Source organism: Symsagittifera roscoffensis, chromosome 8, assembly GCF_963678635.1.
Source record: "Symsagittifera roscoffensis chromosome 8, txSymRosc1.1, whole genome shotgun sequence".
NCBI classification, from domain to species: Eukaryota; Metazoa; Xenacoelomorpha; order Acoela; family Convolutidae; genus Symsagittifera; species Symsagittifera roscoffensis.
In genome coordinates this window covers 51,786,997-51,927,816 of record NC_087069.1, presented here as the reverse complement: position 1 = coordinate 51,927,816, position 140,820 = coordinate 51,786,997, and the positions used below count along the sequence as shown (strand labels likewise).

Sequence of the window (140,820 nt, the reverse complement as noted above, 5' to 3'; positions counted from 1 at the left end):
GATTTCAAGGCGGATCAAATCTCGGCTTAGGCCTTAATAACATGGATATCAATGCGCTTTAATTGTCCCCAATCGGTCAAATTGACCATCTGTAAACCCCATAACTTTACGAAAATTGATCACAGGTAAAATACTTTTTTTAATTTGAGCTCAAGGCAACAATACTTTTATGATATTGTCATAACGTAGAAAGTATGACAAATAGCCTGTTTCAGACAATTTGAAACGATTTTTATGAGGGATTAAATCTCCGCTTACGTGATAATAGCGCGAAACATATAGCGAGTTAATTGTCCAAAATTGACCATATTGGCAATCATAAAACCCTCGTAACTTTATGAAAAATAAATAATCACAATTAAATTATCTTGTAAATATAAGCTCAGTACAACAATACCTTTTGGCTGATATAAAAAAGTATTGTTTTAGTAAAAGTGGCTAGGAAAATGACCACTTTTAACCCCCCCCCTTTTTTTCGATGTGCCGTTGTACTTACCACTTTTAACCCCCAAAGGGGTTAAAGCCCCTACTTTTTCGGGCACGCATGTTTTAAGGGGGGTTAAAATTGGTAATTTTCCAGCCACTTTATGGAAATGGGAATGGAATTAAGTTTTGGTTGGTGCATGTTTTCCCTTTGACTTTGTCAGTTCAAACTTTACTGCGCGCGTTATATTGTGGATTATTTTGTAATCTTTATCGCCACGTGTGGAATTAAATAAAATGCTGTGATATTGGTAAGTTTATATTGTTGTTTTGAATACCCCCCTCCCCTCACAATTAGAGTTGTTGATTATTTCACTTTTCGGTCAAAAGAACAATTTTGAAAAGCTTTATTTCCTGAATGAAAAGTACTATAAAGCGAATCATTTACATTTATAATCAGAAGTTATTTAGTCAGAATCGTCTAATATAAAAGCACGTCGATTTAAGCACCGCCGCCGTTTAGGTGGTCTAATTTCTTCCCGCTCGTTTTCTTCCCGAGCTTCAATGTCCAAATAGGGGCAGTTGTACGCTGCTGGTTCTGACTCATTTTGCTCACTTAGCTGGTCGAAATCTACCAAATCCTGTTCTAGCTCTTGATCAGTGTATGTGGGTTGGTTGAACCCCATATCTGGTAGAGTAAAAATATCCACATAATACCCACCCTGCGCTTCTATAGCTTCAGCCAAATCCTCCCCACTTCCGTTATCGGTGGGAGTTGGGACCACGGCGTCGTCGTCTACGTCGTATTCGCCCCAGTCCATGGTGCGCCCAATTTCTCTTATGAACATATCCTCACGCAAACGTTTATGTCCGAAAGGACTAGTAGTTACTCTGTCTGCATGTATATAGCGCTTATTGTCAAATGCGCTCAGGGAAATTTTATTCGTTATTATGGTTTGTAAATTGTGATTGCAAGAATTTATCCTCACATTTTCTGACCGGACCAGCGAACAGTAAGTCAATGTTTGTTTAAACTTATTATGGGTTAGCTCCATTTTTGAAAGTTTAGAAATACCTTTAGCGCTTTTTTTGTCCATGTCTGAAACAAAAATACAATCAATTTACTTCAAATTTTTAACAGTTTTTTCTCTTTTCCACATAAATACCTCCATCCCCCCCCCTCACTACATAATCTTATGATTTGTTTTTGTTGCCCTTTTCTAAAAGGGTAATTGCAAAATGGTAAAAGAAAAGAAAAAGAAACTTACTCGAAGAAATAATGCTGTACAGTTTGGGTTTTAGTCCGACGTACTCCTGTATGATCTCCCCAGCAAACTCGTCCTTGAATTTCAGGGTAACGCGCAAATTCTCGTTGGTGTAGAGGGGGTGGGTGACTGGTAGATTTGAAAAGTCAAAATGATTTCGCAGTTCCATGGTTTTTCTCAATTTCCTTGTAGAGATCTTTGCTGCGGATTTCATACAGGAACGAATCAGTGTCCGAATATAAAAGAGTTGCGTCAAAATTTTTCTTGATTATGTTGTAATGGAACTGGAACATGTAAAATTTTGCCAAATCTAGTATCGTTGCACCAACAATTGTGGGCTTATCCCAGTTAATGTTCACAGGTTTTGAGGTTACAGATACCAAGTGTTGGTCAATAATTTTTATACTGCTAAATCTTTTTTTCCTTGATAAATTTTGCAGTTCTTCAGCATTGCGAACAATATCTACAATAAGTCGATTCCTTTTTGATTCGCAGAATTTTCCAAACGCACTATTTATTATTTGCTTGAAGAAATCTTGTTCAAACTTGGTAGTAGCTTTTTTTCGGAGCTCAGTGTTCAACTGAACATATGGTGCAATAAATTTTTCTTGTCTAAACTGCAGTACTCGATTAACTTTTTCAATTTTCAAACCAAGTTTGACATAGAGCTGAAGTGTTAGGTAGTGTACAGTATAGTTTTTCTTTGGAAAGAAGTTTTGTATGAGCTTTGGCGTAGTGCCCACTTTATCCGAAATGTTCATTTTTTTCAACATGTCCAATTGAAGCTCACTGAGCCACATTTTGGACACAACTTCTTTTGTTGGGGCGAGTGGGTAATCCGAATGTGCATCATGCAAATGATCGGGGTATAAAAGATCGACGTCCAAAATGTATCCAATTTCGGATTCTCTGCTCGTGTTGAGAATTACGGCTATAGTAACTTGGTCATTAAACTCGAATGAGTTAAGTGGAAGAGGAAATTTTTCCATAATCCCGCCGTATAAATTGTTCGCGTCTATCATGAAGAGGAAAGTGTTAGGCTGTTTAGGGTCGTAATTTTTCACAAATTTATTGTTGGCGGAAACAAGTCTTTTTTCAAACACACTTGCAATGCCCCCCTGATCAGGTTTTCTGCCATATCCAAGTGCTCCCTATTAGTGAGCAAATGGAGGTCAGCCTTACATGTTCGCAAAAATGCATCCCCTGAGAGATTGCTAACCGTGAAATATTGAGCACAATCTAGCTTATATGTTTCATAACACACTCGTCTAAACTCTTCAAAAACGCATGCAAGAATCAAGGTATCAGTCGTTAGATACAAATCGCTGTATTCGCCCAAAGTCTGACAACCGAAACGAGTGTACACTAACCATGCATGTTGGTATTCTTTTTCACTGACACTAACAACACCTCCTTGCAGCGTGTTGGTCCACTTGTCGCGTGCAGGTAGTCCATCTTCTGTGTATCTTGCATGGCTGTCAACATACGAGTAGGGGAAGTAACCTTTTTGTCGAATCAATGCTTTATCTTCTTCCGGTCGGGTAGCAAAGTGGTTATTGAGATAGATGAACTTTTCCACGGGTAGATTTCGAGCTAGCTCATCGAGTGAGCTGTTCATAAATTTACAACTGTCCACAAAACGGATTTCTTCGTAGACATTATAGACATTTCCTTTTTCGTTAGTGTACGATCTAATCCACACTTTCATTGTTAGTGAAATAAATTTTTCGTCATTGAGAGGAATGACCGAAAAGGTGTTTCTGGTATTGGTATCTTGCAGACTCTTCAGTACATGGTGCAAATCATAATTCTGGAGATTGTGGGCAAAGACAGGGGTGAATTGTATGGTACGTCTCAGGAAGTTGCATTTGTTGTGAGCCCATCCGAGGAATGATCCATCGAAATGATTATGGTCCAAAACTTTCGCGTTAGTTTCGGAGAATTCCTCTTCGCAAATCCAGCATTTGTCACTGTCTTCAAGAATAGTGGTGCTTCCGAGGTAGTTCGGGTATCGTCGTTTTTTATTATGAAAGTCACGCGCCAATACTTCCAGCATTCGAACGAATTTAGTCATGGCGTCCACTCCTCGATGAAGTGAAAAAAACGCAGGTTTCGGGTTTCCAGCTTCCACAACGACAAGGCAAAAACTGCTGGGCTTATGTTTTTCAATCACGGTTGTGCTCGAGCAGTTAGGATTATTTCTCACCGTCTCCACCTTCTTCAGCACAGACTCCAAATCAAAGTAAACCGCGAATGGGCTATAGCTTCGAGCACCGATGTTTTTGAAGCCTACGCTGCTCTTGTCAGCATTTGGCATGGTAACGATTGCTGGTTCGTTCCCCATGCAGATTAACTGGTGGCGCTCAAGTCGTTCCTGAGATGAACACCGGTGGAAGCAATTTCGGCACAGCATGTTTCTCGATCTCAGTTTTCTTTTTTGCATTTTGCTCACTAGCTTGTTCAGGTCTTTTATCACGACGTAGTGATGCGTGCCCATATCGTTTAGAAGCAGCAAATCCACAACAAAATTAGTCTGATATTTTGACACTCTCAGGGGTAGAAGAGTCTTTTCATTGTACCTAGAGAAAAATTTTGAATGATATTTTTATACTAATTTTTAATGTCATCATAATAATAATTCTTCAACGAATGTGCAGCCAACCATTTGTTCTGATGTGCTTAGATACAGCTTCACACCAATAAAAAAAAAATTTGATTAAAACTTCAACTAACCTGAAGACATTCACTTGCACTTCATTCAAAATTTCGAAGCGTGCAATAGCCGGTAGTCCCATTGGGTACACAAAATCACCAGTTGGCTCGTGCGCTCTTGAGTTTCTGCGATAATCATAGAAGCTCGCTTTCTCCTCCTCTTTACTCTGCATCGTACGAAGAGTGAGCGGGATATTGTTCTGCCGATGATACTCAGCAACGAAGCAGTACTCAAAGCATCGATCGTCTTCATAATTGCGAATATTCAACAAGAAGCGTTTGAGTTTCAGTAGATCGGCTGGTAGTGGCAAGTACGATGAACCCCTGATCGGTGCAGACTTCACCATTTTTAGGACAATCTTATCAATCCTGCGGATTCTCCAGCCACTACCATGAGACGCATATTGATGGACAGTAGACAATATTTGGTCTACGCAATCATAGAATTGGTCCTGGGTCCATCCTTGAACGTCTACAGCAAGCATTTTGCAATTGGCGAAGATGGTTATTACTTCTTCTGTGCCATCTGCCTTCTCTTTTTGAAGAGTTACTTCTGCTGACAATTGAGCTTTCTGAGGCTCATACATGGTATTTTGAAGTATCAGCTCTTCGATTTCGTCTCTCTTGGTCACGAATAGCGCTAGTAGGTCCACTTCCGTTTCCATCGGCACTATATCGTATGTCCTGACTGCTCCATCAAAAGCTGTCTCAGGCTGTATAGAAGTGAGGATTTCTCGGCTCACATCCCATGCTGGCAGACCGTGTTCGTTTAGCATATGCGCAGCATATGCGCGATCATTTTGGAACACATTCATGTCGTAGAGACAAATTCTTCTTTCTTCCGTTTCATCGATTGTTTTGTGACGCTCCACGACATGTTCCCAAATGATGCGAAGTGACTTATCCTCTAGTTCACAGTGACCACAGATGTAGTCGGTTTTCACAGGATCAATCTTGTGAACAGCCATTAGATGTTTTTTGAGGCTTCGCCGGTCACTCAGTTTTTTTTGGCAGAGATTACAGGGTACGACTTTTGTAGACATTGCGAGGTGGTTGTTTTTTTTTGAGAATTTTGATATTTCCGAAAGCTAGGTTCAAATAAAGTAGATACTGGTTTACAAGTCAAAAGAGTTCGAGTGATTTTCCGTTTGTTTTACGACTGCTATTAAATCTGTTTAGATTTTCAAACTTTTTCTATCATTTGCTTAATTGCCAAACAAGGAGTGGTTTCCTAAGGTGGAGCTTAGATTAATAAAATCGAGAGGGTGCTCCCAAAATGCTCTCAGATACATCAAAGAAATTAACTTCGGCTCATTAAGTAAACCTATAAAATAGTCTCATAAATCAACCAAATTTTCTGAATTAACCACAAAGTTCCTAGACAAGTTGTGTAGCTTCAAACAATTCATCGGCACTCAATTCAAAAAGACCTCACCCGAGTAGACCTAAGCCCAGCAGAGTGAAATGAATGCATTACACCGAATGTAGTTAATCATCAATTGAGCTGTCAAAGAAGTGATAAAGCTTCATATCATTAATTTTTTAAAAATTAAATAATGGGAATTTTTCATGTCAAACTTCTGAAAATCGAAAAAACCAAACAGGTCAATTTATTGTTTTTTGATTTTTTCTTGTTTTTATTAACTTCATTCGGCGTATATGTTCACTGATTCAGGTATCTGTTGGGTCCTTTGCAGTGTTTCAGCTTTTACTTTTAGATGGTTTCCACTGCAGGGTTGAGAGGAGCATTGGCTCAGTGGATATGCAGTCCTTTCAAAAACCACCAAATATCTTTTGAAACGTGGCCGCCTAGACTCGAAAACGGCGGCTACGCCTTGTTTTCGACCCCGCTGAGTCTAAAAAAATTGGTTTCATCCATTTCTGAGCACGGCTTCATAGTGAACGACACTTAGCCAACGATGAATTTTAATGAATTTTGATTTTCTCAAAAATAACATTTCAAAAAGCGTTGTATTAAGGAACTGGGGGTTTCATCAGCCGTAATACCCTTATAGCAACAGTAAGAGATAAAGTTGCAGTTCACGAAATCAATTTTTGGAATTTTTTGGACAAAAAACAAAAACAAAATTTTGTTTACTTTTTCTGGTTTCGGTTTTGAACAGAAATAACTTGTTAGGTGCTGCATATACAGGCAAACTTTCATTAGCTAAGTTGATCACCTACTACTGGTCGAAACCAGAGGATAATTTTTGATACCACTGTTTGTTTCAAACAAAATTTTGAAACTCTTAATTTTTTTTCAAAAACAAAAAAAATTTAAAATATGTTTCTTTTTGTTTAGTTTTATTCTTTCAAAGATTTCTGAAAAAAAAAAGTTAGAGAGCAAGCATTAAATTAGAAAAATCATAAACAAAACGTAAGCAAAGATTCAGCCACAATAATAAAAAAAACTTATCAAACTAAATAATAAACCCCAAACTGGTGCACTCTCGGTGGAAACAAATTTTTTTTTGAGTTTTCAGAGATCTCTAAATTGCAGTTTGCGTTTTTTCGGCGCATAGCAAGCATTGATAGGCGGTGTCTCAGCTACTAACTTTGGTGCAGTGGGACTTTGACTGCCGGAAAAAGAAGAAGCAGAAGAAGTTTGCTGCTGCTGATGTTGAGTGATTGAAAAGATATCCGGTTTTATTGGGGTTTTGGGCGTCTGCTGGTCCTCATCTTTTTTCTCTGTTGAATCTGGTGATTCAATCGACTCAATGTTCCAGTAGTTTTCTCGCTCTGCTAAATCTCTAATGGATCCTTCCTGATTTTCGTAAAAGGGGATCGATTGGCAATCGTAGTTGAACAGTATTTTTCTCGGTGAACGATCAAGGCAAGTAGGGTCTTGAATATCTGTGCGCTTCAGCGCAGGATACGATTCAGTCACACAACAACTCTCGTAGACCTGTTTTCTGCTTTGTATGAGGATACCAATTTGATCTAGCAAATAATGGGGTAACATCATATGGTTTTTAGTGACCCATTCATCGAATTCTCTGCTTCCTGGATCAAGATCGTTCAAAGGACTTGCGTTTCGATGACGCATTTTCCGTTCCTGTTGAACCACTACGATAGAATCTCTGGTATAAGTTTGGTACAATATAGCTCTTTCAAGTGAATTAATTGAAATAATTTGCAGTGGAGTTGCCATCGTTGAAAATTTTGTTTTGTTTGATTTTGAGAGATTGAATGAAAATAGTGAGTAGATTTAGTTTGACGTACCACTTTTAGTTTTTTATTGCTGGTGGTCTAGTTTTAGCCAATTACCATAGATCGGGTTTTGTAAAATTTTAATATGTTTTCAGGGCTTTTGCAATTAAAGTAGAAATGTGAACGCTTTGAAAATCTATACTTCAAAGAAACAGCATGGCGCCTTTTTATGATACCCTAAGCACAAATGACAGAAGTTTTACACTTGAAAGAGATAACAGGCATGCCGCCAGGGTAAAACCGTTGAGATTTATGAGCTAAAACGGGAATTTGCCAGACAGATTTGACATGTATAACTTAAACTCATAAATTTCCAACTGCAAACTAATTAAAAGTCCCCAATGAAGCTTAAGGAATACCGTAAAAGAAATCGCCCGAGTTAAGCTATTCACCGGCTGGGTAAATCATTCTTAAATTGTCTCTTGACTGATACGGTTGAATAAAATTACCGCTACCCAACTATGTACACGCTTGAAAGTGATACTAACTTTTTTGATGACTTTCGTGATATTTCTTCAGGAGAAAAACGTATAGTCAGAGTTGGAACAAAAACATTTGAAAAAACAGGTACCTATATTACACTAAAATTGTTTAAGAAAACTGACGAAGAAGTGTTCAAAATGTATCAAGCAGTTACTTTGACGACGAAAGAATTTGATAGCTTAGCAGATAATTATTCAAAAGTAAAAAAAATGATCAAAGCACCAACTGGTGAAAAGATTTCAACTTCCACAACAGGAAACGATAAACCTCAAAAACGACGATATAAATCAAAACGATCGGTTTACTCCGAAAAAGACTGTAATAGTGAAAACGGAGAGGATGATGAAGAAGATTATTCCAACAAAAAAAGTAGAGTGGCTTGAGTAATTGGAAAAAAAAAACCCAGTTTCATTTATTAATTATCAGAATGGTTGAAGCAATGTATGAACAATCGCCGGAATACTTTAAACAATTTCGGAAAAACTTTAAATTTTTTTTTCTGAACAATGAACCCGACGTTTCTGACCTTCCTTCTCATACGAACTTTGCATTTGCAGTCCATTCAAATCAGAACGATTTTTGTTCCCAATCTCCTGCCAATGGTCAGCCACATTACCACGTTCTTATCGAAGTTACAAAAGAATGCACTGAAGCAGTTAACAAGATGACCTTAAAATCTTTTATTGTGCCTTGCCTCCTTTCATCCTTTAAATATTTGATTATGCGGTGCATCAAATATCATCTATCAGGACCACTGATGGAAAAAATGAAATTGGCTGTTAACTACAATTCGACTAACAACCTTGACACCGCTGGAGTTTCTTTGCGAAAACGATTGCCACAGATTTGCTTTGCATCACAGACTCGATCCATTCAAACTCAAACTGATCTAATTACTAATGTAACCATTGAACGTTTTATTCGAATTTTGAATGGGGATAATGCTGCCGAATTTTCAAAAATCATTGATATTATTTTGAGTGGGTATGGTCGATTAGAGATTGATTCGAATACTTTGTTTGTTAAATTTATAATGGAGAAGAAATACAATTTTTGAAAAAAAAACATTTCTGAGATAATTCCAGCGGTATGTGTTCTAGCAACCATAAAACATGTTTTTTTTTTTAAAAAAAATCAATTATAAATCATTAAAGAAATGCAACAGTATCACAAAATTATAACATCATATGTTTAGCAAAACGCATCATGTCATGATCGTTAACCTTGAAACCTATAGGAAACCTAGAAGAAATTATAACATGAGCAACATAAATACAATAAAGTCCACACAAGACCGAGTTAGCTGATTGGATTGGCTTATTCATCAGTATTTGGTTTCCCTCATGGATAGAACGTCTCATATTTTTGTATACATGTGGATAGTTGTGTAGGCTTCGTCCAAGAGGATCTGCAAAAAAGATTTGACCACCAGCTTGAGCAAACAGTAACCAATGAGTTCCTGGCTGGTCTGAGTTTGATGCGTTGACTATCATGAAAGTATTGTCGCGTTTCAATATTGTATTAAATGCTAAGTTAGCGGGAAAAATGCCACGAAATCGATGTTTCAAATGTTTGCATCTGTTAATAAGCTCAATAATCTGCAAATTGTCCATTTTTTCCCTCGATTCAATTCATTAGAGTGTTTTTAGCTATTTTTCTATCGGAACGCACGTAAACTGTTGATGCACGCTCTCCCATGAAAAGTAACTCTACATTTTCCCCCAGCGGTGCATCAAACTTCAGTTCTACTGAAATGGTGCAATTGGTCAATTCAGGATGAATAAAGTCATGTGAAGCCTCCTGAGTAGATGTGAGATCAAATGCCATAATATAATGATTGTGATAATTAGCCAAACTGATTCCATGACTATTGTTAAAAACAAAGTCTAGAGCTTCCAATGTGTTATAGTATATTCTTTTGTTATCAGTCGTTGACACAGGAGTTCCTGCAATGGGTAGGCCGTTTCGGTAAACAATGATTTCATTCAGCTGAAACTTTTGATAATGAAACGGGTTTGTTCGGTTAGTACCCAAGTATGCTGTATTCGAGCTCATTGCCAAAATCATTCGACGGACTGGCTCTTTGGCAAAAACGTCTTCTTGTCGCCAACTTTGCACACCAGTTGTGGCCAAAAAGGTTCTTGGTAAAACTTCAATATAATTGTATATTGCAGGTGTTTTCAACAGAGTTTTTTCTATCGATGATAGTACAAAATCTGTTACTGACATTTTGCGCACATATAGGTTAGCCTCAGTGATTTGGACTTGGTAATGTTTAGTAGCGTGCTCAGACATAATAACAAAGTCATTAGGAGATCGTCTCAGAGAAAGTCTTATTGTAACACCGCTGATAAGATGTTTGTCGCATGATAAAAAATCACAGGCAATTTTACCAAATAATCGGAATTCGCTTGATGCTGCTACGATTCGCTTACGTTCAGCGACATCTTCAGCTCGCCCATTAGCACCATCAATACCTGATGGATTATCTTCATAATAATAGCCTTGACAAGCAAGCCACGTTTTCTTTGCATCAATACCGTGAGAAAATTCTGTCTCAATGAAACTCTTATGGGCAAAATTGGCATTAGTTGTTGAAATTTTTTCTCCATTCAGGGACATGGTGCATTCAGAAAATAAAGATGAAAGTGGATTATTAACCAAATATGGTGCGTCTCGTTGCCCTGCCTCTGTGGCGTGAGTTCGCAGTACATTACCATTATTTTGAACAATGCGTGCAACAATCTCCAAGCGAGTTCGTTGAAGATCAATAAAGTTGTTTCTATCTCCTAAAACTTCAAATTCGAGCATGGGACCATCAGGTGAATAAGATGGACCAATTTTTTGAGTGAATGCATTTTCAAATGTAACGAGTAGAGGAGGTTTTTCAAATAAATCTAATGAGCTGTGAGTTGCTTCAGTTGGTAATAAATTAGAAATCATTTCGTACTTTGGTGAAAAAATTGGAGCGACTTCTCAGTGGAGTTCGTTTCTTAGGAATGAGAGTTTTTCTTTTTCTTGTTGTTGATGATGTTGTTGTTGTCCTTCCTCCGTTTTCTGCTCATACGTGACTTGCTGCGTCCAGCTCCAACTTGTTTTTTTGATTGTGTTTTTTACTGTGTTTTTCAAGGCTTGTCTCGGCGTTTTCTTCCTGGTTGCTATATCTATTAATTCGGGTGCTGCTTGAACAAGTAATTCTTTTCCAATACGTTTTGCTGCTGGTACTATAAATTTTCGAGCTAACGGAAGTGCTACTCGTCCAATACCATAGCAGCAGCACCAAAGCCACTACACCGCTGTCTGTAATGTCCCCGAGAAGTGAGGCATGGTTGCTTGATTATGATAGTACGCATCCATAATCTTAATCAGAAAACTTTTGAAATTTTAAAGTCAAAACAACTTTTCCTCCTCTCCGGCAAATGGAACAAGTCTACCGGTTTCTGTTCGTAGGTTTACAGCAATGCCTCTGGATGTTATTCACGAGGAGTTTTTTATAATCTAAGTTGCTAAAAACTTTGCGATGATTTGAGTTCAATGCTGCAAGCGTAACGTTTTTCACACGTCGATTAGTATCAATGACTCTAAGCAATGGTGCTTTAGTGTCACCCACAATCTGATAACGAATTATGTCCAAGTAGATAAACATCATTTGGGTTCCAGCAGAGATATCAACAGGGTAGTCGGAGATGAGGTTTTGTGACGTGAGAGTGCTATGGATATGACTGGATTCTTTGTAGCCGATATGGTAACCAGTTCCATCTCTTAGCCTTTGAAACCTAAGATACTAGGAATTTGTGGACTTTCAAAGGTAATGCCTTCCAATAATGCATCCACAATGAAAGATGTTTTGGTAATGGGGTCGATGCTATAACTGATATTATCAAGATCAATCTTCCGATTGATTTCGTTGAATATTTCTCGATTTCGTCATAAACACCCTTTGTTATTTCACCTTTTTCTCCATCATATGGTCTGGATATTTTTTCTTTTGCCACTTTAAGGCTTGCTTTAACTTTGTCTTTTTTGTAGTACACTAGTTTGGTATCCGTAACATTGTTAATATGAGTGGGAAACGTTATTTCTGTCAATGCAACTCTCCATTCACCTTGTAGATCGATATTTTCGCTTAGCAGATTTTTAAAGCTCGCTAACGAGTTGTCATTGAAAATATTCATTGAGGCTGATGACACCAGTGTAATGGTAAATGAATTTTTTTCGCTTATAAAGTTGTCAGACATTGTTTAGTTTGATCCTTCCTTCCTTCCTTCCTTCCTTTTCCAAGACCCTGATTAGTTCAGGCTCATAAAATTTACCCTCTATTGGTTCCTTATCAGCGTCGATGAGGTTATAAGTTGGTGGGTTTCTTGTTGGGATGTCAAAGATTTCAAAAACTTCGTCAGTGAATGATTGTTTGTATCCTTTTCGAAACGGAAGGTCAATTTTTGCTATTCTAACAAAATCACCAACGTAGAGCTTTGGTCGGCGTACTAGTTTCTGCGATTGTTCCACTCTTAATGAAATAAGACGTGGAACGTCCTTTTTGGTAACTTCATTCGGGGCGATTTTGGTAACGCGGTTTGTTCTCGAGTTAATTGTGTTGACAAAATCTTGAAGCTTATCGATGTATGAGTAGGTCCATTTGTCCTCCAAATACTTATAAATCAAACCCTTTAGTGATCGAATGTTCCTCTCCGCGAAAGCGGATTTTTTTTCACTCTCTGTTGTATAAGTTTCGATGTCCTTTTCCTCACATAAAGTTTTGAATGACCCCTTGAACTCTGTGCCTTTATCTACCCAAACTTTTTTCGGCTGTTTTGTTTTTATCATATGTTTGAATGCTTCCGCAGTTGAGGTGGCATACTTTGATTTCAACGGTTGTACACGTAGAAAGCGGGACATGCAATCCACTGCAACCATAAGATATTTAATTTTTTTGTTGTAATCTGCAAGTTTATCAACATACGCCAGGTCAATTGACCATATTTCGTCTATGTCATAAACTATCACTTTGAGGCGTGGTGGGATGTCAAAGATTTCAAAAACTTCGTCAGTGAATGATTGTTTGTATCCTTTTCGAAACGGAAGGTCAATTTTTGCTATTCTAACAAAATCACCAACGTAGAGCTTTGGTCGGCGTACTAGTTTCTGCGATTGTTCCACTCTTAATGAAATAAGACGTGGAACGTCCTTTTTGGTAACTTCATTCGGGGCGATTTTGGTAACGCGGTTTGTTCTCGAGTTAATTGTGTTGACAAAATCTTGAAGCTTATCGATGTATGAGTAGGTCCATTTGTCCTCCAAATACTTATAAATCAAACCCTTTAGTGATCGAATGTTCCTCTCCGCGAAAGCGGATTTTTTTTCACTCTCTGTTGTATAAGTTTCGATGTCCTTTTCCTCACATAAAGTTTTGAATGACCCCTTGAACTCTGTGCCTTTATCTACCCAAACTTTTTTCGGCTGTTTTGTTTTTATCATATGTTTGAATGCTTCCGCAGTTGAGGTGGCATACTTTGATTTCAACGGTTGTACACGTAGAAAGCGGGACATGCAATCCACTGCAACCATAAGATATTTAATTTTTTTGTTGTAATCTGCAAGTTTATCAACATACGCCAGGTCAATTGACCATATTTCGTCTATGTCATAAACTATCACTTTGAGGCGTGGTGTTTTGCGACGAACTGTTCGATATTTTGTATATGCTGGCTCTGTATGTAAAAAACGTTTCACTTTACTTCGTGAAATTTTTGATTCCTCTTTTAAATTCTGTACACTGCCAAACAATGCTGGACCCTTACTTGTAAATTTAGTTTTCAATATTTTTTCTTCAGCTGGTGTAATCTTGCCATTTTTTGTTTGTTTTTGTCTTCTTCTTCTCTGTCGTAGCAGAATCTGAATCGTTATCGGGCGCTTCGTACGACTCGGAGTATTCCTCTTCTGCTGCACCTTCTTCTTCTCGTTTGGTTTTTTGCGGTGACCGTTCTCTTTCACTGTCTGCAACAGTTTTTCTGGTTTTGCGTCTTTTACTGCTTTTTGAGGTGGCACTTCTTGAGGTCGTCGACGATGACGACGAAGGTTTCTTCTCGGGGGAAAGGAGGAGGAGGGCTGTAGATTTTGAAGGGGAATTTGTGGAACGTCTGCTTCTTTGCTTCTGTTGAGCTTGTTCCGTATTCGTTGACTGAACCGCGACTTTGGCATACTTGTTCATAACCAACCGTTCATCAAGTTTGAGTGACCTCAAAATCAGTATAAAAGCAGGGTTGTAAAGTTTTTTAGTTTGTTGTTGTATATCATACAGAAAAACTGATGCTTTAAGACCTGTTGGCACTTTATCAACGTAAATTTCTTCATTATCTTTATTTATTTTGACTCGTTCTGACTTTTTAATAATTTCAAGAACTTTTTTTGCTCGCTTAAATTTGTGTTCATCCATGAGCTGTAATTGTAACAGGATACGTTCTGCGGATAATGCCTCACTAAGCTCAACACTTTTTTCCATCTCGTTACCTTCATCATCATCATCATCATCATCACCATCACCGTCATCATCATCATCGTCTTGAGAAGTGAGAGGGAGAGCTTGTTTTTGTGGATTGTTTTCTGCTTTGGCAACAATAGGTGGTTCAGGGGTTGGGGGAATGACTGCTGACGTATCAATAGCTGATGTTGTTGTTGTTCTTGCTGATTCATTTAGTGGTCTCAATCGGTTCAAATATGATAGTTGCGGTTTCTTGTGTTTAATTGAGTTGTCAAGCAAAATATGTGCTGCATGTGGTTGATCTCTGATGTACATATGCTTTGGAATTAGAACAAATTCTTCTGCTGCCATTTCTATGCAGTCAAATACTTGAAGCAAAAATAAAGTATTTGTCTGATTAGATAAAATCCTTGTTTGCTCAGTATAATAGCTCGTTTTTTTTCAGGACTCGTTTTTGGATTGATTAAAATTTTGTATGCTGTTTCAAATTTATTGAGGTTTGGGATACTGACAGGCACATTTCCGTTGACTACATTGAGCAAGCATTCGCAAACAACTGATATGATTTGACTATTTGATGTTTTTTTTCTAATGAAGCCTCGTAGTTGAGTTCGGTTCAACTGTACCATGTGTTGCAGAATAAATAATTTTTTCGCGTTCATTTGTGATGGGTGTCGCTTCTGCTTTATCTAAAGGTAAATAGAAAATTGACGGACCAGGTGGTATTATGTTTGAACAGTATCTGAGACAGTCTGATGTTCGGGGATCTAAATCTATTAATAGATGTCCAAAGCTGTCCTTTGTAGCCAGTTCATACGATTGACGTAAGAATTTAGGTGCATTAAGTTGCCTTCCGAGGTGATCAAGTTGCTGAATATCACGAGGTGATTTGAATAAAATGATGTGAGATGTGTTCAAATCAATAGTTCGGGACCATCGGCTTTGTTGGAATAAATTATGTTTGACATAAATAACATCTAAGCCCCTGTGTCTTCCTGCTGTTGCTAATTTAACGAATTCTTTATCATTGTATATTTCTTCGCATGAGTCATCAAACACTAACAGAATGTTTTCAATGTTTCTCAAACGATCGAATCCGTCAAATTTTACAAATTCTATATGAATTCTGCGAGCGTTTAACTCGTCCATAACTACAGGTTGAATATCTTTGTAAAAAAATAACACTCTTTCAAATTTGGGATAAAATGATCTTCCTGTCAATAGCTTGAAAATCAACTCTGTTTTTCCGGATCCTGACGGTCCTACAACTGCCATAAACAGTCTTGTCGACGTATCAATAATTTTATTCATATCCTTGGGTTTGGTAGCACGTACCCAACTAAACCAGACAATATTGAAAACCAAACTGACGTTTCTTCACAGCTTATTTGCGTCCAAGAAAGTTTATAGATGCAAAAAGTAAGTAAAATGAAAATTAAAATCATTTGAGACATAAAAACTACTTCTGATCTGGGGACTGTAACATCATTACAAAACTTCCAAGATTTTTGTTCAGTGTTTGTTTGATCATAAGCAAAATCTGTAACTATAGTAGCATCAGGCTCATCAATAGCTAATTCAGTCATTCAGTTGTTCGATTTATATTTCTCTCTCTAACTGATTCTTTCTAACTCCTCTCTATCTATAACACTAGTTTCTTAATGAGAATGAAAAAAATGTGTTCTTGTCATAAAATATGTATTATCTATATTTCAGAACAATAAAAAATCTCGTATCGAGTATAACTTCTAGAGTCATTAGTTATGTCATTGTCATTGTCATGCAGCATTTCCACAACATAATTGGCTGGCACATATTCAGTTTTTGCATGAAATACAACTTTCTTTACAGAGTTCTCTTTTACTAGTTTCTGAACTTCCTCAGGTAGGTCACTGCTTTGAAGATCCATTTGAACTCCGGGTTGACGTTTGGGCACTAAGACTAGCCTGGGAAGACATACTCCTCGTTTGTTGGCCAACATTTTGACTAAACTTGTGTCGTTGAAAATAGATGAATTGGTCAATCACTGGGAAAAAATTTCTTAAAATAGTCAATTCGTCTCCTGAGAGAGTAATTTGTCCTTTCCGCTGCACAACTTGACCTCGGCAATTGATTTGTTCTGTTCTGGTCAAAGTTACTTTGATATCACTCTCTGGTGTCATCCAAGCCAAGAACACTAAATTTGGAGATAGGTACGTCTCCGCTTTTGCTAGTCTTTCGTTGTTGCTCATTTGTCAGCCAATCAAAAAAAACCTTCGTTTTTTTCAGGGAACAGTGATTCCTAGAGTTATAATTAGGTTGTAAATGTCTATTGCAGGATGGATAATTCTTTAAATGTAAGTTTTCAATTCTCGGGCAACCCAATTCATCAAGATTCACAACTTCTCGATCCAAGTACTTTGCAAGGAGTTCAGCCTTCTCTTTTCCTTTGGCGTAAAATACAGCGTTAGGATTTCTCAAAACAAAACTTTGAATAATCTGATTAAGGTTTAAATATAAATAATCTCCGCTTTCCCAGTGAATTCCGTGCAAGTATTGTGTTAACCAGTTGTACGCTTTTTGTTCAGCTTTGGGTAGTGAGTTGAAAGGGACTGGAGGTAGAAAAATAAGAGAGTCACTATATTCAGAAGTCGTAATGGCTATTTCTTTAACTATAAAGTTACTTTTTTTATAGCGAAATCCTTCCAAATCTATGACGACTGATCGTTCGCTCAACATTCTAATAACTGATAGAGTTCTGGTCTGGTTAGTTTGACGAATAAACAGAAAGTAATACCGCTCAAATGACCAATCAGACTGCTGTTACACTTCCAGGGTAACATATAGCAGTAAGTGGGACCCGTGTTGTAAACTTCGTCAACAAAACCTGCAGCGTCATGCAAAATTGCATGCAGACGTAGTATTTTTGAATCTTTTAAATATTTGTCCAAGGAAGAGTCGTCTATGCCAATAAGACCTCCATATGGTCTAAGTTTAATAGCTACGTCATAATTTAATTCGTTTTCACTGGAAAAGAAAAACAGAGAACATGCAGCCAGAAAGTAATTCCGACGGTCAGAATTTTCCGGATAGGTTTTTTTCACAGTCAAATAAATCTCATGAATGATTTCCAAGTCTGTTGAGGTAACTCTACGTTTTTCCAATTTCATTTTTTTCCAACACTCTTTGAGCCTGCTGAATTTCAAAACAGTGGAAATAAAAGTAACCGTTTAGATGCCAACAGCTGATATCTACAACTCGGTGATATACATTGAATTAGTCCATCAGCCTTTTTGATATATTTTTAACATTTTAGTAAACATATATTTTCAGTCTGCGCTTTATTTTTTCTTACAATCAGCTTAGTGACAAAGTCAAACAAGAAGTCAAATCTATTCATTTTCAAAAGTAGTATTCGACAAATCAAATGTTTTTACCAGTTTTTGTTTCCAAATCAAACTCAAAATTTCTAAACTGGTTGAAAATAACACGCAGCTAAAAGTACAATTTATTCTGTCTGTGTTTTCGTGATAAGCGTATTTTAAACTCGGGGAAAATTTAGAGAAAGTTTAGCACAATTATTACCTTCCAAAACCTACTGTTCCAAAAAATTTTATTTGATGAACAATTTCATGTGATTTAAAATGTTAATTTGCTTGTTTTAGATGCCTTCATACCTGGAAACAGTTAAAATTCCTTTCGGGGGGTTAGAGCTTATCAATATTCCTGTGGAGGAAATCCACGTTAGATATATGGCTGGGCTCGATCCTGAGGCATTAGTGGTGAAGGAGCTCTGGGTCAAGCCACGCCAGTGGGCCAAGGGGAAACCCCTTCCCCGGACTTACCTCCCTGGGTCGCCCGAGTGGGAACTCCTCTCTGAGCAACTCAGGGACGTGGTCGCCCTCGGGGGTTGGATTGCCTACAGGGCTTCTGACCTGCTGGTGCTGATGGACAGCCCAGCCGTTTCCATTTATTCATACCTCTTCCAATAAAGAAGAGGTTTTTTTTTTTTTTTTTACCAAATTTTATTTTTTTAGTCCCCTTCCTCATTATCCCCCATTTCTTATTTTCTTTTTACAATCATTCATCAACTGTGTCATCATCAACTTTCGGGTAAGTGATTCTTATTTTGTTCAAATAGATTATTAATTTTTGCCTAAATAGAGGTGGCGGCCGCCGCACTTGACGAATTTTCCTTTCTTCGAGATTCAGCAATAAAACATGCATTTTCGAAAGAAAATCGATCACCGCAGCCAACAGTTAAGCTACGCTGCCAAAATCTTGGCTTTCCTATATACCATATAGTTTGGTTGTATATAACGTCATTTTACATGTAAACAAGCCAATACCCCCAAACTTTAGAAGGGAAAACATGCACCAACCAAAACTTAATTCCTTCCCGTTTCCATAAAGTGGCTGGAAAATTACCAATTTTAACCCCCCTTAAAACATGCGTGCCCGAAAAAGTAGGGGCTTTAACCCCTTTGGGGGTTAAAAGTGGTAAGTACAACGGCACATCGAAAAAAAGGGGGGGGGTTAAAAGTGGTCATTTTCCTAGCCACTTTTACTATACTACTGTTTAGACTAGGGAAAAATTTTTTTGGAGAAGCCAAAAAAAATTAAGCTTCAAAATTTTCCAAGGAAAAATTCAAATTGAAAAAAAGTTTGGACAGGAATTGAATATAGCACTTTTGTCGTCTCAAGTATGTACGCTATCTCTGTTCTAAATGTGCAAAAGCCACCCTTGCAGCTGAACTTTTATGTAGCACGTAACTCATCACGTGCGGGTTTTGTCGGCAAAAATGTTTAGAGGAAAAATTTTGTAGCTAATTTCAAAACCAGTGCTAACAGCAAAAGAAGTGGACATAATCTTATATGCAACGAAAAGTGTTAAAGAATCAGAAAGTTTTTTATCATGCAGATCAAAAATAGGCAACTTAATATTATGTCTAAGCATAAAACAAAGGTTGAAACCCAAATTACTTTTCTTCTGTTGAAATTAGAAAAACTATTGTGAATTTCAAAAGCCGGTTTCAGGGGGATTAAGTTATCTTTTTTGAACGTTTTACTTTTTATGAAGCCTCTGGATTCAAAAAAACATTAAATGTGATGAGAAAATTCGGGAAACGATAAAGTTTTTTTATTCTAAGGTCTAAGATTTGTTTAAAAAAAAGCTTTGAAAATCATAATTGGTATGTTTTTTGTTAATTTGTTTTTGCAAAGCAGCATTTTTATTAGTTTTCAGGAGAGATAAGAATTTATGTTCGGTCAATTTAAATAAAGATCAGCAAATTGATTTTCAAAATCCTTCCCTTAGCGAAAAACCACGGTCTGCGCCTGCCTCTAGGTGTAGTTATATGATAAGTTTGCATTATATTCCCTTGTTATGCATTTTTAAATTGAATTTTTATCAGTTAATTAAAATCCTTGAAATGTTTCCTTTTTATTAAGAACTACTGCATCTCAGTGATACGGGGCTAGCAAATCTGGAAATTTGATGTAAAAATCTCTAGTCTGACCCTTATGCGGTCAAAAATTGCATTAAATTTCTATACTGAAAAATCACAGCTCCTTCAAGTGTATTTTGATTCAAAACGATTGAAACTTCATTTCAATTACGTTTTTCAATTGCTTTGTATCAAGAAGAACAACTACTCAAAATATGGGTAAATGTACAATTATCAATAACGGGGCTCATTTTTATTTTATGTGAAGCCAGGAAAAAGCACAAAAAGAACGATGAGCCGTAAGCGGTCGAAAGATTCTGTTTAATTTTTTTTAAGTAACTTAAAAAGTTCACTTGTAAGTTTGGCTTGTTCTTCATAAATCCATTTCGTAATTTGGATGATTTTTTAAAAAATTTTTCTTAATTTGGTCGAATCAACAGCAACAAAAATCTAAATAGTTTTATTCAAAAAAGAATCATCTAGAAATGAAAAATCATTCGGAGTTGTTGAAAAAGTTTGCAATTTTTTAGATTTTGTCTTCTTTAAGTTATCAGTTGCATGAGCAAATCTTATAAGGCATGTTACAGTGTGTCAAATCAGTGAAATACAATAGAAATGTCACAATTATTGATTTTTTTCAACTAAAACTGACCCGTTTTGCAGTGTGCGAATCGGGATTGAATTTCCGTTGCAATCGTTGACTTCAATCTGAACATTGCTCACGCCAATTTGTATGTCTTTGTCGTCTTCATTTTCCACGATTTCCAAGCCCTTTTTGCTCGGAACGGAAGATTTCAACTCGGGTTGTTTTGATGTCAAAAGCTCCTCTGTTAATTTAAAGCAGACATTTTAGAAACGATTCTATGATTATCTGAAAATTATTCTACAAAATTTTTTGTTTGAGGTCAAAAGTTCCTCGGCTAATTTAAAGCAAACATTTTGAAAACGATTTTCTGATTATATGATTATTTTACAAAACAGTTTTTCGTTTTGAGGTCAAAAGTTCCTCGGCTAAATTAAAGCAAACATTTTGAAAACGATTTTATAAATATACGAACATTATTCTACAAAGCACTTTCATTCGAACATTTTTGGGCTATATCCTGTTCGGTTTTTCTCTTGTTTCGAAACGCTTAAGGTCTTCAATTATGACCCATTTTTGAAAATGTGTCCCCGTTAAAGTTTTCATGCAATTTAATTTTTTCACGGGGACGTTTTTGCTACCAACTATGCTCACTTATTTATATGTTTTTTAAAAATACAAATTGATCAAAAGGTTTTTTGCTCGGAATTTTTCCTTCTGTTTTTCTTGGTATTTGGAATTGCTAAATAATCAAACGAAATAGTTTAATCAGCCTTAAAACCAAATCATTGTATTCTGATTCTAATTGAGATGCATAATCATTAAGCCTTTTTGATAAAAAAAAAACAAAAAGTGTTCAGATGTTTCTAGCTTGTCTGCTTTAAATTCATCAAATTACCTTCGGAATTCCCTCTCAGTTTTTCACTATCTGGAAGCGTCTCCCTTATTTTGATAACCTTCGTATGCAAATGCCCATTACAACTCGGAGAAAGTTTGCCCGGATCGTTTTCTGTCTCGTTTTTGTCGGTTTGTTTTCCTTGATGTTTCTCGTTTTGTTTTTCATTTTGTTTTTCATGTTGTTTTTTACGTTGTTTTGCTTGCTTTTTCGTTTGTTTCTTTTCGCTTTTATGATGATTTTGTTTTGAAATCTCGCTTGTGGCTCCGACTTTTTTGTTGTCAGTTTTTGAACTCGAATGACCTTTCACATTAGCAGCTGATGGTGAACTTAGAGATGAAGAAAGTTTATCATTTTCATCGTTGCAATTTTCACCTTCAAAGTCTTCATTTTCGTTTTTATCCCATAACTGAAGTTTTTGATTTTCGTCCTTACAACAATTTTTGCAATTTTCACAACTTGAAAAGAAACAGTTCAATCCAAAAAGAAACCGAAATGCTCCTTTTTTGGTATCATTTTCGTTTGCGACTGATTCCTGGAATCCATAGCTGGTGCTGCATTGGTTTCGCTGATCGCTTTTTCGCTTCAAACTGCTTTTCGGATTTGAATTATTGGAGCTCTTTTTTTGCTTGTCGAAGTTATTTTTGTTGACTTTTTCAGCACGTTTTTTCTCCAAATAGGTTACGTTGGTGTAAACAACACACATAAACACAATGTCGATACTCATAAAAAGAACTTTACAAGCATAGTAGAATCCATCGACAATTCGCATTGTTGTCGGGCTGCTTGTATTGAAATACCATACCGGGGTTAAGCCGTAAATGAGGGCAAAAATGAAACCCCCGCCTAAAATCGAATAAACCTTTGGCGCTGTGAACCTGGACATATAGTCCAGAGGTCGGGCAACTGCAACATAGCGGTTGAAACTCATCCAAAAAACCAAATATAAAGAATAAAAAGTTACAAATGTGTAAAGGGAACTGTTTAAAGTGCCGCTTATCACGTGAAAAGCGACCTCAACTAGCCATAACAGTAGACTTATGAATGAAAAACAGAAATCGATCACGGCTATCGATAAAATGAAACACTCGCTCGGTCTGAAATCTTTCTTCTTCAGGTAAATAAAAACAACCGTCGAGTTTCCAAGCATACCAATAATGTTAAGAAGGATTTTTCCCAAAACGAACCAAATGGGAATTGAAGATTCTAGAACTTCAAGATTAGTTTCGTTAACACTCGATTGATTAGCAAAATCCATTTTGAGTTAATAAAATGGTAAAACAAATTCAACTTTTTTTTGATAATTTGTTTGAACGACAATTACGAAAATAGCTCAGAACACAAAATTATAACTATTTCAATTTCAAAATGGAAAAAAGTGACGTTAGCTGAAATTTTTTCAATTATGACTTTCCAGCAAAATAATGAAAATAAAACAATGACGAAGGAATTGAATGCGTTTTGAGTTCGTAGTTTTTCTGTTTTCTTCCGGGTGCTTTGGGAAAATTTCAGGTGAATATGCTTCGCTTCAATTATGGGCCGACGAGTACTTTTGTGAAATGAAGAATGAAAACCGTGACTTTTCGCTTTTTCAGGTAAACTCAGATTTCAGGTCATATTTAACTAGTTAATTAACCCAGCTAGAAATGAGGGTTTGAAATTTGAGTTGCCCGTCGCTAGAGCCCAAATTAAAACTCAAGACGAGCCAAATGAAAGATGGAAGTTAAATAATTGGAAGAAAATACGAAAAGAAGGAATAACATATCGAATCGAAATTTCAGTAAGAAAAAAACTAATTGATTCCAGTGACAAAAATGTTAAACCGGCCAAAGAGTGTGCTGCTATCGTTAGTTTTTTTAGAAATGAAACAAATAAAAAAAACGGAAATGGTGTTTGATGGTTGAACTTTATCTGAACCTGTCGATAAGGAGGACAAATTAAAAGAAATTATTGACGTTACTTGGAGGCAATTTGAACTAGCAAAAAGGATTTTGTTGATTTATGAAGGGACGGTAAAACAAACATACTGAGAACCTCCTATTTTTTCATTCAATTCTGATTACTTGCAATAATTGTATTGAAGGTAAATAACTAAACACACAGGTAAACTAAAGCTAGCCCAATGGTAGTTTTCAGGGGGCAAAAGGGTTTTTTTTAGATAACAGGTAAAACAATGTAATTTGAACCAAATTTTCGATCAATTTAAATTAAATTTGGCGTTTCGCTTCAATTTCGCATATGCTGAAAAATGTGTTTTGATGCTGCAATAAACACTGTCAAACGATACTATATATGTTATACCCAATGGGCCTTGTAAAAAAAGCAAATATGACAAAAAAAGTCGGCTATTTTTTTTCGGTTTAAGTAGGCGTAATATTGCTCATATGAAAAAGTTATAACCTGAAAATTTATCATATATAAGCGAGGATGAGCAATATGTAAGATATTATCGCTAGGAGATAAACGTAGCTCTGGTTGTCGAAAATTGAACAATTTCTTCAAGAGTAAAAAAAGAAAAATAAGAAACTAAGAAAAAGGAAATTCAATTTAGGACCTTTAAGTGAGGGTTAAAAGTAAGGAACCGTTGAGCCAAATTGCGTTCATGCTGTGTTCAGAACTTATGAAGATCAAATTACACACAAAGTCCCTAAAGGGATGATTTTGTCTTCGATAAGGTTTGAAAAATCGATTTTTTTTCCGAACACAAAAATAAGAAGCTTAAATACGCAACGAACAGTAAAAAACAATATGTTCCTTTTTTTTCAGTCAAAGCAATTGTAGAAATTAATAAAAATAATTTTACCCCGGGAAATAAAGCGAGCAAAAATGGTTATAGGAAGCTATTTTCATTTTCTTATAAAAGAAAGATAATCAGCGACAAAATTTATAATTTTCATGACATAAAATTAGTGATAAGAACAAGACGACAAGAAAACTAAATTTCCTTGCTGAAAATTAATCGAAAATTATCGTCAGCTCTTTTTGAAGCTTCAATAGCGGTTGCTAAAATGATTATATTTATGTCGGCGCCAATTTAGTTCTTCCTTTTCATCAAACTAATCAGCAAAATGTCAACCAAAAAAAAAGAACCAATCAGGAAACTGTATTTTGGCAAATTAAACAAGACGCAGAAGGGTGTTAGGTAAATAGAACGTAAGGATTTTAAAGACGACAGAGCACTAAGACGACAAATATTGCCCCATCTAAACGACCTCCCCCCTGTTTTGATTTAGGGGGAGATAGCTCTCTTGGTCCCAAATGAGCTTCAACACATTTAAATTGAACTGTTCGGAACTAAGCAGTTTATGTTGGATACAATTGGAGAATTGTGCCCAGCATTGTCTAAAAGTCCCTTAAAAACGGTTTTCGTCTTATGCAACTGTCGTTTTATTCGCCAGACATAGAGCTCAGGTATTATTTCAAAATCCGCGAGACACGATTTTAAAATGTGGTAAAAATGTAGCTTTTCTAAAAATGGTAAACGTCTTATTTCTGTCAGCCAATCGCAGTTACCTTTAAATGACGAACTAGTTAAATTTGAAATAGTTCTTCAGAAGCTTTGAAAAAAAAACAACGCAGTCCAAAAATTATAAATGAACAATCTAACTGTAAATAATTGTCAAATTTCTGTCAAATTTCTTTGAACAAGTTTAGTTTAAACTAATAATGAAGAACTTCAATCCAAATTTTATAATCAAGCAAATCAAAACATCACATTTGAAAAAACTTCACTAATATAACAAGAAAAGCTAACTTTTGTGCAAGTAGCACCAAATGTTCCGTCCACAATGAGATAGAATTCAAATAACCAAAATTCAGAAAAATTAAAAGAAAACCAATTGTTCAAACTTTTTTTATTTTTTCTTTGGTGATTTAATATTTTTTGAAATTTTAAAAAATGCAAAACTCAGATGTAATTTTATAAAACGACTCGTAAAATTGGAGTGGAATCATTCAATTAGATTGTTGAAGATTTATTAAATTAAGCCTCATTAAATTTGTTCAAAATTTTTTCTTTTTTAAGACAACATGAATTGAGTGACATTCTTGAATGCTTTTACTGCGATTTAAAAGCAATATGTCAGAAACAATTTTCAATTTTGTTCAAATTTTTGCCTACAAAATTTCTCAAGGGTCTAAAACATTGCCGTTAATTTTTCTCCTAGCATATTTTTTTCGATTGTTTCGCTTCAACAAATTTTGTTACTCAGTTTCTCTTACTTCCATCAAATTTTCTTTTCTTGTAGAACTGAATTTATCTCAAGCTAAATTGCTTGTATCCCAATGGTTTCTTCAATTTATCTAAACTAGTTTTTTATTTAAGAACTAGTTTTGAAAGTTGAAAGAAATTGAATTAAAAAAAAGAAAAATATTAACAAGGATATAGGATATACATTTTATACTGAAAACACTAATTTTCTTATCGGAGAAAGGAACCACCGGAAAAGAGAAAAACATAGATTAAAATACAATAATAGGTAACATTTCAAGATAATCAACTCATTGAAAATCCATTTTCTCAAAATATTGTAAAAGTTTAAAATAGATTTCAATCAAATTTCTCATCACAATCTTATCTCAATCTTATCACAAATTTACACAAAATGTTACCGTTTTTTTAAATGGATTGATAATTTGCCGTAAATAAGTAGGTCTCTAAATATGAAATGTGCTGTGCCCTTTGGTTAATCTGAAAACAAAAATTTAACAAAAACTCCATAGATGTTCCTTGAAATTATGAAATCATTAGCTTAAAAGAATTTACTCATATTTTTATCTTCATCAAACAAAAAAGGGATCATGCTGAAACATAATCCAAGCAAAAACTGATAAAAATTTAGTTGAAATTTGCTAAATGGTTTTTTAAATGCACAAAAATTTGAAAAATAAAAAAGCATAAGCTACGAGCATCTTAGATGCAAAAGATAGATAATGAACCAATCCTGAATCAATAAAAAAATTGAACGTTAATTTTGAAATTATTTGTAGCAATTATAGTAATTAATAATCGATGATTGGAAATAGAGAATGACCATAATAATAGCATAATTTGATCATCAACTCCTTATACTGAGTGCGGGGATAAGTTACAAGGACAGGTTTTAAATGCCAAAACAGTCAAGGTAAAATTGAAAAATAAGAAAACTGTAGGGTGCAATTTTTCTGTTTTTTGACCTTACGGTGAAGTCAAAACAATCAACATAAACAATCAACGTAAATTAAGGTTGAAATTTTCTTTACATTTGCTTTTGTTAATACCTACACAAAATAAAATTACCGAAGCTGTAAACCTATTTTTACAGAAAACTCATAATCCGCTTCTAACCCATGGCTAGCAAAAAAATAATACACCTCATTTCATAGTTAGTAGAGAAATAGAGGTGACCTTACGTGCAGTTTCCCACCCTGCTGCTATTAATTTCAAAATTGAATTCAGTATAAAAATTGGTTGTCGAAAATTGTGTATTGGTTTCTGTACCGAAAAAAAAATTGTTTTCTATCGAGCAAAAATTAGTAAGCTAACGTACAATCTTTTTTCCGTCCCAAGTGAGCCAATGTACAGTTTCCGCCTAGCGATGTATTATTTTCAAAATGGATTACGTAAAAAAATGTTTCAAAACCAGCGCGCAGATAAAATGTTTTGCGCACAAATTTTTTTTGTACTTCTAGCGAGCATTACTTGGTAACCTAGCATATCCCCCACCCCCAAGTGACCTAACGTACAGTTATTCCTAGCAACCTATTATTGACTGATTTGGATTCAATATAAAGTTTGTTTTTCAAACAAGAGCCTATAATATAATTGTTCGGCACCGAATATTTTCTTTATTTCTAGCGAGAACTATCTAGCTTCTAGTTTAAGTTACTGATCCAAAAATCTTTCTGAGTGTTTGAATAATAGGGCGAATTTAATAATTAATGAAAAGTCGGCCAATTTCTTCATTCTCCAGCTGCAAAACAGTACATGTTATTTGATTGTTCACAGTGAAAGATTGCTACAAAAATTGAAAATCTGACTAGCTAGAAAAAAAAACAAGACTGCTCGTATCAGGGCAAAGCCCTGAATGTTCCGACCGCCTTTTAAGGCTTATGGAGCAGTAGTAACGTTAAAAAAATAAATGTATTAAAATAAAAAGAAATTTTTTTAAAATCTGAATTTTACACAAAAATCATCCCCCCACACGCCATATAAAGAACAAAAGGATAAATTTAGCTCCTTGTAACAAATCAATTATGGCAAATAAGCTTCTTTCAACCAATTTCGAACAATTTCTAAGACGGATTAACTCTCCGCTTACGCGTTAATAGCGCGAAATATATCGCGCGTTAATTGTTCCAAATTGGCCAAAATGGCAATCTTTAAACCCCCATAATTTTACAAAAAACGATCACAGGTAAAAATATCTTTTCAATTTTAAGCTCAAGACAACAATACCTTTTGAATGATATAAGAAAATTCCGTCAAAAAAAGCTAGTTAAAAAGTCGAAATTTGTCTGAAGAAAAAAAAACAACCCCGAGCACAAATATTCCGTTACTTTAGTATCGAAAGTCGGAACAACAAGATTAATTTTCATACTTAGTCTCACAAAGCCATTCGTTATACCATAAAACAATTTTACCGAATGAACAATCATTAACTACAAGGCAGCATGAACTAATAATGACAGGAAATAGTTTTTGCTTTGTAATAGAAATTAACACGTATTTTCACAAGTATAAGTTTCCATTGTATCGCTACGACTTTGTGTATACTCTAAGCAAGACTATTACAAAATCTCAAAATGTTTAGAATCAATATCTATCCCGTTCCGGTTGATTGTCTATTTCCAATCTTAGGTGAGAATTAATCTTAGCAAAATTATAATAAATCTGCAAAACTATGTTATAAGTTTTATTTTTTCCGTTTATATCTGTCGATTATCCCAGTTCATGTTCTGTATTTATTTATTTTTCATCAAGACACTTTATGAATTTAGTCTGCCCTCAGAAAAAAAATTGAAAACCGCATCTTTTTTTTCAACACAACTGGTAACTAATGGAGGGTCTGTGTAGACTGATCTAACTATAAATTTTGCCTGGGCAGATAGGAAAGACAACAATTTAGCTAGTGTAGAAAATGTCTCAATGGATGCTAATTATTAGTTTAATAGACTTATAGACTTTGTTTTCTAATGACGAAAAAATAATGCTTTAGTTTTGCTGAAATAAGTAACAACTTTCACAAGATAGTTATTTTGATAGCAATACGAGCACTAGAGGTTCTTTTCATAGTCTTTTTTAAAAAACAATTTCTTCTTCTACTTAATTTATTCAAGCCGTTTTGTTTTTGCAATGGGCAGCAGAACTTTTTTCCAAAATCTAAAAAAAAAACTATTTATTAGGTTGCAATGGTTTTGCTTACTTAATTTTTCGCTGTTCATTGAATTTTCACTGCACTTTTTGTCGTGCAAATTTCTAGTTTGCTGATTCAGAGTAACCGGGTGAAATGATTCAAACGAAAATTTTCAAAATTGTTTCCTTGAATTTTGGTTAAGTTCAGACAAAAAACAAAAAAGACAAAAAATAATTGTTTTTCCACCATTTTTTTAAAATTTATTTCCATTTGTTTTTGGTGCAACTTGTTTCGAACATTTTTTTGTGTTTTTGTTGATAAATTTTTTTCAACAATAATCCAGTTAGAAATCTTGAACTTGATCATTTGCTGTAGTTGTTTTCATCCAGTTTTATTGAATGAGCGCTATTGACGCTTGCGCAGCACTGAAACTCAGTGAAATTTTGATTAGCTGGAAAACAAACCTGAACAAAAAAGAAACAATCCTAATAGTTATGCTGCTTACTGCAACAAACAAATGAATTTAATGACTAAAATTTAAGGAAATGAGGGGGATAAACATAAAAGATAAACATATGAAAATTTTTGGTTGATTTTTGTCTTACATATGACCTTCTGAAAGCTACTAAAAATCTATATGTTTCATCAGCATGCAAATGTTTTCGAGAGAACAACCAGCTTGTTATCGATGAAGATCGATCAGTTGTCATAATAATCACTCAAAAAGAACAAAAAAGAAGGGTATTTTTATTGCTTCAATTTTTTGCTCCTATTGTGATGCTTTATCCCTAAATCATTGCTAATTTTCCTCATTGCTAATACTTTTTCTTGTTCTTAGAAACCTAACTGGTCTGATAGTTCAACATATGCCACCGATCACAGTTTGAATTTAGCAGAGCTGATCAAGGAGCCAGATGCTTGTAAGCAATTAGTGCAATGATTTGGATTGAAAACTAAATATAAAAAACCAGCCTTCTGCAATCAGCACAAAAGGTTTCAACAGCTATCAAAGTGTTTTTTCAATTTCAATGAAGATCTTACATCAAAAATAAAGTAGGGAATTGCATAGGAAATAAATTGAGCTGAGTAGTAGAATAGTGGCGTGATCAGGCGTGCCTGCTCACCCCCATGTAATTAGATAAGTTATAGTCATCCAGTTAGCAGGCTTTGTATTAAGATACGAAGTAGGTTTTCAAGTATTGAGATAGGTAATAGGTTGCCCCATGTATTAGTATGTGTTAAGCCAAGTTTCGGATGGCATCTTTTTTAGAAAAAAATTTTGGCGCCTGATTTTTCCATGAATAAGGATTGTGTTTAGATTTTTTAAAGATTTTTCTGTGTTTTGATATAAAACTTGAATGTATTAGGATAAGTTATAGAGTCTGTATTGTATTAAAATACAAAGTTTTAGTATCATGGTAAGAAATGGTAAACATATATTTTTTTTCTACAGAAATCTCAAGTTTATTGGCAAACTTTGTCGGCAAAATTTTTATCGCTTCTTAACTAATTGTAGAATACCAATGTTATATTACGTGTAGATGGTAAAACCAAACCCAATTTGTTTAAACAAGTTTTTATCGTTTTTGTTTTAAATGTTGGACTTTACTTCAATTGTCCCTCGAAACTTAAAATTGAGAAAATCAGGACGTGATTTATACACTGTTCTAACAAGAGCAAAATTCAAATTAGTAAAAAAAATGCTGATATCTAGCTGAAACGTAATTAAAAACTGTAAAAAGTCGTGAAAAGAACCATCATTTTAAAAAAAGAAAAGAAAAAAAGTTGTTCATTTTAGATGCAAGATCTGTCGAAAATTCCCCATTTTGCACTATGTATATTTAACTGACTATTTGTCCATGTAAAGGTAAACATAATGAAAAAATCTATTCAAATGATCAATTTTAGCAATATTCATGGAAAATACTTGAAAAAAATTTTGATTAGATTTCACTTCAGTATTTTGTCAAAAAGTAACCCAAATTTATAAAATAAAGACAAAATTGAAGCGCTCTGTCTATTTATATTTTAATCAAGTAATAAAATTTCCAAAAAGTTTCAAACTTTTCGCTAAATGGCTTAAACGCACATTTAATCTGAAAAACGTATCACATTTATCTTTGCTAATAATCAAAAAGACAAAAATTTCAAGGAAAAATCAAACATAAGTTAAGATCCTTCATGTAAAATGATTTTTTTGATGCCATAATCACTTAAAATTGAGAGAAATTTCACTTAAACCATATCTGGATGTTGAAGAAATTCAACGAAAACCTCTTGATAACTGATCGTATCCGATAATTTCAAAATAAACAACATACTATGAACATTTCCAGAAGTTCTTTTGTTCTATCGTTATTTCCTACCCTATGTTTAGTTTAAAATATCGAAAATGAACCCACCTTGCATGAAAAGATAGTCAGAACTAAGAATCCCAGGAAGATCAAAACAGAACCCCCCCCCCCCCCCCCTCTGACTGATCACCTCACTCTTCTGCTACTTGAGTGAGTCCTGCTGATCAGGGGTTCGTATGAGGGGAGGGGGAGGGGGGTGCCTGCTGGCTTCTATGTGTTAATATAGGTTATAAATATCCGGTCAGCAGACACTCCCCCGATGATTGCTTCACTCTTTCTTTACTCAAGTAATTTTCAAGTTCACGCTTGAGCTTCCCGAGGCTAGAACTATGTCTCTTATTTTTTTTTGGGGGGGGGGGGGGGTAGCTAAATCATCCTCAGTCCGTTTTCTTTTTCAATCCCGACCCAAATCGTTTTAATCAGAAAACTGAATTTTTTATCATTCTCCTGTTGAGGCCAATTTTTCCTGGCACGATTTACTTTTCTTTGGTCCAGGTATTTGCTGTCATATTCAAGTTGAAACTAAAGTTTAATCAGTTTTTCTCCTATTACATCCACTAGTTCCGATCAACATTCAGTTTTCTGGTTAACTGTCACGTATATTGTGTTCGCCTCATTTTCAGCTGCTCGATTCCTTTTTGCAAGAGTTCGATTCTTTTTTCTACTTTTCGTTGCTAGTTGTGGTCTTTTTTTGTAGTTCCGATCAACATTCAGTTTTCTGGTTAACTGTCACGTATATTGTGTTCGCCTCATTTTCAGCTGCTCGATTCCTTTTTGCAAGAGTTCGATTCTTTTTTCTACTTTTCGTTGCTAGTTGTGGTCTTTTTTTGTAGTTTTGAGGCCTCAGCTCATAAAATTTGGCACAATGTCACTCAGATTATTATTTTTTTTTTAGAGTTTATTATTTCTGGTTCAGGGGTTTGTTTTTTTCACAGAGCTATTAAATTCCGGCTCAACCACTGGAATCAATTCAAATAATAACACTCGATGTATCTTGCTACTACTAATCTTATCACAAACCTTTGGCTACCGACCTTCTCGTGGTATTCAAAAATTTCTCGAGAAATTGAAGTGGCGACTATTCAACGAAAGCATAAATCCGAAAATAGAAAAATGAAAACAAAAATCTGGAATTTGGGAGAGGACTAATTTCTGAAAACCTAAATTCAAAAAGAGGTCCAGAAGTCTGTGTTTTTAAAATTAAATGTCCTGTGACTGGGTCTGTCAAAAATTGAAATTTTTGAAAACAAAAAAAAATTGTTTGCAAATCGAAGGAGTTTTGAATTCCAGTGTTTTTCAAAATGATACACACGTGTGCCAGATATCAAGACAACGGAACTTTAAGTGGAATTTCTAAAATAAAGCCTTCAGGCCGAAACATATGATAGAAAATTGTCATTGGTCGCAATTTTTGAAATTGAAGTTTTAATAGCATTTTGTTTCTGCTGTTTTTGGCATTAATAATTTTAACACGTTATCGGTATACTTTTTTCGGCTAAAATTTTTTCGTCCAAAAATGATTGATTTTAACGACTCAAGAAACTCTCTAGAAGAGACAGTTCAACTGATGAAAAACTCTTATGATGTAGCAATTATCTTGTGTTTATCAAAATTATCAGATTTAAGTTGGTTTATTTGATGATAGTTTGATTAACATTATGATGATATATATTCTGATTGCATTTTGAGGCCAACTAATAAGTTGTGGTTGAAAGATTGAGGGAACAACGAAAAAAAAACGTTTCCTTGTTTTTTTAATAAACTATCCCTCACACCTTAAAGCAAACTACAAAGGGATTTTTGTATCGTTTCGTATTCTTAAAATATGATTTCATGGATTGATAAAAAGTGCTTATAAAATAGTTCTAAACTAAAAAAAAGAGTTCTGTGCTACAGTTTTAAACTATAGATAGCAAGCTAATAATCAACAAATTCCAAAGATATACAAAGATTTAAAACATATGTATTAAAAATCATGATGAGCATTCGTTCTATACCATGAAATTATATGACAAGCATTGTTTATTTTGCAGTTTTTTCATGTTTGCTTTAAGTTTTTAGGTTATGCTATGAATGACCACAAATAAAAAACCAATAGGTTAGGCAGCAATATAGTTGCAGCCTAAAATAGGTACCGATAGACGCTAATTAAATTAATCTTTTAACTTTCTTTCAATATTATATTTAAGAAAAAAAAAACATTTTTTTTGGTTATGTCTAGGAGGCTTCCTTTTGAAAAAACTGGTTGAAAGTCGTGGCCTATTTTTTCTGGCTTACTGCTATCATCTAGAGACAAAAAAAAACTGCTGAAAACACACATACTATATTTTTTGATTTTTGATTCTTCTGTGAAGCAATTCACTGCGTGGACTTTTTCGAAGAACGTATTTTTTTTTCTGATAAAATCAGGTTTAGGGATTTTCCTCAGTTTTGCACCCTTAGTGGAAGATAGATGGAAGATAATGGAAGATGTATGAAAAGCATTTTTTCGTAGGTTCCCTGATTTAGCATTTTTTTCAATTTTTACTGGACAAACCCTACAATTATGGAGTTATAGGACAAGCTTTTCCATGAGAAAACCAAAACAATCGTCGATTCAGCAGCCTTGTTGAATAAATCAACACAAAGGAACTCATACTCGTACGAAATACCCTTTAAGTATAATAACGGCTTGATTCGACATTTGCCAGTTGTAGTGTTCTACATATTCATTATAATTTGCAGGAGAAAGTCTTATCATGTGCTAGTATAATAGTATAATAACGGCACGATTCGACATTTGCCAGTTGTAGTGTTCTACATGTTCATTATAATTTGCAGGAGAAAGCCTTATCATGTACTAGTATAATAGTATAATAACGGCATGATTCGACATTTGCCAGCTGTAGTATTCTACATATTTATTATAATTTGCAGGAGAAAGTCTTATCATGTTCTAGTATATTAGTATATTAACGGCATGATTCGACATTTGTCAGTTGTAGTATTCTACATATTCATTATAATTTGCAGGAGAAAGTATTATCATGTGCTAGTATAATAGTATAATAATGGCATGATTCGACATTTGCCAGTTGTAGTGTTCTACATGCTCATTATAATTTGCAGGAGAAAGTCTTATCATGTGCTAGTATAATAGTATAATAACGGCATGATTCGACATTTGCCTGTTGTAGTGTTCTACATACTCATTATAATTTGCAGGCGATATTCTTATCATGTGCTAGTATAATAGTATAATAACGGCATGATTAGACATTTGCCAGTTGTAGTGTTCTACATATTCATTATAATTGGCAGGAGAAAGCCTTATCATGTGCTAGTATATTAGTATAATAACGGCATGATTCGACATTTGCCAGTTGTAGTATTCTACATATTCATTATAATTTGCAGGAGAAAGTCTTATCATGTGCTAGTATAATAGTATATTAACGGCATGATTCGACATTTGCCAGTTGTAGTATTCTACATATTCATTATAATTTGCAGAAGAAAGTCTTACAATGTGCTAGTATAATAGTATAATAACGGCATGATTCGACATTTGCCAGTTGTAGTGTTCTACATATTCATTATAATTTGCAGGAGAAAGCCTTATCATGTGCTAGTATAATAGTATAATAACGGCATGATTGGACATTTGCCAGTTGTAGTATTCTACATATTCATTATAATTTGCAGGAGAAAATCTTATCATGTGCTAGTATAATAGTATCATAACGGCATGATTCGACATTTGCCAAATGTAGTATTCTACATATTCATCATAATTTGCAGGAGAAAGCCTTATCATGTGCTAGTATAATAGTATAATAACGGCATGATTGAACATTTGCCAGTTGTAGTATTCTACATATTCATTATAATTTGCAGGAGAAAATCTTATCATGTGCTAGTATAATAGTATAATAACGGTATGATTGGACATTTGCCAGTTGTAGTGTTCTACATATTCATTATAATTTGCAGGAGAAAGCCTTATCATGTGCTAGTATAATAGTATAATAACGGCATGATTCGACATTTGCAAGTTGTAGTATTTTACATGTTCATTATAATTTGCAGGAGAAAGCCTTATCATGTGCTAGTATAATAGTATAATAACGGCATGATTGGACATTTGCCAGTTGTAGTATTCTACATATTCATTATAATTTGCAGGAGAAAGTCTTATCATGTGCTAGTATAATAGTATAATAACGGCATGATTGGACATTTGCCAGTTGTAGTATTCTACATATTCATTATAATTTGCAGGACAAAGTCTTATCGTGTACTAGTATAATAGTATAATAACGGCATGATTCGACATTTGCCAGTTGTAGTGTTCTATATATTCATTATAATTTGCAGGAGAAAGCCTTATCATGTGCTAGTATAATAGTATAATAACGGCATGATTCGACATTTGCCAGTTGTAGTATTCTACATATTCATTATAATTTGCAGGAGAAAGTCTTATCATGTGCTAGTATAATAGTATAATAACGGCATGATTCGACATTTGCCAGTTGTAGTGTTCTACATATTCATTATAATTTGCAGGAGAAAGCCTTATCATGTGCTAGTATAATAGTATAATAACGGCATGATTCGACATTTGCCAGTTGTAGTATTCTACATATTCATTATAATTTGCAGGAGAAAGCCTTATCATGTGCTAGTATAATAGTATAATAACGGCATGATTCGACATTTGCCAGTTGTAGTGTTCTACATATTCATTATAATTTGCAGGAGAAAGCCTTATCATGTGCTAGTATAATAGTATAATAACGGCATAATTCGACACTTGCCAGTTGTAGTATTCTACATATTCATTATAATTTGCAGGAGAAAGTCTTATCATGTGCTAGTATAATAGTATAATAACGGCATGTTTGGACATTTGCCAGTTGTAGTGTTCTACATATTCATAATAATTTGCAGGAGAAAGTCTTATCATGTGCTAGTATAATAGTATAATAACGGCATGATTCGACATTTGCCAATTGTAGTGTTCTACATACTCATTATAATTTGCAGGAGAAAGCCTTATCATGTGCTAGTATAATAGTATAATAACGGCATGATTCGACATTTGCCAGTTGTAGTATTCTACATATTCATTATAATTTGCAGGAGAAAGCCTTATCATGTGCTAGTATAATAGTATAATAACGGCATGATTGGACATTTGCCAGTTGTAGTATTCTACATATTCATTATAGTTTGCAGGAGAAAGTCTTATCATGTGCTAGTATAATAGTATAATAACGGCATGATTCGACATTTGCCAGTTGTAGTGTTCTAAAGATTCATTATAATTTGCAGGAGAAAGCCCTATCATGTGCTAGTATAATAGTATAATAACGGCATGATTGGACATTTGCCAGTTGTAGTATTCTACATATTCATTATAATTTGCAGGAGAAAGTCTTATCATGTGCTAGTATAATAGTATAATAACGGCATGTTTGGACATTTGCCAGTTGTAGTGTTCTACATATTCATAATAATTTGCAGGAGAAGGCCTTATCATGTGCTAGTTTAATAGTATAATAACGGCATGATTCGACATTTGCCAGTTGTAGTATTCTACATATTCATTATAATTTGCAGGAGAAAGCCTTATCATGTGCTAATATAATAGTATATTAATGGCATGATTCGACATTTGCCAGTTGTAGTGTTCTACATATTCATTATAATTTGCAGGAGAAAGCCTTATCATGTGCTAGTATAATAGTATAATATCGGCATGATTCGACATTTGCCAGTTGTAGTATTCTACATATTCATTATAATTTGCAGGAGAAAGTCTTATCATGTGCTAGTATAATAGTATAATAACGGCATGATTCGACATTTGCCAGTTGTAGTGTTCTTCATATTCATTATAATTTGCAGGAGAAAGCCTTATCATGTGCTAGTATAATAGTATATTAACGGCATGATTCGACATTTGCCAGTTGTAGTATTCTACATATTCATTATAATTTGCAGAAGAAAGTCTTACAATGTGCTAGTATAATAGTATAATAACGGCATGATTCGACATTTGCCAGTTGTAGTGTTCTACATATTCATTATAATTTGCAGGAGAAAGCCTTATCATGTGCTAGTATAATAGTATAATAACGGCATGATTGGACATTTGCCAGTTGTAGTATTCTACATATTCATTATAATTTGCAGGAGAAAGTCTTATCATGTGCTAGTATAATAGTATAATAACGGCATGTTTGGACATTTGCCAGTTGTAGTGTTCTACATATTCATAATAATTTGCAGGAGAAGGCCTTATCATGTGCTAGTTTAATAGTATAATAACGGCATGATTCGACATTTGCCAGTTGTAGTGTTCTTCATATTCATTATAATTTGCAGGAGAAAGCCTTATCATGTGCTAGTATAATAGTATATTAACGGCATGATTCGACATTTGCCAGTTGTAGTATTCTACATATTCATTATAATTTGCAGAAGAAAGTCTTACAATGTGCTAGTATAATAGTATAATAACGGCATGATTCGACATTTGCCAGTTGTAGTGTTCTACATATTCATTATAATTTGCAGGAGAAAGCCTTATCATGTGCTAGTATAATAGTATAATAACGGCATGATTGGACATTTGCCAGTTGTAGTATTCTACATATTCATTATAATTTGCAGGAGAAAGTCTTATCATGTGCTAGTATAATAGTATAATAACGGCATGTTTGGACATTTGCCAGTTGTAGTGTTCTACATATTCATAATAATTTGCAGGAGAAGGCCTTATCATGTGCTAGTTTAATAGTATAATAACGGCATGATTCGACATTTGCCAGTTGTAGTATTCTACATATTCATTATAATTTGCAGGAGAAAGCCTTATCATGTGCTAATATAATAGTATATTAATGGCATGATTCGACATTTGCCAGTTGTAGTGTTCTACATATTCATTATAATTTGCAGGAGAAAGCCTTATCATGTGCTAGTATAATAGTATAATATCGGCATGATTCGACATTTGCCAGTTGTAGTATTCTACATATTCATTATAATTTGCAGGAGAAAGTCTTATCATGTGCTAGTATAATAGTATAATAACGGCATGATTCGACATTTGCCAGTTGTAGTGTTCTTCATATTCATTATAATTTGCAGGAGAAAGCCTTATCATGTGCTAGTATAATAGTATATTAACGGCATGATTCGACATTTGCCAGTTGTAGTATTCTACATATTCATTATAATTTGCAGAAGAAAGTCTTACAATGTGCTAGTATAATAGTATAATAACGGCATGATTCGACATTTGCCAGTTGTAGTGTTCTACATATTCATTATAATTTGCAGGAGAAAGCCTTATCATGTGCTAGTATAATAGTATAATAACGGCATGATTGGACATTTGCCAGTTGTAGTATTCTACATATTCATTATAATTTGCAGGAGAAAGTCTTATCATGTGCTAGTATAATAGTATAATAACGGCATGATTCGACATTTGCCAAATGTAGTTTTCTACATATTCATCATAATTTGCAGGAGAAAGCCTTATCATGTGCTAGTATAATAGTATAATAACGGCATGATTGAACATTTGCCAGTTGTAGTATTCTACATATTCATTATAATTTGCAGGAGAAAATCTTATCATGTGCTAGTATAATAGTATAATAACGGTATGATTCGACATTTGCCAGTTGTAGTGTTCTACATATTCATTATAATTTGCAGGAGAAAGCCTTATCATGTGCTAGTATAATAGTATAAAAACGGCATGATTCGACATTTGCAAGTTGTAGTATTCTACATATTCATTATAATTTGCAGGAGAAAGCCTTATCATGTGCTAGTATAATAGTATAATAACGGCATGATTGGACATTTGCCAGTTGTAGTATTCTACATATTCATTATAATTTGCAGGAGAAAGTCTTATCATGTGCTAGTATAATAGTATAATAACGGCATGATTGGACATTTGCCAGTTGTAGTATTCTACATATTCATTATAATTTGCAGGACAAAGTCTTGTCATGTACTAGTATAATAGTATAATAACGGCATGATTCGACATTTGCCAGTTGTAGTGTTCTATATATTCATTATAATTTGCAGGAGAAAGCCTTATCATGTGCTAGTATAATAGTATAATAACGGCATGATTGAACATTTGCCAGTTGTAGTATTCTACATATTCATTATAATTTGCAGGAGAAAATCTTATCATGTGCTAGTATAATAGTATAATAACGGTATGATTCGACATTTGCCAGTTGTAGTGTTCTACATATTCATTATAATTTGCAGGAGAAAGCCTTATCATGTGCTAGTATAATAGTATAATAACGGCATGATTCGACATTTGCCAGTTGTAGTGTTCTACATATTCATTATAATTTGCAGGAGAAAACCTTATCATGTGCTAGTATAATAGTATAATAACGGCATGATTCGACATTTGCCAGTTGTAGTATTCTACATATTCATTATAATTTGCAGGAGAAAGCCTTATCATGTGCTAGTATAATAGTATAATAACGGCATGATTCGACATTTGCCAGTTGTAGTGTTCTACATATTCATTATAATTTGCAGGACAAAGTCTTATCATGTACTAGTATAATAGTATAATAACGGCATGATTCGACATTTGCCAGTTGTAGTGTTCTATATATTCATTATAATTTGCAGGAGAAAGCCTTATCATGTGCTAGTATAATAGTATAATAACGGCATGATTCGACATTTGCCAGTTGTAGTATTCTACATATTCATTATAATTTGCAGGAGAAAGTTTTATCATGTGCTAGTATAATAGTATAATAACGGCATGATTCGACATTTGCCAGTTGTAGTGTTCTACATATTCATTATAATTTGCAGGAGAAAGCCTTATCATGTGCTAGTATAATAGTATAATAACGGCATGATTCGACATTTGCCAGTTGTAGTATTCTACATATTCATTATAATTTGCAGGAGAAAGCCTTATCATGTGCTAGTATAATAGTATAATAACGGCATGATTCGACATTTGCCAGTTGTAGTGTTCTACATATTCATTATAATTTGCAGGAGAAAGCCTTATCATGTGCTAGTATAATAGTATAATAACGGCATAATTCGACACTTGCCAGTTGTAGTATTCTACATATTCATTATAATTTGCAGGAGAAAGTCTTATCATGTGCTAGTATAATAGTATAATAACGGCATGTTTGGACATTTGCCAGTTGTAGTGTTCTACATATTCATAATAATTTGCAGGAGAAAGTCTTATCATGTGCTAGTATAATAGTATAATAACGGCATGATTCGACATTTGCCAATTGTAGTGTTCTACATACTCATTATAATTTGCAGGAGAAAGCCTTATCATGTGCTAGTATAATAGTATAATAACGACATGATTCGACATTTGCCAATTGTAGTGTTCTACATACTCATTATAATTTGCAGGAGAAAGCCTTATCATGTGCTAGTATAATAGTATAATAACGGCATGATTCGACATTTGCCAGTTGTAGTATTCTACATATTCATTATAATTTGCAGGAGAAAGCCTTATCATGTGCTAGTATAATAGTATAATAACGGCATAATTCGACACTTGCCAGTTGTAGTGTTCTACATATTCATTATAATTTGCAGGAGAAAGCCTTATCATGTGCTAGTATAATAGTATAATAACGGCATAATTCGACACTTGCCAGTTGTAGTATTCTACATATTCATTATAATTTGCAGGAGAAAGTCTTATCATGTGCTAGTATAATAGTATAATAACGGCATGTTTGGACATTTGCCAGTTGTAGTGTTCTACATTTTCATAATAATTTGCAGGAGAAAGTCTTATCATGTGCTAGTATAATAGTATAATAACGGCATGATTCGACATTTGCCAATTGTAGTGTTCTACATACTCATTATAATTTGCAGGAGAAAGCCTTATCATGTGCTAGTATAATAGTATAATAACGGCATGATTCGACATTTGCCAGTTGTAGTATTCTACATATTCATTATAATTTGCAGGAGAAAGCCTTATCATGTGCTAGTATAATAGTATAATAACGGCATGATTGGACATTTGCCAGTTGTAGTATTCTACATATTCATTATAGTTTGCAGGAGAAAGTCTTATCATGTGCTAGTATAATAGTATAATAACGGCATGATTCGACATTTGCCAGTTGTAGTGTTCTAAAGATTCATTATAATTTGCAGGAGAAAGCCTTATCATGTGCTAGTATAATAGTATAATAACGGCATGATTGGACATTTGCCAGTTGTAGTATTCTACATATTCATTATAATTTGCAGCAGAAAGTCTTATCATGTGCTAGTAAAATAGTATAATAACGGCATGTTTGGACATTTGCCAGTTGTAGTGTTCTACATATTCATAATAATTTGCAGGAGAAGGCCTTATCATGTGCTAGTTTAATAGTATAATAACGGCATGATTCGACATTTGCCAGTTGTAGTATTCTACATATTCATTATAATTTGCAGGAGAAAGCCTTATCATGTGCTAATATAATAGTATATTAATGGCATGATTCGACATTTGCCAGTTGTAGTGTTCTACATATTCATTATAATTTGCAGGAGAAAGCCTTATCATGTGCTAGTATAATAGTATAATATCGGCATGATTCGACATTTGCCAGTTGTAGTATTCTACATATTCATTATAATTTGCAGGAGAAAGTCTTATCATGTGCTAGTATAATAGTATAATAACGGCATGATTCGACATTTGCCAGTTGTAGTGTTCTTCATATTCATTATAATTTGCAGGAGAAAGCCTTATCATGTGCTAGTATAATAGTATAATAACGGCATGATTCGACAATTGCCAGTTTTAGTATTCTACATATTCATTATAATTTGCAGGAGAAAGCCTTATCATGTGCTAGTATAATAGTATAATAACGGCATGATTGAACATTTGCCAGTTGTAGTATTCTACATATTCATTATAATTTGCAGGAGAAAGTCTTATCATGTGCTAGTATAATAGTATAATAACGGCATGATTCGACATTTGCCAGTTGTAGTGTTCTACATATTCATTATAATTTGCGGGAGAAAGCCTTATCATGTGCTAGTATAATAGTATAATAACGGCATGATTGGACATTTGCCAGTTGTAGTGTTCTACATATTCATTATAATTTGCAGGAGAAAGCCTTATCATGTGCTAGTATAATAGTATAATATCGGCATGATTCGACATTTGCCAGTTGTAGTGTTCTACATATTCATTATAATTTGCAGGAGAAAGCCTTATCATGTGCTAGTATAATAGTATAATATCGGCATGATTCGACATTTGCCAGTTGTAGTATTCTACATATTCATTATAATTTGCAGGAGAAAGTCTTATCATGTGCTAGTATAATAGTATAATAACGGCATGATTCGACATTTGCCAGTTGTAGTGTTCTTCATATTCATTATAATTTGCAGGAGAAAGCCTTATCATGTGCTAGTATAATAGTATAATAACGGCATGATTCGACAATTGCCAGTTTTAGTATTCTACATATTCATTATAATTTGCAGGAGAAAGCCTTATCATGTGCTAGTATAATAGTATAATAACGGCATGATTGAACATTTGCCAGTTGTAGTATTCTACATATTCATTATAATTTGCAGGAGAAAGTCTTATCATGTGCTAGTTTAATAGTATAATAACGGCATGATTCGACATTTGCCAGTTGTAGTATTCTACATATTCATTATAATTTGCAGGAGAAAGCCTTATCATGTGCTAGTATAATAGTATAATATCGGCATGATTCGACATTTGCCAGTTGTAGTATTCTACATATTCATTATAATTTGCAGGAGAAAGTCTTATCATGTGCTAGTATAATAGTATAATAACGGCATGATTCGACATTTGCCAGTTGTAGTGTTCTTCATATTCATTATAATTTGCAGGAGAAAGCCTTATCATAAGCTAGTATAATAGTATAATAACGGCATGATTCGACAATTGCCAGTTTTAGTATTCTACATATTCATTATAATTTGCAGGAGAAAGCCTTATCATGTGCTAGTATAATAGTATAATAACGGCATGATTGAACATTTGCCAGTTGTAGTATTCTACATATTCATTATAATTTGCAGGAGAAAGTCTTATCATGTGCTAGTATAATAGTATAATAACGGCATGATTCGACATTTGCCAGTTGTAGTGTTCTACATATTCATTATAATTTGCGGGAGAAAGCCTTATCATGTGCTAGTATAATAGTATAATAACGGCATGATTGGACATTTGCCAGTTGTAGTATTCTACATATTCATTATAATTTGCAGGAGAAAGTCTTATCATGTGCTAGTATAAAAGTATAATAACGGCATGATTGGACATTTGCCAGTTGTAGTGTTCTACATATTCATTATAAATTGCAGGAGAAAGTCTTATCATGTGCTAGTATAATAGTATAATAACGGCATGATTCGACATTTGCCAGTTGTAGTGTTCTACATATTCATTATAATTTGCAGGAGAAAGCCTTATCATGTGCTAGTATAATAGTATAATAACGGCATGATTGGACATTTGCCAGTTGTAGTATTCTACAAATTCATTATAATTTGCAGGAGAAAGTCTTATCATGTGCTAGTATAATAGTATAATAACGGCATGATTCGACATTTGCCAGTTGTAGTGTTCTACATATTCATTATAATTTGCAGGAGAAAGTCTTATCATGTGCTAGTATAATAGTATAATAACGGCATGATTCGACATTTGCCAGTTGTAGTGTTCTACATATTCATTATAATTTGCAGGAGAAAGCCTTATCATGTGCTAGTATAATAGTATAATAACGGCATGATTCGACATTTGCCAGTTGTAGTATTCTACATATTCATTATAATTTGCAGGAGAAAGTCTTATCATGTGCTAGTATAATAGTATAATAACGGCATGATTCGACATTTGCCAGTTGTAGTGTTCTACATATTCATTATAATTTGCAGGAGAAAGCCTTATCATGTGCTAGTATAATAGTATAATAACGGCATGATTCGACATTTGCCAGTTGTAGTATTCTACATATTCATTATAATTTGCAGGAGAAAGTCTTATCATGTGCTAGTATAATAGTATAATAACGGCATGATTCGACATTTGCCAGTTGTAGTGTTCTACATATTCATTATAATTTGCAGGAGAAAGTCTTATCAGGTGTTGTGAGAAAGATCAGTCGTACTTCATTTTAAAGGCTTCCATAAAAAAACAGCTTTATCGAAAGACAGCTTCTTGTGATTTAAAGTGGTTACGCTGAAAGCTTAAAATTTTCCGCCTCATAAGTTTTCGATGTTAATGCAATTAGAGCAGGAAAACTTTTCAATGATTAACAAAATTGTTACACGGTTTTGTTTGGGAAGATCGGGACTGCCGCAGAGTGCAATTGAACCGAAAATTAAAAATTTAGTGTTGCGACATATAAACTCAATCTTCTACTCTAAGGGAGAGAAAAGACCGGATTGTTGTCAGATTTTTTAGACAATTTCGCAAAAATATAGTGCTCTTAAACAGCTGGCGTTTTTTGTGATTGGTGAAAAATGAGCAACAAGAGACCAGCTCATCTCAAGACCTACGTCTCGCCAAAATCTTTTCTGTGCAGTTGGATGACACTAGAGAGTTAAATTAGAGTTACTCGAAACAGAACAAAAAAATTGATAAGAGAGGGCAAATATTTCGGCGAAAAGAGCAAACTGTTAATAGCCCATTTTCTGAAGTTTTTCCCCAGTGATGTGTCATTTCTTTTATTTCAAACGTTTCAAGCTTATCCCAGATCCTAACGGTCGCAAAAGCAAGCTTTCACTCGCTTACCAAATAAAGACGGGGAGTGCAGTTGAATCCAGTTAGCAAAGAACTGACAGCAGATATTCAAAAAAGGGCCAAAAATTTATATGTGAAAAAAAATGTTTTGGTGCCTTCTAAATGTAAAGTACAACAAATGAATGATAATAAAAACGGTTATCTGTTTAAATTTAATTTTTAGTGAATATGGTTTTGTAAATACTCTTAAATCATTTTTTCGTCAATTATCTCCACCTAACTTGACATAATAATCAGTAGATCAGTCTGATCAATCTACAAGATGTAGCAGAAAATTTTTATGATTTAGTTAATTGTGAGCAAAATACTCTAGGAATTTATACTCATGACTAAGATGTACATATACTCTGTTTTTGATTTTTGTATCACAGAGAAATAAAGTTGGTTTTTTTTTAAAATTTTTTGCAGATTTAAGTTGGCTTCAGATTTAGTTGGTTACGTATAACTAAACCCCAGAATTTCAACAAAATTTAAGATACACAAACGAGAGTGTTGATGGACGTCAAATGTCAATCAGGATCTGGAAAAAAGGAACTGCTCAAATAAAACAAACCAGTAAACGGAAAATTGCCGAAAAGACTTATTACAGCACTTATGCAGCTCAACAATTAAAGGCTCTCTAAAACCTAGAAAACTTTTTTTCGTTTTTGATGACTCGTATGAACAAAACTACAAAAACAAAGAGTTCGTAAAAGTTGCAACTGCAAGATGACATAAAGAGTTGAATACAAAATATGTCAAGCACAAATTATACCAGCTGAGTCGACGGTCTCGAACTTTTGATTTCAACACACATCATTGCCATATCAATTTGTTCAAATCAGCAGTTGATATTCAGCAATTTCAAGTTCTCGTAGATAAATCAATTCTTTTTAAAAAAATTTTACGTGAAAGGTATGGGCTAGCAAAAAAGTGGATATCTATTAATCAATCCAGCCCTCAAAACATCAGTTAGATTTTTTACTTCATTTTTTATTTGTTTCTTTTTGTACGAGTTTTCTGTGCTACTTGCACAGCAACCGACTATGATTTACCAATTATACTATTATATTATTTTTATATTATTATATTATTACCACTTGTTTTTTTTTCCAACCTAATTCACTAGTCTTTTCTAAGAAACGAACAAAAACAGAAGTTTTGGACAAAAATTTCTTGATATTTTATATTTTGGTCTTGATTTTTTTTGAGTTTGGTCTGATTTTTATGCTACTTATGCTCACTAACCGACTACGCTTGCTAGTATTGATTCCAGGCTTCATTCGGTTGACATTCAAACATAAATTCAGAAAACTATTTAAGTTTAAAAATCTTTCTAATTTTGCTCGTAGTTCAGTTCAGATGTTATTTAATCAATAACGTTAACTTATGAAAATCGCAACAATGTGCCTTCATTGTCCTTTTTTGACCGGCAATCAGCTCTGACTGAAAGTCAATGACAATTCCTCTGCCCTGTCACGACAGAAGTCACTTCCTTGAGCCGGGGACACCAAAACATTAAGCGGCACTCGATTCGCAACCCACGTTTCAAATAGAGCCCCCACCAATTGATCCATCATTTCCTACGTGTGAAACGGCGAGGGTGCAATCCGAATACGCTCAGTTACTTTCGGATACTTTCGGATACTTTTGTGCATGCTTCTGCGTTTCCAACCTAAAACAATTGCTACAACAGTTTTAATTTGGCCGGCAAAACTTGGTAACAACTTTGGTCTCCAGCAGAATTTGTTAATGACACCACTCAAACCATAAATGTAGTGAAAAAAAAACAACAGTCGAAAACGACTTTTTAAATTTTTTGCAAGTTTTTTTCCAAAATCTGTTTAATTTTGAATATTTTTATTTTAATTTAAATCAATATTGCAGTCACTAACTATGTGCGAGGTCATATTTTACTAACTTTTGATGGTGTAAATCAAATCCAACAAAAAATCACAAAAAGGCAAAAACAACTTCAAATCGCAAAAAATCAAGAACAAGACTGCTCGTAATAGGGCGGAGCCCTGGATGTTCCTTCCGCTTTTTCAGTTCTGTGTTGTAGTTCACTTTCAAAACCTTGCTGAATTTTTCAAAAATAATGAAACAATTTTCATATTTTTTGAGATTTTTTTTGTTAAACCATCCCCTACAGACGCTTTGTTAAGTACAAAACTAGATGAACCATAAAGTCAGTACAATTATTCCGCAGAAAAGCAGAGTTTTTCAATTGTTTTTGATCGTTTTGCCAAAATCGTTTTACGTCTGTAGGGGAATTTATATTTTTGTAATTTCTTTCTTGATATAAGCACTGAAATCTATTAAATTTTGAAAGAAAGACAACAACAAAAATGGACAAAATACAGTTCCACATATTTGTTATTTTATTATACAAAACAACAAAATATTAACGAAAAAACTTACATGAACAGGTATGATATGACTCGGCGCATCAATCACAGGCAGTCCAACTCGCAACAGCTTATTACGCATCAACAGAAACTCTTTCCACAGTAATTGAGTTATTTGCCTAAACCACAGACAGGCCCGAAATGTCGACCCTCGCGTTTCCAGCACGATGCTCTAACCGACTGAGCTTAATTTTTTTTCTCCGATATTTTTTCAATAACTTTAACGGTTCCTGGACAACTGGACTGCCCAATGTGACGTCTTCGGCAACTCTGTCCGCCACTTTTTTGTACCACACTAGGGCACCTTCGCAGCTTTGAGGCACTCCGATTCCTTTATCGGCTATGAACTGAAAATACTGGATGAGATCCTGGTCAAAGAGGGATGAGAAGAAGTTGGGATTCTCAAACTGGTCTTTAGGTCTCACTCGAATGATAACTGGACTGCTGTCGGGTCCCTTGTGGGCGCCAAAATGTGCGCCTCAATCTCCACGATTAAATAAAAAACGGTTTTTAAACACTTTAATTAATGAGTATTTTCTCGGCAAAATAACTCCGGAAATTTGAAAATATAACGATAACTTTAACAAGCTTTATCGTCGGTACCATCGGCCACACAAAACTGCATAACTCAAAGCAAGCTGCAAAAATGGCCAGTATTTGTCCTTGAGACAAATTGCTCTTTTTAAAGGTCAGCCTTAATCAAGGCTGAACCAAATTAGAGCGAGAAGACGGTTAAAATAGGGTTCGAACCTGGGTTCGAACCTGGTTACGGAGCATCCCATCAAGTTCGGGGCTCATTTGAGTGCTAGAAAGGAAATGGCCTAGGCGGGATTCGAACCGGTGCCGAACCCCCCGGGACGCACCATGTATACGCTTGGCTTTTGTCTCTACATGCATTTACATTTATATGCATTTATACTATTGTTTATATTTGCGCTGCAACAATGAACGTTCGTTCTATACCATGAAATTATATGACAAGCGTTGTTTATTTTGCAGTTTTTTCAAGTTTCGCTTTATGATTTTAGGTTATGCACTGAATGACCACAAATAAAAAACCAATAGGTTAGGCAGCAATATAGTTGCAGCCTAAAATAGGTACCGATAGACGCCAATTAATTTAATCTTTCAAGTTTTTTCAATATTATATTTGAGAAAAAATATATATGAGGCTTCCTTTTGAAAAACCGGTTGAAAGTCGTGGCCTATTTTTGCTGGCTGACTGCTATCATCTAGTGACAAAAGATAAAACTGCTGACAACACACAGACTACTCTTTTTTTTATTCTTCACTGAAGAAATTCTCGTGGACTTTTTTGAAGAACGTATTTTTTATTCATGAAACAGGTTTAGGGACTTTCCTCAGTTTTGCTTTTAGTCAGAAAAAAGGCTTCTCATACAGTATTCATAGATGGAAATGCAACAATTGTAGCAGAAAGTTTTAATGATTCAGTAGATTGTGAGTGAAAAATTTGGAAACATTGGATAGATGTTTGTATACTCACGCCTAAATACGATGTTTTTTAACAGAGAAACAATTGTAGTTTTAATGATTGTTCGCCTACTTAGGTTATCTTTAGATTTATTTGGATACGTATAATCATACCCCAGAATTTCAACAAAATTTAAGATGCACAAACGAGAGTGTTGATGGACTTCGAATGTCAATCAGGATCTGGAAAAAAGGAACTGCTCAAATAAAACCAATCAGTAAACGGAAAAATGCCGAAAAGACTTAATACAGCACTTATGCAGCTCCACACTTAGAAGCTCTCTACAACCTAGAAAACATTTTTTTTGTTTTTGATGACTCATATGAAGAAAACTACAAAAGCAAAGAGTTCGTAAAACTTTTAATTGCAAGATGACATAAAAAGTTTAATACAAAGTCAAGCACAAACAATACCAGCTGAGTCGATGGTCTCGAACTTTTGATAGCAGCACACATCATTGTTATATTAATTTGTTCAAATCACGGTGATATTCAATAACTTCAAGTTCTCGTAGTTAAATCGATTCTTTTAAAAAAATTTACGTGAAAGGTATGGGCTGGCAAAAAAAGTGGATATCTATTAATCAATCCAGCCCTCAAAACATCAGTTACATTTTTTTACTTAGTTTTTGATTTTGTTATTTTTGTACGAGTTTTCTGTGCTATTTGCACAGCAACCGATTTTTATTTACCCATTATACTTGTTGTTTTCCCACCTAATGCACTACTTCTTTCTAAGAAACGAACAAAAACAGAAAATTGGACAAAAAATTCTTGATATTTTATTTTTTGGTCTTCATGTTTGATTTTTTTTCAGAGTGTAGTCTGGATTTTCATGCTACTTATGCTCGGTAACCGACTACGCTTGCTAGTATGGATTCCAGGCTTCATTCGGTTGACATTCAAACATAAATTAAGAAAACTATTTAAGTATAAAATCTTCCCAATTTTGCACATAGTTCAGTTCAGATGTTATTTAATCAATAACGTTAGCATATGAAAATCGTAACAATATGCCTTCATTGTCTATTTTTGACAGGCAATCAGCTCTGACTGAAAGTCAATGACAATTCCTCTGCCCTATCACGACAGAAGTCACTTCCTTGCACCGGGGACACCAAAACATTAAGTGGCAGTCGATTCGCAACCCAAGATTCAAATAGAGCCCCCACCAATTCATCCATCATTTCCTCCGTGTGAAGCGGCGAGGGTGCAATCCGAAGTCGCTCTGTTCCCTTGGCTACAGTAGGGTAGTTGATAGCTTGGATGTATATACCGTGTCTGTCCAAAAGGTAATCGGATACTTTTGTGCAGGCTTCTGCGTTTCCAACCTAAAAATATTGGTACAAAAATTTCCATTTCGCCTGCAAAACATGGTAAAAACTTTGGTCTCTAGAAACTTTTTTTAATGACACCGCTCAATTCCTGAACAGAAAACATCGTTCAATAATAACTTTTTAACTTTTTTGCAAGCAAATTTCCAAAATCTAGTGTTTAATTTTGAATATTTTTATTTTAATTTCAATCAAAATTGCAGTTTTTATAACTTTGTGAGAGGTCATATTTAGAAACTTTTGATGGCCTTAATCAAATCCAACAAAAAAAACACAAAAAGGCAAAAACAGCTTCAAATTGCGAAAAATCAACAAGAAGACTGCTCGTATTAGCGCGGAGCTCTGGATGTTCCGACTGCTTTTTAAGTACTGTGTTATAGTTTGCTTTCAAAAACTTGCTGAAATTTTCAAATTTTGTTTTCCGTTTTTTTTTAAGATTTTTTCTAAACCATCCCCTACACGCTTTATTAAGTACAAAACTAGATGAAGCATACAGTCAGAACAATTATTCCGCAGAAAAGTAGAGTTTTTTAAATGTTTTTGATAGTTTTGCCAAAATAGACAGATCTGAATCTATTTTTTTTGTAATTTCTTTCATAACATCAGCACTGTGATCAAAAACTTCTTTATCTACAAATAGATGATATTTGTTAAAATTTTTATTTGTTTATTTGTTAAAATTGTTAACAAAGACTGCAATCTCACAAACTTTGAATGATTTATACCAAAATAGGGACAAAACAAAGTTCCAAAAAATTAGAAAACAACAAAAAATGCAACGAAAAAACTTACATGAATAGGTATGATATGACTAGGCGCATCAATCACGGGTAGTCCCGCTCGCAACAGCTTATTACGCAACAACTTCACATTCTCCTGCTGCCTATAACGCAACACCTGTCCCTCCTCCCCTTTCAGTATTCGGATGGCAGCGATTGTCCCGTAGAGCACTGAGGGGGGAAGAGACGTTGTGAAGATGAAGCCGGAACCGTAGCTTCGGATGACGTCGATTAGAGTCTTGTTAGCCGCGATGTAGCCTCCGATGTTTCCAAAAGCCTTGCCTGGACAAACATCAATTGTTATGTTTTCTAATTTATTTTTATTGAATATTTGTGCTAAAATAACCAATTTTAGAAAAAGAAGGAAAGTGGACTATCATCACTTAGTCCACTTTCTTTTTAGTTAATTACTTTTTTTAATTTTAAGTAGTTAATTACTTTTTTGCAATAATCTTCAATTATATTGGATTATTTTTGACAACTATTTTTTTTGTTTTTTTTTTACTGTTAACTTTATTGATACCCTCTAGCCTAGAAACAAGTACATCTCCTATACACGGTGGTTTTTTCATTTTGATTTTTTTTTGGGAGGGGGCTTTAATGGGAAAAGATCATTAAAGCGTTGTACTAAAACTTCCCAAAAATAAGGTATTCCTTTACCCAGAGTTCCGGATACGACGTCAATCTTGTGGAGCGCCCCGTCCCTCTCCCCAATCCCCGCCCCTCTTTCTCCGTACAGACCCACTGCATGCACCTCATCCACAAAAGTCAGGGCTCCGTACTTGTGAGCTACGTCACACATCTCATGCAGGTCACAGATACTTCCTGAAACAGGAAAATTTTAGGGCATTTCGCTGGACAGCTATGTGGTCTATATTTTTGGTATTATTAAAAAAGATGGGATTTTTGGGGTATTTTAGCATATCAGTACGAGGCCAAACTGTGCGTTTTGTGAATTTTAAGCAGATTCCGCAGCAGGCCAAAATCTGATTTCTCGCGGAATCCGCAACATTGCTACTTTTCTTTGATCTTCTTTGCTGCTTTGGTTTCCCCAAACAAAAGGCTAAAGTTTCATACCGCTCAAAAATGCTTCAACAAGATGCAAATTTGAGGAATCCGCAACAGTATTTGCGGATTCCGGAACAGTTTGTGGAATCCACAAACAAACAATAATCTATCTATGTGTAGTAAAATTGAAGTTTTGTGGAACCCGCAAATTGTAAGCGGAGACCGCAACTGAAAACGGAATCCGCAAACTGTAAGCGGAATCCGCAAACTGTAAGCGGAATCCGCAAAGTAATCATAATAATCATAATAATCATAATAATCATAAAATTAATGTGGTTCTATGTAGTAGCGGTAGTCATGTGCGACCTTGGAATCTCTGCTTGCTATCCTTTCAGTTATCAAGTCAGGCTCAAGCTCAATAAATGGAGGCTCGCTTTTACAAGGACAGACAGGCTTACGCATTTAAACAGAGTAAACACTCTGGCTTCTAACTGCAATTGCAAAAATTATCACAAACTACTTGTACACGCGATCTACTCATTATATACATTTAAAAAAAACTGAAATCAACGGTTGCGACTAGATCTTTTGATTTTAATCAATTCAAACACTTCAATCCATCTTATTTATTAAATGAAAGTCAGAAGACACTATGAATACAATATTTTAATGTTCTTACCGTCGAGCTCAACAATAAAAAAAATGGCCAGGACGTTTTGGACATTTTCGGGAAAAAATGGCAAGGATATTCTGGACATTTTTTTTCTGTTTGATTTCCTGATCGTTTTTATCTCTACGGCGAGCGAACGAAAAACAAACTTCTCTCTTTTGTCATATGATAAACAAAATTTAGCTTGGGAGCATCAAAATTTTTTGATCAAAATGTTCGAATGAATTAGAGAAATTGAACTTAGGTTTGAGCTGCTTCCTCCAAAGATTGCTTCAACAACTTTCGAGTTTCTTCGCTTGAGATCTTGCTTTAACAACATACACGTTTGAGCAAAACTTCATGCTAAGTTATATTAATTATTGTTAGTTTTTGGAGTCGTGTACTTGTTCAAAGTTGATATGGTTTCTCTGGTGTAACTTCGATATAGAATGTGAGTTTTTTAACTGTGTTTTGGCTAAGGTAAAATCTAATTTCTTCAGTTACGACTTCTTTAGTTTTATTTGCTGAAAAACAAAATTGTTGAGCAAACGATGACCCGATTTTATTGATAATTTTTTATATAACCCTTATCGAACAATGTTACTGCTTTGCTATATAAAACTTGCAATTTTATAAAGCCACATTTTTTCTTGCTAAATTTTTCGGCGTATCATTCACTTTGGAAAAAACTCTTAAGAAAAAGTGTTGATGGTTTTCGTTTCACAGAACCTGGCATCCTATAAATGGGTAAACGGAACTGAAAAGTATGATTCAAATCGAACCAGTTTTGCTTTTTAAACACTGACCCAGGCTAAAACACAAACTTGGGCGTTCATTTTTTGTTCCAAAATGAGGCATTTTAGTTTTCGTTAGTAAAATTTACTAAACAATGAAAATCTTTTAAACTTAAATAGCATGTTGGGGACGATTATCAAAATAATGAAAACTTTTTTTGTGCGCTCTCGACGTTTTTGTGCGCTCTCGATTGCCAGTCAGAAAAAGTTCTGCTTTGACAACAACTTCTATTCACATTTTTGTGCGCTCTCTTATAAAAACTTTTTTGTGCTCCCTCGATGAAAAATTTTTTAATTAATCATTTTGTTTAAAATTGAACGCTATGACCTTGACATTAAAGGCAGTCGCAACAATCAGGGCGTTGTCCTGATAGAAGCATTCTTGTTTGTCTTTATCTTATAATTGGGGTAATCTTATAATTAGATAATCTGATAATTAAATTGCTTTGATATAACAATGAGTTATACCATGAACTTACCATATGGCTGTTGGTCAATGGCTTTTTTGTGGCCTTAAGTACCTTTTGGATTAAACTCTCGTACTGCAATGTCGTGAGACATTCACTTTGAACTGTTCATTATTGGGTTGTTTTCGATTCAAGAGTCCATTCGTTTTGAGGTTTGCAGCTTGTTTTTACGGAGTTGTTAAGAACACGATTGTTCTCAAACTTAGAAGAAATAGTCAATACTTTTTCAATCGGCTTCGATGCAATAGATTCTACTTTCATTGCAGTTTAAGGCAGAGACTACAATTTCATCAAGGATAGCCGAATACTGGGCAAGTAACAAAGAACATTCCAAACAAAATTATTTTTTCAAAATAGTGTCGTTTTTTTGGCTTGATGTTATAAAGGAATCTGAGCAAAAAAAGTAGAGCTTAGGAATTTTTGTCAGCTATTCTAAAATATGTAAACTGGAAAACAATTTATGAAAACAAGAAATTAGACAAAAAATTAACAATTTCAAACCTGTTTTTCTCAACACTGGGAAAATTTTTTTGAAATTTTTTATTGTCGTTCGAATAACCACTTAAAAGACTTAAATATATCACACAACTCAGGGCGATGTTTATTTGTGGTAGCTGGTTTTGCCTGGGAAAACAAAAAAAGGAAAAAAAGAAAAAAAAACAGAAAAGAACCGGTTTTCCACCATAATGACAAATTTTAAAACAATTCATGAAAAATTTTTAGCAATCAGAAAGACTCCTAAAACTATGCACGTGCCTCAAAATTTAGACAAGACAGTTTCTTTTGCAATTTCGGGTACTGTTGATAAAATTTTCTTATTTCAGGTGAAATTTTTTGTGATGAGATCATATCTACAAGGGTAAGTTATCTCAGGGAAAACAGATATCATAGTTTCTGTCTTTAAATTTTCTAACAGTTCTCAAAAAGCAATCAAAATTGAAAATTTTTTGTTCGAGTTTAAGATTCGAATTTAAGATAACTTTAGTGAACTTTAAAGCAACCAAAATTAATAAGCTGTATGAACAAACTTTTCTACTTATAATAGTCAAGTTTGTCAAAAAATTGAGCCTTAAAAAATTTAATAAAATCAATTTGCATTAATATGAAACTAGAAAACTCAAATGAACCGGGTTAACATCAAAAATTCAAAATTTCTATCATACCCGTCCATGCACCAAAAAAGCTATAGCAACAGTTCAAAGTTTCAAGTAAACGGTCTTGCAATTTCTAAATTTGGTCCAAAAAGTTCTCATCTGATTCTGCAGGCAATTAAACCTAACTGGCAGACGGATTTCTGTAAAAATTATTTAAAATTTTTCCACTATGAAAAGGCGTCTATGGAGATTCCCGTGGAGGTTTATTTTCCCAGAAATAATCCATAGTATAAATCGATGCAAACAAAATAAAAAAAAATTTGAGCAAGCTCACTACGCGACAAAAATTTAAAAACTTTTAAAAAATGTTTTCCAATAACTTAAAGTTTTCAGCTGTTGAAATTTTGATATATTTCAGAACGCAATTCAACTTGACATGACATCGTTTTTTTTTCAAATCAAGCTCATCAAGCAATCTTTGAAGAATTTCAAATAATTTCAACGCATGATCGGTTTGCAACACTATGAGTCTTTTAAGCAACCTTATACAACAAAAAGTTTTGAGTAATCCCAAGTTAGTTGAAGACAAGAACTTGTTCGCGGAAAACCTAATAATTCGAAGCAACTTAGGTAATCAAATGATGAAGTTCTCAACTATTTCAATGTTGCTGGCAAGACGTTCCCAACTAATTAAAACTGAATGATGAAATTCCCGACTATTTAAACTTATTGTGTAACAAAAATTGGTTAGAATAGATTAGGATTTCTCTTAATCAAAGCTCAGTAAGTTATTTCAAAGATTTCCCGGCTTGAATCGACTTGCAAAAACCAAGCTCTTTCAGCGAGGATACCTTGAAATATTTCAAGTTATTGAAGCAAAAAATTGACCCGCAAAATTTTCGTTTTTGAGCAACCTCAAACTTGGCGAAACTAAATTTTTGGTTTTTCAATCAACCTCATCAATTGATAATGTCTGCTTTTTTTCTAACTCGAATCGATTTAAGGAGCTTTAAAAAGTTAAGTTTATTCATAGAGCTATAAAATTTTAATTTTTATATTCAATTGCATGGAGTTAGAAACAATTCGCAAACAATTCGCATTTTGAGCAAGTCTCATCAAGCAAAGAAATATTGAAATGAATCAAGTTATTTAAAAGCTCAAAATGGCTTGCGAAAAACTATTGGCTCTTTTTCCTTACCCTCACCTGCGAACTTTAAGAAGTAATTTTTCTGTTCACTTTGTCTGAGAATTACAACAATTGGCTTGTGAACTAATAAGGTTATTACAAGAGTATTCGGTCTACATATTTAACGTTGTAAAACCCCTAGTTACACTATAAAACTAATGCTTATGTGGTGAAAAAGTAAAAAGATTTAGTTGCTTCTTGCAGGCAAACACATCAAGCGATCAAACTTCGAATCATTTCAAGTTCTTTCAAAACATCGATTGGTTCTTCCGCATTCAATTTTTGGGCAAACTTATCCAGCAAAAAATTTTGAAATAAATCAAAAATCTTTCAAATGTTTTGCATAGAAATGTTTTTCTAAGCAAACCATGAACTTTGAAATCAACCGTGACGAATCTAGTTATCTCACAGCAAGAAGTGATTTGTAAAACTTAGTTTTTTAAGTGACCACATTAAGCAATGAAACTTTTTTTATAAATTTTTATTAAGAACGTCTAATGGTTTGATAACAATTAACGTTTTCAAGAAAGTTTCCAAGAAAAAAAGCTTCCAAACTCAAGTACAGTGTTGATGTATTATTCAAACAAAAATCTACGCTTAGGCTTTTTAACGACAAAAACAGAAAAACTCTGCTCTTACTAAGCTCGATTCAGATATGAAAACGCTCAAGAAATGCTGCAAATAAAAAAGAGTAGGTAGTTTATAGACTCAAAACTCAACCAAGTGGCTCCTATCTTACACGATGACTTAAAAAAGTGCCTAAAAACTCGTGGAAAGAGTGGTTTTTTAAACGTTGCGTTCCAACCATTTCAAGGATTGGGCATAACGCTGAAATGTTTTCACTCAATTGATGTGAACAAGGGATCTGAGGGATGATGAAAAAACCAAACAGTTTCGTGCTAAAATGGATATTGTATGATAAGCATTTTTTCTCACTACGTACTTCTGATCCTAATCTTTTTTAATAACTTGACTTTGGACCTTAAAACTGTAGAAAAGCAGTAAAATTTATTAATTTTAGAAAGTTTCGGTAGCATCGATAACTGATTTTGTTTTTCAAAAAGTTGTTTATCATACAGTTTTCAATTCACCGATATTTTCACCGAGGTTTATTATGCTTTTCTGAATGAATGAAACTGTATGGTAAAATATTTTTTATATGAAATTTGTATGAATTGATGTTTTGTCAACCCGGGAGCATTTAAATCTACATTTCAAAAATCTACCTTTTAACCCAGAAGGAGTATTGTCCAATTTGATCTTAACTCTTGTTCTTGAGGGACTAAATGTCAGCCATAGAAGTCTAAATCTCAGGTTTAATACCTATCAAGCCTTTCACATATTTGGGCTGATTGTTTTTTTTCTTGTCGTTCATTGGTGAGCTCCCATTTTGTCACAGGTTGCTTAATGTTTGTAAAGAAATGAAAAACCAACAATGCATTTAGTTGAAAAATAGAAAAACCATTAACGAGCATTCAAAACTCTAGATTCAACCAAATTGCTTTTTACCATAAAAACATTGGTTCAAACATTTGGTAATGAAAGCTACATCTGACAACATCTGACGTTTTCTTTTTTTAAGATTTGACGTCATTTTATATGCTACCACTAGATAAGATATGCTACTGCTGGGATTAGAACTATGTTCACTAAAAGTTAAACTACAGTGCCTTAACCACTCGGCCATCTGCCCTCGTAGCTTGAAGATTTGACGTCATTTTATATGATACCACTAGATAAGATATGCTACTGCTTGGATTAGAACTATGTTCACTAAAAGTTAAACTACAGTACTTAACCACTCGACAATCCGACCATAGAAGCTTGAAGATTTGACGTCATTTTATATGCTACTACTAGATAAGATATGCTACTGCTGGAGTTAGAACTATGTTTGATAAAAGTTAAACTACAGTGCCTTAACCACTCGATCATCGGTCATCGTAGCTTGAAGAGCGCACACAGCCGATGCGATACTTTTCATGCTTTTAAAGTGTCTGGTAGTTTGTTCTTTTCTTGAAGTTTGGACCTCCTGTTTTGTCAAAAAAAAGCTTAAGTCGTGTAAAGAAATTATAAATTCACTATGTATTGAGTTGGAACCATACAGAAAGCGTTTTAACGAGCATTCGAATTTAAACATGCAAGAAAACTCAGCTGGCAACTTCTGACGTTTACATTATTTTTAGACTTCATGACTTCTTTGCAGTAGTAGATAAATTCTGCTACCACTGGGGTTCGAACCCAGGTGGACTATTGTCCATTGGATCTTAAGTCCAACGCCTTAACCACTCGGCCATAGTAGCTTAAGTCTTACATATAGCCCACTACGACCATATTCGTCTTTTCATCGTCTTTCATATTAGTTTCATCGTCTTTCAAACTTAAATGTTCAAGAATGTGGCTTATAAACATTCAAAAACAGACCAGCTACCAGCTATTTCTGATCAAACTCTAAGCAGCTAACAAAGCTTCTTGATAATGAAAAGAAAATCTGGCAATTTCTGACGATTTAATTTTTTTAGATTTGATGTTTCCTCTGTGTATTACGACTAGATTAATTATTTTACCACCGTGATTTGAACCCAGGTAGACTATTTTCCATTGGATCTTAAGTCCAACGCCTTAACCACTCGGCCGAACGACTGAAATCATAAGCATCTGTTATAGCAATAATTTAACCTATTTTCGATTTTGGTTTAACTTTTGGAACCTTAAATCACCAGTTTTCTTCCCGAAATGAAAATATAATGCACCATTTAATAAATGAACGCAACGCTCACAAAAATCGACCATATTTTCGAATAAAACAATCTGATCAAATACATTTTTTTACTTGGAGCCTTTTTTTCTGAAAACCATCACGCCACACGCCATATTAAATACAAAGTGATAGATTTTGCTCCTACTAACAAATCAATTATGGCAAACAACCTTCCTTAAACTAATCTGGATCAGTTTCTAAGATGGATTAAATCTCCGCTTACGCGTTAATAGCGCGAAATGTATCAGCGCGCTAATTGTCCCAAAATGGCCAAAATCGCAGTCTCTAAGCCCATATAACTTTACAAAAAAAATCACAGATGAAATATGTTTTCAAATTAAAGCTCAGGACAAGAATAATTTTTGAATTATATCAAAAAATCCATCAAAAATGGCTATTTAAAAAGCCGAAATTTGTCTGAAGAAAAAAAAACCACCCCGAGCACAAATTTTCCGTAACTTTTGTTACGAAAGTCGGAAAAACAACAAAAGCAAAAGCTTTGTGGCTAGTTTCAAGATATTCGTATAACCTCAAAACTTTGTTTTCCAATCAAAAACGTTATCACAATTTAAATATTTTTATTCAGCATGATGTATATGAAACAGCGGTTAATTCGAATATTGCAACCATTGTCAAGTTTTAAATATTCAGTTTTAAATTGTTTATTCGATAAGTTTCAGGAGCAATTTATTGAACAAAAATCTTGCTTGATCTAAATTCAAAAAAGAATCTAAATTATTTTTCGGGATTTTACTTTGAGATTATTACAATGGAGAGTACTTCTTAACGCGCCCTTGAGAAACTACAAAATCAATAATTGCGGATGAGCAGACAAGGAGGGCTATTCGGAAAATTGCTCAGGGTACTGTCAAAAAAAGGAACAAACGAGTGGTTGCTGGAACAAAAGAAGTACATCAGTGACTCTGTGAACGTTAGTTATCCCCTTTTGATGTCAGTGACGAGAAATATTTGTTCCAGGAAAGAAACAATTTCAATGTTACGTTAATTTTGCTGTTTGAATAAAACAGACTTATCGTATATTACTTTTTGAATAAAAAAGATACTTATCGTATATTATCTAACTAGTGTCCACTGCAATTTATGTCTAGTGTCCTCCAATGTCCTCTAGAAGGACAATTTGCATTTTTAGCAAACGAATGATTAATTTCAATTGAATTTAATATGAAATTAGTGGCCAAACCGAGAAAACTAAGCTTAAGCACGAATGCAATTTTTAAGATACAAAAACGCCTTTTAATTAAGAAAATTTTGAACCTACCTAAATAAGTGTCTTCGCTATCAGCGGAATAAAAAAAATTTTTAGCAGAATTTACATTTTATAATTTATCACTCTAAAAAAATCAGCATTGCTTCTTGTGATATATATATATATATATTCCTCATCAATTAGCAAAGTAGTTCCAGCGTAATTTTTGATTAATTGGAAAAAAGCCAAAATGTCCCATTTTTGAGGAAAATTTTGGTTGAGAATTTCGGAGAAAAAATTACACCATATTAATTCTGATGAAATTCTATGCAAATTTTCATTTTTTGTCTAATCTTAACTCAATTTGAGAAAAACGTGTTTAAAAGTTCAAGATTTGTTCGTTTCGTTCCGATAATTTAAATCAGCACTGCAGAGCAAAAAGTTTAAACAGACAGAAATAATTAAAAAGAACAATCTCGTGCCAATTTTGAGCAACTTTTCCCTGCAGAATTGAGTTAATAGCTGACGTTGAGTCATTTTTTTTCGTCTGAAAAGTTAGCTTTTTCACGCAAAATTGTCTGAAACAGGTCATTTGCTCTTTTTTATTAATTCTGTCTGTTCCAACTTTTTCCATAAACTCTATGAACTCACCATCCATAGAATGAACTGATTCGAAGGCCACGAGTTTGGGAGTGGATGGGTCTGCCTTAACCAGAAGCTGCTCCAGATGTTGGGGGTCATTGTGGTTGAATATGTATCTGGGCGCTCTGCTGTTGCGGATACCTTGGATCATAGATGCGTGGTTTCCCTCGTCCGAAAAGATTTCACAACCTAAAAGAATTTATTTATATTGAGTTTTGTATGCGGACTATTGTCAAGCAATTATAAAGGCATCAAGAGTTAATATCATTTATTCGCGAGCGAAAGGTTCAAAAACAAGCTGTTCTACTCTTTAAAATTAGCTGTTGTTGTGCATCTAGTCAAGAATTACATGTAAACTTTTTGCGGATCCCCTCGTTAAAACAAGGGCAATTGTGCCAATTTTATATCAGAAAAATTGGCGCCAATAACAAAATTGCGGCGGTTTTCTTTTGAAACATTTCTTGTTGTTCCGACTTTCGATACGAAAGTAACGGAATGTTTGTGCTCGGGGTGGGTTTTTTTTTCTTCTGACAAATTTCGACTTTTTAACTAGCCATTTTTGACGAAACTTTTTTATATCACTCGAAAGGTATTGTTGTCTTGAGCTTAAATTTGAAAAGATATTTCACCTGTGACCATTTTTCGAAAAGTTATGGTGGTTTAAAGATTGCAATTTTGGCCAATTTGGGAAAATTAACGCGCGATACATTTCGCGCAACAAACGCGTAAGCGGAGACTTAATCCGTCTTAGGGATTGTTCCAAGTTGGTGGTTGAAAGAAGCTTATTTGTCATAATTGTTTTGTTACCATGAGCAAAATCCATCCTTTTGTACTTTATATGGCGTGTGGGGGGATAATATTCATAAAAAATTTCAAGTTTCAGAAAAAAAAATTCATTTTAATTAATTACATTTATTTTTTTTTGTTTTTACTGCTCCATAAACCTCAAAAGGCAGTCGGAACATTCAGGGCTTCGCCCTGATACGAGCAGTCTTGTTTGAGTTTTGGAGTAGCACTTCAAATAGAGATAATCATTAGTTGAAGTGACGGATTACGTAACAATGAAAACAAAGCGTGAAGACAATAGTGAGTTTTAACACTTTAAAACTCTGCGGCTCAGCCATTTTAATTGACTTAATTTTACCAGGCAGCAACTTCGGAAGTGTCGTCAAAGTCGTGTCATTCGCAACATAACACGAAGTGAAGACCAAAGCGGCTTCTTTCTGATGCAAATCGGCAAGTTCGGTTTCCAACATATTATGATACGGAGTGGTTCCCGAAATATTCCTCGTGCCTCCCGCGCCTGATCCGTGCCGACGAATCGCAGTAGTTGCCGCCTCGATAACTTCCGGGTGAGAAGTTATTCCTAAGTAGTCGTTGCTACACCACACCGTTATGTCTCGAGTCTCTGGAATTCAAAAAAATGCAAAATATGGTACAGTCAAAACTATTTAAAACAAAAAACTGCAAATTTTGATCAATTTATTCATTCAAAATTAATTTTTTGGGCAACCTTGGCACTGATAAGTTAGCATTTACATGCAAAGAAACTTGAAATAGGTATTTGCTTTTTGTTAGTTGACCTTGATAATTAATTTTTGTCTGAAAATTTAGCATAGGTTGATTGCTCTTTTTAACTTAATTTGTCTGTTCATTTTTTGCAATTCTCTACAGGGGCGGATTTAGGGGGGGGGGCGATGGGGGAGGCGGACGCCTTCCCCCCCCCCCCCCCCCCCCTCAGGGATTCGACCCCCTGTCGACCCAAAGGCCCCCCCCCCTTTGATAGTTTTTCAGAAATCCATTTTTGGCGGACTGACCCTAAAATTTTTCTAAAAACGCCTTCGGCGCCAATATATACTAACTTTGAAGGGGAGCGCGCGCCAAAAAAACGCGATTTTTCTGTCAAAATTTTTCAAAAAGTGACCAAAAAAAAAGCTTTTTTCACTGTTTTTTTTTCAAAAATTTGCCTGCGGCGCTGAAAATTTTGCCAGAATAGGTGCAAAACAGTGCTTTGGGAGAGCTCGAAAAATAAATTTGGTCGACCTAAAAAAAAGGTTGTCAAAATTTTCGAATTTTTTTTTGAAAATCCGCACCCCCTCGAGAAAATCCTAGATCCGCCCCTGATTCTCTATATATAATTAGTAGCAAAAAGTTCGGACAGACAAAATAAATAAAAAGAGCAAATGACCTTTTTCAGACAATTTTTGCATGCAAAAACTAATTTTTCAGACAGAAAGTATGTCTCAGTGTCACCTAAAAATTCAATTTTGCATGGAAAAATTGCTCAAAATTGGCAGATTGCTCTTTTTAAATATTTCTGTCTGTCCGAACTTTTTGCAACTCTCTATAATAGGTAGCAAAAAGTTGGAACAGACACAAATAATTAAAAAGAGTAATCTGCCAATTTCGAGCTACTTTTGCAAGCAAACTCTGGTTTTTAGTGACCTTAAGTCATAATTTCTGTCTGAAAAATTAGCATTTGCATACAAAAGTTATCAGAGATAGGTCGATTTCTCTTTTTAATTTACTTTGTCAGTTAATTTTTTTGCAATTTATCTATACCGTCTTTGAATTCGTCGTTCTGAGAATCCATCGAGTTCCATACTGGTTTGTTTTTCTCATGTTCGAATGCAATAGGATGGCTTCCAGCTTGTCGCTCAACAGATTTGAACAACCTGTACGAATGTTCTGTCTTTTTAGCCTCGATATGGTCCTGCATGACTTGTTCGTAGTCGATATTCCCAAATTCTAAAATAGAAATTTTAGTTGATGCCAAATATTTGCCAAATTTAGCTCATTTGTGCTATTTAGTTTTTCATACACTGAAGCACTTTGGGTTAATTTTTGTTTCAACACGGCTTTCATGTGAAAATGTTACTGTTAATCTGAAATCCGATAACAAATTCAGCAGTTTTTGGTTAATTAGCGCATGACTCGCAGATACAGTGCTTAAACAGATTATCCAACATGAAAAAGCTGCCTTAAAATGTAACCGAAAACAAAACAAGATAATTACTGCAGCCGTAAATTGGGACCATCCAACAAGATTTTCTACTTCATCAATTTAGCAATTTATAAAGTCAGTTATTAGATTAATTTTTTGCTTAACAGACCAAAACTCCCAAACCTACAGAGTATCAGATGTTAGCAGTTTCACTCGAAACTAATTTCCTTAAAGTTCTTAACTTCTAAATTTCAAGTTCAATCATTTTTTTCTGAAAGTTTTCTGAAGTTTGCTAAAGTTTCGAAAAAATCATAGAAATTGCCATGTTTTCAAAAATATCATCTCAAGTAGTCAACATAGAAACCTTTTTTGCTTTTATGGATTGCTTTTAAATCTAAAAACATCATATTTTGGCTGTAAAAAAGTTTTTAGCAGCCAAACTTGGCGGAGGACATATTTGCAATTCTCATAGAGAGTATTCTGACATCAACCCGCTCTATAACCCAAAAATTCAAATCCATCTCCAAAAAATTATTTTGATCTTTAATTCTGCTCAAAAAACTTTTAAAATTTCCTCTCGGAAAAAAGACTGGAGTAGTCGAAATGAGGTGTCATATCTGTAAGCCTTGGTAATTTTTCGAAATACTTCCAACTAAAGGTTTGAGAACTTTAGTTTTGACAAATATGTTATATATGTTATATGCTCTTAACAAATTTTTTCTCATCTCGCGGAAAATGAGAACAAAGATGGAGCACTCAAATTTGGCGGCCAATTTTTTCAGTTCCGGGTTGTACACAAAAATAACCTAACTTAGTTTTGAGAATTAATTTTTTGAGTTTTTCTTAAAAACTTAAGTGTTTTGAAACAAAAAGTGTGATTAAACAACAAAATTCGTCATATCCCGGGAACAAAAAATTACTGAACAGTCATTTTCTCAGACCGTATTTGCCACCCCCGGAAGTTATCTGTCAGCTTACCCCAACAGCCTCGCAAATTTTGAGATTTTAATTTTTTTTCTAAATCTAAAATTTTCAAAAAACTTCCAAAATTAAAACAAAAACCGTTGTAACTTGTAAATTTAAACTATTTGAGCAAATCAAAATTTGAAGCCAGCTTTTCATGCCTCTCTCTATTGACAGCGATTCACTACAAAAATTGCTATTTTCGTTTTTTGAAAGCCTAAAAAACACTTTGAATATAGTGAAACTGTAGTGCTAATACGTTCTTCTTTATGATTAAAACAGTTGATGACCATGCATTCAATTGTGCGTAGAATGAAAAGGCGTACTTAAACGTTAGAATAAAAAATTTCAATCAAAAACATAATTGTGATCCAAGTAAATTCAATTAAGTTAAATGTTTTAGCCTGATTTTTGCTTGGCGCGGTGCAAAATTTTGCATCACATTTTTGCTTTTATCAAATGAGTATTGCAGAAACTTTGTAAAAGCAACTGAATGAAAGGCTTACTCGACTTCTGAACCTACATCTACTCAAAATGCAACACAATTACACCCCAATTTCTTAAAATCAGTCCCCTGCCGACCCAAAGGGTCCCCCCTTTGTACTATTTCGAGATATCCATTTTTGGCTGACGGACCTTAAAATTTTTTCTTCATAAATTTAGTTTGAGGGGCTAGTGCGCGCCGATAAAATGCAATTTCAAAGTTCTCTAAAAACGCTTTTTTGGCCTGTTTTTTCAAGAATTTGGGCAAAATAGTGTCTTTATAGTATTGTGGGAGAGCTCAAAAAATCAGTTTGGTTGACCTACAAAAAAAAATCAGCCCCTTCTTTGAGGAAATTCTAGATTCGGCCCTGAATATAAAGCATTTTTAATTGATTATGATCAATTTTTATAGACACTGACAAAGAAATTCGAATGTAATCGACTTTTATCCAATGAACTCCTGTGCGGTTAAATAAACAATGATCAATGAGTCCATATTTTTAAAAGTAGATTTCAAGGTCGGCCTCGACTTCGTCACCTCAACCGATCGCAACCTTATTTTTTTTGTTGAACAACAGCTTTAGAAAAAAATCAACCGCAATCTTAATTTGTCCATTTCAAAGATGTCAAGTTCGAGGTCAAATGCGGTCATGATCGGAAAGTTTGCAATGTCATCAACCTCGCTCGTCAGGGAACGCTAGCTAAATTTCAAAAAAAAATTTCTCAATTTTCAAAATACTTTTCAAAAAAAGATCTCTTAATCGCAAAAAATAAATACGAGCCTAATTTGAAGAACCATTTTATATTCAAAATTGTTTTGGGTCACAATGCACAAATAGAACATATTAAAGAGAGAATAATTGGCTGATTGTTTACAATGAAAATTTTTCTTTAATTTTAGCGGTTTGGCAGCTTCTTTGAAATTACCGCGTCACTCGGAAATAACTTTTTTTTCATACTGCCTAAATTTGTGTTTCACTTACTCGGTAGTTTGCTATTCTGTCGTCGCAGTTCAGAACACACTTTCATCACCACTGGGAACTTGTACTCATAACCCAATTGTGACTTGCCACTTTTGGGCCACTCTGTCTGTTTGTCGGCACTGCCGAGTTTGATTCCGTATTTTTTGTGTAGTTTCGTCTGTTGATCAGAATTTAACTGTTTTGATTTTGGCCCGGTGTTGATTTTTTTCTGACTGGTAGCCTCTGAGTCTAAATAAAAGCACTTTTGCAGAAATATAAATAGCTACTCGGCTTAATTTAAGCAGTCGATGAAAGGCCATGCCGAAAAAATTATCAATAAGCTTTTTTCCAATGATAATGTGTAATTAAGGATGTCCCAGTTTCAGTAACTCATTTCAAAATGCCTCTTCCTTATGAATAGTTGACAAAATTCAGAATGAAAAATGGAACAAAATAGTATTTTAAATCTTTTCTCTAGTTAGGCTGAACACATTGAAAGCTCTGAAGCTCTCTTGTCAAGTAGCTAACGGGTACTGACTATACTGACCTGGGTTAGGACGCATGAACTTTGACATGACCGGACAAACTTCTGCATATTTGGGCAGATAGCCATTCATCTTCCGTACATAATTGGTAGGTAATTTTGACACAAATGGGCAATTTTTAATCAACTTTTCCATTTTCTTTACTCTTTATGAAGTTGTTCAAAACTGGATCACTCAAAAATTTGCCGCAGTTTTTGCAAATTCAATGTCAACACAGTGTCAATACGAGCTTCCGCTTGTTTAAGTAGATAGTCCTTTACCTTACAAAACGTAATTATCACGTAATCTTGATACAAGAAATGGGCAACTTTTAGTAAGCTGTTCTATTTTTGGTAATCTGTATGTCCTCTCCTTTTGTTTTTGGTACTCTGTGGAAATTATGTCGCAATTCAAACTAGACTGTTAATTTAGTGATTGCGTAACTTTTGATTAACTGTCCCATTTTTACTAACCTGTGTGACGTTATATTATATTATATTTGATTCTGTTCAAAATTGGGGCTTAAAAAATAGACGATCAGAAAATAATAAGGCCCCTAAGTCCCGGGGAATTTAGATGAATTTTTGCGACGATTCTTTGGTTTTTTACAGTAGTCTAATTTGCTTGTCGTCTAATTTCCAAGGGCCCTACAAAATTATGTCGCCATAGTGTCGCGATTTATTATAACGCAACGTCAACACGAACATTTTGCATATCAAGGCAAATATCTCGTTCGAAGCCACTCAATCCATAATTCAATGAATGTAATTAGCAAGGAGGATTCAACTTATTGCTTGTCAAAAAACTGCTGACCATTGAGGTAACGAAAGCCCATCGAAGAATATTTTGACGAACAGTTTTAAAATGTTGCCCAGCTGTTGTTCTGGTCAATTAAGAATGATTTTTGTAGCGGAAATTTTTGGAGTGTTTTCAAATTCTATATAATCCCTCCAGCTTACTAGCAAAAACTTATAACGCCAGTCTATAATTTTTTGATTAGATTTGAAACCAGGAGTAGATTTAGGGGGGAATTTGATCCATTCACGAACCAAAGGGTCAACCTTTGATTTTATTTATAACATCTAATTTCAGCCACATGGGGACACTTTTTTGAACATTTTTTGAAAATCAGTCCACTCTCGAGAAAATCCAGGGAAATTGAAAAACCTTGAAACCAGAAATCGGAAAACAGCAATGTTTAGATGTGAAATCAGCAATTTTGAAGAAAGTTGGAAAATCATGATTGAGAAAAAACTGAATCTAACAGTCCGGCGTTAGCAGCCACAAGGCAGAACAGCAGCTAGCTCTCCAAACAAAATTGATTATTCAATTCGGTGTCCGGCAAATAAGACGACATAACATTAAGACGGCAACCGTTTTGATGGGACTTTAAGACGACAACACACGCAACTCTCCACAATGTTTTTCTGAGAAATAGATTTATCACAGTTCAATTTACATGTTTAACGCTCATTTTTCGTCAAAATGTCTTGTCCCTTTTTTGAGAAGTTGTGACGCTTCTTGCTGTAGAAATGCTGAACAGTTCCTCATGATTTCAGACTTGTCTGGTCTAACAACGTTAAAAAAGTCTCCAAGTTTGCGTTATTGGACAAAAAGGCGCCAGAAAAGTTGTATCTGAATTTATATTAGAAAATTTGTATCTGAAATTATGTATATTGACCCAAAACGCTAGCCATACAATTTTCATATGTGAAAAAATGCTAATCATAACATATTTCATTCCCTTCAAGTACAAAAAATTGTAGTAAAGGTCTATGATTAGTCAATGATTAGTGAATTGGCATATATGGAAATTGCTTAACTAACCTGTTCCATGAACCAACAATATTGATTTCTCAAATTTCAATTTCTCAAAATTTTTGGGTTGTGCTCATAATCGAACACAAGTGACAAAAACCTTGTTACTCAAACGTAGATTTTCCAAAGGTTTGACAATTTCGCAATAAAAATGCATTAGAAATGGCCTGAAATGCCTTAATTCTGTCTTACACAAACCATATTACGAAAGTATCAAACTTTTAAATTTTGGCAAAAAGTTCCAGAGATATATTTTTTTTCAAAGTTTGAGTTTTTAATTATTCATGGGTTGATCTAGGGGCATACCTAAACATGCCATACAAAATGTTTAGGCGTTTTGAGCGTTTCTGAAAAAGTCATTCAGAGAAACGGAAAAAATCCACCTTGCGTGCATCCAGAATTTCTTTATGCACAAAAAAAATTGCATTTTGCATGCATAGAAACATTAGAAAAGTTTTTGGTACAAATTTCGTTTTGCGCAAAAAAAAACAAAAAAACAAAAGTTTGTTGTCATCAAAAAATGCTAGTCATACAGTTTTCATTTATGGAAATTGTATGACTAGCACTTTTTTGGAATTTTTTTACTCATGACAATATACCGACTTTTATGCCAATACATGAAAATGTGACTTCAAAAATTCGATGACTTCAAATTAGCAAAATGTATGAATTTTGTATGATACGTTTTTTTTCCATAGACTAATTTTTTGGGATTGTATGATTAGCACTTTTGGTCTATCCAGGTCAATCCGGAGATGTACGGAGAAATTTATGCCCTGTTGAACACTTTTTCCCGATTTGAAGATTATAATGGTGATTGCACGATCTATTCCCTATCTTATAACAAATAATGTTCATCCACACTTCCCCGTTTTGAGTTGTTCCAAAAAAATTTGCAGACAGTACTTGGGCAGTGACTCGAAAGTATGGAACCCAATCAACCATGATTGATGAGTTGTAATCAGCCAGTGATATGGGAGGTTGGGGACAAGCTCCTGAAACCACCAGAAAGATCCGACGCCCTGACCGAGTCAGTGACAGAGAAAAGTGAATCTCAAAACCTCAAAAAAATGAGAACTACCCGAGTTGAGATTTTGCGCCTAATTTGAAGCATATTTGAGTAATTTGAGCGCTTTTTAGACGATTGCGCTCAAAATCTTGTTTTAAAATGAGCGTTTCCAGCTGTTTTCGAGCGGTTTGTTTACAAAAATCGCTCAAAAATTGGTAAGATGTGAAGTAAAGATTTAAATCGCGGTTCAAATTGCGCAAGATTTGAACAGTGCAAGTATACGCTTTGATAAAGGTTAGGAAAAAAGTGAGTCGTTTGTGAATTAAAAAAAAAGACAGGAGTTTGCTAGAAAGTTGTTAACATTAAAGTGGGGAGATCTTAACTTTGAGAGACATTCAACCCGTAGCCTGCGCAGACGAGAAGACCGAAGTGTACGGGTTCTCAAACGGGGAGTTGATTGAGAATGAGAAACACTCATTTTGCTTGTTGGTTTAAGTTCCTCGGATTTCAAGAAGAGAGGGGATGAATACACCCTCGCTGACTCTAAATGGGAATGGAAATCTTCAGCAGATGGGCAACTCGACCTTGTAGCACAACGATTCTCTGATATGATGGATTTAATGGAATCATTGCAGCTTCTGGAACAGAATGACCAGAGAGTGATAGCAGAAGACCGGGCAGAAGATTAGAAGAAGGCGGGATTCGATCGAGGCAGATATCGTTGCGAGGAGGCGCGATGAAACTCGCAGACCAGCTGGTGAGAAGTTTTGTCGGGGGATCAAGTGCAGCTCAATTGCGTTGCAGCAATCTTTCAAATATGGTTGTAGTGAAAGGCAGACCAAAAAATAGTGTTCTTAGGCTTTTTCCGAAAATTCTTACCAAAAAATTGCATTTTTCGGCGTGCGCTCCCCCTTAAAAATTGGTATACATTGGCACCAAAGGCGCCTTTAGAAAAATTTTAGGGTCCGTCAGCCAAAATTAGTATCTCAAAAGAGAACAAGGGGGGGGGGACTGTTTGGCTCGGCAGGGGGTCAAATCGTTGACAGGAGATCATCTGCCCCGCTCCCCCTGACCTAAATCCGCTTTTGATGAGAAGCATGAAACTAACGTGATTATCATAAAAATAGAAGCTTCGGAATAGAAGCTTCGGAATTGAGAACTGGAAGAATATGATGCCAAAACATGGCGAGTACCCTTACCACTGTCTGTTGCAGTCACGATGGCATCCTAAGCGGTAAATTTAGTGCTGGTTTGATCTACTGGGCTTCCTGATTTAATAATCATAATAAATTGTTTCCAAGTGAAGTTAATGCACGTATAGAAATACAAACGAAGAATTTGTTTACGAAAACATCACTTGAGAGAGCTCAACAAGATTAAATTGAGCCTGTTTCCATTTGATTATCATAGCAGTTTATTGGTTGGAAGCTCAAGCAAATGATGTCAGTAGATAACTGGCTTTCCACCGTAAAGTTATTTAGTGCTTTGGTTTTTACTCCGCATGCAATTTTTTGCCTCGGCTTTGAGGGCATTGCCGCCTTGGTTTCAAGCCAAAAGGCAGTGATATTGCACAAGAGGATCAAGCGGTTTAAATTCAAGTTAACCCGGAAATGTAAGTAGTTAAGCTAGAGATAGGAGATGTTACGAAAAAGCATGTCTGTTGACGCACAGAAGCTACACAACAAGGCTGTGAATGTCGTAAATGGGATCGTGTATTTCATAGAGGAGGATAGAAAAAAATGTGCATTTCGGTGTGGGCTGGAAGGAAAAATGGCCGGCTTGCACGAAATTTCTACAGGAACATGAAGGCAAAGACAAGAGTGGATTTCGCGCTTTTTGTGGGCAAATGATCTGAGAACAGGAGAATGAATTAAGGGGACTGCCCTCAAATTTGTGAAAATGGCCAACAGAGTACTAGCTGGAAAATAGATCAACAAGACGGCAGCCAAGAGATGTTAGTTGGAGATTAGCTGAGCTGCTGACTGTCTACAGAAAAAAACACGAAAATTAGAGACAGCAAAAACAAGAAAACGTTTCTGGGGAAAGGAAACTTAAGTCAATTTGACAGACTATATCAAATAATCTAGCTTAAAAAAAATTGCATTTTATAAAATAATTGATTCTCTGTGAAGATTGACTACTTGAGATCCGCAAAGTCTCCTTGTCGGAAATTTCAGTGTATGAGTAAACAAAGACGATATTCTTCAATGAGAAGATATCAGCAATTTTTAATTGATCGTTCTTAGATAATAGCCTGCGTACCGTCCTTTAAGTTAAAATAAAAAACTCTTTGAGAAAAGAAATTAGGCGATTGAGCTTATAAAAATATATCTTATGTTACGCCGTTTTTAGCGGGCGGTGGGTTCAGAAAATGAAAATTGAAAGAACTACCATGCCCAAGAAAAATTTGTATAAAAAAACACCGGACCAAATACAAAAAAAAAACAATATACAAAGGAGATATTGACAGGCTGTCCGTTGAGTAAGAGAAATCGAACAGCCTGAAAAAGTCGAATTGTTCAAACTTAAAAAAGAATTGAAACTGGAGATAGCTTTCCGGAGAGTAGAAAAAAATAAAACCAACAGGACGTAAAAAATATAAAGGTGAAATTCTTAAAAAGTTGTTTGATCACGCTCTTGATGTTCAGAAAAAAAACCTAGCAAATGAGTCAAATTTGAAACTAATTTATAGAAATTCGCAAAAATGCGAGAAAGAAAGTATGAAGAGAAGCGCCAAATTTGACAACTGCTACCTTTCCAATTAATTGGATGTAAAAGTCGTTTTTTTTACTTCAAAATTGAGATCAAGAAAGATTCAATCTCTATAGCCATTGGCTCAAAATCCAGAAACATTCACTATCTCTCGTGCTTTTCTGTCTCAATCGATAGGATATATCTCACGGTTCAACTAGACATGGAACTCAAGATCGATTTTACTACTTAAAAGCCACCATGAAAGCGATATCCCACTCAAAAATGACTCGAACGCCCCCATGGCTAGGTTTTTGATTACCTAAAACACACGAACGCCGTTAAAAACAGGCCTGGTAACCTATTGCATGTTATTTTTCAATAGAGAGAGTGTTGTGTGCTTGATCCATCTCAGAAGATGAAACAACCTAGGAAATCAATTTTAAATCAACAAAGACATGGCAAGTGAACTCTGGAAGTAACTCCAGTATAGGATTCGATCAGGACTAAGGAAATAACTAACTCAAAATTTATGTTAAAAAATGCTTAAATAACTTTTGGATCACAATGCCAATACACTGAGAATGTTCTCCAGTCAAAAATTATGTTAAAATTGCTTAAATATTTTTTGAACCACAATGCCAAGACACTGGGATTGTTCTCTTGTCAAGTTGCACTGTAGATCACAGGAGCTCCTTACTCTTTCGGGCAGCGTACCGAAACCACTCTCGATGTTCTCTCTCGTCAACAAGACAATTTCACTCTGGTAAACTATACTCAGACAAGCCATTTGCGATCGGAAATTGAACTGAAGTAAACTTAGACAAGTCGTTCGCGCAATTGTCATTTTGCATGTGTTTTTGACATTTTAAAAATCTAAATCCGTAACGAAAACTTTTTGCCATATGACTGACTGGCAGAAAAATTTAAGGTAAAGTAGATTAATTCAGATTTGACAGGAACACCCAGAGCAGTGCCAAACAATGGTGGTATTAGCTGTATGCCTGCTGTATGATTGTTTAGGAATTTAAGGGTTTTTGAGCTCTAGCTGGGTAGTTTTCGTCGCTTATTTGACTTTATATTTTCTTTTTAATATATCTTCTTTACATAAGAAGCGCAATTTGTATAGCTAAAACTGATGTTACTCAGACTCAAACAATTCTATTGCGTACAAAACATAATTTGAGAAAATAATAAAGAAAAATTGAAAAATTTGAAAGTCTTGCAAAAATGAGTCTCATTGGAAGCAACCATCGGTCCTTTTGCCGTCATTTTATCCGTCGTGCTGATTACGGCTTTTTTGTACGATTGGAAAAGTTTCTAGTTTCGAAACATCGGAGATAAATAAGTTCTGGTGAAATAACCCATACGTAATTTTTTTTACGGTCTGTCGGAAAAGTCTCTAATTTCTAATCATCTGCCGTTTTATTCTGCAGAAATAAATGGATCTCACAAAAATTTTAAGAGGTGTCTTAGGAACATCAGTCAAGGATATACTTTTGTCGATAATGACAAAATAAAAAATAAAATGAGCTGCCTGATTGATAACTTAAGTGAATGTTCCAAAATGGTCTGACCGCCAGCAATCTCAAAACAAGAATAGCCGGGGGCTGCGCAAATAGCACTGCGTTTTCCGACCATAAACTTCCATGTTTTTTTTTCAAAATAGATGAATTTTTTGCGCGTTGTGTGATAAAAGGATATGACGAGAATCATGAAGTTAGGAAAATTTGACAGTCATAGTAAAACAAGCAAATTTGGCAATGGTTTAGTTAGAATCGATAGGAAAAAATCAAACAAAAATCAAAATGGAATTCAAAAACTTATAAAGAAGAAGATAGCGCTAGAAACTTCAAAAACCCCTTTTAATGAGCTTAACTAAAAATTCATAGCCTATCTTTTGAAAAAAAGCCTGCGCGCTTGCTTTTTCTGCCCGAAATTAGACTAAAACTCAAAAACTTCAAACAGATTTTTCTCGACACTGGGATATGTTTTTGAAGTTTTTAAAAAATCACCAGAATCAGTGCTGAAAAATTTTTTTGAATCACTCCACACATTACGAGAAATTGGCGCTCTGAAAGATTCTCACTGAATTATTTCAATCACATAGTCGGAATTTTCTGTGGATTTAATTGTAGATTTTTCGCTGGATTTTAAGTGTCCATTAAATCAATTCAAATACTCATTCGAAGCCCTCTAATTAGCTTGTTCTTTTGTTATTTGTAAATTTTATTTACAACTCTTGTAATTTTCACAATTTGTTTCTCCATGTCGTTTATGATTGTTATTGCCCCCCCCCCCCCCCCCCCCTGTCTCAATTTAATCAGCACTGACCGACTATACCTGTTCTCTAACAACTCCTCTTATATAAGACCCCGACTGGACCAGGAGGACAGTATCCAATTGCCAGCTTCTATTATGGACTCCGACAGGTAATAGATGTGGACAACAAGCAAAAACATGTTACTCTGTTCCTCGGGCTCACACAGGTGCAGTCACAAGTTTCAAGATCTATTTTTATAGTTAAGCCCCATCCCCAGTAAAAAATACTCCCCTTTTTTATAGGACTAGTCCTATTGTTAACTTTTACTCATTCACGAATACTGAAAAGTAGCTGTGAGTTTTCTTTAAAAATAATTGTTTTTCGGCAAACCATTTTTTTAGATCGATATACGAAAACGATCAGCTTATTTCTGAAATAACCTGAAGGTAAGGACGCGATTAACTTTTTGCCTGTTTTGTTAATGGCAAGCTTGGCAAAAAGGTCAAAAATATTTCCTGCACCAAATCGAACAAGTTTGTTCAAGTGCGGAATTGTAATTTTACCATGCTTATTCTTTATAAAAAGCAGTATAAAACGTAAGTTATTGAGATGATTTTTTGACTTTTAATGTTGTGACTTTGGTTATTTTAATGTAAACCTGGCTCGACGCGTTCCTGCAATGAGAACCGGGTGACCACGAGAACATGAAGGAGCGTCTCGTCAGTCCAGATATGATTTGGCTGCCTGATGTCATCTATCACATAACGACGCCAAGCTCGACTTTTTAAATGAGCATATTTTTGTTCTTGGTCTGTATTCCACGGACACATCTTTTGTATGTTTTCGGAGACTGTTGTCAGCAGAGATCACAGTCAATTGACCCCTACATAAAATTCCGACTTTATTGCCAGTCGATTCCGCAGACACACGTGTTTTGGCTTCCATTTAAGGTCGCTGGGTTCCACAATTTATCAATGGATTCCGCAAACACGTTTTTAACTGTTTGCATACAGGTATAAGACCCATTTTTATCATCTCATTGGTTTTTGTAATAAACGTATCCCGTTCAATTCTGAACACCTTTCCATATATTTTAGAATTTATAAAAACAAATTGTATCAGCAAATGAGACACTTAAAATCGCTCAATTTTTCAGCAGAAGATATTTAAAGTCCACCTTCTATCCCTCATTTTTCAGTAATGAGAGAAGTCCATTCATGATACCACCCCTTCACTCAGCATTTAAGACAAGATTGCCCCCACCGTTTTTAGGGACCCGATTGTCTAAAAATGAAAATTAATCGATTTTAATCAAAATGTAAAGAGTTTTAATAATTTATTAAACAATAGTGATATATTCCATTTTTAATGAATTATAACCAATGGTTTTTCATTTTTAAACTCTGACACTAAACTCAAAACAACCAATATTTATCCATGGGATGGTAACTCCACAGCGCGATGGCAGTAGTGTTTTTTGTATCTTCATTTCGTTCAATTTTTGAGGTGTTATAAGTAATACAAATGCTCTGGTAGTTAAAAAAAAACAAATGCGCTCGGCTAGTAAAAGTATCGCTGAAAACAATCGCCAATGTTTGTCATGGCCCAATTAGTCCACATGTCAATTTTCATAACAATCGGACAATGTCAACCAAAAATTTACTAGTAAAACTTTGCATGTAGCGGAAAGGAAAAAAGTCGGCTAAGTTCCAGCTGATTCTTGTCAATTATAATGGGTTTCCGAGACAAAAAGTTTCATCACCATCCATTGCAAATGTAAACGTCAGACAACCAAACTGAATGTATTGCCATTATAATCGATCATTTTTTGGCACTGTTGAACACATTTATTAGGCAATGTTGTACTTCGGCACTGTTGAGCGCACCAAAGTAGTTTGTCTGAGCTAAGAGCGAATTTTTTCCTTTTTAGAGCTATATTTTCGTTATAAAAAGCGGCTATAGTTTTTTTTAGTAAAGTTTATTCTTATAATAGGTCGAGTACTGAAGCTACTGTTCTGAGTTGCTTAAAAAAGGCCCCTTAAATTTATATTTGAAGGGTTTTGCTGTTTTTTGGGCGTGAAATAGACTGAACTTAGAAATGAATTCAGCAAAAGATATTTGATTGAAGATGACTTCCGAGTTTTTATAAAAAAGTGTTCAAATTTTAGTCCAATTTTCATTTTTGGTCTCATTGCAAATCGAGAAAGTCTTTCGCCTTCTGAAACTTTCATCGAGTTGTAACTTTGGATAATTAGAACGTTGAGAAATTCTTGAATATTTCAATACTGCGTTGGCATGTTTGTCAAATTATTGTATCAAGCAGCTTGACTAACTTATACAATCAACTTTTTTTCTCTTCCAGTAACGCATTATATTAGCATTAAGTTTTGCAGGTTTTTGGCAAACATTTGCAACGTTAACCTGCAAAAATTTTAAGTCGACGAAAAATGAACGTAATTAGCTTGGAAACGCTATCTTCCTAAGAATACAACAATCCAAGAGACATTAAGCCCCCAGCTATAAACGAGCAGAGTTTCGCCAAAAAGCAGCTAGTAAAAGCAGTTTGATTCCTAAAAACTACGACTGAGAGGAATGTCTGTAAGAAACTTCATGCTGTACATTTCTAGCTCTGAAGTAGAACAAAACTTGTGAAGCCTTAAATTTATGGGAATTTGTGTACGCATAAAAGTACGAGGGGCCTCCAGCTCAGATACAAGAAGGTTTCCCCGCGAGAAATAAGTCTGCATCTACAAAATTTGCCAAATTCTTTGCCCGACCAGCAGGTAATTGATTCTATTCAGTTACCTAAAACGGATTAAGGCTCACCAATTTGGAAGCAAAAGCACAAAACGAATCATTGAGGTTTTGTTTTCACATGTAGAGCGTGTTCAAAAATAATCGTTGAAGACAAAAATAATTTTGACTAGATTAAAACCTGAGCAGAAATGCACAGAAACTTTAGAGATTGACAAAATGGAATTCTATGCGAATAATCCCTCAGCACTAGAATCCAATCATTGCAGATCACTCGGGATGAAGTACACGGGACATCATAAAAACTATTGCTGGTTGAAACTTATGATCATACTGGAAACATACCAACGTTAAAACCCGGAATACCAGAAAACAGTGTAAAATAAATATAAATGAAACAAAAACCAACGGAAGAGAGGAAGGCAAATGATAATCAATCAAAAAACCGAGAGTTGACTACGAGCAAAACACAAAAAAGCAGTACTGCTTCAAGAAAAACTCGCGAGAGTCAAAACAACCCGATAATGGTATACTTTCGAACACTAAATTCTTCTGAACACTAAATTGCGAATAAAGCAGAAAAATCACCGGGCGCACGGAGCTGAATACGAAAACGAATTGAAGGAAGAATAATATAACAACCCGGATATACCGGCAATGACAAAAGCCTCACTTTTATTCAGTTTTTAGAAAAAAAACTTTTGAGAAACCGATTAAATCAGAACTTCATATCGTTTGCCTCCATGAGGTGAAAACCGAATTAATCCGAAATGTCATTTTTAACCAAGTACGGAAAGAAGTAGAGGACTTCTTACTGTGGGAAATTGGTCTTCAAACGTAAAATTGATTGAAAAAGCGAATACTGGTATTGTTTCCTACTTTACTGACTACTAGTTTTTCATGGGCAAAATTTTATAAAGAAAATCTGCGGAGATTAATCCGTGCTGCCAAGCAATTGAAGATTTACTCACACTAAAGAAACTAAACCAGAAAGGAAAATGTCCTAGCCGGTGATCTGAATGCATAAACAACATGAAAAGAGAGAAGAACAGGTGAGAAGAAATCGGGTGGAAGGATCAAAGATGCATTTATTACGATTTAAAAACACTGAAAGCTACTTACAATGACAGACTATTGCATGATTTAGCCCTGATTTTAAACCGAACTTCTATGGTATCTATCGAACAGAAACTTTGAGATTTTTCGAGATGTTTTTTTTTTCTGAAAAAGAAAAGCATAGAGAAAAAAACAAAAAGAAGCAACTCAGTAACATCTTGAAACCATAAGTTTACAAGATAATCAAAACAAGAAGGCTTATCAAAAACTCTGGAGTTTTTTTATTACAGGAATTCAAGGAGAAGCTATCAACCATGAAAAAATCATTGATGAGGTTTTCGAAGGCAAACTCAAAGCTGTTTTTTTTGATACAGCATTGCTAGTCAAAAAATCTCACTAGATGGTTTCAAGTGTAAATCTGGAGAGCTGACGAATGAATAATTCATATGTGATACTGGACGGGGTGATTTGTTACTACAAAGATCTTTACAGATATCGAAATGAGGAAAACCTCAATCGCTTCAATTTTTGAGATTTCTATCAAAAACGATAAGCGATGAAGACAAAGAAAACATAGCTACTCACTTTATTTGAGCTAGAAAAATTAATTGAGAAGCTGAGCACATAAACAAGTCCAGATCCAGATGGGCTGACATTTGAATTCTATTCACAACCTAAAATTATTTTTCCCGAAAATTATTTTCAAAAGTTTAGCGAGCACTAGTTGGAAAACCGATGTTACAAACTTTTCATTTAGCGCTTGTCAAACTAATACTAAAAAACAAGTATCAAAACAGCAGCTGACTTCGGACCTATAAGGTTCGTTATTACAGTTCAAGGAACTTTTTCCAACCTTCTCGCAGCTAGGTTTAAAAAGGATTACAAAAAGTTCTAAAATCCGACAACAATACATAACTACAAAACAGAAATATGCATAGTGAAACGTCTGATAGGGAAATTAGAATTGATAAGCCGCAACAGAAAGAGTGTGTATTGAGTATTGATTTTACCCAAGCATTTGACCTCGTGGATTGGAAGTATATAATTCAATTACTGCGTAAAAACGAATTTAACCTGCTGCAGGTTGACATTCTCGAAAACTAGTACGGAAAAACAAAAACCTTGGTAGATGTGAATGGTTTTCTCAGAGAAGAAATATCACTTGTATGTTGTATACGACAAGGATGTCCGCTCCTCGCTTTGGAGCCTCTTCTTGAAATCTTGATAGGACATCAGTGGTTTGGACATCCAGTGAAACATTGAGTGTTAGCTCGAGCAGATGGTGTAAATACATTGTACTGTAACTGCATAAATCGGATTTTTGTAGTATGATATGATAATTTTTGCCGAGGAACCAAATTCGAAATAAATGGAGACAAAACTAAGATTGACACTTTGCAGGAACAACGCAATCTATCATCCATAAAGTACTTGCGATCCCCCTGTAATATGAACAATTGACTGAAACTGCAAATGATGAAAAATTTATTAAAATAAGCAATGATAAGAAAAAAGAATTTAATCAAGTTATCCGTTTTAGTGCAAAAAGACAACTTTTTTCCTACCAAAAGTTCTTCATCGTAAGCAACAGATCCCTTTTGAGAAACACATTGAAAAAAGTTCCGAGAAATAAGTTAGTTGCTGTAAGCGGGGCAGGACAAGAAAACTGAAACAAAAATTCTGTACCTTAAAGGAGCATTCAGTAATGTAGGTGTTTGCTGGCCAAAGATTCAATGCAAAATTTCGACGGCAAAAATTCAAAGTGTAATGAGCACATGTCTCTATTGTGATGAACAAGCGAAGGAGTGGCTCAATAAAACAATCCAAAAAGTTCGACCGCCAATAATCTCGAACCTAAAAGGTTGTTTGAAAAATGAGTCCAAATGTTTTAAGTTGAAACTGAAAACTGGTGATACGCGGGATGGAAAACTGGTGATACGCGGGTCATCAAGGAGGCCAATTATAAAAAATATTTACGAAAAGTAATGAGATAGACAAATTCTTTGTCTCAACATTGCGCGTTGGGCCTCCAGAAAGGAAAAAATGTCCTCAATTTTGACATCGGGCTGGAAGAAGCAGGAAAAAAACTATCTGGCTATGGAAAAGGGCTAAGTTAACAGTTTCTAAAAAAGACTATGTAAAACAAAAAGCTTTTCAATTGTATACAGATAAGGGTGTACTCTAGAAGCGGGGTCAAAAAATTGACCCATTGAAATTTCAGTACCTGTCCGAGGTTGAATATATCTCTCACTTTCTTGCAAAATGCCCTATAACTTGCTCGTACCTTCTTGGGAATCTTTGGATTAAAAGAAGTTTCTCAACATCCATCACGTCTTTAAGTAAAAGCATCTGCGATTTATGATTCTCGGGCAATCAATGAGGACGATACAATTTATGAACAACTATGTTTGATTAAAAACTGTCACTTTGGGGAGCACCCTAAACAAGGAACATGTGATTTTTTCCCTGATTACGAAAACTTGAATTTACATATTTCTTAGTAATATCACATGTTGAAAAGAAAACTAATTAAGAAAAAGAATGTTGGTTTTTTTTCGCTAGAACAACTATAAGAGTGGTAGATTCACAAATTTTAAAAAGTTTCTGTCAAAATTTCTAAATCTACCACTCTTATAGTTGTTCCAGCGAAAAAAAAACCGACAACCTTTTTCCTAAAATAAAAAAAATTCAAATCAATATTTACCGAGTATTTTCATATTGTCTTCCACTCGCTATCTCAAGTACCAAAGGCTGGGTTTTGCATAGAATAAAATAGATAAGACCATATAGCTTGCCTCTATCCACTTTGTATCGTTTTCTGGGTCTCTGAAGCGTTTATTTTACAATAAATGTATTGCGTGTTTTTTTTTCTTGCGCGGAAATTTCAGATACCTCATAAAATTACAAAAAATGATCACAAATAATTTCTGAACATGCTGATATAAAAGCCCAAAAACTGCCATCACACGCCACAAAATTGTGGTTAACGAAGTCTTACTTTAATTTTAAGAAAACGGATCAGAACTGGCTAGGTACCAAGTCGAAGCATTAGTGATGAAATAATACAACGCCGAGCACAATTATTCTGTCACTTTCTTTATTCTGCACAAGTATTCGAGCACAATTATTCTGTCACAAAGTCGGAAAAAGGAAATAAAATATGTTTGTAAAAAGCCGAAAAGCTGTCATCATGCACCAAAAATTTATGATTGCTCTGACGTATTTAAATTTCAAATGTTTTTTTTTTAATCTTCTTGTAAATTTTTTAAGTGCCGTTTTGCAGTAAACGTCTTTGAAGGCTTATGTGTTATAATGGTATCAGAAAAATAGCGCGCGTCAATTATCAAACTTGAACCAAATGGCAAAATTTAACCCCCAAAAATTCACATGTGAATGTGGATATTGAACGAAAAGAACTATTGGGATTGATTCAACACAGCTTTAAATTCGATGACATTCCATAATCAATTACAGTTCATAACAGAACTAAATGTCTCTTGTAGCGTGAATCAGAAGTAATGGAAAAAGTTGACCAAGTTTTCTCACAATTTTTGTTTCGACTTTCGATACAAAAGTAACGGAATATTTGGGCTCGGGTGAGTTTTTTTTTCTTCAGACAAATTTCGACTTTTTAACTAGCCTTTTTTAACGGCAATTTTTTAACGGCAAAAAATAATTTCGGAACATTCAGGGCTTTCGGAACATTCAGTCGGAACATTCAGTCGGAATAATTTCGGAACATTCAGTCGGAACATTCAGGGTTTCACCCTGATACGAGCAGTCTTGTTGTTATTCAAAAATGTAGAGACAAAAGGATAGTCCGCGGTAGCGCATTGCTTCACCATAATGTACAAAAACTTCGCAAATAAAAAACAAGTCGCTTTGGTTTTCCGTTTGTCCGGAAAGCAATCAGACTAACATATAAAATCAAATCCTGGGTTTTGAGGAACACGCTTCACTGATTTGAAAAAAGGGCGTTTGATAAAAAGGAACCCAAATTAACAAGAAAACATTTTATGAGCAAGTTTTGAATTTACTTTTATGGTAGTTTGTTTTAGTTTATTTTGTTCATGACAGTTAAGCCGAAAACTAAAAGAAATACTGTTGCACTGGGTTAGTTTTAATGAGTGAAATATGATGAAAAGTATACTAGTAAATTAGAGGTTTGAAGCTATTTGGTGCCTTTTAGTCTCCCAGACAGATATTAATATCGTAGTTAGAGCCAATTCTTTCAGCAAAACGACCCGAATAACATCTGTCCCAAAACTTTCCATCTCCTCTCCCGACTCCTATCCACATCCACTTTAATCCACTTCTCTCCAGTCGAATAATGACCTCATCTCTTATCTTCTGTGAGGTCATACCCTTTCTACTCTTCATATTAGACATTACACTCCCCATCACACTCTGTGCCTCCTCCATCTCTTCATAAGTTGCAGCTCTTCTGTTGTTATGGTATTGACGATAGACAGTGTAGATGTGCATGTTGTAGGGACAGTCTGTCCTGTCTATCCACTCTGCTGTCTCACCAACTCTATCTTCACACTTTAAACTATAGTCACTATCTTTAGCATGGACTGTGACTATTATAATGCCACTCGTAGGGCAGGTATGTTCTACTGCAATGAGGATCTCCATTGCTGTATCGTGTGTGCTCTTGCCACTCGATCCTCTCAAGATTGTATCTGCAGCTGTTTTCCACTGAACTGAAGCAGTGTTTCAAATGTATGAATTGATGGATAAATATCAGTCAAAATAAAAATTCAAAGCCCACTTTTCAGAAACACTTTTTATAAAAAACCATCGGAAGGAGGGGGAGGGGGGAAGGGTTCAGTAAAACTTTATTCCAACATGTTTTGCAGCTAAAAACTATGACAACATTATAGTAGTTCTTCAAAAATGGAAATTGAGATTATGGGAGGGTGGGGGGGGGGGTAGTTTTGAAAAAAATTGAAAATAGGAAGCTGTGAAAAAGATAGAGCAATCAAACTGTAAAAAAATTGTAAAACAATGCATCCAGCCATTCAATTATTTTCAAAAATTCAACTATGAATATAGAATTTATGAAATGCATATAGGGGGAGGAAAAGAGCCCTAGTTTCCCTGGTCTTACCTTGTAGCGTTGTTTCGACTTCTATAGCTGTTGGAGATGATGGATATGACGACAAGCAATGGCAATAACGAAGCTCTTCATATGTTGTCTTGCACATCAAATTCGATAGCTCGGCTACATTTTCATATTCGTCTTCAATTCTTGCATCTCGAAAAAATCGCAATAAATAATCCAATTGATTTCTACTATTTTTGTCATTGACTATTACGTGAACACGGCACATTACTCGGGCTCTTGATATCGCATTGTAAAGATATTGTACATCCTGATCTTCCCGATCAAATAAAATCAAGATAATGTGACAAACAGTAAACTCGGTAGACCCAATGACTAAACACATAGGGTCACTTTGACAGAAGGAAAAACGGAGGTGTGGATACTTTTGTTCCAACTTCTTGGAGAAGATAAATGATGGTTCAATCTTTTTGAAGTGAGACCCCTTCAGTATATTTGAGCAGTCACTTGCTCTACAAATCAAGTTACAAAAATCATGCATTTCCTAATAAGGTGGGTGAATTTCAATAGGTCCCAAGATTCATAGGACCCAAAATAGAAAATCAGTCGCATAAGTCACAAAATTTGTCCGAATTCTGATTGGTTGAAATTTCAGCCAAAAACTAGTTAGATTGTTTGTTTATTGATCAAATATCAAAAAACAAGCCACATAATGGGTGGGACTCTGTATAACTAACCATTAGAGCCTGAAGTAAGCGTATATTACGGCTGTGAAGTCATACCTTACTAAAGAGAATCACACACTAATTCTTTGAACTCAATAAACAACTTTTCCTATCAATAACAATTCAGTCTCAGAACATACTGTGACGACAAATATACAATGTGTTATCGCACATAGTTTTGCCAGGCACCAGTCAACAGCAATTGTGACAAGGACTTTTAGCATACATTGGATCTATTCTATCACATAACGGTACCACCATCACATAGCCTCTTGGGCAATATTAGTTTTAAATAGCTTTCATGAAAATTTTGAAAAATAGAAAGTTTTCTTTGAAAGTCAGTCTTCTGTTTGCCTGACAAGCTTATATGTCGAAAACTTCTCTTTCGTTTTCGCTGCGAATGTCGCGTTGTTTGTTTTCCGCTGTGATTTCGTCTTCCGTGATTCCGCTTTCGTTTGTTTCCTTCTTCTTGAACGTTTCGTTGTGGAATCACCGCATCACTCCATTTTATTTCACTCACAAAGCAATATGGGACTCCGCCTTCGATTATTCTCGTTTTCCTCGCTATTTTACTCAAACGCACAATCTGACAATTTCGATGTCACATTGCTAGCAGCTTTTTGTGTTGGTGTTAGGCTTAGCTCCTGTTGACTTATTATGTCACTTGATGGTAGTCCTGGCAAGTCCTCAGCTTCACATGGGGCCTGGAATCCCAACTCGACGCCTGGTATCTGGCAATGCGACCTCCCTGTTATCATCGCTTCCTCTTTCTGAATCACTCTCCTGGACTTGTTGCGGTCTCCCTTGTCTGGAAGGTTTCTAATGCTTCGTTTTTGACTGACTTTTACGATTTTTTTTCGTCTCATCAAGATTTTCGACTAGTTAGTGTTTATGAAGCTGTGCTTCGGTTCTTACTCTTTCTATCTGTTCATCCTGGTGCATCTAATCAAAAATTTTTTCAACATCCTTCGCTCGGACCGTACGACCCGTTTTCCTAGCCACGTTTGCAATTAGCCGGCTGATCCTGCCCTTAACTGTGTACAATCTGAATTTCTCCTCTAGCGATTTTACTACTATTTGCAATGTCGTCCGAGATAACGTCTCTGAATCCAATTTTTGCATTCGTTTATTTTTCAGCTCTCTACCACAACGTCACTTTTGAGTTCCTGGTTTTAACTTCCTTGTCGTCCAGTAGGAGCGTGATCAAAATTATCCTACATAAACTGGTAGGGATGAACACACGACTCCAAGGTTCAGTTATTATAGTTGATGTTGGAGTAGTCCGATAGCTGCTAAAATGTGCTTGAAATGGTGACAGCTTATAACCCTTTCCTTTGTGATTCTCAGTTGATGTATTAAGTGGAGTAGGTTCTTAAGTTATTTAAGTTTTTCATTCTTTTCTACTTTTATACATCCTACTCTCTCTCTCTCTCTCTCTCTCTCTCTCTCTCTGAGTGTACGAATCAATCGTTCTACTGTTCTTGGCGCTCGATGATCATCCATCGTCGATATCAAAAGTCTTATAATATTTTCTTCAGCAAAAGTTTTTACCACCAAATCTGTGATGCATGTCGCCTGATCAACTCTTATCGCCCCAGGGAACTCAAGTAGTCTAATGTTAAACTCGAAGATTCGGAGCACGTTTCTAGCGTTTGCATTCTTGAAAATTTTGCATGAAAGAAACCTAGGACACCGATCAATCGCACATAGAAATTGTGAACGCTTTTCATGAATAATTGGTCGCATGAAATCAAATTAGAACTCTTCGTTCGGCTCTTTCAAAATGTGTAGTGGTTTTGCTTAATTTTTTGGTATGATGGTTTTCAGGTTTTTACCATTTTTTGTGCAAATTTTGCCCGCTGATGACTTGAGTACGATGTCCATGTTCTTTCTCGGCCAGCAAATTTTCTCTGCTACGTCCGTAGCCCCTGCTTCACCCGGGTGAACTGAGTAGAAAACGTCCACTACTGCTGGTTGGTTGCAATCGATTTGGGATTGCATTTTTAACATCAACCTTGATTATCCCTCATTTCACAACCCCTCGATTATACTGGTCTAATTCGCTCCTCTTTTTTTGATGATGCAGTCCAGATTTTCTTTCAGCTTTCCGTCTCGGTTCGTCAGCGCAGCAACTATTTTTCAGTTAGAAGTATTCTCAATCTTTTTTTTCCATTGGATCTGATAATATCAGCTTTTCTCCCTCTTTTGTTTTCCTCCTTGTTAACCGTATCATATCGACTTAAGATTTCTTTCTTCTGATTTATGTGCTTTTTGATCTCGCGCAACAGCGATTAATTCTTTTTTCTCCTTTGGTTTATGAGCCTCTCTTTCCTTCCCGAAGGTTGTTTTGTCCGGATTTTTTTCCGAAACACCTTCCGGTTTTCATTTCTTTTAGTTGACTCATCTTTACCTTTCTCCCGCTTCGCTGGAATCATCCTCTTTCTCCTTGGAAAATTTTCCTGACTTCTATAAATGTATCTATTTCGCTGGCCAACTTTTCTCATTTTCAGTGATGTAGTTTGCATAGTCAAAAAAAAAAATCGCATTGCCTCGCATTGCCTCACATTTTTGGTAACTTCCAAAATTTTCCCTTTTCAATTTGCTATTTCCTGACTCTAGTTGATCTTGCAAATGATTGCTACTCTGATAGTGCTGAAAAATATCATTACTAATTTCAAACTGTTGAAGTTTAGAACGTTCACAATACGGTACGCTATTTTTCGTGCGCTTTCTGAATTGTGAAATCATTGCACTCATTGGACCAATCACAGCTGAGTAATTAGTGAAGTTACTTAAACCCATACTCGTTTTCAAACATCAAATATGCCCCGAATTCCCGTTCGATTGCTTATCGAACAATTTGAAAATAAGTAAAAAATTACTAACTGATTTAAATCGAGCAACAACAATTTCCTCATCAGTTTTCGAGGGTGATTTTGCTTCTTTGCCAGAATACGCGAAATGTAATCGATTTTTACCTTGACATTTATTTTCCTTGATTTTGCTCTATGTTAAACGTACCTGGAATCAAACGGCCTAATCATCTCGTAAATCTATTTCTATAAGTTTTGTTAGAAGGGTTATGTTTGAGTATACTGAGTAACGCTTTATGGTCTTGGACCAAAAAGAACAGTTGGCCATATAAATAAAACCGAAAACGCTGTATAGACAATACAACACCTAATAATTCGAGCACATTATTACTATACTCCATTTCGGCCAAAATAACGGAGCGTGACCCAAAAGCCACACTTTACCAACCTACTGTTTTATTGTTCAACGGCCGCCCCAGGTCTTCATTAGAAGCATTACATTTCATTCTGGTTTCCAAATTTCTGACAAATTGAGCGTTTTCCATTGTCTCAAAAATTTTTACTGGACCAAATGAAATTATTTTTCGGGTTTTTAATTTGAAACAAATCTTTTCTTTTTGCCGATTTTGAATAGATCCCTAAATGCCGAAAACAATGCCGCTAAACCTGGTATGAATTTTTTCACATAGTGCACCAATCCAATGTAAGACTTGAGCTGTTTTATTGTTTCAGGCGACGGTATTTTTGCAAGGGATTCAGATTTCGATTCCAGGGTTTGATACCCCAATTTGACGCTTTAAAACCCAGTCATTCAATTTCTTCATTTTTGCATTTCTGTTAAATAACAATGAACTTCTTGTCATCCTGCTGTTTCATACAGCTTTTCACTATTTTAATATGATCTTTTTTATCTATGATTTGAATTACTACTTTTAATTGTTTCGAAATTATTGCCAAATTGAACAAATTGTCCTTTTTCACGGCTAGTAAGATAGCCGAAACAAACTGATGGTCGGAGCATTTTTTCATTATACCTTTGTGCGCAGTTTTTTCAAGTCTTTTGACTTCATCCATAAATTATTTTGCAAGAAGACAGGGCTTACCTCCCTTTTTAATTGTAGGTTTGAAATCTTTTGTTACCCCATTTTTTGTAAATAATCTCGGAAATTTCTTAGAAATTAATTTTTTAGTGCCTTGTAATCTTCCCCAAAGTATTAATGGAACCTTATTTACCTTTTATTACGGACAGTAATTCTTGAACCATTTTCAAGCCCAGACCTTGGAACAGTTCGCGACTCATAATTAGCCTCCTGTTATTGTCAACCACTGTCCAGAACTTGTCTCTCACCACCCAACCGTTGGATTCAGTATCACATTTATGTGTGCCGTGATTCTGGTTGTCATATTGGTTGAAATCACGTAGTACCCTGTATCAATCTTGTCGAAACGCTCGCTCCGAGTTTTCATTGACTATTGCTGCCACAAGTCGTGGCATCAAACTTGCAGTGCTTCAACTATCCACCTATCCACTAGAAACCTATGTTAAGTATTACCTACTCGCGGCCGTATTTTTTTTCTTGTCTGTCTGAAGTACTTTAAATAACCATATCTTTCAGCAGTTTGTAAGGGAATCGTCCTTTGGTTACTCAGCTAACTTCGGATCTTTAGTCACATCATCAATTGCTTTCACGCCATAATTATCCGATGAGTCCGAATTAAAAACTTCTAATTGCTTTTCCAACCTTATCAGATTTCTTGACTCTTCATCATAGTTCCTCTCAACCTGAACGTTACTTTTTTCCTCATCAACACGATATACCTTGCCACGGAATGGAGGTCTCGTTCGTTTTCCGCTTCACGATGATCCTCGTACTCCTCTATATCTTGAGCTAGCTTTAGATTGGCCTTGTTTGCCTCCACTCCTATACATTCTAGCAAAATGGTTCTTCATTCCCCGTTTTCTGCAAACTTGACAAGTGGCCGGGAAAGCCTGGTGATGCTGCACCGACCTTGATTTTCCATATGATTTGCATGACTTCCCTCGACAAATCATACTATAACATTGCACGAAATTCTAACCTCCGCTCAACGGGTTTCCATATCAACCTGTATCTCGGATAGACTTGAGGTTCTTCTGTTTCTGCTCTAATCGTATTGCGTAATCTGGAGTCCTTTCCGAACTCAACCATTACGTCTTCTCCTGTCCCGAACTCACAATGTTCCGCCTTGCCCTTCAGGTGACAGTAGAACTAATCCAATTTCCCCTTTTGCTTGTTTACGTGAAAAAAGTATGGATCTGTCGAACCTACAGAATATCGGTTTATGGAAAACCACCTGCAGTTTCTACCAAAACATCCTCATTGAGATGAAAATTTCGCTGATATCCAAATTCGGATAACATTTCTGGATAAGGTTCTGTCCCTTTCTTCCTAGAGAAAAAAACGAGTGACTCGGTTTTTCTCATCTCCATATCCCATGTATTACTATCGCATAAAACTCCTGCTTTTCTAGCATCTTCACAATTGTTCTCCCACCTAGTTTTGGACTGCAATTCGATTGTAGAATTTATGATCTGTAGTATTCGTAGCCGTTTTGCCATCTACGGTTGGTTCCTCTACTGGAGCTGTTGTTTGGTGATTGTTGTCGATTTCGGCCCTAATAACGTATTTAACGTTAGGCCTGTGTTCGCAGACAATGCCAATTTTAAACAATTGGTTCATCTATCCCTTCTTTAGGTGGCTGTGCCGTCTGCTTGTGCCAAAAGCGGATTCCTTGCGTACACTGGTCATTTGCTGACTGCGCCATGAAGTAAGCGTATTCTACGGCTGTGATGTGATACCTTACTTAATTTAATCAAATACTAATTCCCTAAAGTCAATAAAAAACATGTGCTATCAATGTTAATTCAGTCTTATAACATACTGCTTCAGATCAGATCGTAAGGCCTTCTAAGCAAAGTGTTCTCGAACATAGTTTGGCCACGCACCAGTCAACATCAATTAGGACAATGACCTTTAGCATGTAAACGAGATCTATTCTAACACATAATAATAACGGCACGACAGTCCAGTTACCACCGGTAACCGACCGCGCGCGTAATGCGCCAAGCGGCTAGCTTTTACCGGGAGTCATTTTAGTATTTCTTGACCAATTGAAAAGGTTTGCGATTTATGTGACTGCTTTTTATTTTTGGGTCTTATGGGATGGATTTTCAGTTTAAAACCTTAAATACGCGGTACTAGGTAATGAAGAGGATGAGACATTAAAAACATGGCATAAGACGACATATGAGAGTTGAAACATGTCAATTTAACAGACATCAAACCAAAAAAAGAAAAAATTAAACATGTCAGTCGAACTAAGTTTTTTCATTGAAAAAAATTTAGAAAAACACAGTCAGTCTGCGTGATTTTGATGTACACTTTTTTTCCACCCATCAAAAACGGGTTTTTGTGATAGTTTAGATAGAATTGGTTAGAATTAAAATTTTTGATTCACTTGCAAATTGCGGTTTTGTAGCCTTTCGGAGATCTTTCGATTAGGAGCTACTAAAATTCCATAATTTTTTGAAAAATTCTCTGTAATGAGCTCAATTCGTGAATGAATTTGTATAGGTTTTCTGTTCCGCTGTGAGTGAATGATATTTTTCCGAAATTCAATTGGAGAGTCTGCGTATAGCGCCGTCTTGAAGTTCCACTAAAGGCAGTTGTCGTCTAAGCAGCTGTTGTTGTTGTTGTTGTTGTTGTTGTTGTTGTTGTTGTTGTTGTTGTTGTTGTTGTTGTTGTTGTTGAATATGATATACGTCAGCAAGGAATGATTTTTGGCAATGTCCTCGCTGCCAACGTTAACGTTTCGTTTGGGTATCGGGTAAGAAAGCCAAGGTCGTTGTTGATGGTTCCAAATAACTCCTGTCTAGTAGCTGCGGTGCCAGGGTAGTCTAGCCAGTTCTCAACAGTGTCTCTGTCTTGGTTGCATCGTCTACATGGGGGGTCTATCAACGGGTCCATCAGGTTCTTGTAAGCTGAGAAGGCCATGCAGTGGCCTGACCGTAGTCTTGCTAGCAGAACCGCGTCCTTCCTTGTTTCGATAGCCTCCTTGTCTCTCGCTCTGGAATAGTTGGAGTACACGGCCGTTATCCTTTAGTGAGAGGGGTCTCCGTCCTTCATGGTCTTCTTGATACAGGATTTGGCGCAGCTCAGTGAGACCGGTTTCGGTTCTTCTTCTCTGGAACTGGCCGCCTCGTTTGCCAATTGATCTGCCATTTCGTTGCCGGGTATGAAGACGTGTCCGGGTACCCATTGGATGATCGTGTGTGCTCCAGCGCGGTTTAGGGAGGACTTGATGTTCTCGGTGTCCTTGGAGCTGTTCGAAATGGCCTGAACTAGAGATTGACTGTCTGTGCAAATCAAGACCTTGTCCCCTGCTCTCGTATTCGTCTCGATCCACTTCGCTGCTTCCTGCAGGGCTTCTCGCTCTACTTCGTAAGAGGAGGTTAGGGTGCGTCCTCTGATCTTCATCTCCTGTACCACCTCTGGATCGCGGGGGTCGCCTGTCGTTACTACAACTGCAGATCCACCGTCTCTGGTTCCTTCCGCTGCGGAGCCATCCGTGTAGATCACAAACTCAGGGCAGGTGTCGTTGATGGTGTTGACGGCCTTCTCTACACTGTTGTCGCTTCTGTTTTCTCCCATCAGCTTGGGAAATGCGGTCAACCGTTGTCTCTCTTCTATCCAAGGGGTTGCTTCCACACTCAAGACTTTTCTCTTCTCCAACTCCTCCGGTAGCTGATCCGCGGTCCTCTTGGCTTGCTCTCTCCAGTTACTGCGGCATAAACGGTGAGGAAGCCCGGGGCGACTCGCAACTTCTCTGGAATGGTTCTTCGGAGCTCTCTTGGCCTTCTCCCAGGAGATCACTGTCAGTCTCCTGCTAGTAGTCTGGTAGCTCTGCACATTAGCTTCAAGGCGGACTGCTTCTATTGGTGTGGAGCACCTGCTTCTACGCGCCTTGTTCTGGGCTCGGTCGAGACGGTCCACCTGTGTGGAGGAGAGCCATGGTTGCCAACGAGGGCCGGCGTAATCCATAACACTCTTCTGCGTGGCTAAGAAGACCTTGCTGAGCTGCTTCGTCTTCCAGCCAAAGTCCGACGCACCTAGAACAGCAATCGCCTTGCATCTCGCTTCCACCGTCTTCACCACTGCGTCCACGTGCTGCTGGAACGACAACGTCCTGTCCATGGTGACGCTCAAGAACTCCGGATTGGCGTTTGGGATTGCATTTTTAACATTAACCTTGATTATCCCTCATTTCACAACCCCTCGTTTATATTGGTCTAATTAGCTCCTCTTTTTTTGATGATGCAGTCCAGATTTTCTCTTAGCTTTCCGTTTCGGTTCGTCAGCGCAGCATTTATTTTTCAGTTAGAAGTTTTCTCAATCTTTTTTTTCCATTGGATCTGATAGTATCAGCTTTTCTCCCTCTTTTGTTTTCCTCCTCGTTAACCATATCATATCGACTTAAGATTTCTTTCTTCTGATTTATGTGCTTTTTGTTCTCGCGCAACAGCGATTATTTCTTTTTTCTCCTGTGGTTTATGAGCCTTGCTTTCCTTCCCGAAGGCTGTTTTGTCCTGCTTCTTTTTTCGAATCATCTACCGGTTTTCATTTCTTTTAGATGACTCAACTTTACCTTCCTCCCGCGTCGCTGGAAATATCCTCTTTCTCCTTGAAAATTGTTCCGCCTAAAACAATTTTCCTGACTTCTACAAATGTATCTTTTTCGCTGGCCAACTTCTCTCATTTTCAGTGATGTAGTTCGCATAGTCAAAAAACTTGCATTGCCTCATGGGTAACTTCCAAAATTTTCTCTTTTCAATTTGCTTTTTTCTGGCTCTAGTTGATCTTGCAAATGATTGCTACTCTGATAGTGCTGGAAGATATCATTCTTAATTTTAAATTGATAAAGTTTAGAACGTTCACAATACGGTATGCTATTTTTCGCGCGCTTTCTGAATTGTGAAATCATTGCACTCATGGGACCAATCACAGTTGAGTAATTAGTGACGTAACTTAAATCCATACTTGTTTTCAAACCACAAATATGCCCCGAATTCCCGCTCGATTGCTTATCGAACAATTTGAAATTAAGTAAAAAAATACTAACTGAGTTAAATCGAGCAACAACAATTTCCTCACCAGTTTTCGAGGGTAGTTTTGCTTCTTTCGCCAGAAAACGCGAAATATATTCGATTTTTACCTTGACCTCTATTTTTCCTTGATTGTGCTCTATATTAAACGTACTTGGAATCAAACGTCCTAATCATCTCGTAATTCTACTTTTATAAGTTTTGTTTGAAGGGTTAAGTTTGAGTATTCTGAGTAACGTTTTATGTTCTTGGACCACAAGGAACTGTTGACCATTTAAATAAAACCGAAATTGCTGTATAGACAATACAATACATACTAATTCCAGCTCATTATTACTATACTCCATTTCGGCCGAAAAAAGGAAGCGTGACCCAAAAGCCACACTTTTCCAACCTACTGTTTTTTTTGTTCAACGGCCACACCCAGGTCTTCATTACAAGCATCACATTTCATTCTGGTTTCCAAATTTCTGACAAATTGAGAGTTTTTCGCTGTCTCAAAACTTTTTACTGGACCAATTGAAATTATTTTTTGTGTTTTTAATTTCAAACAAATCTTTTCTTTTTGCCAATTTTGAATAAATCTCTAAATGCCGAAAACAATGCCGCTAAACCTGGTATGAATTTTGTCACATGGTGCACCAATCCAATGTAAGACTTGAGCTGTTTTATCGTTTCAGGCGACGATATTTTTGCAAGGGATTCAGATTTCGATTCCAAGGTTTGATACCCCATTTTGACGCTTTAAAACCCAGTCATTCGATTTCTTCATGTTTGCATTTCTGTTAAATAACAATGAATTTTTTGTCATCCTTCTGTTTCATACAGCTTTTCACTTTGTGAATATGATCTTCTTTATCTATGATTTGAATTACCATGTTTAATTGTTTCGAAATAATTGCCAATTTGAATAATTTGTCCATTTTCACGGCTAGGAAAATAGCCGAAACAAACTGATGGTCGGAGAGTTTTTTCATTATAACCTTGTGCGCAGTTTTTTCAGGTCTTTTGACTTCAACCACTAATTTATTTTGCAAGAAGACAGGGTTTACCTCCCTTTTGAATTGTACGTTTGAAATCCTTTTGTTACCCCATTTTTTGTAAATAATCTCGGAAATTTCTTAGCAAATTAAATTTTTAGTGCCTTGTAATCTTCCCCAATAGTATCAATGGAACCTTATTTACCTTTTGGTATGGATAATAATTCTTGAATCATTTTCAAGCCCAGACCTTGGAACAGTTCGCGACCCATAATTAGCCTCCTGATATCGTCAACCACTGTCCAGAAATTGGTTGAAAATATGTAGTACCCTGTCTCAACCTTGTCGAAACGCTCGCTCAGAGTTTTCATTGACTATTGCTGCCACAAGTCGTGGCATCAAACTTGCAGTGCTTCAACTATCCACCTATCCACTAGAAACCTATGTTAATTATTACCTAATCGCGGCCGTATTTTTTTTCTTGTCTGTTGGAAGTACTTTAAATAACCATATCTTTAAGCATTTTTTGAGGGAATAATCCTTTGATTCCTCAGCTAACTTTGGCTCTTTTGTCACATCATCAATTGCATTTACGCCATAATTATCCGATGAGTCCGAATCAAAAACTTCTAATCGCTTTTCCAACTCTATCAGGTTTCTTGACCCTTCATCATAGTTCCCCTCAACCTGAACGCTATTTTTTTCCTCATCAACCTGATATACCTTGCCACGGAATGGAGGTCTCGTTCCACTTCCGCATCACGATGATTCTCTTACTCCTCTACATATTGAGTTAGCTTTAGATTGGCCTTGTTTGCCTCCACTCCTACTCATTCTAGCAAAACGGTTCTTCATGCCCCGTTTTCTGCAAACTTGACAAGTGGCCGGGAAAGCCTGGTGATGCTGCACCGAACTTGATTTTCCACATGCTTTGCATGACTTCCCTCGACAAATCATACTATAACCTTGCACGAAGTTCACACCTCCGCTCAACGGGTTTCCATATCAATCTTTATCTCGGATAGACTTGGTGTTCTTCTGTTTCTGCTCTAATCGTATTGTGTAATCTGGAGCCCTTTCCGAACTCAACCATTACGTTTTCTCCTGTCCCGAACTCACAATGTTCTGCCTTGCCCTTCAGGTGACAGTAGAAATATACCAATTTCCCCTTTTGCTTGTTTACGTGAAAAAAGTATGGATCTGTCGAACCTTCGGATTATCGGTTTATGGAAAAACACCTGCAGTTTCTACCAAAACGTCCTCATTGAGATGGAAATTTTGCTGATATCCAAATTCAGATAACATTTCTGGATACGGTTCTGTCCCTTTCTTCCTAGAGAAAAAAAACGAGTGACTCGGTTTTTCTCATCTCCATATCCCATGTATTACTATCGCATAAAACTCCTGCTTTTCTAGCATCTTCACAATTGTTCTCCCACCTAGTTTTGGACTGCAATTCGAATGTAGAGGGTATGATCTGTAGTATTTGTAGCCGTTTTGCCATCTACGGCTGGTTCTTCTACTGGAGCTGTTGTTTGGTGATTGTTGTCGATTTCGACCCTAATAACGTATTTAACGTTAGGCCTGTGTTCGCAGACAATGCCAATTTTAAACAATTGGTTCATCTATCCCTTCTTTAGGTGGCTGTGCCGTCTGCTTGTGCCAAAAGCGGATTCCTTGCGTACACTGGTCATTTGCTGACTGCGCCATGAAGTAAGCGTATTCTACGGCTGTGATGTGATACCTTACTTAATTTAATCAAATACTAATTCGCTAAAGTCAATAAAAAACATGTGCTATCAATGTTAATTCAGTCTTATAACATACTGCTTCAGATCAGATCGTAAGGCCTTCTAAGCAAAGTGTTCTCGAACATAGTTTGGCCACGCACCAGTCAACATCAATTAGGACAATGACCTTTAGCATGTAAACGAGATCTATTCTAACACATAATAATAACGGCGCGACAGTCCAGTTACCACCGGTAACCGACCGCGCGCGTAATGCGCCAAGCGGCTAGCTTTTACCGGGAGTCATTTTAGTATTTCTTGACCAATTGAAAAGGTTTGCGATTTATGCGACTGCTTTTTATTTTTGGGTCTTATGGGATGGATTTTCTGTTTAAAACCTTAAATACGCGGTACTAGGTAATGAAGAGGATGAGACATTAAAAACATGGCATAAGACGACATATGAGAGTTGAAACATGTCAATTTAACAGACATCAAACCAAAAAAAGAAAAAATTAAACATGTCAATCGAACTATGTTTTTTCATTTAAAAAAAACATTAGAAAAACACAGTCGGTCTGCGTGATTTTGATGTACACTTTTTTTTCAACCCATCAAAAACGGGTTTTTGTGATAGTTTAGATAGAATTGGATAGAAATAAAATTTTTGATTCAGTCCTTGCAAATTGCCGTTTTGCAGCCTTTTGGAGATCTTCCGATTAGGAGCTACTAAAATTGCATACTTTTTTTTGAAAAATTTTCTGTAATGAGCTCAATTCGTGAATGACTTTGTATAGGTTTTCTGTTCCGCTGTGAGTGAAAAAATTTTTTCCGAAATTCAATTGGAGATTTTGCGTATAGCGCCGTCTTGAAGTTCCCAAAGTCGTCTAAGCAGCTGTTGTTGTCGCTGTTGTTGTTGTTGTTGTTGTTGTTGAATATGATATACGTCAGCGAGGAATGCTTTTTTCCGAAAATCAATTGGAGAGTTTGCGTATAGCGCCGTCTTGAAGTTCTCAAAGTCGTCTAAGCAGCTGTTGTTGTTGTTGTTGTTGTTATTGTTGTTGTTGAATATGATATACGTCAGCGAGGAAGTCGAGCGCGGTTAAGGTAGGACCTGATGTTTTTGGTGTCTTTGGAGCTGTTCGAAATGGCCTCAACTAGAGATTGACTGTCTGTGCAAATCATGACCTTGTTGTCCCCTGCTCTCGTATTCGTCTCGATCCATTTCGCTGCTTCCTGCAGGGCTTCTCGCTCTTCTTCGTAAGAGGAGGTTAGGGTGCGTCCTCTGATCTTGATCTCCTGTACCACCTCTGGCTCTCGGGGGTCGCTTCAAGGCGGACTGCTTCTATTGGTGTGGAGTACGCGTGACCCGTCACGCGTCTCAGCGCCTTGTTCTGGGCTCGGTCGAGACGGTCCATCTGCGTGGAGGAGAGCCATGCTTGCCAAACAGGGCCGGCGTAATCAATAACACTCTTCTGCGTGGCTAAGAAGACCTTTCTGAGCTGCTCCGTCTTCCAGCCAAAGTCCGACGCACCTAGAAACGCAATCGCCTTGCATCTCGCTTCCACCGTCTTCACCACAGCGTCCACGTGCTGCTGGAACGACAACTTCCTGCCCAATGGTGACGCCCAAGAACTTCGGATTCACGTTGAACTCCATCTCCTTATCGTAAAGGTGATCTTCGGAATCCAATTGGCGTCCACCGAACCGGCTCCCAAAAACGTCACTTCCGTCTTGCCTTTTTCAGTGTTGAGGAGCATTTTTTTCTCCTTAACCCACTTCACTATGTTTTCCACCATCTGCTGCACTCTCCGACCCGCCTCTTCCTTGGACTGCTCCGTCCCCCACACCGACACGTCATCTGCGAAAAGAGCCGACAAGACTTCTGCTGGGATGACCGAGGTGAGAGGGTCGATAAAGAACAGAAAAAGGAGTGGGGCCAGCACAGACCCCTGCGGCACTCCTTGTCTGATGGTTCTGTGTCTGTTAAGGGAGTTGGCAAATAGAAAGAAATCTGCCTTGTCTATTTTGGAGGAAAGCAGCAATCCAGCGCAGGAGCTTCCACGGGACGCCCTTCTCCAACATGGTAAGCAACAAGTCCTGCCTCCACACTCTGTCATACGCCTGCGAGAAGTCGAGCAGGGCCATGACAGTTCTTTCCGGCTTCTTCTTCTGAAAGCCGTCGCTCACGGACTGCAAGAACCTGATCATTTGATCTTCACAGCTTCTACCTCTGCGGAACCCAGCTCGACTGTCGCTAAACCAGTTGTTCGTCTCTGCCAAGTAGCTGATTCTAGCTGCAATCATGCGTTCCAAAGTCTTGATGATGCAGGAGGTCAGGCTGACTGGTCTGAAGGAGGCGACTTTGCTACTGGGCTTGCCGGATTTCAAGAGAGGGATAATGACTGCATTCTGCCACTCCTGAGGAAACTTCCCCGTGTTGAAGGACATAGTGAACAGAGTCAAGAGCTCACTCCTCGCCTCCTGGCCCAACGCCTTAAGAAAAGTCGGTTGGATGTCCTCTGGACCCGCTGCTCCCTTCGTTTTCATGTGCTTGATCGCTCTCTTGAGTTCTTCTATGCTAAAATCGGCGGTGCCTTCTTCGTCTACCGTAGGCGCACGCAGCCACGTCTTCATCAGGCGATTTTTGTCTCTCTCCTCGCTGCTGAAAACTGCCCAGTCAACTCCCTTGCTCTTCCACCGTGGACGGGCTGCTCCCGGTTTCGTGGCGTTGACCTCACACTCCAACTCTATCGTGATCGGCAGATGGTCCGATCCCATGTCTTCTCCCATGTTCCAGGACACTCTGCTGGCCATCGAGGAAGGCGCCACAAAAAGGTCCGGGGTGCTCCCAACTCCTCTGGCTCTGTTGGTGCACGTGCTCATCCCGTCGTTGCTGCAGAAGAACTCCATCTCCTTATCGTAGAGGATGATCTTCGGAATCCATTTGGCGTCCACCGAACCGGCTGCGAAGAACGTCACATCCGTCTTGCCTTTTTCAGTGTTGAGGAGCATTTTCTTTTCCCTAACCCTCTTCACTATGTTGTCCACCGTCCGCTGCACTCTCCGACCCGCCTCTTCCTTCGACTGGTTTGTCCCGCACACCGACACGTCATCTGCGAAAAGAGCCGACAAGACTTCTGCTGGGATGACCGAGGTGAGAGGGTTGATAAAGAACAGAAAAACGAGTGGGGGCCAGCACAAAACCCTGCGGCACTCCTTGTCTGATGGTTCTGTGTCTGTTAAGGGAGTTGGCAAATAGAACTCTGCCTTGTCTGTTTTGGAGGAAACCAGCAATCCAGCGCAGGAACTTCCGCGGGACGCCCTTCTCCAACATGCTAAGCAACAGGTCCTGCCTACACACTCTGTCATACGCCCGCGAGAAGCCCAGCAGGGCCATGACAGTTCTTTCCGGTGTCTTCTTCTGAAAGCCGTCGCTCACGGACTGCGACATCCTGATCACTTGATCTTCACAGCTTCTACCTCTGCGGAACCCAGCTTGATTGTCGCTAAACCAGTTGTTCGTCTCTGCCAAGTAGCTGATTCTAGCTGCAATGATGCGTTCCAAAGTCTTGACGATGCAGGAGGTCAGGCTGACTGGTCTGGAGGAGGCGACTTTGCTACTGGGCTTGCCGGCTTTCAAGAGAGGGATAATGACTGCGTTCTGCCACTCCTGAGGAAACTTCCCCGTGTTGAAGGACATGTTGAACAGAGTCAAGAGCTCACTACTCGTCTCCTGGCCCAACTCCTTAAGAAAAATTGGTTGGAAGTCGTCCGGACCCGCTGCTCCCTTCGTCTTCATGTACTTGATCGCTCTCTTGAGTTCTTCTATGCTAAAGTCGGCGGTGCCTTCTTCGTCTACAGTAGGTGCACGCAGCCACGTCTTTAACAGGCGATTCTTGTCTCTCTCCTCCCTGCTGAAGCTGAGGCGACTGATCCCAGTGTAGTGGCTCATAGAGAAGTCCGCTTTCTTCATATTAGAGGTGATGGTTTTCTCATTGTGCAGCATCGCCTCATTGGCTGGGGTAGAATCTGGTCTGCCATTCAGCGAACCTACAACTTTCCACATGTTGCTGTAGTCCTGATCCTGCACCATCTCGTCAAGGTACTCGATCCACTTCTCTTATCTCTCCTTCTTGAACATTTCTTTAGTCTCTCTGCATGCCTCTAGCCACTCCTCTCTTCTCGTTCTCCAGTTTCTTCTGAGCATATTCTTTTTCTTCGCCAGCGTCTTGATTCTCGGAGTCATTGGTGTGTTGTTCGTCTTCCGTGGCTTTGTCCTCCCGACAGCGACTCTTGCCGCACTTCTCAGGATCTCGTTGAACGTCTTCACTCTCACGCACAGCTTATCCGAGGTCGAAAACTCCTCCGCACGTCGCTCCACCTCGCTGCTGAAAACTGCCCAGTCAACTCCCTTGCTATTCCACCGTGGACGCGCTGCTCCCGGTTTCGTGGCGTTGACCTCACACTCCAACTCTATCGTGATCGGCAGATGGTCCGATCCCATGTCTACTACCGCGTTCCAGTACACTCTGCTGGCCACCGAGGAAGGCGCCACAAAAAGGTCCGGGGTGCTCCCAACTCCTGTGGCTCTGTTGGTGCACGTGCTCGTCCCATCGTTGCTGCAGATGTGATCGTTGTCCGCTATCCACTCTTCAATTCTTTCTCCACGGCTGTCACTCGGCTGTACAGTGTCCCAGAGCACTGAATGCTCGTTGAAGTCTCCGGTTAAAAAACAGTTGTTCCCAATCGGCAGCTGGCTAAGGACCAGAACTTCCACGTCTCCCGTGTCTCTGTTGGGGAGACATAGACGTTGGAGAAAATCGTCCATTTCCGCTTGCTCACTCTCACGCGGAAGGAACTGGACTCTGCATTCCCTCTCTGTTGGTTCCAGCTCTCTCTCGTCTCGTACTGCAGGTCTTCTTTGATGTAAGACAAAAGACCTCCTCCGTTTCTGCCGTCTGCTCTATCGTTCCTGATGCATGTGTAGCCAGGGATTCTTGGGATCAGATTCTTCTTGGCCAGCTTGGACTCTTGGACAAGAAGAATATCGATGTGCAGTTCCTGTAAATTGGCCGCAAGCTCCGTCGTCTTCGTGTTCACCCCGTCCGCATTCCACTGCAAGATCCTGATCTTGGGCCGGCTGTGAGCTGCTTTCCTCTGCGACGGCTCAACAGGGGGCACGAACGTCTCCGATTCGGGCTCTCGTCTGCTACTCCTTCTCTCTGCACAGCTGCTGCACATCCAGTTCTGGTAATTGACCAAGAAGTCTACTTGGTCTCTGCTGAACACAAGTCTGGCGATGCAACCGTTGTGGCAGCTGGTATTGCACTCCGAACACGTCACTGGTACTGTGTTCGAGGCAATGGTTCTCTTGCACTGATTACATGACCCTTTTAACGCGCGTGCTGTCTGCCTCTCTCTGGGTCAACTGCTCCACCGGTCTGCCCGCCAGCGTCTCGGTGGGAACCGTCTCTCTTATTGCTTCCTTCCTGTGCGCGTTGAAGCGCCACTTGTCGCTCGAGTACCTACTGATGCCACTGCAGGCGGTCTTCTTGTGGCGCATACTGGTGTAATGCTCCTCAGCACATTGCACACCGGCGGTAGCTTTGAGCGCCATGCAGCACCTTATGCACACTGTCTCTCTCTCGCTCCTGTGGAACCCCGGGGGCTCATGTCTTCCCTGCGTCCTTCGGCTCCGGGCGTGAGGTCCGACCTCAGAGTCCGTCGACAGCTGTCGCAAGCCGGGCCTGGGTTCGTCTCTACGTCACCAGCTAAGATAAGCTCACAGGGGTCATGTGCTGGCACCATGCCCTTGTTAGACAAAAACACAGCTGCTGTTCCACTTTCTTTCCGACCTCGACCAGGCCTTCGACCCGTGCCGTGGCGTTGACCATAAAGGGATACATTGCTCCCACTTGCGTGGTGATCCGGGGCTCCTCGAAAAGGATGTATCCACGACCCGGTAAGCAGCTGTCGTCTTAATGTGCCGATCAACTGAGAATGGGCCCTATTAACTGTAAAGACTGTGCATGTCGCTCTGCTGCGTGACTTATTTTACCCTTCACTTTTTCTGCGGTTATCATTTCATAAATAGTGGTGCGGAAGGAATAAGTTAAAACGACAAGACTTCTAGACAATAAATAATTTTCTCAATGTGTTTTTTGGTAAGAAAAATAAACTAAACTGAAGCTGGCAAACCACATTTTTTGAGATAAAGATTCAGCTTAAGCAAATACAAATATTGTGTAGGTTAGTTCCCCCTGTCGTGAACAAATCGCATCAAATATTTTAAGAAATTTGCACCTGAGGCTTCCACAACAGATCATATGCGAGCTTGCCTCAAATTTTTTAATCGGCCCTTTTGTTTGTATTTTTGTTTTTTTGTCAACAAGGATGAAAAAACACATTTCGATTGGAGTATACTAACTTTTTAAAAGATGCTTGCCTGTCTGATTATTTGGCTGTAGTTTACACAGGGGTTGTTTGATGAATTAGTTATTGAGAAATTAAAACACATATATAGTGATTAATAGCGTATGCGTAGCGTACACGAAAGACGCTTGCTTGTCTTATTGTTGGGCTGTAATTGTGTGGCCCTTCAATTATGTTGAACCTTGAATGACCTTGTAAATCCGCTATAACCCCTGGTATGATTTTCTGAGAACCCTGCTGTATTAAAAATTTATCGGAAAATTATGGGAAACTCGAAACTATGCAATGAAATTGTAGAAAATCATTGTAAATCAGATAATGGGCAAAAACTTAAGTAAGAAACAAAAAAAGAGTCAGAGTAAATTAAATTTTGATCTCAATAATATGCAATTAAATCATAGAAAAACATGAATGAAAATCATAGCAAAAAAAATCATAGAAAATATGCAAGGAAATCATACATTTTTATCGCTATTTTTTTATTTGATCTTTTTTAAGCTACAAGACGCTATGGATGTAATATTTAAAGATATAGGCAAATAATAAATGCAATAAATAAGAAACTAATGAAACGAATAAAAAAATCAATTGAAACTGATTCAAAACCTTTTTGATCCTCTTAGAAAAAAAAACGAATTAAGGCTGGAAAAAATAGATTTAAATCGATGTAAAATCGATTTGGATCAGTTTTTTTGTTGAGATTTGTGATCAATTTAAATCGATTTTAAATCGACTTAAATCAGTGTTTATCTTTTTTTTAATAATTGTACTTTTCTCATAATAAAACCCATCTAAAATTAATCAACTTCTTTTTCCATACTAAAATCGATCCTTTTCGTCATTGCGGGATATCTTTGACTTTAACTTACCCGCACTGACAGAAATGGTTTCCATTGATTTCAATTGGTTTTACATCGATTTTAAATCGATCCAAATTGATTAACAATTTACACGTTACGAACTTAAGTGGATTTTAAATTGATTTAAATCGATTTTTTTGAAAATTTTAAATCGATTTAAGAGTCTAAAAAATCGCTTTAAGTCGATTTCGATGGATTTTCCGCCACATCAAAATCGTTTTTTTTTTGCTAACAAGGCAGAAAAACATGCTATTTAGAAAACTAATTGAAATTTTTTATTCTTTGTTTTTTAAATAAAAACACACGTGCCAGATGTTTTAGACTTCATTAAATACATTAAAATTTTTTTAATATAAACCCGATTTTGAGCTCAATGATATGCATTGAAATTATAAAAAATCAACATTTAAAATCGGATCATGGGCAAAAACCTGAAGGTAACGAATGAAAAAATTGGTCAATATAAATCAGATTTTGATCTCGAAAAAATGAAAAAAAGTTGTTTCAAAAACTATCAATGTAAATCAGATACTGGGCAAAAGCCAATGTATTAAATAGAGAAAAAATTCACCAAAAATCAAAATTTGAGCTCAAAACTATGCAACAAAAAACTAGAAAATCATCATTGTAGATCAGATTTTGTTCATTAACATATATAACAAATCAAGAAAATTGTCAAAATGAATTGTCAGTATTTTGGATCAATAATAGTGTCTAATATAATGAATTTAGAGGAAAAAATTATATCTGGTATAATTGATGGGGAGATAAGAATTGGGGGGAGAGGGCTTGAGCTGGTGGATAAGATATGGGGGGCATGGGGGGACGGTTGGGGTTTTTTTTTGAAACATTTAGTCAATTTTGGTAACTCTAACAAACGTAGCAAAAATTTTCTTTTTTTTTCTGTCATTCGAAGTTTAGAAGAAAAAGTGACAAAAACCGATTTTGTTTTAAAATCGATTTATATCCACTTTTGTCATTGTGGGTAGCAAAATATCACACCGGAGACGTATTCCAAATGAATATTGAAAAAAAAATTGAAAACAGGCAGCTCAGTTTTGCATCTACTATAGGATATCACTGAATCTTTTTTGTGTTCAAGGGAATGCAAATTTTCCATGAAACTAAAATTGTAGATACACGCTTTATCAATTTTTTTTGGACCCATTGTAAAAAATTTACATTGAAATTAAGTGTATGAGATTTCATATCCTGTAAGATGCTAGCAAGCTTTTGAATTCTGAAATAAGAAACAAATCTGGCAATATTCTTACAAATTTTAAATTACAAAAAAATTTACGCTTTAAAGATAGAACAAGTTTCGAGCCACATGGACTTCTCCAAATATTGAAGGTTTAGCTAAACATTTGAAGGTTCAACTAAACGCCAAGGAATTGTCCTTATTTCTCCAGAAAACCTCTCCCAACACACACACTGGAAATAACACACACATACGCACACGCTCGGGAAATAACACACACACACACACACACACACACACACACACACACACACACACACACACACATACACACACACTTGCACACCCTCACAGAGACACGGGAAATGAAAGGCGACATTTTGGCAAAACGTTTGTTTCAAATTGTCTTTTTTCATAGTTCAAAACAATCAATAACACGAATTATTTCGGAACTGACTTTTTGAGCGTGTGTTTAAGTTTCAAACTTTGGCAAAATACGGTTCTGACAGACAAAAACCTGTGAATCAAATTCGACCAAGACCGTTTTATGCACTAAATGAATAAGTTTTACTTAAAAAAACTGAGTTTTTTGATGGGAGATTTGTACACGGTTACGAAGGGTCGGTCGAATTTCCGGTCGTTAGCGTTAGCCTAACCTCATTTGTCGCTTTATTTCAATGCATTTATAATTCATATTATTATGCAGTTACACTCTTATTCTACGTTTTTAGTTAGCTTATTTACTGATTTTTTTTGGTTCAAACTTATTCTCTATTGAGAAAACCTTCTGTCCACAAAGCCGGAGGAACCGGAGAGAGTTTAACGAGACGCCTTACGAAAATGCCCTTTAAAGTCCTGAACAAGCGATGTAATCTTTGCTCTGGTGCAACGCAGCTACACGGCCTAAAGGATAGTGCCCAGGGGGCTGCTGGAATCGACGATCCGAGCGAGATCAGTAGTCTGTAAATCACTATTAGAATCGGCATGCCAGTTCGAGCGCTTAATAAAAGGAGGTACGTACTCATTTAGTTAACGCTGCCAAGTAGAAGTTGCATAAACTTGTGCTCTCACATAGTGCTTTCGCTGATCGACGTTTTCATCAAGAAATAGCAATGGAAACCTTAGAAACTGCTCGCTTAAAAGGAAATAGTTGGGCACAAACGCTTCCAATTGAATTTAAATGGGAAAAATGGGTGTCAGTGGACGGGCAGTTAACGATTGGTTCAGTAAACAAAACGTGGGTTACCTCGTTCATTAACTTGTGAGTACCGATGATTGCGTACAAAACTGGACCCCTAAACTTTCCAAAGACCCGCAATTATGCGGTGCGCCAGGGGTAGTGCATTTTTACTTAATCCCCTTCTCCACTAAAAATTGGGCATGCTAACTGTTTCACTTTTCCGACGCTAGTCTGAAAATCATTCTCCGCAACCTTTAGGTTTGGACAGCTGTTTGACCACAAAACCTTTGTCGTACTACATCGGGCGATAAATCTTCCAATACAAATGACGCAAGAGCCGGCGTTCATAGACGGAACAGTTTCGATATATACAGCACAGGTATTAGTACAAGTGAACAATGAAATCATCTTTTCTCACTACTTCGGCGAACAATCTCAAAAAACAGACCAACATAATCCACCTCATAATTAGTGAATGGCTGTTGGTGGTGGGCAAGCTGTTCGACAAAGATTTCTAATATCACGGTATAGAAGGTGCATGGCCTCCGTTTTCTGCGTTTGAAAACACACAGAGAGGCGTTCGCAGACCCAATACTACAGACTCGGTTTTTATTTTGGGCCATAATTAAAGGCTGATGGTTATGGCTGAATTGCAGATTCTTCAGACTTGTTTTCACAAACATGTCACGAGAATGATGGGATGATTGGTTTTGAAACTTATTTCAGCCTAGCGTAGAATCTGTCTGGTGGAACGAATCAGGCCACCAAGGTCAATCAAAAATGAGCAGCCTGTCAGGCGTCTAGACATTTTTATTGCTATGCTAGATCGATGGTGTTTGAAATCAACCGAGAACATTTTAGATTGAGCTAAATGTAGCACTTTTTCTTTCGCAATTGCTAGTTCGGTCGGTTTGGTGATCTGATAACTAGTCCCGCGGAAGTGCTTGTTTCGACAATACTTCTACATCAATCAAAATTGTCGATGTAGTTTTCTAAAACTACTCCACTTCTCCCGTACAAAAACGAGCTCTGAAAGCTTCATGTTGATTTTTCTATTGTGTCGTCCAGGGATGTTTTTCAGCGGGTTTTAGTACCAATATCTGGAATCAGAATGAAAGGCTACTTTTTTCCTAACAGGGAACTTTGAGCCCTGGCCCGACTGCTTTCTTTCTGGCATTTCGCCATTTTTCCGCTTGTTTGAGTGTCCGCAAGATTATATTGATCCACAGTGATAAGGTGCTGTATTGCACACATAAAGTTTGCAAGGAAAGATGGTAAACTCTTGACGGAGTGAAGCCATTGTAACACCGTGCTGATCTCATTCCCCAAAAAGGTGCGGGTTAACTTGTAGCTACTCTGGTTAACAGTTAGCTGCGTAACAGATGTTTGAAACTCACATTTGATCCCACGACTAACTACAAGAGAGTCATTTTCAAGGTTCAATGTCAACCCTATTGCATGAGAATTCACATTATCACTCCCATTTGAAACTTCCGTTACCTTTGCAATTACAACAATTGAAAGATTAAAACTTTCTTCAATTGTAGGAAATTGACTAACAAACTTGGTGAGACGTTCCCCACTGTGTTTCTTATTCGCAGAACTTCATCGCAATTGTCGAATGAACCCCAATTATCATCAATGTAAAACCTAGTAATTACTCACCGAAAATGTGCCCGGTATACCGAAAAACTTCCACAAGCGATGTGGCGACCTCGCGCCACATAAAGGGCAATGAATTATACGGAAGTACGCCAACTTGGAGGGACATACACTCAATGTTCGAGGAGATGGTAAACTAATGTTGACAGGCGTGCATATGAACGTGTAATCAACTTTTCAGTGGAAAAAATAATTCAGTGAGTTGCCTGGAAGTTTTGACGCGCCGCTTATAACCCGTCAAAAATTACCTGGTTTGGGATGAGGACAAGATGATGAGGTAAAAACATTCACTGGTCAATCGGGGCTGCGGATCGTTCAGTTTAAGGGGAATAACAAACGATTTTCCGTCTCAGTGTTAACCTTTATTTTTCAAACCACAATAGTTTTCTATCAATTTTTCAAGCGCTGTGTATTAATTATTGGGTAAAACATTGCTATCGTCAGTCCGAAAAGATCCTACCCATAACCGTTCACCATCCTGGTATATTGTTGATTTAAGAAGGTTTTATATCTCATACTACGTTTTGAGTTGACTTAGAAGTTCAACGCCTTCACCATTGCACTTGAAGCAAACTGACAACAATCTGGACAATGAGGGAAGAATGCCACTCAAAACTCATCCTATTGGCAGACAAACCACTGGAGTTTTTCTATCATTACCATGAATATAATCAAACGGAAGTATGTGGTGATAAAAATCCTGACCGACAACCATTTCAATATCCGAATAAAGATACCGAGCCGGCTTTCTCGGTTCCAAGTATGGGTAATTTTCTTGAACAGCCAAAACATCAACCTTCGAGACCCAATAATAATTTCATCCTGCATGTAAGCGGTTACATTAAAAATTTTACCAGTCTTAGATATGTCAGCAAAATGTGTCACCTCGAAAAATTCACTCGAAAAAAATTAGTGAATTGAACTATGGAGGCTCAAATCTTTTTTCCCTGACAATTTTATACGGCAGGCGAAGCTTGAGGAAGCCAGGAGTGCTTGCTCGAAGGATCACACAAAACAAGAGCATTATCGGTTTTTGAATCAGATGACACCCTTAAATCTATAACCTGAAACATGATTTTAACGTCCTGCAACAAAGATGCGAAACAAAAAAATTTTGATTTTCCGCCGAAATATTTCCGGAAAAATAAAATTTTTTGCATTCAAGGAGAAAAAATACAATCTGCACCATGCAATAGTGAAAAATGTGCACACTTTGCATTCAGGTTTGTGCAATTTCGAGCCTTTGCGCATTTACGGATTATGCTTGCAGACAGAAAAAAAAACAAAATGTTTCTTCCGGCAAAAATTTGCCTTTTGATTAGAATTCTTTTCCTTGAAGACCTCAACACCTCATAACGGATGTTTACCAGCGCGATGCGAGCAGACAGATATTCAACTTTGCTTGGTTTAGCACTTGATGCAAAAACTCGGGTAGCAGTTTTTGTCTTGACGGTTCCTCGGTTTTTGTTTTAGCAGAGAAAAATTTTACAAGCTCACTCATTTTGGCTTTATTTTTCAACTTCTTCATGTTCGGAGGCAATCTAAATAAAGTTTGATTCAAGATGACGGTTGTTTTCAAAATGTCCTCACTCTACAACGATTGAAGCTCACCAATAAAACTGCAATAACGCAAACAGAACTTACAATGCTTTCTAAATTGAGCTTTTCAACTGGTGGAACGCTGTTAAATTTTTCAAGGTTGGCGCTCTCGAAGGTTTGCGTTAACCAAAATTTTCAATCCTCAGTGCATCCCTTTAAAATCCCATCTCAATACTCCAAGTCCGCAATTGCCAATTTAGCTTTCCTGTTAACAGCGAAGGTTTAGCTTTCCTGTTTTTCGGTACGCCATCTTAATGCTATCCGAGGGAGTGAAATGAGAATCAAAAAAGCTGCGAAACTAACATACTCATTCAATCCATTGTAACGGTTACCATCGTGGTTTAAAAATTTCCCAATTAGGTGATGGAGCCTTCTGTTTGACGCCATGACTACGACTAAGTCTTGAACAGATATCGATTGCGTTGACGCACCAACATAATTTGGTTCAGGTTGATATACGTGAGATACGACCAAAATCGAAACATACGGCTGATGAACAGATGCATGGATTGCAAGGGTGCTATCTCATGAGCTGAATGAAGTGAAAAAACATGTTCCACTGCTATTGTACGGGTGCGTTAAAATTTTTGGATTGTTAACTGGTTTAATCCACTCAAATATATGCGGTGTTTCATTTGACTTTAACGGGTTACAATTTGCACGTATCGAATTTGCAGTTGAATGAAATCACGATGCGTGGTTTGGGTGACAGAATTGACTGAAGTAAGTGGGATGACCAACAGGGGGTATTACCAAAAGAACTGAAGTATGAAGAACTAAAGTTAAATACCGCAGTGACGAAAAATTTTCAAAAATAGCTGAAGCGACAGGCTCAGCATCGACCCAATTGTTTGCGACTGAAAACCGAAGGGGGTTTCATTTACTTTTCGTTTATATTCGACATATAATTACCTATAGTGCGCTGGGCATCCGTGTTGGCTGCGTAACAAATCTAGGATTATTAGGAAGGATTTCAGCCCCAAGCATTATTGTTGAAGACAAACCTCCTCATTTGACTTTAAACACAAAAACTACATCCACGTTGGCGTTAAACTGAATCGTAATTATTCCAGAAAAAAATGCGCTCGGTTCGGTTACGGTCAATACCGTGTTCAAACTCGAAACATTTTCCACTCAAGATTCTGTGCGTATATCTTATGTTTCCCTAGAAGAACTTAACAAGCTAGCAAAAAAGAAAACATAGTCGTAGTCATCCTGCAGTTCGGCTTTAGTTGTTTTTATTTAGTAGTTTTTATCTACTTTCCTCGCGGGTTTGTACTTCTCCCAACCTTTTTTTTTATTTTTTGGCTCTTGGTTTTTGAGGTTCTTGTAAGCGCATTGATGCTTCGCTTTGTCTCTCGACCACTTCTGTTTCAAATTGGTTAACATCAGATCTTTTTTCCAATGCTAGAAATCAAAGTTATAAATCAACCTACTCTGACTCGATCTATACTAATGTAAATTTTGAGATTTTAAGTGAGCTTTCAAAGAACCCGTTTCCCCAAACGAGATGAAATAAACCTTGCTTGCTCCCTAAACACCACATAGTTCCTATGTTTGTGTGGTACCAGTTCGTGTCGCTTTGTCACAAAATGAAGCCACTGTTCCAATTCCTCACTTTTCATCTCTATTAGTAGCTTTTTCGGCAATTTGAATGTTTTAGTTACTAACAAGAAAGCCCTTTTCAGGAAAAAAACTGCAAATGATGTAGTTTTCAGAAAAAAAAATACGTTTTTTGTTCTCGTTGCCTTTTTGAAGAGTAATATGAACACTTGGGAGCTCGATTTCTAAATTAAGCTGACACTCAGTTTTTTTTGTAATTTACGGTTTAATTCCTGGTCCGTTGTGACAAACTGTTACAATATGCGATTGAATTCAATAGAGGGACGTATCAAACTTTAAGCCATCACAAAAACCAATGAAGAGACATTAAAGCACTGTAACACAAACACAACATTTTATAAGATAACTATAAGACCAATTCACTCAAACGCCCCACCATACGCTTCAATATACTTCGGCTAGGTGCTTCTGCAAATTGACTAGGATGCGAATACGTTGATTATTGTGAGAATACGTTGCGGAACTGCTCATCCTTACCCTTTACCTTTTGATATCAGGTAATTGACTTTACTTATGGTTAGAGTGCGTAAAAATTTGATTTTATAAATTATTTTCTCAAATCTGGTGCAATAACAGCGCACGATTTCCTTATTTTAGCTCGATATTGTTTTAAGATGCCAAATGTTTTTTTTCAGACAATTGAAGTTATTTCAGCTAGGTCTTTTAACTGAGTTACTTACGCCTTCATGCCAAGTCACGGTTACCGAGTAACAGTAAAAAATGGCTTAAAATAGTGGTGGACAGTCGTGGAGCGTCGTGGAAAGTCGACAGTGGTGAACAAAAGCGTTTGGATTAATACTTAGATCAGGTATGGCAGAGTTAGTATCAACAAATTAAAATGAATGACGCGGGTAGTTTTTCTTGCGCGTGAAGCAACGAGCTTGCACCGGTAATGAAATTCATTGATGGTTTTATACTGAAAAACTTGACGCTGCAGATTGTTTAGTTGGAAAAAAATTTCGAAGAGATTCAAGGGTTTTGTCTAGTTCAAGACAAAATCAAAATAACCACTCGAGAAAACTTGCGGTCACCGGAGCTCAAGCAATATAAAAACTTAAGTTTAGAATCAGTTCAGATTGCTAACAAGTTCTGGCAACGCAATTAGTGTTTTTAGCCATAGCATTCTGAGATTTAAGCAAAAAAGATATTCATTCTTAAGAGATATGAAAAAATGCGCTTAAAGCCATGTCGAAAGCTTCGAATACTGAAGAGAACTTTAGTTTACGTTAAGGAAATTTCAAGTTTTTTGAGCTGGGGCTCTTTTTTTTCATTTCCATAGATTAGAATTTAGCGGTAAAAAAACTTTTTATTGAGAGGTGTCAGAATTTTGCCACTATCATTTTCCACCTGTGTACCAATCGCTATAATGTTTAAAAATTTAGCGACTGCTCAAGATTATATACCAAGCTATTTTTCAATAAAAAGGCGCAGCTGATTTGGGAATCCACGCAAAATTCGGAATACTTATTATATTCTTTGTCAATCAGCTTGTCCACGAAACAATGATAGTCGTTTTGTTTTAATTCTTCTGGTAACCGGTATATCTTTACAATGATTTCAGGTCCATGAATAAAGTGTCCATGTTTTGGGATGGGTGAGAGTTGTAGTACCAGTCCATCTCTTTCTATCCCATTAGACCGTTTATGCTTCGCTTTTTCCTCACCGAGCTGAATGAGTTGTGAAACTATGTTGTGTGTGTTCCTATAGCTCCTTCCTAGCCAATGAATTTTGAAGTTTCTCTCCTCTTTTACTCTGGCGAGCCATTGTTGTAAATCTGAACGATACACTTGGCTTTCTTGGGTAAAATCCGCTACCAAGCAACTCCAGCATTCCAAGTCATAAGGATGCCAAAAGAAATCATCATCTTGAGAATCGTCTGCGAACAAAAGCAGATTCAATTCAGGGAAGAACTTACCATTTGCCTTTAAAATAAAATCAAAATAATTTAATGGATATCCATGGCAGATGATGATGTCATGCTCTGCGAGTTTGTCAACAAGCTTATTCAAGTCTTCTTCATCAAAACCGTATTCGTAAACTTTGATACCAGCTCGTTCAACATATTCTGAATAGCGAGCTAGTTTAAAGTCACCTTGAAATAAAATAAAAATTTTAGTTCCGGGTTGAGTCAAAACTGTGTGAATAGCTTTAGCAAGCAGAACAATCGTCTTTCCGGACCCAGCTGCCCCAGTGATTACAATAGGGTAGTTTTCATCTTCAAAGGCGTTTCTTTGCTCATTTGTTATGTATTTCAGCTTTAGACAGGTTTCGAAAATGTTGATATTTTTCACCACAAATGGCGGATCTTTGAGTTCACTTGTTTTGATCACTGATGGGTTTGGAGGAGTATTGTTTCCTCTGAAGGTAATTTCTGAATTTCTTAATTTTTGATCAATCTCTACGACACATTCTTTCAAACTAAGACATTTTTCATTTTTTTGTCCCTTATGCGAGGTAAATAATCGCAAAATTGCGCTCTGTATTTTTGTTATGTCACCTGAAAGCGTTTTGTTTCCAAGAACACTTGCTCCTTCGTTCTTTATATTCGCCCAAATTTTGTGGAATTTTTTGAAATCATCTTTGTAGATGGCATGAATGTTTAGGGGGATGTTTTGTTCGACAATGTTGGTTTGGTTTTTGCAAATATTTGGGAAGGCAACAAAACGGAAAACGCGGATTTGGGAACAAATTCCATTTTCTGTTTGAGTGGAATCAGAAATTTTCTCAAGGAGTTTCATTCCTTTCTCGAGTTGTGTAGTAGCTTTCTCAATAGCAACCAAAATTGGAGGTTTTTTTTCCGATTTTTTTTCTGATGTTGGAGATAGCGATGAATCCTTGACTTTGTTTCTTGAATCATTAAGAGCGACTTCAGAGTTTTCCTCTATGTTGTCATTTGGCTGACTTGTTGTGGCTTGCGGTAGATTATTGGCTTCGCTCCTTAACTTATTAGGAGCAACATCAGGGTTTTCCTCTTTGCTTTCACTCGTTTTGTTGTCTGTCTTAGTCTGAGCAAGTGATCGTTTCTTAGCTTTTGACATTTTGATGGAATTTCCGAATAGATGATATCCTGGCACCCGAAACAAAGTTTTTGATGATGGAGATAGCGATGAATCCTTGATTTTGTTTCTTGAATCATTAGGAGCGACTTCAGTGTTTTCCTCTATGTTGTCATTTAGCTTACTTGTTGTGGCTTGAGTTAGATTATTGGCTTCGCTCCTTAACTTATTAGGACCAACGTCGGGGTTTTTCTCTTTGCTTTTACTCGTTTTGTTGTGTGTCTTAGCCTGAGCTAGTGATGGATTCTTGACTTCTATCATTACGATGTAATCAGGTCCAAATACAACGAAATCATGCTCGGCTTCATCTGCATGCGCGTTTTTACAGTTAGGTTTTACCCCAGAACGACTGCAGGTTTTTCTATCATGATTCGAGTCCCAGATTCGAAACTGGTCGTGACTGTAATCAAAACTATGAAACACAATAAGGGGCTCCTTCAATTTCTCAAGTGCTCGATATACAACCACCTCAGCTTCATAATCTTCCTGTTTTTTTATTTCAGTAGCGATTACATCGTTGTCATTTTCTGCACCATGAAAGATCTGTTTAAAACCCAATAGACCGGTTGACTTAGTCCACTAGTTAAGATCACTTAATTGATACTGACAGATCATCCTCGTATTTAATCCCTAATTTAGAATTCGTGTTGCATCCCTGATTAAACCTTTCACGCACTTCATTACGAGGCCAAACTGTGCATTCTGTGCATTGTAAGAGGATTCCGCAACAGGCCAAAATCAGTTTTGTCGCGGAATCCGCAACTTTGCTACTTTTCTTTGATCTTTTTCGCTGTCGCTATTTTGGATTCCACAAACAAATACCTATAACATTGCACTGCTCAAAATCGCTCCGGAATTAGGCGGTTTTGCGGAATCCGCAACCGTACTTGCGGAATCCAGAACAGTTTGTGGACTCCACAAGCAAATAATAAGACATTTGTTTAGTTAAAATGAGCTGTTGCGGATTCCGCAACTGTAAGCGGAATCCGCAACGTGTAAGTGGAATCCGCAAATTGTAAGTAAAATCTGCATTTTGTTTGCGTATTCCGTTTATATATTTATATGTGTGTAGTATAGCGTTTAAAATTATATCGTTTAATTACTGTACATCAGAAAAAGCAATCTCAATCCCAAATGCTAACCTCCTGATCCTAAATACTGGCCTACATTGATCTGAATTTCGATACCAAATACTGATGCAATCCCAAAAACTGACTTAATTCATCAATAAGCTGTGCGCTGTCTTTCCAAACACTTTAAAGCCATGGACATCAATTGCTTAGTTTGTTCGGCTCTAAGCTTCCAAAATCAGTATTTGGGATTGCGTCAATCCCAAATACTGACCTAAATTAGCGATATGCTATGTGTTGTGTTTCCGCACAATCTCAAACCAAAGACTACAAATTTTGATTTTATTCGGCGTTATGCTTCCAAAATCAGTATTTGAGATTGGCGTAATCCCAAATACTGACTTAAAATGGCGATATGCTGAACGTTGTATTTCCGTAAACTCTCAACCTAACGAATCCAAAAAAGCTGATATCCACCAAATTAGTTAACAAATGTTTTGAGATTTGTTCGCGGATTCCAGTGGCATTGGTTAAGTCCTTGTCTTTAAATTTCGCATTGCTATAGACAAAAATGCTAGCTCTAGTTTTCAATTGTTCAAATGCAAGCTCAGTAAGAACCAAATTCGGAATTTTTGGAGACTCCGTAAATTTGCGGATTCCACTTACAGTTGCGGAATCCAGAACAAATAGCTATATTCGCATGTTGCGGGATCCTCGGCACAACAAATGTGCCGACAAAATTTACGTAACAGGTATTTGTACCCGAAATCTAAGATAGTTTTGTAAGTGGAATCCACTGACTTTTTGGAACATGTTTAAAGGTTTGTCTATGGAATCCTGGAACAATCAGACAAACAGTTTTAAGCCTATCCGGTGCACAGTTTGGCCTTGTAATGTTTCTATTCACTTTTCAGTGCTATTATATCTCGCTTTATTACCCCAACTCTCGAGTAAAGATTACTTGTGTTCCGTAATGCCAATTTTTCAATGTTATTCACATATTTTTCACCGTAAATGTTTCCACTACTTGGATTGTGTTTTGTTCCATATTTAAAGTAAATTATCTTCAAACTTTTATAAAAAAAAATTTGTCCATTCGATTTTTTAACCGGATTAGTTTTATCAAAATAGTATCAGTCATACAAATAGTGAACCTCGTGAGTTTTAGAAAAAATCTCATTTGCTCTATAAAACTTGGCGAACGAAGCCAAATCAATTCTTGAAAATACATGGTACAAAGTACCAGAAATTTTGAATAATTTTAAAGCAACAAAATACGACGCAAAAATCCAAACTTACTTGTGTCAATTATTTCACTTATCAAAGTTCCGCAGAACAAGAAAACAATCTGAGAGTATGAGTCTTCACGACAAAATTGATAAAATTTTCTGACAAATAAACATGCCCAAAAAATCTTGTTCAATTCTTTTTTTTTTGAAATTGCAAACCGTAGAGAAATGGAAAAATATGGACAAATCGTTCTAAAAAATTAAATAGTTTTATAAAAAATTCAATCAATGCCAACATTTTTTTTTCTTGATTAATTTTAATTTAAAATTTAAATGGCTTACAGAGCCAGGCTGTGTATTTTGTGTTTTTTAAGCGAATTCGGCATGAATTAGATATCAGAATTTTCGCGGAATCTGTGTCATTGCTATTTTTCTTTGAGCTTCGCTGCCGTTTTGGATTCCGCAAACAAATACCTGAAAAATTATACCACTCAAAATTGCGCCAAAAACTGCAAATTTGCGGAATCTGTGACAGTAATTGCCGAATCTGGAACAATTTTAGAAATCCACAAACAAATTATAAACATTTCCAATTGCACCCAACTGCAGTCAATTTATTGAATTCTTTCAGGTATCATCTTACCCTTTGTTTTTTTCTCCCAATGAACATACACGATGGCCGGCATCATTGTAAGACCAAAAAGCACAATACTGCATACTGCATCAGAGAAAAAGAAAACGACAAATAAGTTTAATTTCAAATATGAAAGCTCAATCAGAAACCAACAATAAAAACAAACAGTAAGCAGTTCAAGTGAATCATTCCAATTCGTAAAATTAATTCTGAATTGACTCTGCAATATTATGTCAAAACTCCTCGACGGCGCATCTAACTCGGCGTGCCTTTGTTTACCACTGAGATGTGCCCCTCGTGAAATCTCTGTGCTTGTTTAATTTTAGAGAGATTTGATCAGAGTGTTCAGCTCACATTCAGTTTTTATAGGCTACACTTCCATTTTCCCCACTTACAGAACCTCAAGACTCCTTACATTCAAAAATTCCTGAGAAAAAGTATAAACTTCTTTTATTCTGGTTCCCTTATATTTATTTTTTGTAAAAACTGAGCAGAGAAATGCTGCGTATTTCAGAAACAATTGAATTAAAACTCTCAACAAGTGTTTTCGAAATGACTCAAATTTCATCAAGGGGGCTCTAACTAAAATTGATAATTGTTGTTTATTGCTATCGAATACACGCGTGTCGTTAATTATGCCCTCAAGTAATTAAGTCTATTATCGATCTAACTAAACCTAGGATAATTATTTTTTTCACAGACAAAATTATCTCATAAGAATCAACTTAAGTTGTTCTTCTCATTTCTAGAAAACTATAGCAAACACTACCCATATTTGCCGTTCCAATATCAGAAATTTCAGCTGTTTTAATTGAACTCTTCAAGGTTGAAAATCTCAAACCACCTTTATTTTCACTCTGTCATACAGATCATATGGTGAGCCCTAAAGAGCTTGAGCTCTTCAAAAGTTTGAAACGCTATAACCATAAAAATTAAGTTCATTTAACTCCATATAACATACCACTGGAATGGCGAGAAAACGGAAACCTTAACTATCACTCAGGTTTCAGCAGGTCACTGCTGTTGTTCAATAGTGTTTCTACCAGTTTTCAAAGAGAAATCTGCCCTTTTTTTATGAGTTCAGAGGGCAAGTTGGTTATACGAAGCAAAAGAATCAACTTTTTGACAGTTCACAAGAATATGCAGTTCTCAACTTTGTTAATATTTTGGATCAATTTTTCGTTTCGCTAATTAGATTTCAATTTGATACCTTTTAGGTAGAGCTGTTTGTAGCCGCTTCGGACTGGCTCTCTTCACTTCGGAATATTGTGGTCCATTTTTGAACAAAAGCTTGCTACGGCAGTGAGTTTTTGATGAAAACGCTTGTATGCAGATTCAACACTAAAACTCACGTTTCATTATCTCAGTGGCAACTGTACAAACTTTTTCCGACGATTCAGAATCTGAGGGTATTGCAAACCATTGTCTGCGACTGTGAACTGAGAACTACCCTGCAAGCCATTGGGAATCTTAAGTTCATTGTGCCTTCAAATTTTGCGAAGGCAATGTATTTCCATGAAATTGAGATTAAGCCTGAGAGATTAATTAGCGTTGTGCCCGAGAGCACTATTGTTGTTCCAAACAAAGTTGTGGAACAAAAGTGCAAGAAAAAGGTAAGTCAAAAACTTTGGAGAACCTCTCAAAAAAACCAGATTGTGATTACCAGCTGTATGCACCGGAATACCTGCAGACAGTGTAAAAACCGAGGCGCGCTGCTGAAGGTGGGGACTTTCAGGGAGGCGATGTACTATTGAAAACGAAAGTGTTAAGGAAATACAAGAGAATATCACCAAAAATAAGACTAAAACGCTCAACAATATTTAGAAACATATTTAATTTATTTTTCTTAATATACTTTTCTTTCTACTTTGTTAGGTTTTCTTTTTCTGTTTACAAAAATACGATATTCCATTCAAGTTGATTAAACATCAAATTTCAAACACGATGTACTTTATCCCCCATAAAAATCCCACGATACCTCTCCCCCAATAAACCTCTGGACCATTTCATCTCAAATACTGATGGTTTGAAATCACTCTTAACCCACTATAATCCAAAACAATGGGCGAGAGAACTTTTCTCCAAAAAAACTTCTGGAGCACCTCATCTCAAATTCAGATGATATTTTCTCAACCAAATACTGAATCAAAATGATTTCATCCGGCGATTACTGTTCCAACAAACCCGAGAAATCGAAGAATATCTCATTCGAGGCATTTTTGCGGGTGATCGATACTGAAGACTGACATCTACCATTTCACTTTACCAAAGCTTTCAGATTTGTTCGTGGATTCTATTGACAATAGTTAAGCCTAGCTTCTATTTGTTCATATGCAAATTCAGAATAAACTAAATTTGAAGAACATGCTTACATTCGCGGAATCGCAGATTCCACCCTCTTTTTGCGGAATCCAATCATAATTGCAGAATCTTGAACTATTAGTGATGTTCGCTCTTTGCGCAACCACCGAACAAAAGCCTACAAACTTTACGTTATAGATATTTGTAGGCGGAATCCACGAAACTTTTGAACTCAGAACCTACGGAACTTTTTTCAGTGGAAATCCACTTACAGTTTGGAACATATTCAATGACTTACCTCTGGAATCATTCAGACACAAATTGTGCGCCTATCCAGAGCAATTTGGCCTCGTAATTGTTTTTTAACGGACTTCACTGCTGGAAACTCACGTTGGCAAAATGTTTTTGTAAAATTGTTTCTGAATTAAGATTTAAGCAGCATCGTCTTAACAAAGTGGACTCGTTGTTATCAAGTGATTAAGAGTTAATGAATGACGTAGTTTTTCACTCATTTTGATCATGCACTTTTTGTTGTTCGTGCAGAATTTTTTCCCAAAAAAAATTTCTACACATTTGCTCACACTCAAAATTAATTATTCACTGTTTAAATATTAATGACTTAGCTGTATGCTTGTAGCGATGTCAGCTTTTACCGGATACGAATGTTTTCAGGCAATGACGGGGGGACCGTTCTTGAATTATCTTTTTGGCCAGTTTGCAAAAACACCTGCGTATGATTCAAACTTTTGCGGATTGTTTGAAACAGATCCTTCGAAAACGTCAATTCTTTTCTGGCTGGGTGCGGGTGGAAACATCAACGGACGCTCTTTGTTCCGGCAGTATTTTTCGTAAAGTTCTCCCCCTTCGCGAACCGTGCGTAACGAAGCTGGCTCGCTCGCTGTCATAGCCAAATCTGGATTGCCTTTTAGCCAGCCGTATACAACTAAGAATCACGTTGGAGATAACAATTGGTAAATCAATTTCTCAGTGGACTTTTTTTAAGTATCCCCCTATTGTAAGGGTTAAATTCGTTTGAAAGAGCTAAATTCGTTTGAAGCAAAGTGTGCTCGTTAATTTTTTCGAATGAAAGTTTTTTTATTAAATACAAAAGTGGGAATTGGTAACAAAGATCCGTTTTATTATATCAAAAGGGAGTCAACGAATTTGAACGCTGAAAATGAACGCCATGTTACATAAAGCTTCAACGCACAAATCAAAGCAACATTAGCTATCTGAGTACCAAAGCGGCGTAAGAGAAAAGATTGATATTAAACACGATACAACATGAAAAAAAGTAAACGATTTTGTGTGGTTCATGATTGTTTTTGAAACCAAAGTGGGACACGGCTGCCTAGAAGTAAACATCAACCGTGTTTTACTTACTCCAGCTTGCGAGCGTAGCTTTATAAACAAATCATTTTTCTAACCAAAGCCACAACTTGAGAAAAATTTATACGTAAATCCAGTTATATCAGATTCATTAAACTGCGTTCTTTATAATTTAACATTTAAAAATATACAAAAACTGGTTTGAAAACTCGAACATTTGTAATGGTTTTCTTAATCAAAGTAAGCTTTGCTAACTACTGAGCTTGATAATGTTTTGTTCTATGCACAAACCAGCTTGCGATCCGGGTATTATATGGACAGCCATGTTTTCTAACAAAACTCTCATAATTTTGTACCAAAAGTATATGTGTCAGCAGCTTCATCATGAAAAAAATGAACGCTCTGAGTTAGGACTGGAGTGTATAACTCATAGAGTAATTTCGGATAGGGTACACCGTCTGCTCGTCACGCTATCTTATTTTCGGCCGGATAGATTCGTGCAACTTCTTAGTCTAATACCGATCCTAATCTTACTCTTATACTATCTAGTCTCAGGTTGTTTAACTAGTCTCTGCTAGGCTCAATAGATCTAGGGTATACTGGTTTATTGCGGCTGCTGAAGTGCTCGGGAGAGTCCAACTAATTTCTAAGTTAAATTCAAATCTCTCTGGTGCTGAAATTACAAGTAACTTCAGCACTTACAAATAAGTGGGTTGTTAGTTAGATGGATCGTGATTGGTTAATATTAAATACTTTACATTGGTAAAACATTTAATTTATCCAATCATAAAATGTAGTTTAGATCAGGTTCCACCCATCCGGGTTTTACAGAGTTTTTTAGAACAGTTCTGTAATTCAAGGATGGATGATGGACGTTGGTATTTGGCGAACATCATAATTTTCTTCCGCTTCTTCTTTGTTAAGGAAGTTCCAGGAAGCTGGAGTTAGAGACATAAGACGTTGTGTTCTTCTTGTGACAACGACTGAGTCTCTGCAACAAAGTCAATTCTGATTTCAGAATGGTTGGCTATGTCAGGTTTTTCTGTTCTTCGGGGAGAACTTCTTTTGTGTCTGATCTAGCTTGGGAATGGCGTGGAGATTGTGCGTGGAGGGGATGCCTGGTTACTCGGATCTGTACGTACACTTGGGTCATCGAGGTGGTCATTGGTCTGGTTCAATGAAGTCCTTTTCTGCGAGGTCAAGTCGTACTCTAAATCCTTTGAGTTGTGATTGTGAGCGGCATATCGATTGTAGTTGGTCATTCTCTCTCGAGTGTAGTGGGGTCGTCTTGTCTTTTGATGTTCGTCCTTGGTGTTGTATTCTGATCTATATATTGCATCATGTGATTTTACATTTTATAAAACTTTTATTAGTTTAATATTTTTTAATAATGATTTTAGTTAGTTGTTTTCACAAAAGCTTTTTGTTTTAGTTCGGTTATTTTGAAGAGTTACTCACCCTTGAGTAGCTCTTATTAAAAATAGTGGTGTGGTCACAAAGCGTGGGTGTAGCGCGGTGGGTTAGGCCGGCTATAGAGCATGCTCAGGACGTCCTTCCTGGTGGGTTAGGCCAGGAGTGGGAGTATGATTTCATGCGGTTTTTGTGAGGGGTCCTGTTATGTGACAACGTTTTATGTTGGGTTTGTTGTGGTCTTACTTATGTCTTGTTGGTTATGTACTTTTTCCAAAAAGCAAATTGTTTGTGGTATGGGTTTGTCTTTCGACTTTTTTGTGTTTTATTATTTCTTTCTAAGACTTTGTAATAGTCTTCAAAAGAATAAATTATCCAGTTTTAAACTGGGTTAATCCGGTTTGGGTACCGTTGGTTTCCTTTTCTTAGTCATGCTGTGATTCTATGATTTGTGGTATTTAGTGAGCTGCATTGGTTAGTTTTGTTTAGTATATGATTCCTTTCCAACCGGGTTAAAGGAAAGTTTGAAACATGTTATTATATGTTAGAGTTGTTGAGTGTGAAAACTTGAAACTGAAATTCATTATTTTAAACAATTCTTCGTGGGCGAGCTGTGCGAGTGTGGATAGAATTTCTGTGCGAATGAATGAAAATATCAAAAGGTTAGTACTGCAATTGCATTTTATTAATTTACTGCATAGAATTTGGAAATTTACTGCTAGTTATGGGGGAATATTAAGATACAAATTTTCATCATAATTAGATTTACTGCTTTGGGGGAAAATATCATAGATGAATTTACTGCATTGATATTAAATTTAGAAATTTATAAGTGTAAGAGATTAATAGAATTTTAAAATTGTTTGATGAAAATTGTGATTTTTATTGTTTCTTTTGTGGTTTTTGTAGGTGATTGTCGGATGAAAGCTAAAAATCTAATGAAAACATGAATAAAGAATGGTGAGTTTTTAATACTGTAATTAGTTAGTAATATTTACTTAATTCATACTTACCTGTTAGTCGTCGGGGAAAAAACCGTGGGGGAAAATGTCGTGAATTAGTTCTGAAGTTGTTAGTAGTTTAGCTAGAATGCGGATGATATTTTTAGTCTGAAGCAGTGGCCAAAGCAATTGAAGTGCCTTAATAGTGGTTAGTTCTTCAGTGCCTACTGCAAACTCATAAGGTGTGTTTTGGATTAAGTTATATAATTTGTGGTTAAATTTAGTGTTGTGGATGAATTCTAAAATTGGGATTTCTATAGGCTGTACAAACTCGTGCGGGATAAGGAAGGGTCGGGATTCTTCGGCGTTGAAGGTCTTGGTGATGGGGCAGAAAATGTACATTTGGGTTATGGGGTCATAATTACGAAGAATACCATGGAGGTTAGTGTCTTTAATACAATATGTGAAATTTAGGAAATACGGTGAAGTGTATTTCGAATTGATGAATTGAAAACGATGGTGTGGTTGTCTAGAGGGTGTGTGGAGGTCAAAGTGATTTTGGATGAAACGATAGTAACTGTATGTATGTGTTTGTTTAGTGCGCAACATAATATCATGTGAGCAGTGCAAATCTCTTTCGTGTGGTGCAAGGAAATGAAAGGTTAGTGAAAAGATTTGGAAGCGTTCTTTAAAACTTTCGTATGCATGTGTGTTTGTTAGTGCTTCTGAAATAATGTGATCAAACTTTCGGTCGAAGATGTTTAGTGTAAATACATATGGTGTCTTGATGAAAAATTTCTCGGTGATTTGTGGATTAGCGAAGCGATCGTCGTCTAAGAATTGATCTTGGTTAGCTCTGATGATGTTGTGATCGTAGTATTCTAGTGTATATTCATTAGCTCTAGGTGCAGTGTGTATTTTTAGTGATTTTTTATATCCAACGTAAGTAAACTGTCTAGCGGTTAGTGGTGTAGTTAGTCGATATAGCATGTCTTTGTTTCGTTCTATATCGATGGAAGTGCTGGATAAAGGTAAGCAAAGAGGGTTAGTGAAATGATAGTATGAGGTCCAAGAGAGAGTGGGCATTAAAACGTATTCATCTACAAAGTTGCGTGTTTCGTTAGCGTCGTGAGGGGTGTTTAAGGTGTATTGTGGAAATGAGGGTAAAGTGATAGCTAAAAATTCTTTAGTGTTAGTATGCTGGGGGTGGTTGATGTATTCACGGGCTGTTCCTGGTTTTGCTGGGAAAGGATGGTTGGGGAATTTTCTTTTAAAAGTGCGGTAAGCTCTATTAGTGTTTAGTGAAGATATAGTGGATGTGGATGATGGTGTTAATGATTCAGTATAATTTGAAGAGGGTGTAGGGGGATTGGATGAATCTGTAGTGGAGGAGATTTGGTTTATGGTCGGGGTGTTAAGGTGGTAGGGTTGTTGTTGGAGGGTAATAAAATTATCTAGCTCTGGGGAGATTCGGGGGGTGTCTGGAGAATGAGATGATTGGTCAGAATGGTATGAGGAGTAGGTTGGGGTAACTTGGGAAGCATAAGAGGGTGTGGGAGTGATTGAGCTGTTATGTTAGGTGGATTTAATGGGTAGGGATGTTGAGTAATGTTGTTTAATTTAACTGTGATTTCAAACTTTAATTGTAAACTGTTTTGTTGGAGTATTTGAATATTGTGATCACGGATATCGTTGTGAATATCTTGACGATATTGTAATCTATTAAGTGCCCAGTTATGAAGGCGGTTACTTTCTTGATGTTGTCCAAATAGTGGTGGAGGTGCTGTGAATGTATTCCAATCTAATCTTAAAGGAATATTTATTGATGATTGTTCTCGATATCTGGCGTCGAGATTATTTGGAAAATTTAAGTTAAAGGGTGGTGGTGAAAATTGGCTTATTGATGGTGTTGATGGTAGTGATAATGTTTCGGGTAGTGATGAAGATGTTGTATCTGTAGAAATGTCTATGGGGTCATTGACTAAATTTGGTTCACCTTGTGTGAATGAATGTGTAGTCCAATATGGTAGTCGTGATGCCTGGTTTGGGGGGTTAAAGGGATTTTCACGTATTTGTTCAGATGTTGGTGTTGAACCTAAGTAATCTGAGGGTAGACTTGAAGTGCTTCGTTGGGAAAAAAGTGTAGGAGTTTCTGGTGTGATACCAGTGGTGTTTTCTGGAGTGGTTTGTGATGGTGATTGAGGTATTTCGAAATGAACTCGGGGAGTTTGAAAATTTCTATTTCGTCGAGGATGTATAATTTGTCTATTTATTTCTGTTGTGTTTTGGTTTTGACTAAGGTTTCGTATTCTACTTAGTTCTTGTGGTAGTGTTGGGTAAAGATTATATGTTGGTTCACTTAGAGGTGCTTGTCGTTGAACTGGTTCTAGTGGTTCAGATAAACGAGCGTGCCGTTCTTCAAAAGTGTATGGATTGTCTTGAAAAGAAATTCGTGTAGATGTTTGAGGATTTTGAGTAGTTGAAGGTGGTGTTGGATTATCTTGGGATGATGTCGGTGAAGACTGACTTTGTGACTGTTGAGTAGCAATTTTTGATAGTTTTTTGAATTATTACTTTAGTGAGAAAATTTGTGTTTATTATAATATTCTTCCAAAAAAATAATTAGGAAAATTGTTGCTAGGGCAAATGTGATGATTGCTTTCTTTATACATTTACATATGGTCAGAATGAGGGATGATAAAAATGTTATGAAAATTACAAACAATAAAAAAATATCAGTTCTACTGAAAATTGTTCGTATCATTTAGACAAGTTGTTAAAATCGTACCTGTGGATATATTCAAGGGTTTTGGAAAGTTGGAGGAATAGTTCGAGTATAGTGTAGAAAATTAAAAAAATGTTACAAAAAATGATTAAGATTATTAGAAAAGATTCAAGTATATCAAAAAGAAATATTATAAAGGCTTCAAGTATTGAAAAAAAATGTTTAAAATTTATAAGTATTTGAGCAACTGTTTGAGAGAAGAGCATTTAAGAAATGATCTCTTGGTCGAATATTTTTTGCTGTTTGAGGCGATTTTCTAGTGTGGTCGAATTATTTATTAGTTTTTTGACAAGTGGGTTGAGTTTTGTAAAAATTTGTTGGGGGCAATTTTTATGGTGATCGGGAGGTCGTCTTTTTCTTTATTTTTGTTTGTCAAATGATCCGGGGTATGGTGAGATTTTTATACTTTAGGCTAATTAAAATCTTCATTTTGTTACTTTAGGCTAAGTTATCAAATTTGTTTTGGGGGTATTCGTGGTCTGAGTTGGGGAAATATTGTTGATCTTTGGGTTATTTGATAAGGGAGGGGTACGGTATTATGGTGATATTTATTTTAGCTGTCAAGTTGGAGTGGTTTGCTTATTTTTGACCTGGAGGTTGTAAAGTTATAGTTAGAGATGTGCCTGGAGTTCTAGATTATTCGTCTAATTGATCTTAGTTTAAGTTAGAGAAAGTGGCGGATTGGATGAATCCTATTGGTTTATTTTGAACTAGAATTATTGCGTACTTGTGAGCATGTTATTTTGAAAAATTGAAATGAAAAATGTTACGGAGGTTTCAAGATTGTGAAGTATAAAATCTTAAAATTACTTTTTAAATTCTACTTTCTTTAATATTTTAGATTGGGGGATAAACATTTTGTAGTTTTTACGTGGTTGATTTCGGAGTCTTGTTGTTTTTCTATGTTCTGATTTGTCTATTTCTTCTTGGGGTATTATTTGTTCTGTCATTTTTCTATTTTTTCTTTGCTTTTGGGATTCTTTATGGTCTAGATTTTTTGTAGTGTTTTTGGTAGCGGTTGGGTTTGTGTTTTGATTTTCGGTGGGGTTATCATTTTGTTCTGTATTTTTCAGATGTGGTTCGTTTTGAACTATTTTTAATCCTGTGAAGGAATATAATTGGGTTAATTCGCGGAGTGCGTATTCTTTTGGGTAGTAAGGTAATAGGTTGTTTCGGTGCTGAACGATTTCTTTTTTATTGGAGTCGATAATTTTATATGTGACATCAGTGGGTCTTGCAATTATTTGGTAGGGTCCTTTTCGGAGGGGTTGTAATTTTTTAGAAATTCCTTTTTGAGTATTAAAATTAGGTATAAGAACAAATGTTCCAATTTTTAAATCGGAAGCTGGTGTAAAACGTGAATTGATTTGTTCATTTATGTTTTGTCTTTGTAATAACTTTTTCGTTATTTTTTGGTAAATTTCATTGTGTTTCTTATCTCTATTTAAAATCCATTCGGTGTGTGTACCGGAGGCTAATTTAAGAATTTGTGGGTGATGAAAATGATCTTCATCGTGTGTATGTAAAGGTAGGTTATAACAAATTGAGTCTTTATTTGGTTGACAATAACCTTGTGCGTTTTTATGTGAATTTGCTGTAAACATTATTGGTTTGCGTGGCTTTTGGTTAAAAACCATTTCGTATGGTGACATTCCTAAAGTTGTCGTAATTTGTGAATTATATGCTAAGGGAAATAATTTTACATCTGCTGACCATTCGGTATATTTTGTATCATTTCCGTTGATGATACATCTAAGATATTCTTGTAGTGAACGGTTCATACCTTCGACTAAGCCGTTTGTCCAAGGTGCATGAGATGTACGTGGTTTGTGTTTATTGTTGTATAAATGACATAGTGTTATTATTTCATTATTTATAAATTCTGTACCATTGTCTGTGACTAAAATTTCTGGTAGTCCAAATTTTGCTATCCAGTGTTCATAAAGTGTTGTATATGCGTAATAAGCATTACAATGTGGTACTGGGTTAAGTGCTACATAGTGTGTGAATGCGTCAACAATTACCATAATGTAGGAGTTTCCTTCTGATGAGGGTGAAATTGGGCCTTTAGTATCAAATGAGATACGGTGATTAAAGTACAAACTCTGTCCTTTAAAATCTTGTTTTTGTTCTATTTAGTTTGATTTGGGTAAGGTTTATTTAGTTGACATACTATACAGTCATTGCATAGTACTTTTATCCAGATTGGTGCATTTGGGAAGTAAAAATTTTGTATAAAATTTGAATATGTTTTTTTCTGATCCAGAGTGTCCTTTAATATTTTGTGTATGTGAAATATTAAAAGCTATAAGAATCATACTTAAAGGGAGACATGGAACTGTAGATTCATTTAGGTTATACTCTAAAAGGTCTGTATTTTCGTTAATTGTTGTGTTGTTAAATTTGCGAAAGTATCGGAGGAGTGTTTTGTTTCCTAGAATGGTTGAATCTGCCTTGACAGGTTTAGTTTTATATTTATGCCATGATTTTAGTTGTCTAATTATCGGGTCAAGATTTTGATATTGTTTTAGTGTTGAAATTGTAATCGTTTCTGTTGGAGGGAGAAAAATGTTTTCAATTTCGAATTTAGATAAGGGTATTGTATCTAATGGGTCATGAAGATCAAAAACTTGATTTATTGTGTATTTCGAATCGGTTGTTGGTGGTCCTGATAAATTTATTTTATCAGTTAAATTTTCTTTTTCTATTAGTGGAAAATGGTCTTTTTTAGTTTGGTGTTGTTTTGTTCGTTTTTGTTGGGTGTTATTTTTTATCCATTGGGAATATGGAATTGGTTTAAAAGTTGATGTTCCAAGTAGGTCAACTTCATAATGATTATTTTGACAATCTAAATAAAGTGGGAAATGTTGTAAATTATTTATTTGTGATTGTTCAATATCAGTTTTAACTGCATATTTGCATTCTAATCGGGGTGATGTTTCGTTTTCTGCAAGGTAGAATTTTATGTTTTTGGGTATTTCAACTGTTGTTTTTCGTGTAAGTAATTCAGGTGGTGTATTTCGACTTAAGGTGTCTGGTAATGCAAGATTTTTTCCTGCAGTCCAAACTATATGTAAGTTTGGGAATTTCATTAGAATTAATTGAAATCTGTAAACTCGGTGGTTTGGATTAGACTTTTGTGTAAAAAGAAAGATGATTGGTTTATGGTCTGTGAATAAAACTGTGGGATGTTGTGATCCAAGTATCAGAAATTCATATTCTGTCAGTGTATATATTATGGCTGTACATTCTCTCATTAGAGTTGAGAGTCGTAGCTCTGCTTGAGTGAATAATCGGGAATTTGCTGATATCAGGTTCATTTTATTTGTACCATTATGTGATTGTAATAGTGCTGCGCCGATGCCAAAGTTCGAAGCATCGCACATTGCATAAAATGGTTGATCAGGGTCTGGAATTGTGTTTGAAATTTGTTCAGTTAAAAGTTTCTTTATTTCTTCGAATCGTGCTTGATGTTCTGTATTCCATTCAAAATTATTTTGTTGTCTAAGGATGTTGTAAAATGGTCGTAGATATAGTTGCATTTTATAAACATATTTACTTAAAAAGTTTAACATTCCAAGGAATTCTTGGATTTTCTTTTTATTTGTTGGTGGTTGAAGTTTTTGAATAGCGTCAATGCGTGATTTCAATGGAGTGATTGTTTTTCTTTCTATATTATGTCCTAAGAATTTAACTCTTGTCAAAAAGAAGTGTGATTTATCGGGGGCGGCCTTCAGATTTTCGTTCTGAAGTATTTGGTGATATTTTTCTAAAACATTGAACATTTCGTCTTTTGTTTGTGATTGCATAAAAACATCGTCTAGATAGGTGATTGCGTTTTTCTTAAGTATTAGTGGTCTAAAAATTTTGCTCATAAAAGCTGAAAATGCTGCTGGTCCTATGGATATTCCATAGAATAAGCGGTTAAATTCATATTGTTGGTTTCCGATAACAAATTGTGTTAAACGTCGTGATTGTTCATCTAGTGGCATTTGATTGTATGCACTATTCATGTCGGCGGTTGTGAAGTATTTGCCGTTTATTTTTGTTAAAATAACTTGTATTGGTTCGATGGGCCAATTGCATTTTGATTCATCTATAAGTGAATTGAGGTATCTAGCGTCGAGAACGATTTTTAATGATTCTCCTTTAGCTAGAATGATAACGGGGTTGATGAATGTGTTGCCTTTTGGTTGTTCTTCTTTATTAACTGGTGATATAATATTGTACTGTTCTAAAATATCGAGTAATCTGTTTACTTTATCATGTAAGTGAATTGGTACTTTACTTGCTCTCTGTTTTTTGAAAACTGCGTCTGGTTTTAATGGGAGATGTAGTGATGAACTGATTTTGCCAACATCGAATTTTGATGTTGCATAGACTGATGAATATTTAATTAGCTGTTTGGCTAACTTTTCGAATTCGTCTTGTGTTATTTGTGAATGTTGGAAATTAAACATTGTTAAAAATTTCTGTTGGTCTTCTGTGTAGTTACTTATGTTGAATGTAGGTTTGAAATATGGAGTTTTTGTGAAATAATCCGTATTTCTGTTTTCGTTACTTATTATATTATTTATAGATAATTCTTCATTAAGAATTGTAGATTGGCAAATATCTAGTAATTGGAGTATATTATTTACGCGATAGGCTTTTTCGTGTATTGGTGATATTGTAGCGTTGGTTTCACAATATCCTAAAAGTCCTAAAGGTAATGTTACTTGGTAAGGTGTGTTGTTATAAACATGTAAGGAAATAATATCTGAAATCGAATTTTTTAAATATTTTATTGAAGAGATTGTGATTTTGAAAAACTTATGAATAGGTTTGAATTCAAAATCTGACATATAAAATTTTTGTTTGTTTTGTTCTTTATCATATTGGTGAACTTGTTTGATTGAAAAATTATAGATGTTTCCTGATAGTGGTTTCAGGTGTTTTCTTTGTTGGTTAAATATCGGATAAAATTTTGAAAAGAATGGTGGTTGTTTATTTAATCTTTGAAAAAATGTTAAGGATGTTTCTTTTGTTTTTGTATATTTATCTTTGATTAATATTTTACTATTTAGGATGTTAATTGTTGGTATATACTTCGAAATAAATGGTATTCCAATGATATTATATTTAATATCAGTGATATGGAATATTTGTTTAAATGGCTTATTTAGAATTTTACTTTGCTCCATTGTTCTGGTAGGGAGGAGAAATAATTGGATTTTTCCGTAGTTTATCAATGTTGATCCTTGTGCTGTTGCTAGCTTACTGGAGGTTTCAAGAGGTGTTAGCTTTGGGTGTAAAGTTTTTATTTCATTCCATGTGGGAATGTTTATTATGTTTGATTCTGCTCCTGAATCAATTAAAAAATCGATTTCAAGGTCTGGTGGTTGAAATTCTTTGTTTCTTGGGCTTTCTAAGAGAAATGGTATTGTCCAGATTTTTTCTTTGGGTTGTTCTTTTTGTATATTTTGATAAATGTGGTTTGTATTCAAGCATTTTGTTTTGGTATTTTTATTGGTTTGATCTGTAGTGTTAATCTCGTTTGTTTCTTGCGTCGTTGGTGTGGAATTTATGGGTGTAGTGTAATAATTTTGAAGAAATTCTGATTGATTTTCATATATGTGTGATGGAAAGGGTTGTTCATATATGACAGATTCATAGTCATTTTCGACTTTTATCATATTGATAGAACGAGTGTTTTCAGTATCACTTTCTGAATCTGATGATGTACAGTTTATTTGATTGAGTTGTAACGTATCAGTTACTGTGTCATCAATACCTGGAGGGTCTGATGTTGTTTCTGGGTTAGATTGTACTTGATTGATTTGTCTTTGATGTTTAGGTGTACTACTTCTGTGGCGATTATTAGAGTTATTATAGTTATTATTATTCCGGTGTGGTGATTGGGAATAATTTCTATAACGATTATTATAACTTGGGTGTCGATTTTGTGAATTATTTCGCGATCTGTTTTGGTAATTATTGTTTGGTCTGTTATAGTTCGATCTATTATATGAGTTATTCCTTGATCGATTGTTCGGATAATTCTGGTTTCGGTTGTTTGAATAACTTCTATTTCGATTATAGGAGTAGTTTCTATTCCTATTGTATGATGAATTTCGTGATTGATTGTTTGGATAGTAATTATTTCTTGATTGGGAATTAGATCTAGAAACAAATCGTTGTGTTTTTGAATTTGATCTGGAGTAGTTATTTCGACTATTTGGTCTATTGTAGTGATTTTGTGATGAATTATACGTGTTTCTTCGTTCTGGTGATCTTCCTCTATAACTTGAGTTATATGGGGATTGATTTCTTGTATAATTTGTATTGTTCGGGAGTGGTTTTCCTGAACTGTTGTTGCTGTGAACTGTTTTGTTCGGTAAATTTTGATCTTTTTTCATGTATTGATAGAATGATTTATTTGGTTCTTTGTATTTTTGAGGTTTATTTTGACTATCTTGCTGTTTTTGTCTACATTCGGAAATACTATGTCCGTATCGTCGGCAATAATTACACCATTTTTTGAAAGATGGTTTGCCTTTAAAGTTTGGGTTCTTTTCGTAAATATTAAGTATTTCAGTGATTTTTTCGACGAGGTCTGTCTCTGATTCCTGTATATTATTAATATTAGTGGGAGTCATTTTCTAATATCGAAATATAACTATATATTATTGCGAAAACTTCATTGGTGAAAATGGAGTTTGCTCTTTGTGAGTTATGGTATTGGATGCTTTTTATATATTCTGAAAAAACTTTTGAAAATTCTAAATCAAGATCGTCTGTTTGAATAGTATATGTTCTATTATTATGGTTTGGGGAAGTGAATTCTATAGAGTAGATTCCATACTGTTGTGTTATGTTGCATATATCTTTTAGATAGTGATCTATGATTTGTCTTTTGATTTTTACATCGGGGAACTCTGTTTTACATGGACTGATTCCGGGTTCAAATAAATTTACGAGTAAATTTTGACAAAATATGTGTTGTCCTCTATCAGTATCTGCATCTACTATAAAAGGAAAGATTTCATCATCGTCTGGAGTTTCGTCACCTGGGGTGTGTGTTGAACTCATTTTTCCGTTCGATGACTGTTAATATGTAATTATTAATGTGTCGAATTGGTTGATTCCAATTGTATAAATGTACTGGTTTGTGTTTGTACTGTTTTTTTATTCTTCTTTTTCCTCTTTGTGATGAATTTGAAGTTGTTTCTGAGTCAGAAAAATATATTTGATCGTGAAGTGGGCAATTTTTATCTATTGATTCTTTTAGTTTGTAAAGTTCGTCTAAACTGTTGGTTTCTGATTCTGAAAATGCGTTTCGATTTTTTGAAAATCTTTTTCGTGTTATTTGTCTTTGTTTAGTTATTATTTTCCTCTTTAGTGTTTGTCGTTTTGTGCGAATGTATCCAACTGTTTGTGTATGAGGTGTGATTACAAGATCGTATTTTTTGTTATCTATTTCACAATTGTGTAAAACGATTGTTTGTTTATTTCCTAGGTTTTTAAATGACATAAGGTTTAGGATGACGGATGCAAAAAGTTGTTAAGTGAATTCTAATTACTTAAACTGTTAGTCCTTACGATTTTTTGGTTAGCTTAACCTGGGTCTATTTGTTCAGGGTTGGAGAGAAAAGTATATCGATTCCGAAGAATGATTTTTACTTTCTCGTGACTAGTATAAGCTAAGGTGTTAACTTACTTAATCTTACTTAGGGGTAGTGATTGTGTTCAAGTGTTGGAGAATAGTAAATCGATCCACAAGGTTCAGGTATAATTAGAACGCGAGTAGTTCGTTAGATACTATTTTAAACTTACTAAGTCTAAGATTTATCCTGGGTCTGTTAAGAGGGGGGGGGGGGTCAAGTGAAGGATGAATAACCGAAGTTCTTCACTATTTATCCTAATTTGAATGATTAGTTTTGTTTAAAAATTTCTATTAGTCCTGGGTTTTTAGAGAGGGTTGGATAGTGAATCGACGTTTGAGGTCGTTAGACACTAATTAAGTGGGTGGGGGAGAACAAAGTTGTTCTGTTTGATCCAAGGATAAGCCTTGATGATCAAGTTTGAAATTTAATTAAGTAGAAAATGATTTAAGATCCAAGGATAAGCCTTGATGATCTGATTTTAAATTAAGTGACTTTAAGTTTTAATAAAGTTTTAAATTTGTGTAAAGGAAAGATTTAGTGTTTTGATGATATTAGTGGGTTTATGATTGCTGTTATGTTTTAGGTGAGGAAGCTGGAACAACAGGGTGATTTATGATTACTAACCATTTATTGTCATGCTACTAATTTTTATTTTTATTTTCCAATAAATATTTTTCAAACATGTTTTGTATAATACTGCAGAGTTTTAGGAAAACGATCTTAGATCTTTTTATCAATCGTTATTGTATAATATTAATTTTGTTTAGCGCCTGAAATGATTTTGAAGAGTAACTTCAAGGTTTTATGTTTGCAAATGGAAATCTAAATTCATTGCAAGTAGTATTCGAAATATAAAAGTTTGTTCTGGCTTTTGCCGAACTATCATATAACTATACGGCAAGTTTCTACTTTGTCGTATGTCGTCTTTGGTTCGAGGTCTTCTTCCAATTCCGGGTAGTTCTGTTATGGTTCGGAATATTGGCTCTGATCTATTGAGTCGGAGAGACATTTCAATTAAATTATTGTCGTATAACATTTTGTAAATGTTTTTGTCTAATTTCTAATCTAATTTTGGTTAATTCTAATCTAGTAAGGTCTTGTTCGAGACTTATGGTCGCACCAGATGAGTTAGGACTGGAGTGTATAACTCATAGAGTAATTTCGGATAGGGTACACCGTCTGCTCGTCACGCTATCTTATTTTCGGCCGGATAGATTCGTGCAACTTCTTAGTCTAATACCGATCCTAATCTTACTCTTATACTATCTAGTCTCAGGTTGTTTAACTAGTCTCTGCTAGGCTCAATAGATCTAGGGTATACTGGTTTATTGCGGCTGCTGAAGTGCTCGGGAGAGTCCAACTAATTTCTAAGTTAAATTCAAATCTCTCTGGTGCTGAAATTACAAGTAACTTCAGCACTTACAAATAAGTGGGTTGTTAGTTAGATGGATCGTGATTGGTTAATATTAAATACTTTACATTGGTAAAACATTTAATTTATCCAATCATAAAATGTAGTTTAGATCAGGTTCCAGCTCTCTGTTTATCTCTATTAACGTTTCTGTTTATTTGATGATCGTTCTTTACTTTTTGGCAACCAATTTTCCCACAGGGCCCGCAACTAATTTTTTTTTTACTATTCGGTGACTAGTTTTTCGACAACCGCAACTAATTTTCTGACCGCCGCGACTATTTTTTCGACCATACTGCGACTAATTTTTTGATGGCCGCGAATAATTTTTGACCGTGCTGCATCTATTTTTTTATCGCGGCGAATAATTTTCGACCATGCCGGGACTAGTTTGACCACTGCGACTAGTTTTTCGACCAGCGCCACTTAGTTTCTGTTTATCGGGACTAATTTTTCTACCGCTTCGACTTCTTTTTGATCGCCGCGTCTAATTTTTGACCATCGCGTTCAAGATAGGCTATTTCCAGAGATTGCCCGCTATTTAAAACACTGTCCAGACTATGGATTGTCGGTCGCGGAACAATTATTTCCGCGGCCGACATCGAACCGGGCAGTAGTACTTTTAAGTTTAAGAGAATCTGCAAGTGAAGAAGAAGCGTTTTTATAGGCATTTGACTTCAGAGATGAAACACTTCATGCTTTATTTGGGATACTGTAGGAGAACTTTTTCAAAGTTTATTGTTCCGACTACCAAAGGGAGTAAGGAATAATTAAAAATCAAATATAGATAAAAACCATGATCATAATCATTTTAAAAAATTATATTAACAACAATCATCATCATAATTATCATCACGATGATAATGATCATAATCAGCTCATCATTAAAATTTTAAAGTTAACATCAAAGGCTTGAAGTGTAACATGAAAATGAAACACCGTACTTACATCTACACGGCAGGAGCAGGGTTTAAAACTTTCAACTGCTGCGTTTTCACCGTATCATTTCAAAATGCACATCACAACTCTAAATCACAAAGTAAAATCACTGTTACTCTTTAAAATTTAATGAACACTTCTTCCGACTTTTAATGGAGTGAGGATAATATGCGCTTCTGTTTTTTTCTTCTGAGCGATTTTACAAAAATTGACTGCGAATGGGTTCCGGTCCGGCGATCTTTCGATTGCCCAGCGAGTATGCTTACACTCTAATAAAACGCGGACGGTATGCCTGCTCGAACAATAGTTTCAATACAAGAAGTCTGTAAGAGTGGCAAGTCCGCACCCTTAATTGAGGCCAACTATAAATGGCATTAATAATGCTAACAATTGCATTTGATTTTGGCAGAACAAAATTTAAAGTATTTCAAAATATTTGAACAAAAACTATTCAAAACATTCAAGATCAACATTCAGGAAAATCAAGACAGTTTGCACGCAAAGTTTCATCGCAATCGTAATAAATGAACAAGAAGTTTTTTCTTGTAAAAAATATTTAGAACAAAATGCTTATAATTTGAATTGATAGAGTTTTTCTTCATTCATGTGAGCTTGTAGATCAATTAAAGTTTAGAAATAATCAGATTTTTTTTCTGATTTGAGTTGGTATTTCTTTCATTTAAATTTAAATTCTTCGCCGTTATTTAAAAAAAAGATTAAAAAACACGTTTGCTTGTACCAAAAAACTGCTTTATAAAGTCTAAAAATTAATTTTCGTTTAAAAAATGATAAGGTTTTCAAAAAAAAAGAAAAAATAATAATATTTTTTGATATGTAGTAGTTTTCGCATACGAAAAATTAATAATTAATCCAAATTGCATGCATCAATTTAATATCTAACAATTTCTAACAGGTTTTAAACATCTGCTTTTGCGCGTTAATTGTCCCAAGTTTCCCAAATTGGCAATCATTAAACCGCATTAACTTTAGAGAAAAATCACAGGCGAAGAACCAGATTAAATTGGAGCTCAGGACAACAATACTTTTCAAATCTAGGTCAAAACTATGCCACTGGCTAGTTAAAAGGTCGAACCTTATCTGGAGATTCTAAAAAAAAACTATCCCGAGCACAATCATTCCGTCACATTCTTCGAAAGTCGGAACAATAAATTTTTGAAGTTTAGTAGCCTCTTGAATTATTTTTCGGGGCAACTTTTATGTTGTTCAGCTGTAGGAGTGTGACTTTACACACGTTCTTGTTGCTGTGTTGGGAAACGTGAATGCTGAAAAGACTACTCTGATGGGAGCGCTCACCGTTAGCATCTTGGACAATGACAAGGACTTTGCCAGACAGAGCCTCCTCAAAAAGTATTTTCATTCTAAGACTTGCAGTTGAGATCAGGTTATTACCACTGAAACGCGTTGGAATTAGTAGTAAATTTGTTGTAAAGGCTATCAAATGGTAAAGCTGAGAAAAAACATTGAATGCAGTGCAATTTCAATCTTTTCCTGAAATGTAAGTTTGAGAAAATGTGCTGGACATAAAAATTAATTTAAAAAACCTACCAAAAATGAGAGCATGGAATTTGCTTTATTCAATTCACAACTCATATTTGACCACTAAAATGGGTTATTCTAAAAGTAACAAAAGCTCATGATTTTTTCAAGTGCCTATAAAATGCAGTCAAATTGTTTTTTTGATAAAATAACATATATAAACAAAAATATACAAATTGAAGTTTACCCATATTCTGAACCTCAAAAACAAGTTGAAGTACTAGATGATAATAAAATAGTCGTATCTGAGAGAAGATCTAAAAGCGCCAACGACCATTTAATGTCAATTGATTAGTGTTAAATTCTTTTAAATGATGAAGTTTTCGAAAAAAAATCAAAAGTTTGAAGTTTTGAAGGAAAAAAGGGGAAAAATTAAATAAAACAAAGAAAAAGAAAATATCGATGAGTTAAAAGTTTTGGACTGTCAATATCAAGTACGAGGTGTTTTAAATTGAGTCATTCAGTACAGTTCCGTACCCAGGGGATTTTCTGTGCAAGAGCTGCAATTCTGTATTTCTTACCTAAGTTGATTCTCAGATCTGAAATTCTTTATTTCAGATCTTTGTAAGAATTTACAAATATCAGATCTGAAATTTGGATCTGAATTGGAAAATTTCAGATATGAAATAACCTTGAAACACAAAATTTCAGATCTGAAATCAGATTTGAGAAACTCTTTGTTAAATTATAAATTATGCATTTCGAGCAAAAAATGAAATGAAAAATTTTTGATGTTTCTGCAATATACAATTATGTTTAGATTAACTAGTGGTCAGAAAAACTTCCGAATAATTTTCACAAACAATTTTTTTCGAACTAAATTTCCTGCTCAACTGTGTTGAAAAGCTTTTAAAATCCTGTAGCACTTTTGATACTCAGGCGCTTCTTATGCGTTTCCAATGTTTATCTCATGCTTGGGGAAAAATAGTTCGGCATTCTCTAAACGTGAGACTTCAACTTCGCTGAGTACCTGCTAATAGCTAGCAGAAGCTAAAAAAAATTCAAAAATTGTAAAAAGTAAAAGTTGAGGCCGAATCGTTGATTCTTCAGATCTGAAATAACCACGAAAAACTAAATTTCAGATCTGAAATTAGATCTGAAATAACCAATTCTTAAAGTATCCAAGCGTTATTTAAACATTTCACAACCTATTTCAGATCTGAATTTTAGATCTGAAAAAAATTATTTCAGATCTGCTTTAGAAAATTTACTGGGTACGGGGTGCGAAGCACAGGTGCTCCGGAAAACGCAAAGTCGAGATTGATCCCACTCGGCTACTACCAATTTTCAGAAAATGGTCTGAATAATTTTAAACCAAACCAGACACATTTAGGGTCTCTTTTCCAGTTCTCACCCTTTGATTTTTTCTGAAATTCAATATATGGAAACCAATTTAACAAGCTTTTTCTCAATGTAAACTGCAATAAGACGTGTCTGCGTGAACAATTGAACAAATTTTTACAACATTTCTCAAATGCAAAATGCCATGTGAACAATTTTCAAACAGCCTAATTATGTAATTTTCCGTGGTAGGGAATGGAAAAGAGCCCATTTAGGTTCAAATTTTCGAAAGTTGGAGTGAACACCTCCTCGAGCACAGTTTTACAAATATTTCGTCATTTTTTTCAACCGACAAGGTTCAAATTGATTCAAACTGTATTTTTTTAAGAAAATGGATTGCAAAAAAATATAGGAACACTTAGATGAGCAGTTAGTTTGATTCTGTTGGATTGATATGATTTCATCGATCATAGTGATTTTTGAAGACATATTTGTAGAAGTTTTACTTCTGCTTCTTGCATATACCGAGGATAGTTGAAAATTTTTGTGATTGCCCAATTTATCAAACTAAGTCTTAATATTGAATATCTGAACATCCTTAAATGACTAAAACAACGTTTGTGTTCAATGAAATACATTTAGCTAAACAGTTAGAAACACCTTCAGCATTATTTGGAATATTATTGGTTTAGTTATGCTCTGACTGAAAATTTTCAAAACATAATTAGCATCACAAAATTTATTTCAGAAAATTATAAGAAACAGAAATTTCAAAACTTTGCTTCAAAAAAGGATTTTTTCACATATTTTAACTCAAATTGCTCGATGACAGTTTGAAACATCTCTGCTTTTCAATCATATCAATTTTGCTTGTAGTCTGTTTTTATTCACAAACAGTTGAAATTGAAGCTGCTCAGTTCAAAATACGATCCAAGTTTCAAAAAACAATTACAAATTCACATTTTGTTTCGAAACTAAAAATTTCATAACTTTTTGTTGCTAATGCAGAAACTTTTTTTGCACCATAACTAGCTCTTTGTCACGGCAAAGTAAACTCATCTTAAACCTAACTAGACATCTTGTATATCAGGGCAAAGCCCTGTCTGTTCACAATGCCCCTTAACTGGTCTCGAATAGTGAATGAAAAAAAATTAACTCGATAATTTTTGAAGTTGTAACTGCCAATATCAATTTTTAAGAGGTACAATTTGAGTGGAATGAACTTGACTGATCACCTTTGATTGTTTTTCAGGGAATTAGGGCTTCCAAATGATGGCCAAATAGTGCGCGATTTATTTCGAGCTAATATATTGGCGCGGTGGTTTCATCCGGTTTAGAAATCAATACAAATCGATTTAAGACATGTTAATAATCATAATTATAATTTTACTATTTGTTACATTTATGTAGCGTGTGAGGTAGATTTTCCAGAAGAAACTTTTCTTCAATGAGTTTTCTTTCAGTTTTTTTAAAAAAATGAACATTACTTCATAGACGTTAAAGTGCATTCGGAACATTCAGAGCGTCGCCTTGATACGAACAAAGCAGTCTTGCTTAGTAATAATTGAGCACTTTCTAACCTAATTTATGAAAGTTCAAGCACACTCGCATGGCAATCAGGAATTTCTGAATCGAAAAATGAATGTTCAATCCAAGCGAATATGTTTATCGAAAGGTCGGAACAAGGTTTTTGAGTCTTTTGAAAGTAAACGAGTGAGTCATTTCGTGATACTACTGTTGTTTTTTCATTCTCTTTAATCAATTCGACAAAATTCCAACATGTTTTAAAAAAACTGGTCTCTAGAATCCAGGAACAAAAAAAAATAAAATTTTGCGCACGGTGCACAGTTTGGCCACGTAATGATACTTTTGTTCAGAATTCATCAGTCGAAGGAAGAAAACTGGGGTTGTTATAGGAGAAAATTGGGAATACTGCATTAGAAACTTGATTGTGTGGGAACAAATTGTTCCGTAAATTCACTCAAGTTGAATGATAAATGCAGTGAAAGCCAAGACAATCACCGAGAGTTGGGTCTTCTCCCTAAATACTCTTTTTTTAAAAAAAATATATTAAATTTACAATTATTTCGATTCTTCTAAAAATCTGTTTTACAGACTTTTTGAGCGTTGAATTATCGTATCTTCGACATTGCAAAAACTTGAAACAAATGACAATTTAAAAACGCCTTTGGTCTCATATTTGTGGATAAAATGGCTCAAAAAAGGAGAAAAAAGTCTGTTGTGTTGTTTCCATCTGCATCAATCCAGCTGGTTGGAATTGAGTTCAATACAAGTGGTCTTATGTCATCAAAATCACTTGCCCAATTTTTACTCGAAGATAACTCCATCACCGACAGCGACGTCGCATGGCTTAGGCATGAAGGGCGGAGGCGTTGAATTGAGATTTGGGTCCAACCAGGCATATGCGGATAGCAAAAGGGCATCCGAAAACATAACAAAGCAACAAATATGGTAAATAAAGATGGCCTTCAGTAGTATTTTTTCTCAATCAGCGAGCAAGTTGTAGGATCAATAAGCTGCCAAGCCGACGCAAGATCGAGCTTGAGAAATTTTCAGAGGGACAAGCAAGACTAGTTAAAAATTTGTGTGATAGGTCAGTCAGAATCTTGGACGAAAAGAGCCTGCCACAGGGACTGGAAAAAGTGTCAAGTTGCGGACCAAAACATCCAGTACGAGACAAGTTTAGCTAAATTCGTCTCTTTGGTAGTTTTCGATGGCTTTTACTTTGAGTTAAAGTCAAGTAGAAAATCTGCAAAAAAAGAATACTGCAGCAGAGATGAAAAATGAGACTTAGGAGAAAAAATGGATGACCTATTGCAGTCCAAAAAGTGGATGACTTAAAAAATCCAAAATTATTGTGTCCCGAACTACGTTATGCAGACGAAGAAAAATTTTT

General features: G+C 35.8%; 3 protein-coding genes and 1 non-coding gene across 6 annotated transcripts; all 4 read right to left on the bottom strand.

The window, feature by feature from the left end:
• Positions 1-20,475: 20,475 nt before the first annotated feature.
• On the bottom strand, positions 20,476-24,457 carry LOC134853694 (myb-like protein X). The gene is made up of 3 exons (XM_063869693.1): positions 21,482-24,457; positions 20,653-20,827; positions 20,476-20,479 (listed from the first exon to the last, which is right to left on the bottom strand). Exons 1-3 carry the CDS (start codon positions 22,734-22,736, stop codon positions 20,476-20,478), a joined length of 1,434 nt encoding a protein of 477 aa, XP_063725763.1. The 5' UTR covers positions 22,737-24,457.
• Positions 24,458-46,445: 21,988 nt separating this feature from the next.
• On the bottom strand, positions 46,446-67,381 carry LOC134853693 (5-aminolevulinate synthase, erythroid-specific, mitochondrial-like). Its single transcript, XM_063869691.1, has 11 exons — positions 66,729-67,381; positions 66,203-66,430; positions 63,392-63,577; positions 61,974-62,237; positions 60,839-61,018; positions 51,682-51,846; positions 51,035-51,303; positions 49,963-50,239; positions 47,637-47,895; positions 47,431-47,536; positions 46,446-46,592 (listed from the first exon to the last, which is right to left on the bottom strand). The coding sequence occupies exons 1-11, from the start codon at positions 66,859-66,861 to the stop codon at positions 46,446-46,448; spliced, it is 2,214 nt and encodes a 737-aa protein (XP_063725761.1). The 5' UTR covers positions 66,862-67,381.
• Trnal-uaa (transfer RNA leucine (anticodon UAA)) lies at positions 58,440-58,522 on the bottom strand. Its single transcript has one exon. It is a non-coding gene; the product is annotated as a tRNA-Leu (tRNA).
• Positions 67,382-82,345: 14,964 nt separating the features above from the next.
• On the bottom strand, positions 82,346-115,489 carry LOC134853373 (uncharacterized). Of its 3 annotated transcripts, none has more exons than XM_063869355.1 (3): positions 88,136-88,476; positions 83,410-83,739; positions 82,346-83,002 (listed from the first exon to the last, which is right to left on the bottom strand). In XM_063869355.1, the coding sequence occupies exons 1-3, from the start codon at positions 88,200-88,202 to the stop codon at positions 82,482-82,484; spliced, it is 918 nt and encodes a 305-aa protein (XP_063725425.1). In that variant the 5' UTR covers positions 88,203-88,476; the 3' UTR covers positions 82,346-82,481. The 3 variants fall into 3 exon arrangements, 1 of the variants encoding a protein (XP_063725425.1); XR_010164356.1 differs by lacking the exon at positions 88,136-88,476 and adding an exon at positions 111,718-115,489 and having other exon boundaries at positions 82,728-83,002; positions 83,410-83,848; XR_010164355.1 differs by lacking the exon at positions 88,136-88,476 and adding an exon at positions 84,102-86,873 and having other exon boundaries at positions 82,728-83,002; positions 83,410-83,876.
• Positions 115,490-140,820: the final 25,331 nt, after the last annotated feature.

Bases quoted from the DNA above. Each gene is read 5' to 3' on its own strand.
- LOC134853694 (XM_063869693.1), bottom strand. From the start codon at position 22,736: ATGGATTTTGCTAATCAATCGAGTGTTAACGAAACTAATCTTGAAGTT. The intron at 20,828-21,481 runs GTAATTTGATGA...TTAAATTAACAG, and splicing joins ACTGAGAGGGAATTCCGAAG to AGGAGCTTTTGACATCAAAA.
- LOC134853693 (XM_063869691.1), bottom strand. From the start codon at position 66,861: ATGGAAAAGTTGATTAAAAATTGCCCATTTGTGTCAAAATTACCTACC. The intron at 63,578-66,202 runs GTAAGTGAAACA...TTTCTATTTTAG, and splicing joins ACAGAATAGCAAACTACCGA to AATTTGGGAATATCGACTAC. The intron at 50,240-51,034 runs GTAAGTTTTTTC...CAATATTTTTAG, and splicing joins GTCATATCATACCTATTCAT to GTTGGAAACGCAGAAGCCTG.
- LOC134853373 (XM_063869355.1), bottom strand. From the start codon at position 88,202: ATGAGTCGCGAACTGTTCCAAGGTCTGGGCTTGAAAATGGTTCAAGAA. The intron at 83,740-88,135 runs GTAAATAAGGTT...CTATGTGTTTAG, and splicing joins ATTACTGTCCGTAATAAAAG to TCATTGGGTCTACCGAGTTT. The intron at 83,003-83,409 runs GTAAGACCAGGG...ACACTGCTTCAG, and splicing joins AGTCGAAACAACGCTACAAG to TTCAGTGGAAAACAGCTGCA.